The following is a 119,348-nucleotide window of genomic DNA, read 5'->3' on the forward strand; positions in this document are numbered from 1 at the left end:
CTTGTCGCTTGCGATGATAGCTGCGAAACGCAATTTCCTCACAGGGGAAGAGCAACTTTGGCTCTGCGTCTTTGGACAAGTAACTATAACTGTGACAGCAGCTGTTCTTCCACTCACCTGTGACACAATTCACATCTGCTTTGGCTTGTGTGGTGAACATTTTGCATGCGCTTATTAAGTAACAGGGATGAGAAACTTCCTTTTAAACAAATCTCACAGTCAGACGTTTTTGTTTCCTTAACGGCTAACAAATGAATTGTGCCGCCACCAGGATGAGAGAGTTCCTTTCAGAGTCATTTACACTTAAATTCACTCTCTTTTTTTCTTCAAACAAGTGAAAAAGACTACATCTTTCTAGTTTTAGCAGCTTTCCAGCAACAAGTGTCATGAAACACGGCAGAATAAGGCAGATCAGAATAAAAAATGAAGAAAGGGAGCTGTAAAAGTTCAAGAAAATCCTGATTGAGTTGGAAATTAAAAAAAAAACACCCCTTCTTAAATCATAACCTGTGTGAGATGGATGTTTTATAAAGCCTTTGCCCTGTTCCCTCGTTGCAGGACGTTCTCAAAGAGTGCCAGGAGCAGATTGAGCGTGTGTTGGTGAGCAGCCTGCGCGAGGGCCGGCAGCAGCAGCAGCAGCAGCAGCAGACACAGAGGGGCCCCAGCGGAAAAGGCCTGGACGAGCTGGACCAGTCCTCCACCCCGACAGATGTCCGCGACGTCAACTTGTGAACCACCAGAGGGCAGCGTTGCACCGGATTTCAACAAAAAAGCAAAAACAAAAAACAAACAAAAAAAAAAAAACATAAAAGCATCCTCACAAAAAATCTCTATTTTTTTGAAAGAAGAAAAAAAGAACAAAACAGCAAAAAAAAAACATTTAAAAACAAACAAGCCCTTGAAAGAAAGAGAAAAAAAATGCTTGCTAGTTTTTGTAGATTTCTATTTTGCAATACAAAAACATGTGCCCTTGTATCATGAAATCAAAGCTGTCTTAGACACACACACACACACACACACACACACACACACACACAAAGAAAAAAGAAAAAAACGATATTCCACGATGTTCTGATCTAAAAGAATTTGAAATGAGGACAAGAGGAGAAGCTCTGCAGTGCCTTGGATACACAGAAGGGAAGCCAATCATATTTTGCATTCTGCTCATGATTGTACAGTATGATCATTAAGTTATAATATCTTAACCATAGCTTGATAATGAGGCTCTTAAACACGGAAGTGGGGAAAACATTCAGAAATTGCATATATGATATCACAGTGGGGCTTAAGTTTTTTTCTCTCATTTTATTATTTTTTTTTTTTTTAGTATTATGATTTTTTTTTTGGCTGTTGTTTTTTTTTTTTTTTTTTTGGTCTAAGAGGAGACACGTTGAAGCTCCTCAGGCCACGCGAAGGGTTTCTCCACACGGCTTTGCTGTGTGTCGGAGACGGAGAGCACGCATCGAGAACATTACGCCGAGTTAGTGGGTCCCAATTCCAGGGAAGATAGGATTATTATTATTGTTGTTATTGTTATTAATAATATTATAACAATTATTGTTATTATTATTATTATTATTACTGAACATATTTTGAAATTCTGAGTAGTCGAGAAATCAATAAGCTCCTTTTGTCAGGCTGCTTGTTTGTGTGTGTCTGACTGTCGGTGGGTGCAGCGTGCAAGCCTGTGTGTCTGTCTGTGTACATGCATGTGTGTAAGTGTGTGTGTGTGTGCCTGTTTCCATGCATGCGTATGTGTGCGTGCGTGCGTGTATGTGCCTGTATGTGTTCGACTGCTATATGTGATCCCGTATCTATATTAGCAGTGTGTGTTTCTAAGGCGTGAGGCACTTAATCAAATGTTCGAGTCGAGTCGTAGACTTAGTTCTATATTAAAAGACTATGGGGCAAGCCGAAGCTACCGATACCATGTCCATCATTTTAACAGGGCATCTATGCTATATCACTGCCTTCGTGCATTAACAATGTATCACGGTTCATTGTTGGCCGACAATAAACTCACGTGCAGGAAGAGTTAGAGAAAGCGGACGAGGCCGAGCGGGACGTTTCACTTGGAGCCCCCCCCCCCCTCCCTCGTCTTTCCGAGAGCATTTTTTTCCTGAGGTCTTTCGCCTCAAAACTCAGAGGTCATTTTGGGGTGTTTGTTGATCACTGCCGTTCTTATCCATTACCAGATACTTCACTTTTCACGTTGTTACTCTATGGTGTTTCCTTAGTTGTGAAAGGTGTTTTTGAGGCTGCTTTGAGGAGTGACGGCCCGGTGCGATGTCCCGAGGAAAGGAGGTCGAGAGAACTTTGACTCTTCTGTGTTTGGAGCGAGGGAGCAGGGAGTGGAGAGGAAGGAAGGGATGATGAGAGAGAGAGCAACTAGGAAGGCACTGTTGAACTGTGGAAGGCACGTGGGTGCACGGCACAGGTTGGTAGGGTGTGTACAGGTTTTTTTTTTTTTTTAGGTGTGCAGACGCATGCTGCTGTGTAGGAGATGGGGATGATATATGGCCAGTGGCTGGAAGATACCGAACAAAAAAAAAAAAAAAAAAAAAAAAAAATATGACGCCCGAAGGCCTTGTGTTAAAAACTTTGATATGTGCATATTTGGCTGGATTGAATCAACTCGTTACGGATGTCTACAGTGACACGGCTGAGTGAGAAAAACAAAACAAAACAAAACAAAAGCTCTTGGTTTCCACGTAAATGGAAAATAAACGAGGAACTGAGACTGTACGCTGCCAGATCATCATTTGAGGATGAACTTTTCTTTTTTTTTTTCGTGGGGGGGGTTTTAGAGAAGTACAGGAAGATAATATACTATCAATGCATCTGGAGTCCCACATAGGGTTGTTTCACCTCCCCTATATGATTGCAATGGCAAAGCACTTTGAAAACATGCTCCCCCAAGAGACAAATGAAATGAAATGCGGTGGGTGGGGATTGGAGATGAATGGATGTTTTCTATTTCCTTGTTAGCCTTTTTCTTTGGTTTACTTTGTAGGGCTGGTTTCCCAATCGTCAGACGTACCCTGGTCGAGCAGGAGTCAAACAAAGACGCTTACCACAACTTATGATAAGAGGACATTCCTATTTGAGAAAGAAAAAAAAAAAAAAAAAAAACATTCCTACTCAAATCAAGTGCAAGTCGAAGGGGAGTCTGACCATTTCATGTAATTTGAAAAACAAATGCAAAAAACGCCAATATGAATTGGAGAACGCCGACACACATACAGCACAAAGCTGACTGATCTGATTCATGGATTTTATTTTATTTTATTTCATTTTTTTAAGTTTTATTCCTTTTGGGGTTATCAACAAATGAAATATTTGTTTTACTTGAATTTTTCTTTCCATTTTGATCTGCATCACGGCAACGAAAAGTCACACGGGCAGCGAGCTACAAAAGACAAGGTGGTTATAACATCTGATATTTGCACATGTTCTTCAGCGGGCAGTGAGGTTTTCGTTTTTTTAAGGTAGACCAGAGCCTTTTGTTCGTAGCCACCTTAACTGATGTGCGTTGCAGTGGTTGGTCAGTTTGTTGTTTTTTTTTTTGTTTTTTTTAATTAATGGCGCTGCCTTGTGTTTGCAATTGGTCTACATTTTGTAGTTCAAGACTTGTGTCTGTCGGTCGGCGCCTCTGTCCCCCCGTGAGCTTTGCTGCTTCTATCAGATCAATGGCAAGGGGGTTCACGAGCCAGATGAGACCGATGATGATTGATGATTTTTTTTGTTTGTTTGTTTTGTTTTAAATCTCTTACACAGGACACATGGCGTTACCGTAATGAGGTATCTTTGCCTTATGCTTGAGTTTTCATGAAAGTATGTCGACTTTGCTGAGTGTACGTATGTCAAACTGAAGAAAAAATGTGGGGATTTGATGTTTTAGTGAGTGAAACGTTGTTCGGGAAAGCATCTCGGAGGAGCTTACCTGATTAAACCGGGACCGCCAAAACACCCCCTTCCCCTTCCCCCCTCCCCCCCACTCTCAACAAGTGATATGACCCCTTGATTTTGTCTCTGTTGGCCTTATGTAAGCTCTCTCCCCGTTGTACTGGTTGTGATTTTTCTTTCCTGCGATTTTACTGTTGCCTGTGTTATGTATTTGAGACCACCTTTCAATTTGTGTTTGTTATGTTTTTACGGGGTGACCAGATCCACACAAAAGAAAAGAAAAAAAAAAAAAAACATTTTCTAAGATTTAGAGATACTGTATTCCAAAGTGAAGAGAGGACAGAGGAGGAGGAGTGAAGACATCAAGAAAAAAGTGTCAATATTTTTATTGAATTATTGTTGTCTTTTTGCGCTGCTAAAAGCTATGAATTTGTTTCATTTCTTATATACAAAAAAATAACATTACCTAGTTGTGATGTGTCACTTGAGTGTGCTGCTATTTTATAAACATTTGTATTATAATATAATTATTTTACTGCTTAAGAGATACATTCAGAAAAACCGAAGTAGATGGTGATAGAAGAACATGAAATGAGTATTCGACTGGAAATGTTCTTTGTACAGTTTGACAGTTTGCTTAGATAGCATGTCTACCCCCCGACCCCCTTTTTTTGTTATCTATTTTGCTCTCCTTTTTCAGTCACATTCTGCATCAGTGGTATTTCCTATACCTCAGGATTACTGGACAAAAAAAAAAAAAAAACACACACACACAAACAAATCCATCACCTATACCTCTGCAGTTAGGGCGCCTGGAGAGGAATGATGCAGCGGGACAAAAAAAAAAAAAAAGAAAAATCTGTCTATTGTGGATTATTCCTGCTGTTGTGGTGGGAAAACATCTTGCTGAGTGAGATGAGAAACAGGAAATGTGCAAGGCTCCCACCTGGACTCTCAGCCTATATTGGAGGGGGGCATGACGCCATCGCAGCACTTCCTCGGGGTGTTTAGAGACAGTTCAGGCATGTTCAAATGTTCATGTTGGTGCTACACCTGACTTGTTCTGTGCGAGGGAGGGAAAACCGCATTCTTATGATGGCCAAAGTGCAGCGCTTGCTTTATACGCCGCAATCACTCTTGAGCGTCAGTGACTATGGATCCTGTATGTGAGCAAAGACGCGCTTTGGTCTGAAATACTGTGTGTGTGTGCCATTGTAACTGCCACAGATTCATGGGTCGGCCTACATCTGTCATAACCAGCCATAAATATCCTATATCTGGAAGTTTCAATGGCGCAGATTTCCCTTTTAGTTACCAACCCCACCCCACACACACACCCCGCCCCTCTCTCCCCCCCCACACACACCCCCCTCCACTATAAATCATATCATGTACCTCAATGTCTGTTGCACAACCTCTGTTCAATAAACTTCTGCTTTAAAGAGTGTGACACCATATCAGTTCGCTGGTGTTTCCCACGCCTGCTTTCCTTTGTCTAATGATCAATAGAATGGTTTTTGTGGTGCATTCATGTGCATGCATTTGTGTATGGTGTGTGTGAGTGTGAGTGTGTGTGTGTTCAGGTTTATTGTCATTTTTACACGTCACACATAAGAATGAAATATGTACCCAGATCCAGCAGCGAACAAGAACAATATGAAACAATGGGTTAGGAACAATGCTAAGCAATAAATGTGTGTGTGTGTATGTGTGTGTGTGTGTGTGTGTGTACATAACCAGTGATGCCACTTTGATGCAAAGTTCAGCTGCATCAGTTAATCACTACAAAGCTGTACAAAGCAGTGCTGACGAACACGGGACAATACAGGAAGGCCAGTTAGAAACACACAATGCAAAAGTTAATTTAAAAAAAAAAAAAAAAATGAAATAAATAAATAAAATGCCTTGTTGCTCCTTCATGTCAAACGCAGCACCAAAGCTAAGGAAACAGACACTGATCAGACTCTCAACCACAATAGGACATCATTATAAAAGCCCCTCCTTTCCATTTTGTTGGGAAACAGAAATAAGATGGAGCGGTTATGTACAATAAACTATAGGGAACAGCACACACAGTTTATTTTTTCATAAACAGGAGGCACTGTGATATTACACATTGCTGCACTGGTATGGTAGCATTCATAGGTGTGATGTGGAGCTGTGAAACACACCACTGTCATGAAAAATATGAAACAAAAAGCTTTAATACTTGATTTTTTTATTATTATTATTATTCTTAAAAAAAAAAATAACATAGGCCTACTCTTAACATTTACAAAGTGCTAAATGGCTCTCACCAGCATGAGGAATTTAGTGAATCCGTTAATATTCATATTGACTGTTATGGTCACAGGTGTGGGTTTATTTTATTTTATTTCAGAGCAGTTTCCAGCTTCAATCAGCCAATCAGGACTGAGGACTTGAACTATTCTTGCTTTAATTAACATTTAACATTTAATCAGCCGGGCTGCAGGGCACAAATGTTACTCATATGGCTACTAATTAGCCTAGGTAATTTTCAAAGTAATTTAGGTCATAAGGGCTAATCTATTGTGGGCAAATTATGTAGCCTACTCTTCTCATCACATATATTCTGACATTACACCCACTAAACTGGCAAAACCTCTATAGGGATAAATAACTGTCTGGCCTGTGGATAATATAGAGCCCATGCTCTTATTATGCTTTTGCTAACTAAATACAGCTGGAAATCTGTTATCTGCTACTTCTCATCTTTTTTTTCCTGATTAAAACCAATGATGGTATTGTATAGAAGTTATTTCCGAGCGGTACCTGAAGTGGATATTTTATTAATTTATTATTGCCATACCATACCATACCACATTTATTTATATAGCACATTTAAATACAAACAGAGTTGTGCCAAAGTGCTTTACAATAGACAATAAACATAAATCATTCAAAACCATATATACAACATGCCCAGTGCCACATAAAACATCAAATGCTCAAGCTGCAGATGGAAAAGCCAAAGTGTAAAAATGAGCCTTGAGGTGTGTTTTAAACACCTGAAAGGTAGGGGCTTGTCTTATGTTCAGAGGCAGTTCGTTCCAGAGCCTGGGGGCTGCCACAGCAAAGGCCCAGCTGCCTCTGAGCTTCAGTCTGGTTCTGGGCACGGACAGGAGAAGCTGGTCGGAGGATCTGAGTGTCCTTGAAGGAACATAGGGTTCCAGCAGGTCCAACAGGTATACGGGTGCCAAACCATTTAGACACTTAAAAGCAAAAGCAAGATTTTGAAATCAATCCTGTATTGCACTGGAAGCCAGTGGAGCATGCATTACAGTTTCAAATACAGGGCGAGATAGACACGATTTAACCTTTGACAGCCTCCTAAGCTGGAAGAAGCTCTTTCGTATAACCTCATTTATCTGTTTATCCATCTTTAGGTCAGAGTCTATTTTAACCCCTAGATTGGTGGCAGTTTGCTTTATGAAGGGCTCAAGGGGGCCTAAGTTACCGGGAGGAAGCACATATGCATTGCTGGCCCAAACACCATAACCTCAGTTTTGCTGTCATTGAAGCTAAGGAAGTTTAAAGCCAGCCATGCTTTTACATCTTCCAGGCAAACAAGCAGGGGCTTTAAGGAGTCAGGACTGTTACGTTTTAGAGGCAGGTAGATTTGGCTGTCATCCGCGTAACAGTGAAAGGAGACACCATGTTTTCTAAAAATGGATCCTAGTGGAAGCAGATACAGCATAAACAGAATTGGCCCAAGGATTGAGGCCTGCGGAACCCCGCAATAGAGGGATGCTGTGGAGGACAGCATCTCCTAGGGTAACACAAAAACTTCTCCCAGACAGGTTGGATCTGAAAAACGCCAACGCTGACCCCTTAATGCCAACCCACTGCTCCAGACGTGAGAGCAAAATATTATGATCTACAGTGTTGAATGCTGCAGTTAGATCTAAAAGCACCAGAATGAGGGAATCGCCCGAGTCCGTAGCCAAAAATATGTCATTAAAAATTCTTAGGAGTGCGGTCTTGGTACTGTGGAGAGCTTTGTACCCAGACTGGAACACTTCCAAGATGTTCCAAGAGTGTTCAAGTGAGGCATCAGTTGGGCCAGCACGAGTTTTTCCATAATTTTGGAATAAAACAGGAGCTAAAGAGATGGGCCTGAAATTAGATGGGACAGAGGGGTCGAGGTTAGGCTTCTTAAGCAATGGTTGTACTACTGCATGTTTGAAAATTGCTGGGACAGCTCCTCTCAGGCAGCCATTGATAATCGATTGGAGAAAGGGCCCAGTAGCGCCACTGGTCTCTTTAGCAAGATGAGGGGGCAGGACGTCTAAAGGAGAGCCTGTCGGTTTCATTTGGGAGGTTATTTCTTCTAGTTGAAGAAGAGACACAGGCTCAAATTGACTCAAAATGGCGGGGCAGGTGACAGTAGTAGAAGGGTCATGTATCTGAAAAGAGATGCTAGCCCTAATGTTGGCCACTTTATCAATAAAAAATTGAAGGAAGAGCTCACATGTTTCTGGGGAAGCATCGATGCGGACAGGCTGAGGCACATCAAGAATATCATTTATAGCTTGAAAAAGAACCTGAGGCTTGTGACAGTTGGTTACAATGATATCAGAAAGGTGTTTAGTCTTTTCGGCTTTGACAATTTGCTGGTAGCTACGCCAGCTATCCCGCAAAATGTCAAACGACACCTGTAGCCTGTCCTTTTTCCACTGATGCTCGGCTCGCCTACATTCTTTTCTGGCCTTCCTTGTACTGTCATTAAGCCAGGGTTCAGTTTTAGGTTTAATACGCCTGGTTTTAAAGGGAGCAACGAATCAAGAACTTGTAAGCAGATGGAATCAAAGCGAGAGCACAGCTCATCAGTGGTCATTGGGCTGGCTGGGCCTGGTAGGCCTACTGTGGCACTGGTGAAAGTAGAAGGGCTAATCATACGGCATCTAAGAGTTGGAGCAGTTTGTGTGTCAGTGTCGCATGGGAGAGACACCATGAACAAAACAGGCATACGGTCAGAAAAGAACGCACAACAGATTTCAATATTAGAAACTGGTGGACCATATGATAGGACAAGGTCCAGTGTGTGTCCATGTTCTTGTGTGGGACACAGACTGCACGAGATCAAAGGAACCAATAAGACTCAAAAATTCACTACCCAGGGGCTTGGAGGGACAACAAACATGTATATTCATGTCACCGAGAATTAAAACAGGATCATATTTGGGCATTATTCCAGACAGAAAGTCAGAGAAATCAGAGATGAAGTGCTTGTTATACTTTGGTGTTCGGTATATAACAGCGCACAGCACGGGTGGAGAGCGACCCAGCTCAAACATATCCATCTCAAAACTGGAGAATGAGACAGTTGTCAGCTGTTTACAGTCAAAGTCTTGCTCGAAGACGGTCGCAATTCCCTCTCCCATACCAGTTCTACGTGGCGCGCTGAAATACGAAAAAAAAAAAAAAAAAATCGGTGAAAAAGCCTGATTCGCCCTCTCTCTCCCAAGTCTCGGTAATAGACAGAAAATGTAGTTGACGTGTGATGAAAAAGTCATTCAACAGAGTGTGATATTATTGTCACTGTGGGAAACACGTGGCTGGCCCGGCGCGTCGACGTCACTACGTCACCAAGACGCTTTACGTCGTGAGCGGTTGACAGCCACCGGAGCCAAAACCGAGCGGAGAGTTAAATCCACCAAAACTTACACGATATTTCAATTTCCAAAGCATGACATCGCTGACTTTTGGGCTAACCCTTGTTCGACAGTAAGTGGAGCTGATATCTCAGCGCTTTGTGTGTTTTTGTGCCGTTTTATTCGTTAAATGTCTTAAAAAATGACACCTGAGCCGCTGCCGGCCGTTACAACGACTCGATTAGGTTTCATTTACTCTCAGAAAGCACTGATTTACACACAACACTGTCGAAAACTAATTATTATCCTGGTTATATTTATAATTTAAGGTGTTACAATTCTCACAGACAAGTCCAGGAAATCAAGAATAGGCTTGTATTCAAAGTCTATGGGAAGCAGCAAGGGGCACATAAAGCCTGAGCCAGGATTCATTTTTAAACTAGATTAAATTTTGTTTACCATTAAATTATGCCGCACCAAACGTTAAAACTGGTTTAGAATTGAGGCTTAAACGTGAATCCAGATTTAAAATGAGGTTTAAGCCAATATAGGATGAGCTGTGTGTTCACATCAGCACAAGCGATTAATGTGCATACAAGAAATCATGCAAAAAAAAAAAAACATAATGCTATATACTTTTAAATGACAGTACATGATTATAGATGGACATGATGTGAAAATGTGTTGGGTGAACAGTAGGTGTCATTAAATGTGTTTACTAATTATGATATCAGCTTTCTTTCTGCTCTCTTCTGTTTCCTTCAGTGGGGAAACACAGTTCAACAAAGATGGCCTTCTGCAAGGTAAAGCAGGATTAAAAATAGCTGATAGTAATTGCATTTGCATCATGCAATAAGAAAACTATCCTGCTTTACAAAAATATGGACTCTGTGTTTTAGGCTGAGGTCTGCTTTCTGTCCCTCTGTCTGTCCCGAACAGGTCAGACCATAGACTCTCCGTTGTCTGAGGTGGGTCTGCAGCAGGCGGAGGCTGCAGGGCGATACCTCAAGGATGTCAAGTTCAGCAATGTTTTTGTCAGCGACATGCTGCGGGCCCAGCAGGTAACAGGGACAGGGCTGAGGCTGCGATCAATTCATTTATCATGCAAAACTCAACATGTAAATCTGTCCTAGTTTTGCGATACAAGCAGCAAACATCAATCTTAAGTCACATTCAGGCAGAAAATGTCACCGAGTTCAAAGGTGAAAAAATCTGCTCACAGGATGAAATAATCCCATATTTTCCAGAGATAACCTACTTGTCTCTTTATACATTACTTGGTTTCCAAAATTGACACTAGTGAGCTGATCTGCCTCTTCTGCCTTGTTGAAACATATTTCTAAAATCTCCATTTCAACCAGTAATTTATTAAGTATTAAAATCTTGTTTTTCCCCCAACAAGAGAAAAAAAAAATCTGCCTAGTGGGATGAGATAATCCCATTTTCTCCTAATGTCAATCAACATGTATTCAGGGTTTTCTCAAATCATGTGTCACACTCTTGATACTAGCAGGTTGATGTGCCTTGTTGAAACATAGTTATGCTTCATATTACTTATACTAATATAAGACTGAATCTTTGTATAATGTGAAAAAGGCATGATGCACATAGAGAAACACTGAAAGATTTGAGGTCGTTGTGCTCCTCACACTCATACAGCATGCCGGTGTGTAATGCAGATGATTGGTGTGTTTTGTCCTCTAGACTGCTGAGACGATAATGAAACACAACAGCAGCTGTGCGGCTCTGAAATTGGTGTCTAACCCTTTGCTGAAGGAGAGGGTGAGTGTTTCGACGCACTATCGATGAATATGTTTTCAGATGTGCTCTGGTCCGTTGTCATGTAAAGTTAAGTGTGGACCCGGACTTGTGTTGTCTACTCTGCAGAGCTTCGGGATCACTGAGGGACGACCAGTGCAGGAGCTGAGGGACATGGCCAAGGCAGCGGGTTCGTCAAACCCGGACTTCACTCCTCCAGGAGGGGAGAGCCATGCGCAGGTGAGGCTGAGGAGAGTCTCTGTTACCTGACATTTCATATACATATATAATATTTATATGTGTTATTTCTGTCTCTCTGTCTCACTCCTTGTCTTTCTCCGCTCACTCTCCCTGTCCTTTTGGAAGCCGCTGGCCACTTGTGATGTGCCTGTCAAACGGCTTGGCTTGGCACCGTATAGCATGTCATGTTGTGCAATAGCTAACATTTAGAATGAACTGCGCACCGTATGAACCGGACTCGGCATGTCTGTGTGTGCGTCGCAGACCACGTTACAAAATCCAGTTGTCGTGAGTTGAAATGTTGAAACACTGCAGCTTGCTAAATGCCAGCCGGTGCCCCGTTTGCAGACACACGGCCAGCTTCAGTAGCATGTTCACTTAAACTGTATGATCATTTTGAATTTTCAATTATCCAAGCTCCCAGTGTTATTTATAGCTTTATATATAGAATATGTAGTGGTGTGTATTGGCTGTGCCATGTGCTATGTTTGATACTTGACCTTTACTCTGTTGGTGTGTGCATCTGCTCTCAGTGCCCTGTAAACTCATGGCACCATTAAAGGACCATACCAGTGATTCTGCATGCTTAGCCAGTATCCACAAAATGTATGAACTCCACATTTCTGCTGATCATTACCCAAAGCAAGAAGTCGTGTCTTAGAACCGCAGTATCATGTTTCTTCCCTTTTCTCCAGCCGTTGGTTTCCATTCATTCCACTATAATAGGAAAATGAACTTTAAGAGACTTCAGACTTTCTTCACACCAGTTTTCCATCACCAGAATAAACTCGTCCACATTAGTTTTCCTAAAAGCAGGAGCACTGTTGTGTTTTGGTCACTTGAAGTTGGGCAGAGTGAAAGGCGCCCTCCGCCAGGGAAAATAATCCCCGGGGAAACGTTTGCTTTTTTGGTTTATGAATCTTGAGGACTCTGTTAGCCGCAGAAGCAGAACATTATAAGATGGCTGTTTCAACCAAGAATTCAAATTTGAAAATCATGGGATTTTGATTATATGTTGCAAAATCTTAAGTACCTGCGCATCATTTTCCAGATGTGTCGATCTAAAATGTGGGACAGATGTGGTAAATTTGGCCAAACATTCAGAATCACAGACATGGTCCTTAAATGTTGTAATACACTCAAATAAACCAGTTAATTGCAAGTTGCTTATTTCCAGCTTTTAGTCCCAGGCCAAAGGCAGTTTATACAGATTAAAAATTTCAGAAATGTGCATTAGTTGGCAATTCACATTCACCATTTTCAAATCTTAAACTTGATCAAAAAAAGCCTCCAGGTCTCGGCTGAGGGGTGGTGGTCAAGCCTGCTGTACTGCACATACATATAAACACACAATCCCTGTTCTGAACTTGTTATCATTATACTTTGAAAAATATCACCCCTAAGCTATTAAAAATAGAGATGAAGCTAAGTAAAAGATCAACCCAAAACGTAACCCATAAACTAACTAACCAACTAAAACTAAGAAATTCATCCTGAACTTGTTAAAACTAAAATTAGAATAAAATTAAAAAGTATAGAAAACTAAGAACTTGATTTAATCCTGATTGAATCCACTTTCTGCAGTGCTGACTGCTGATTCTCTTCATGTCACAGCGTCACATTTAGGGCTTTATTATCGCTCCAAACCAGCCAGCCAGCATGCTTGTTAAATCAGCAGTGACTCCTCAGGTAGGATAACTCTGTGTGTCCTCATACCAAGTGGTTGCAGTCTTTGTCTTCAGTGTTAGTGTGTTTGCTGCCTTTCTGTTCGTTCCTGATACACACTCAGTGTTCACTTTATCAGCTCCACCTGCCCAGTCTAATGCGGTTCAGGTCAACAGCTCTGCCATAAATTCTACCTTTTTAGTTTATAATGTTCAGTTTTTGCTGGAGAATGTCTAAATTTAATTAAATGTGTATTATTGAGGTTGTAGTTTGCAGAGGTTTTGTACTGGACTACATTATATTGAGAGGTGTTTCTGATTTTTTGTCCTCCCTATTTATGTACATGAGGGGGGACAGAATAGTGGAAACAGCTGTCAATAAAACACAGTCCAGTCCAACAGCAGCACTAGCTATTAGCTCAATGCCAAACATAGAAGTGAATGAGCACCTCTATTACTGTGACAAAGAGAAAAGCTGAGCATTACAAGCAGCAGAAAAGGAAACTTTGGTACAACTGGATTCCCCTGTTGCAGTACACTATAATGACCACTTGGTGGCAGCATATACCCATCTCCTCAGTGAACCGGTGCTCCTTGCAGGGATGTGACTTGGTATCCAGTGACCTCTCTGCATCCACATGCCTTTCTTTCTTCTGAACTCAGACCCGTGGTTGGTTTGCTGGGTGAAAAATTAGTGGGATCAAAGTACACGCCGCTCTGTCGTCACACCATCATGTAATGTTCGTCACTGCCCCCGATTAAAAAGTCACCACTGAGTTTTGTGTAAGAGGTTGTTTGTGGGCATGTGGGATGTGGAAGGATGTTCTATTTGAGAGACAGCCAGTCAGGCCTCATCCGGTGGATCTTGGCTTGGACGTTAGCTCTTCCACTCTGACCCAAAGCCAATACGTGACCGGCGCTCGTTCCAGGGGTGACGCTGCAGATATGCAAAGACGTATGTGACGTAAATATGCAGGGCCCCAATCAGTGCGGGCTACCTGTCTCCCTCCCAGTGCTGCTGAGCTAGTTACAGTTTGTTGCATCAGGATGAAACTGGTGTCAGTCTGTATGATCTGGATTAATGGATGGTAAAGGGTCAGGCCATGTTGTGATGTTTTGGATTAGCTGTGTATCTTTAACTTGTATTCATCACATTTACAGGTATCTGTCATTTGTGTTTGATAATATTGTGGGGGGAAAAAAACACAACACACGAGAGGCAGGGTGCAGTTTTCAACGAGTCCCTTGTTCTGTTTAGGTGAAGGACCGGGTCAAAGAGTTCCTAGAGCTCATGCTTCAGCAAATTGGGGCCGAACACTGGCAGGAAAGAGGGCAGAACGAAACCGCCCCGTCCTCTGACCCAGAAACGTGTCCTCTGGAGGGAAAGGCGGACGACGGGGTCAGGAATGTCCCGGTCCATGTCCTGGTGGTCAGCCACGGTGCCCTCATACGTGTGGCAGTGCACCACTTTGTGGAGGAGCTGCACTGCCCCTTGCCTCAGGGCTCAGATAAAGCACACATGTTCTCCCTGTGTCCCAACACGGGACTGTGCCGGTTCCTCCTCACCATGAGGAAGGAGGACGACGGCTTCAAGGTGTCGGAGACGCGCTGTGTGTTCGTTCACAGGGGAGACCACGTCAAACAGTAGGAGCAGGAGGGAGGAGGTGGTGAGGGCCGAGCAGGAGATAACAATGACAGATGAACAAGCTGCACACTGAAACCTGAATGTAAAACTTTTATATATTATTCTGTATTTATTAGTTCCATTTGGAGCTCATAATTACCTCACCATACAGCTGATCCAAAAATTTAAATCTTTGGTTGAACAAATCAGTTTGCAGGTTTTCCCTAGTATTCATTCTAAGTATTTTATTGGTAATGAAATAGTCAAAAACACATTTCTTAATATTGTTTAGCACTGGCAATTTTTAAGCATTAAAACAGTTAAATACACACACTTGATCAGATATCCAGATTGTACGATTCATAATTCCAGTAATAAATTACAAAGATATGGAGTAAATGTCAAAGATGGGTAACATCCATCAGGCACAGGGATGTGAGCGTTTGGCTTAACAGAACAAATTTTAAGGAAATATAAGAAACAAATTTTCTTTGTGTAGTGATTTGATTTGATTCAGAGTTTAAAAAACTGCAACCAACCAGCCAAAATTTTATGAAATGTAAATAAAAAAAAACAACATAATTTATTTATTATTATTTTTAAGCCATTGTTGGTTAAAAAAAAAAAAAAAAAACGCTGCAACTGATAATATTCTGTTAGATCAACATGTTTTTGTTGTTTTTTTCTTTTTGTGTGTTATCAGTGCATCAATGCAGTGAATGAATCCTTACAGCCCCAGTCCTCCAGTGTCTGCGGACCTTCACAACGTTTGTGACAAAACTGAATCATAACCTTCATGTTATGAAGTGTACAACTATGATGAATGTTCTTGCTCATTTTGTACAGTGGCCTACAATAAGACATAAAGATTACCATCATGGTTTGAATGCTCTGTTATAACACGATCCCAGCCCGTAGCCTCAGATCGCCGCTTTGTGTTGCAGCTGCCATCGCTGGCCCGTCCCACTCTGGCTGTTCATTACTGTAAATGCAGGCAGCTTTGTGCCCTAATGAGTTTCTGTTTCTATATTTATCCCGCGGGAGGTTATAGATGGAGCCGCGGGACACAGCAGAACTCCACCAGTGTTGACTTTTTGGAAATCAGTGACTTTTTCATTGTTGTGAATTAACACTATGGTCAACAGAGACACACGCATGCCAACGCCTCATGTGTTGTACTGTCCCGTGTAGAAATGTAGTGTTCCTCTGTGGTGCACTGCGTCTTTCACGCTGTTGTTTGGGCAGGGTGGCACCTTTGATGTCATTTTTTCAGAGCTGAAATGAAATGTATTGATCCAGCCGCCAAGCAAGATGAAGGTTTACAGGCTCAAGTGCTGTTGTCAGAGGGCGGTGTGTAATTTAAAACAATTTATAGCTGCCAGAGAAATATGATTTGTGCCTGTTATGAGATCCTGAACAAGTCAGACGGCAAAGCAGTTAAATTGTACGTGTTAAAGGATAATCAACTAAAATTATCTTGAATATTTCCATATTTTTCCTCAATTTCTTGGTTGCTGAATTGCAAAATAGAACTGTTGGGCCTTTCATAGCAATATTCATGAAGATTTGAATTTAGAAGTTAAAAACCAGTTAGTGATACAACATAGGAGTCTATTTAAAATAAAATGCTCTCTGACACCCTGCATTTTATTCATTTATCCTCACATGACATCTGATGTTAAATTTTTTAATGTGAGAGTATATATTTATATGGCACTCGCTTTTGTCGTGTGGTTATTTTGTACTTTCCCTAAGCACTGTGCTTGCCTGATCTAATATTTGCCAGTTACATAACCAGTTGGCTGACATAACTGTGCCTAATAACCATTTGGTGCCATTTTCCTTGAAAGCTATGGGTTGGTTTTCAAAAGAAAACTTCAATTTATTTATTCATTTATTTATTTATTTAAAGAAAACTCCAGTTGTGTATTGTTCTGCCAGGTTTTGTGCAGTTGTTTTTATTTCTGCAGACGTGTTAATGGCCAGAAAATTATTAAATCTTGAGTGACTTAAATGTTTTGTGATGCTTTGGGAAATGTACGTCTCAAAAACTTAAAAAATAAATCATAAATGGACATAAGCATGTGTTAAAGATGATCCACAACTCCCAATAAACAGGGCCACAACTTGCAGAGTGAACGATCTTGTTAATCTCGCAAACTACTGGGCCTGTCAGCCTAAAGTTTTTGGTGCACGTATGACTGTGACGAAGGACCTGGCGTGGTTGCAGTGAATCAAAACGTCTGAAAAACATTTGGTCTCACCTCTTCCGCTCTCTCTCTTCATTCACCGTCCTGCTCGCTCAACCACCGCTGCTCTCTCCGTCCCACTCTCTTCACATGCTACAGCAATATTAGGCTATCAGCTTAATATTGTTTTTATCCCATTGTGGCCATGTTCACTCTGATTGCAGGTGAAAAAATCCAGGACTTACATTGCATTTTTTGGACGAGAGGAAAACACTAAAACTGACAACGAGCAGCGGTTAAATAGCACAGTGCTTCACGACTGAAAAAAATGACATGTAAAACTCATGTCACTAAGCGGTGTGTGTCTGTTTGTGTGTGTGGGAGAGAGAGAGACCTTAGTGGTCATTTTGAATTTTACTATTTTAATTTGTGCTCTTTTTGAAAGTTTAAGAACCAGCCATGTCTTGTGAGCCATGGGTTCCAGACCACCGGTATAATGTGTGTAATGAAGTAAAACAGTTTGCAGTACACTCTCTATAATGCATTGTATTATATTTGAATCATAATATAAGGGAATTTGTCCTTTGAAAAGTGTTTGACAATACAATTTGGCTGCTGAGTGTCTCCCAGGTTTTGCCCAGCACACAGGGTAGCCTATAGTCCGGAAAAGGGGAGATCGGAGCGTGCACCCTTCCTGTTAACTCTGCAGGTGGTGGAGCTGTTGTGGACCGTCTTTGAGACAGCTGGTGATTCATCAGAAATCTGTCCCCAACTCACCAACTGTGCCAAGGCTACTGTTAGCACCAGCAGGTGACAGTAAACACATAGATGCTGTTTGTGCAATTTATGTTCACAAAGTTATGGTTTGTATTAAGTGACCTTAAACATGGCATAGTCAAAAGAAGAGGAGAGGAAGAGGGACACACATTCAGTCCCAGTTCACACTCTTTAGTTTTAATGCCAAAACGGTCACTTTGAAAATAGTCAAATAAGCAGTAACTACGTCGACTCCCATAGCAGAGACTACATACAGGGGCAGGGTCTGTGTGTGCACATGCCTGTGTGTGTGTGTGTGTGTGTGTGTGTGTCTGTGTGTTTGTGCAAGGCTCAGTAAAGGTCATCACAGGTCATGCCTGTGTTCCTTCTGATGCAGGACGGCCTGTTTGTTCCACTTGATCCTGTCATGCAGTTTGTGTCCAGGCTCAGTCCAGCTCTGTGACTCCATTGTTACAACAAAACTGCATTCATTACCACTACAAAAATGCTTTTAATACATTCAGTATTTATTCTTGAAAATAGCTTTGCCACAGGAGAAATAACACATGAAACATGAAACATAGAAATGCTAAAACATCAGGCTCTGTGTGAATTCCTTTTACATATTTCAATAAATAAATAATCTTGTCCTGCTGGTTGCTGTGGCTGTCGGTGTCCGGCACCTGACATAATCTCGTGGCTGCGAGTTAAATTCCCACAATCTAACATCATTTACACATGCAAAACAAACATTGCCACATCTGGCCTTATACCAAACTTGTCATGATTTATTTTATTCTGTTTTTTTTTGTTTTGTTTTGTTTTGTTTGTTTTTTAACATTTTACAGTTTTACTGAAATTTGTTTATTTTGTGTAATAACATTCTTCCTGTTATTTTTATTGCTTGTTTTATCTTTTACTATTTATTATCTTAACTACCCTGTTACGGTGTGCATTAGTCTCTAAATCCACTTTTAACATCCTATACTTTGTCAGTTGCTCGTAAAACGCTTTGAATTGATTGGTTTGAAAGGTGGCTTGATTGAGTTTGATTGATCGATTGATTGATTGATTAAATTTTAACTGCCAGGAGGTGAAAGGACAGCGGGACACCGGTTCAACCTCGCCTCACTTAGGAGGTTAGCGTAACGTTCAATGTCGCCAAACTCACCCTTCATCTCTGTCTCTTCAAACAGATGATCTGTGCAGACCAGCGTACGGCAACAAACAGTGACATAACGCCCATGAGTGTTTGATTTAAATGCCATTTATAGTCTCAGATTCAGTTAAGATGTCATTCTTCGATCAGATTTTTCATCCCATCCAGAACAATAAGTTCCTCTGAAATGGTCCACACTTCCAGTACATATATCTCAGAGTGCATCACCAAAATTGTGCTCCTATTCATGGGCTGTCTTCACAGATTATCATTATGATCATTATTTATCTGAGACATAGTAAATTCCATTATTAATTGGACATTTTAATCTGTAGGATATTGTATCCAGATACAACATATTACAGCATTAATATTCAGCCCCCTGAAATGAGACTTTTCCTAGTTTTACTTACAGTTGTTTTTTTTTGTTTTTTTTCCCTGTACAACAAAAGAATATTTTAATTAGCCTGGTTCACAAGGTTGGGACTAAATATACTCAGTGCAGGTCTCTCAGGCTGAAAACTTTGAGGGACCACAATAATAGTGTGTGTCACATGGACTATTTGTGATGCTGAGTATAATAATAAAACCAAGCTATCTCTTTGTATCAGTGTGACACCGCCAGCCGCTTCCGAGCTGTCACGACGTCTTGATTTATCCTGCACACCACAAACACAAGACCAGGCGCCTGCAGAGAAACCTTTCCCACCATGCAGTCGAACAGAAAGTGAGTTTCTGAAAACAAAATACACACTTCAAGCCCCACCTTTTAACTCATTAATGCATTCCCGGTCAAACCCAAGTCCAAGTATCTTAGTCTTGTTCTGCCCGGTCTGCGATGTTGGTCTTGACGGGACTGACCGGCCCGTTGGAGTGTAGTACCCGCAGCGGGTCGTCGCAGGAGCTGATGGTCTCTTTGGACACGGCGCCGGCCTGGTCTTGCTCCGGCTGCGTGTGATCCGGTTCCTGGTGGTCTTTGGCGGGATTGGTGGGATGGGACTCTGAGCGTAATGGATCAGAGGGGTTCACCTGCTGACTCCTCCTGTGTCTCTTTACCAAGGGAGCCAGGAGTTTCTCCAGCAGGCCAGAGGGCGCTTTAGGGGACGTCTGCAAGGCAACACGAATCTCAGCGGGCTCCAGGCTGAGCAGCTGGCCACCGCTCGGAGAGTACAAGACGTCACGGCGGCTCTCCAAGTCTAACCAGATGCGCTGGAACAGACACTCGTCACTGCCCCTCTCCCTCTGTGTGGCACAAAAGAAGTAGACACATGCAAACTGGTTTAAAATGCTCGTTTTTCCTGCAGTCTCTGTCTCACTTCCCTCACATGAACCACGTCTGAAGGCCACACTCACCGATTTGAACAGCTCTCCATTTGAATCCATGCACAGGAACCATTTTCTTCTCAGATCAAATATTGACACAAAGTTTCCCGTCTGTGTCCTTATTGGTAAAATGACTGGAAGGAAAACATTGAAGAAGTTTAATATTCCAATTTCAGCTGCAAAAAGCCATCTGCCAGTGTGTCAAAAACAGTTCCAATCAAATTTCCAGTTAGTCTTATCTCTATGTACAAATACAGTTTTCGGCATATCTCATCTCTCACATATTCTGAATCTTAAGCTCATGTGAAACTCTTGTTTTATATTATGGAAAATGAAACATTTGACCTGGACACACTTGACACACTTACCCAGAAAGGCAAGGTTGATGCCTCTTCTCATTGATCCAGAGGAAAAGTGAAACTGTCCCATACCGGTGGGTTTGTCCGGATGTGCAGCTGTGCCCAAGCTGCTCGGCTGATGTTGAAGCTGTTCTGGGCCCAGCAGAGCAGCTTTACAGTCCACCGGTGCAGACAGATGTACGGCAAGCAGGAAGAGCGAGCAGAGAGCCGGTTGCATGATCAGTGTGGAGGCCGCGCGGTCACACTGGAACCACAAGCGCTCAGGCTGCCGGGTGGGAAGCGACTGGAGGAGGAGAAAGTCCAGCGGGGCTATTTAAACAGGGGGGTCGATAAACTCGCTAACTCATTTACCAAAATTACTGAGAGCCGTGCCTGTTTGGATAAGGGTAGCCTTGGGTGACAGTCATGGAGTCAAAGACTGATAACTGGTCATTTTGTCAGGCAAGCATGGATTTTCACACTCAGAGGCCCCTGGGTGTGAGTGTTTTTAGAGAGCCCCCTGTCTCCCCTTGTTTCCCTCTAGACTTTAAACACTAATGAATGAAGCCTTGACAAACTGCACACAGCTTTTTATTCGATTCAGATCGTCATGTGACACTTGGTCCTCTGTACAGCGTGTACCAGACTACACTGACATCATTGGCTGAAATAGGAAGATCATGCAAGCGCAGGACCCCTTAGAGCCCTGCTGGCCAGATTGTGAATTTATTCATGTTTTTTGGGGGGGATATTTACAACCCAAAAGTGCACTCACTAAGATAAGTGATTATTATGTATAAGGTGTAAAAACGCTGGCCTGTTCTGTGCTGGTTGCCTGCAGCTGTACCCCGGCTCAGAGAGGTGATTTCAGTGACTTTGAGAAAGGGCTGATCGCTGGTCGATGTGTGCAAGGGTGAAGGTAACTAATCAGATTAGTTCAAGTTATTGTAACTGAGAAGGGCTTTTCTATGCTTATACTTAAAGTCAGTATACTTCATGACATTTTAAATCATATCTCTTATACAGAGCACAACTTTTTTAGGTAGGCTCTCATCAGACACCAGATAATCTTAAATTAACAAAATTGTGGATACATTCATAGTGAAGATCAGTCAAACATGTTGTCCTTCCCTCTGTTGTGTGTGTGAGAGTGTTTCCACCACCATCACCAAAACACGCTGCTAGGAAATTTCTTGTTAACAAATGGTCAGAATCCCCCCAGCAGGCAGGCTAAGATACTTTCTAGCAAAATATACTTCATGTATTTTACTGTTTTCTCTGCCTGACTGTGAAAAATCTCAAAACAAGTCATTTAGTTTCATATTGAGTGTTAAAATCTTGTTCTTATATAAACAAGTGTATAACATGTCAGTGGGGTGATAATCTGGCAGATATTCTGTCAAAACAAGCTTTTTAACACTGAATATGAGACTAAATGACTCATTAAGACTGAAATTGTCCTTTTTTTACATCATAAGAAAGCTCTGCATGCAGCCCAAGATCAAATGTCTTTTCTTTCTTTTTTTGTAGTGTTTAATGTTCACAGTCTGCTGTTAGGAAGTTGTGCAGGCTAGCTGTGAAAAGGTGTGTTTTCTATTTTTATAGTCCTGGTTCACACTTTCAGGTAGAGATCAGTGAGAGAGCATGTGTAGCAGCAAGGTGCTGTGTTAAATAGCTTGTTTTTTTTTTTATTTTGACAGAGAAGTAATGGTTATTTACATGGATTTCTCAAATTAATAAGATATCTCATTTCAGCTAAACCTTTTTTTTTTCCTCATCTGGCCGAATAAATTCCTTCTTAAATCTTAAATGTAGCTGCCCATGTTTTCCAGTAGAGGGAGCTAGAGACTCATAAGTCTACTGCACTTGCTTTGGGTTCAAAGTGTCATACTAACAATATTAGTCACTGGTGAAGTTTCCTCCACAGTCAAGCCACTGGAGACCAACAAGCCTTAAATAAAGGAAACATGCAGCTCCAAGCATTCATCACAACAGCTTTTACAAAACATCTTTTTATTATCATCTCAGGAATACGGTTGACTGCTGTGCACAGCACATACGTACAAAAATAAAAGGAAAACCATTTGTAATATAGTTTTTTTTTTTTTACTTACTCGTCATCATATTTTTCAGAAACAAATGATTGGAGAAGTCTGTTGTTTCAAACTAATTTACAATCATTTCAATAAATCGGAACTAAGGCAGAAGGTGAGGTATATGTTAAAAAAGAGGAGGGGGACTCAGAGGAAGCACTCTCCCCTCAGTGCAGGAATAGAAAACTGAGAGAGAAACACAAAGGCTGCCGGCACACAGGGGGCGCACACGAGTCTGACCCCACCTCATCCCACAGACCCCCTGTGCACCCCCTGTGAGCCAACACAGTTTAAAATCAGTTGAACAGGTAGAAGCACAATGGCAAAACCCAGACATGGGATCCATAATCACAGGAGTAACACATCACCTAGTCCCTTCAGAGCTCAAGAAAGGGTGTAAAGGGAATTAAGGAGGTGGGGGGGGTTGGATGAGAAGGTGATACATCTCTTACTGCTCATCACCATCGCTCAGTTCCTGTTGCGGTGCGACCTTCACCGCCTCAGAAAACAACAAAACGCCGTTACAGAACTTGTAAGAGCAGGATTTGATTCCTCCCTTCAGACTTCAGCCTCAAGTTTTGAAAATCTGACACCAAAATGCCGACAAGCTGAGCTACCTTTGGCATGAACACCAAACTTTTTTTTTTTTGTTTCGTCTTCAAGCTTCAGCTTATCAGGAGCCATTACAATTTGAGGTTTTACAATCCCCCTCCTGCCAGCTCAGATAATTGCTTCTTGTCTTTGACATTGTCCTGTTATCTGTATGAACTGGCTAAAACAAACCACAGTAAACCATAAATAACATAATGTTGTCATCAAAAACAAGTTGTTTTTGAATCTTGCATGATGATGAGTCAGCAAGGGAGAGTGACAAGAAACAGCATAAATTGCACCCGATGGAGAAATAATATCACCATTTGCATCTCAAGTTGAGTTTGCACCTTGTGTATTTTAAATATCCTAACTCCTTTTTCCTACCAGCTACTCACTGCCACAATATCAGCCCAAATAAAATAATAATTAAAAAAAAAAGAAAAAAGCTACAAGTGATTTTCTGATCATCGCTACGTTTCCTTTCAGCGCAGTTTTGCTCCGTCCAGTCAAACTGGGTGATGGGATGCTGAAACGACCGCTCAAGGCGAAATTCCCCCCAAACACAGTTAACCTCTCTTGTCAGTGGCGTTAAATGTGACATGGTGGGAGTTTTCAGCGTCTCTCCTCCAGCAGAGCAGCTCTTGGATCACAGTATTCAGTCTCCCGGCCGGCCCGTTTCACAGAAGTACCCTGTTCCTAGACAGCAGTTTTTCCTTGGAAGCATTTGATTCTACGTCACGTGGTCTCTTGCTACATAACCTACTCAAACCAGCAGTCGTGGGCTTTTATTTTGACAGTGGCGGACATCCCCCCTAAGCAGCCTCCGTGTTGCATTTTCCATCCTCCTTGCCTTCTATCCTCTCACAGTACATCAGCTTGCACAGTCAGACAATGCCCTGTTATTCCTGACTCAAGGTAAAATGATCTGATACCATCTCTGCTGTCGCTTTGGCAGAAACAGAACATGATGGGCGTGCACACACAGTCTGACACACACACACACACACGCGCACACATGGGTACACACACACTCTCTCTCTCTCTCGACCAGATAACTGCACATTCGCTTCCACTACGAGACACAAGCTGGATCTTAAAGGGCGCGTACACCGTTGCTCACAGACATTTTGTCAGTGCTTTACAGTAATGTCAAAAAAAGGGCATGAGGTAAAATATGATGACATCTATCTATAAGAGGCTTATCTCCTCCTTCTTTCCAAGCATATTTCACCAAGCCGGTCTTATTCAAAGTGATCTAAAATGTTTCGGCTCGGTTACGCCTCAATCCCACATTAAAAGACTGCACAGAAATAAGAGGGATTCATCCCGTCGCTTTGCTTAGTACCTCGGTTCATTGCACGTTACAGGAGTCACAGCTCATCTTATCTCGATCGAGGAATAGCTGAACAGGTGCAGAGCGAGGGGGTGGGCTGGGGGGGCAGCGGCAAGGTAAAAGCCACCGTGATGGACAGAGGGTTCACGTCTCTGACCTTGCTACCAAAATGGCTCAGATGGGAGGGAGAAGATACTGCTGGAATCTGAGCAAGGGGCCAGCTTGTCTGATGCTCCACATTACCCGCATCCTCACCAAGTTAAACAAACAATGGGGGCCGCACGCCGCGCCCCACATGAGCCCGCTGCAACGTCTCTGCTCTCCCCGACTTCCTCTCCCCCTCCTCTGCCACCTCCTCTTCCTCCTCCTCCTCCCCCTCCAAACCTCGTCTCCGCTATGGAAAACTACAGTATTTGAAAGAGGAGAGCGAACAGTTGTTGAATTCAAGTATGGTATGCTGCATACACAAAGCCTGAATGAGCATCACTAATATAACCCTTTGGTACATTGCTTTTTGCAACAGTGCTCCTATATCTTTTCGTTCACAAGAAGCCATGCTACGACTCAATGACCGGTTTGAATAATGCACGAATAGCTTAAAAAAAAAAAAAAAAAAAAAAAATCAGGTATCAGTAAGCACAATCCATATCATCTACATATCAGATATCAGACTTATCAGACAGACTGGGTGACCTGAAAATATTGTTCACAAATCCCAGTAAGCGTGGGGCAACAGCTCTAGTTCTGCCCAAGTCAAGCAGGAATATTTACACGAGTTTGAATTAGCGCCTCACATCCAGAGCGGCTTGAAAAATCAGTGACATCCACTGTAGCTTCACGACCCGCTGCAGAGACAGAGGTGACTGTAAGTGCCAGGTAATAAATATCATCAAATATCATCAAATCAGTGCGAAAGCCAAACAGCTCCCTTCATCTGTTTTCCTCTCCAAAAAAAAAAAAAAAAAAGAACAAATTTGAGTTGTTTCAGAGTCTAAAGACCACAGGCAGCAGATTTAACCCAGGCCACCTGAACCAGGGTTAAAGTAGCATATAGCAGACTGTCACATGGATATTTTAAATGAATATTTCAACATTTTGAGCAAAATAGCCCTTTTTTCTACTCACCCAGAATGAGACAAGATGTTTGATTCCCTTTTCACCTTTGTACGTCCAGCAGTTCAATTCATATGGGTAGCATTTTGTGTTAGCTTAGCATAAAGACTTAAAGTCTATGGGAGTCAGTAGCCTCTTTCATTTGTTGTTTGTTTGTTTGTTTGTTTAATTCTAAGACATGCATTTCTATGCCACATTGTGTAAATAACACAGCTTGGGAGTTGCTGTAAAGTTTATTTTTTTTATTTTGACAGAGCTAGGCTAACGACTCCCATAGACTTCAACTCATTATGCTAAGCTAACACAAAATGATACCCATAGGAACTGAACCACTGGACGTACAGAGGTGGAAATGCTATCAAACAACTCAGTATGGGTGAGCCAGAAAAAGGCTGTTTTGCCCAAAACGTTGGAATTTTCCTTTAAAGGGACAGTATACCCAAAATACAATAAAAGATATTTTCCACTCCACCGCTGGACAGTTTGTGTGTGATCTGGTGAGGTTTCCAGGGTATTTATTTGCTGAGCTCAAACCATCAAAAAAATTTAGATGTGAAAATCTCGACAGCAACAGTTCTGTCCAAAAACAATGATACAGATACCAGCTATGATCCACAGCCCACAGGGGTGAGGAGTTTCCTTGGGAACTATTTCTTGCGGAAGAACATTCGCAAACGGCATCTATCCGTGTGAGTTTGTACTCCTTCATGGTGGATGGATACACTGTGCCAGTGTTTTTTGGCAAGAAATAGTTCCCACCGAAACTCTCCCAGTCAATCACACAGAAACTATCTGGATGGAAACACTGCACGAGGGAGGGAAGTTGGAAAAAAATCTTTTGAACTGTCCCTTTAACTGGATATGGTGGACATTTAAAGATTATTCGTGTCTCGGGCAAAGCTACGCTGCTGCACAGAAAACCCCTTTGACCTCCCACAATGTGGAAAACAAATCTTTTGAATAAAGCGCAACATACAAAACACAAATGTAAACACACACATACACACACACACACATCAATCTGGCCTGACGGTTCAGCTACAATATCTGAATAAATAAAAGCCAGGATTGTCAAAGCTCCCTTGCACATGATGGGGGGGATACTGACTCTAATTCTAGCTTTCCATATTACCAAGAGGCTCCACTGGGTTCTGTGCAGCACAGAGTCTCAATTACTTAATTGATCTAATTATGGAAAGAAAATAAAGTGAAGATACTTCTGGCCCTCTAGGAATTGGGCTAAAGCCCCCCGCGGGTGTCTGAGGGAGTGATGACTTGCGTTTCATTCCTATTTCTGACTTGAGCAGCGCGTTTCTCGCATGCAAGGGTAAGGGGGCCACAAGTAGGAATCCAAGGCACCGCTACCTCATGACAAAGCAGGAGAAACCACCGCCATGTTTGCAAGTGCTCTAGTTGCCCTTACAGTGACACAAACAAATAATTATCATCATCAAACACGGAGGATGGGAAAATGTCCGAGTCCTTGATGAGTGACGACAAAAAGGTTTTCAGTAAACAGGCATTCTTCTCTGTAGAAATTTCATGCACACGTTTTTTTTTTTCTTTTTCTTTTTCATTTTCTTCTTCTTCTTCTTCTTGGGATATGGCGCTTTGAGGTAATAAAACATATCCATTTCGTTTCCGGAGGATGAGCTGTCATCCAGTGGCAGGGCAAGGACTCAACCAATTATGGCAAGCACCCATAAAAACTGAAGGGACTAATGAAGCCTCTCCATCCCCTTCATGTAACAAAACGATGAAAATCATAAAAGCAGCAAAGAATGGCATCTCCATAAGTTCTAATACAAAGTAAGCTACCCAAATATACATATAAAGATTGAATAAATACTATCAGATATAGTGGTATTTCTTTCTTTTACAGTCCATGTTGTCTTTTTGTGTATGCATGTACGTATACGGTATTTATGTTACCTGGGAAATAATCCACATGTGCAAATAAGTTTGTTATTGCCAGTTTTTGCTCATCATATTCGGGGTAGGAAGTGCGTCACAGTCATGGCAGTGGTGGCCTTGTTGCCCCTCTTCACACGGCCATGCTTGCTGAGAGCTATGTAGGAGCCTCTGTAAACCGAAGACTCGTAGGCGTTGTAGTTGTTTGGCAGCAAGCTCTCCTTGAACTTGCACTCGTCATGGAAGACTGTCTGGAGAGAACAAAGGAGAGACGGCGTGCGTCACACTTTGTTGTTAAAAAATATGACAAAGATGCTTGAAAACAGCTTGAATAATGCAGAGTGATGCAAACATAAAGATGAACTAGTAACTATGAGTTACCACTGTGACATTTTAGGAATTATTACCATCTCGTCTCCCATGAATTAATTTTGCCAGAGTACCAACAGTTGCTATAAGGAATTACATATATCAAAAGTTGTATTGTTTGATAATTGTATTCAATGACCCTTATAATCCATTAAATTGACAAGACAGCTGTGCAGATTGTGTACTACTATATAACAGTAAGAATCCATATATCACTGTCAAAATTAACACATGAATTTTGTTAGCATTGTACTGACAGTAAATTTTGACCTCATCTTGACCGATAAATGCCAATAATAACACAATGTGACTGAAAATGCTTTTACATTTTCCTGTGTAACTGCCAGTGATGTCAGACCCACTTGTAAACCACCAGGAGATTTTACATACGCAGCATTAGATACCATGAGGGGAATCACTGATCGCAGTTTATCTGATGTAATCCTTCCAAACAAGTCTAATCTTTTAATATCTGTCACTATGAAGAACAATATGAATGCTGCACTATGCTGAGCTGACAGGGCATGACTTATATAGCACAGTAGCAGAGCAAATAATATCCATCCGAGGCCATGTGGCCTAATTCAATCTCTTATCAGATCATCAGCCTCCTCAGTTACACGAGCTTACGCTTCATCACCCATGATGACTGACTCACATTCTGTCTGTCAAATATGTTGGCTACAACAAGGAAACCAGCGGGCACGTGTCGGGCTCCGGGGCCGCTGAACGCAGCTCTGCTCATCACAGAGGATCCTGCTGGGGCCTGGAGGGCCGGGACGCTGCAGGCGGCTCCTCGTGTGTTTATCTGTCATTGTTTATGCTAGAGCCAAGCCAGCTGTGCCTGTGAGGAGGGGATTGTCAGAAACTGGACCTTCACAGTGTATCTGTGTGACAACGGGAAGAGGTCAAGAAAGTTGGAGCTTTTTTCCTTTCCTCGCTTTTTTTGACATGTTCCTTAAAAATCCACCGTGCCTCAAAGAGTCTCAGTATCATACCATTTTTTCAAGGATGACCCAAATTTAGCAACACAATCAAAACAGATCTCAAGAGGACTTGAATTCATGGATTTTGACTTATTTGATGTATTTTAAAAAAAATACTGTCAAGGTCCAGAATAAAACCCTACTACTTATGCAGCTAAGGAAACATTTCCAAGGGTTTATAAGACGCTAAATTTGAGCTGTAATTGCTCTTTATGGGCATGATCACCTCCAAGGAAGTGCTAACCACTGCAGACAGGCTGCCGTCTGCACTTTCTCAGCGTAAAACCTGTTAACACTCGAAAAGCTCAGGAAAGAAAGCCAGGCCTGCAAGGAGGGTGAAAATACATATTTTTAAGCATTTTGTAGGTTTGTAACTGTGTAAACATTCAGTCCTGAGTAGCTGGTGTTGTTAAAACTTGTACAGAATTATTTAACTGCAGCAGCCACTGTTGCAGATAATCTGAGCGATAAGAGAAATAATGCATTCCTATTCTATTCCTATTTTATTTATTACCCCTACCTTTTATTGTACTGTAATTCTGACACTGATGTTAACTTGCTGTTGTGTCATTTTGAATTTCAGGGGATCAATAAGGGTTGATCTAAATCTAATATAATATAATCGAGTTATAGCCAGAGTTTCAGTGTCTTTGCTCTACTTTAGGGCCTATAGCAATGTTGCTACACTGATCAAACTTAGGGGTTCTTCAAGGATACTTCAAATAAAGACCATTTTAAAGATCCCACAGGTTCCTCTGAGGTTCGGCACTGACATGCTCCAAGTTTTACTTTTCGTTTTACATACACCCACCTGCATGCCATTATAATCAATAATTCTCCTAATGACCTTGATTTAATGGCCATTTCTACCAACATTTTTAAATGTAAGGCTAAGCTCGGTGCATACATTTACTCTGATCACAGCAGGACGCAGGTTGCCAGAGTAACAGGAATGTGCAGGAAGTTTGTATACTACAGGTGAATAGTTGCTGATGCTGTATCACTGAAGCAGATGATTTAATATTTACATGGATTGTTACTCATGACTGGCATAGATGGGAACAAAGCATGGACTCCAGTTTTTGTACAGCACCGAGAAATTGAAGCCGTGCAGAAGTGGAGTTCAGTGAGGAATACAAATTGTTAGCATATCACTGGATATCAGCTACAGTCAGCAGGCTAACAGTACAAGAGTCCAACAGAGACACCTTCAGGAAACACAGATAGAGGATAGTTTGTGGATATCATATCCCTCTATAAATTAAGCTAAAGGTTTCTGCACAATGTGAGGAACCAATCACTGGCCAATCTGAGGAACCCCCAGAGCCTTGAGCGACCTGTCACTATCAGGCTGTAGGTATAAAAATTAAAAGACCCCCCCACCACCACCATAAATAAATAAATTAGTAATAAAAAAAAAATGACCTTCCATATAATATTCAGAATATGCTTATAGATATGATTCAAAGTAGGCTGGCCAAAAATGCATTTGTGCATGAATAAATGTGCAGGAATAAATATATTTGGATACATTTGTATGTTGTAAACATTAATGGGAGGATTGCGTTTCCAGTGTCTCAATTGTATTTGAATTAATTTCATGTACAAATACAAATATAGTTTTTCAATGTCCAAACCTGCAAACATATTCTGAGGTGTACTTAAAAGCTGTTTATATGGAGGAGTCATTTTTCTACTGATCTATCTGTGTGTGTGTGTGTGTGTGTGTGTGTGTGTGTGTGTACTCCCTGCTGACAGGTCTTGGTGCGCCAGGGGGCTTCCCCCCGCCCCCCTCATATAGGACCACAGTAGAGCCCTTGACAAAATCCTGCATCTGCTAGCCTCATCTTATTTTACCCAGAGGCCAGCGCGCCCCGTAGCCCGCACCAGCACACTTTTGTTTTACGCACGGCCTTGGACGTTCGTAATAAATTAAAATAAAGATTTCGCAACAGAGAGCAGGAACAGGCAGCCGCTCTTGCAGCCAGAGCCCCATCCCAAAATATGACAGACAAATGAAAAGGCCCCGATCATGCTGCAAGAGCGCCCTATTTTGAGGAGCCCATTAACAAACATTGCTGGACAATAAATGAAATACTGTGCATAGCCTACCTACCGTTCCGTATAACCTTCCACGGCTGTTCATTGCGACAAACAGCTCACTCTTCACTCCGTACAAGCTCACCACTCCTCTCTCCACCGTCGAGATCTCTATTAGACCTGACAGGATGAATAATTATTAGATTAGATTTTTCTCCCCCCAGAAACAATAACCTATCATCCTAGCTGGCATATCTCATAATGGTGACTACAGCATTGTGCTTTCTCTGCGTCTATGGGTGTAACCTTGCAGATTGCTGCGCAGCATGCCGAGCCTTTGTTCTGCATCTTTCACCCCACATTACAACATTTTCATCCATGCGCGTATCAATTAAGGGCATTGCGATTATTGCAATAATGGCAATTATTGCATTGACGTGAACGGCTATTGGTCACTGGACCGCCCTCATGGGGCTGCGTAAAAATAAGTTGTGTCTAAAAGCGTCCATACATTCATGTCATGGTTGAGCTTGAGGATGAGGGGGGGCATATTCAGCACTGATGGATACTTGTTTTTAATAGATTTGTCTTTGCCGTGGAAGAGATTCAATGCTCCCTCAGAGGCGGATGACATATGATCATGCAAATTAATAGAGGGGATAGACTAGACGCTCATCACAGATCCATACTTATTGACCCTCCCTCCCTTTTTTATGTCTATTGCATTACATCCGTGGAGGTATAACTCACTGTACTGGTTTTCATTATGTACACCGTTTATCCTGCCGTCGGGGAGGATCTGAAGGTGAAACCCGATGCCCACGTTGCAGTAGAGCCTCCGCACTCTTTTGATGCCCAGCAGATAGTCACTCTCCCAGTTCAGCTCCGGTTTCTCCCCGGAGATCCCCAGTACGGAGCGGGAGAAGAGGGTCTCCCATCTTTTCTCCAGTAAAGTTGCATTTGTCCTGCTGCTCGGTAAAGGGTACGCTGACACGATCCCCAGCAGAAAGCCCAGGAGAACCACCGCGGTCAGCGTCCAGTGCGGCGTGCCGGCCTCGCAGGACATACTGACGAGGAGCCTTTGCGCAACGGCCATCCGGTTTACCTTTGGGCCACGTGGTCGAAATTAATGACCCTAAAAATACCGCTCTTCTTGTTTTGCTTCCTTCGGCATGCTGGCTGAGGGTTATTTTTGGAGCGCGGATCAGGGCTTCGGGCATGAAACGAAAGCCCCGGTGCAGAGGAGGAGAGGAGACGGGAGAGTGCGCGGCAGAGCTGGAGGTGATGGTGATGGTGATGTTGGTGGTGATGTTGGTGATGTTGGTGGTGGTGATTACCATGTTTTGCAGCTCCTCTGCGTCTCTCTCTCTCCCTCTCTCACACACTCTCTCTCCCTCTCTCTCGGTGGCCGTGAAGAATAAAGCCTCTACCACTCACCAAAAACCCTGTTTCAACCTTGCCAGGGCTATCGCATCCCTGGATGACATCATGCTGACTTCACCGCTGGGATAATACAAGGGTGGAGAGGGTGCTGACAGCAGGAAAAATACAAAGTCTGTGGAGAGTTGAGGGGAATAGCCTACTGTCACTGGACTGGAAGGGGAGAAACCTTATTGGTGGCGTTCAGCGGCCGTGGGACACGACGGGGCGCTCTGGCAGCTCCCAAATTGGGTCGGTGGTCATATGTCTGACAGCCCGCTTCCTTATTTAGAAGGAAGGTGTAAAAACAGGCCCACTTGTCACCGGAGAGCAATGGCAATGGCAGCTACACTTGTGGTCCCACTTCCCTTGCTGTGCGGTTCAAGAACTTTTCCCAGAGAATCAATAGCCTACTTTTCGGGCTAAAGGCGAGTCCCAGCCCGGACCAAGGGGCCAGCAGGGTCGTCCAGGTGGTCAGGGAGACCTGGAGGGTCTGGGTTCATGCCCCCAGTGACAGTAAGCATCAGCTCTGCTGAAGTGTCCTTGAGCACAACACAAAACCTAGCAGCTCCACACACAGCGCGGCTATGTGGCTGACCCTGACCTGTGGCCTCCCTGCGAGCTGCCAGGAGAAAATGGAGTTTCACTGCTTCGAGCGATCAATAAAAGTATCACATTTTTATTAGACCGCAGGCCATATATTTCTTACAGCGTATTCGTGAGAACTGTGGGAAGCGAGCTGGAGAGGCCTGCCACGAAATGGCACACATTGCCAGCATACCAGCCCCTGCGACATGAAAGCCTATCGTCTTTTCCATGTAACAGATAATGCCACCAGCAGCATGCCCATGCGTCAGCGGAGCCGGTGCAGTTGCGCACCACCACGTCTCTCCTGCACGACTCAGTGCCCCGAGATTTCCAAAGGATGGCACTGTTTCCAAGTTTTTTTTTTAAAGCACACACACACCAAGGGATGTGCAGGAGCCTTTAGTTTTCAGTGGTTCTGACCAAAATACAGAGCTAGGGTCAGTTAAGTTGACAGGAGACACACTTTACACGAAGAAAAAGCTTGATCAAAGAGCATTTCTGCCTCATGATTCATAGATTCAATTATGAATCACTGAAATTAATCACTGCTTATGTCATATACAGTTTAAAGCTCTGAATGCAAATACTTGAAAACAACCTCCAAGAATATCTTATTTCTCCATGAGTCACCAATGTGTTCCACAACATAACTCAATAACAAAACCTCATTTATAATGCAGTTCTTTTATTTTGTATAAAATCTATTTGGTAACTGCATATTTAGACACAATCCAAATGATGTACAATCAAAACAAAGTACAACTTTCTGTAATGGGTGATTTCATTCATGACAATGAGACATCAGGTAGGCGGGAAACTGAAGTCCTGTGGCAACAACTGTGACAAATATGAAAATATCCCTGATCAATGAATCTCACCTCAGAACAAAACATTTTCCGGCCTTGATATGATTTGACCGTTGGCACTTCGCCATCTTGAAATCAAACAGGACAGCTGCTTGAGGTGTGGGATTGCAAACAACTTCGCCCACCTACTTAAATAAGACCCTTAATTAATGCTTGACAGTAAAATTAGCAAAATACAACAGAGCTTTGAAAAGAAGAAAAGAGTGGTTATATATGACCCAGATAAAGCAGTACTGACAAAAATGGCAGCCTCTGCCTGTTGCACTAGCAGCACTAATATAAAATTATCACATGACAAAGCAACTCAACAAAACACATAGTAGCAATTATGGGAGGTGAAATTTGAGCTGATACAGGATACAAGGGTAATGATGGGTTGAATCGCTGATAACTTGGAGCACAAAAAACAATATTATCATTTGCAACTGATGTTAAACTTATTGACAGCAGGCGACAGCAATAGGCTCTGCGATGTTATCAAAGCTACAGTAAAAGGTGGGCAATATTAAAATAAATTATAGCTTTGAGGATGCTTTTATACCACATCTATACAAATAACTTATCTTTTTCACAGAAATACCCTTTGCCCTTGCACCTATGAAAGATGCCAGAAAGGCCAATAGTTTAATATGTGATGTTTTTTCTTTTTCTTTCTTCTTATTTTTTTTTAAACAAAACCATAATAAATAAATACATATGTACAAAAAATGTTGAAATGTGTAGAGGCACTTGAAAAAGTGAACCTTTTCTGACAGTCTGCTACTGTTACATCACGTTTTAGCCTACAGTAAGTTAGAAACAACACATTCCTGTGCATTCTGGGGTGAAAATGTTCATTCTACTGTATATTTGAGTCTTATACTCTGCTGTACTGTCAACATGGCAAACAAATCCTCTGCTGTTTTTATTCCTGCGACACTGAGTGCAGCTTTGACCGAAAATCCTTCAGGCCCATAGAAACAAAAACAAACTCATCACTCCTTGAGCAGTCGCAGACAGCTTATATACAAAATGCAAAAATGTAAGTTACTGATTGTAATAAAAGCATTTTTTTAACCTCCACTCACCAGATATGACAAGCACAACTGAAGGCCACAATATGTTTAAATACACAACATAATATGGGGTAAAGGAAATTTGCAGTTCAGTTATAAATGTGGAAAAAAAAAAAAACTGCAAACATGTCAAATCACTCTCTTCATTAGCCTCACACTTAATATATTACTCATCCTCTCCCGCTGGCCTTCCCACCTGTACGTAGGTACGCGCACACACATACACACACCTCAGCAACAAGTCAGGCCTGGGTTTCAGCCCAACAGTATACCATAATTAGTTTTAAATCATTTTCAGTAACCAAGTGTTTCTCTGTGCTGTGTGACGTTTTTGGTCTTTGACAACTGGGTGTTAGAAAGTGGGGCTTCCACCACATCTGAGCCGACATGTTTATGGTTCATTGAGTAACAGACCCCACCTGGATTTCCTAGATTGTCATTGGAGAATACAGTAAAACATGAGGGATTCGGCAGAAGGTCAAGTGTTTTATCAGTGGTATAAAGATGAAAAGGGGCACTAAAAAAAAAAAAAAAAAAAAAAAAAAAAAAAGGCAACTAACCTGAGACGACTGTCCTGATCAGATCCACAGTTGGACAGGATGAATAATCCAAGATACACAAGAGTATGGCCAAATCTACGCATCTTCATGGATACAAGATTAAGACTGACGTTCCATCGATCATGCAGCAACAGAAAATGCCATTTTTTCCCCCCAAATAACATGTACTTTTCTTTACACAGCGTGACATCAAAACTGTCAAACAGGAACTACAGCCATTTCCCATGATGTTCAGTTTTTGTTTCCTTTCAGTAACTGTTTGTAACCTTTTTAACTTAAGCTGAGTTTCAGTGTGTTTCTTTGGCACTTCAGTCTCACCATGTCCTCCTCCTCTTGCTGCAGTAGGTTGGCTCTACTCTTGACTCTATCCAGTCTCATTACAAAGGATGTTTGACTAAACATTCCAGTTTCAGTAAACAACTTCATTCTGAATCCACCACAGATACACAGTTGATAACCTCACCTCAACAGGTTGCATAACAAAATTCCCATAGGGATATCCAGTAAATATGTATACAAAATATTTACAGTAAAATCGTTAATTCAACAGGAGAAACAAACAAACAAAAAAAAAAAAACAGGGCCAAGTTGATACAAAAATTGATTTTTTTTTCAGTGTTTTCTTCTTCAACAGACAAGTCCAATGGTCCCACTTGTAATTCTCAGTTATGTGATACTATTTTATGTATGAGCAGAAGAAATGCATTTGTCTATCCATTCTATTTTTGAGCCAAGTGCAATCTTGCTGCAAGAAAAAATTACTTAAAAAAATTGTCCCTCCACTTTCACAGCAGTGAAAGAATGGCAGGCCTGTCTCATTTAGAGGTGGCTGTTCTCCAGATTAGGTTCTTCACAATGCTGCAGCCCAGCCTGCACAAGTCAGTACTACTCGCCATGATATGCAGACACTATCCTGTGCACACGGCTCACACTGTTGAAATATTTGAGATGCTGTTTCAAGTACAGACCAAACTGTGCTTGATAAATACATGGGGTAGCAGAGGATAAAACAATAAAGAGGTGAGCAGCTGTGTGTCAGAGGCTGATGAGTTGAGTTCTACAGTAAATCTGTTTGGTTGTACCTGAGGAAAAGGAGGATGGCCGAAGAAAGAGGTCATGAAGGTAACTGAAAAAAAACAAGGTAACAGAAGTCTTTAGAATAATTTCTACAGATTTCAATGGGATTCGGTATGATGACTTGAACCCATAGAGGTGACTGTTCAGCCGTTGCTAAACAAAGTAACTGACAGGCTGGTAACATGACTGGGGTGCAATATGTTTCCTTGGGCAGCCATTTTCTCTCATTTCCTGTCACTCATGATGGCGAGACATGCAGACGCTTGCTTCCTCAAGCCAGCGCTTCCACAAAAACAAACCGTACACTAGAGCAAGGCATTCTGGGAACAGTAGTGCACTGTGAGTTGAGCTTCATCCATGGAAACAGAATGACTGAATTCCAGTTTTGTGATTCCATCACTCCCACATCTTTCATATCCACCTCTCAGCTCTTGAGGTCCTTTTGCTCAAAGACAATGTGACTAGCCAAGTAGATGGCAACAGCACCGAAGATGGCAGAGCAGGCGATATAAGCAGTGACGGACTGTGCGAATTGAACGATCATGCCCATGAAGAGGGTGGGGAAGACCTGAGACAGGAGGAAGGTGCTGTCTAAGATGGCAAAGTCCAGGCCCACGCCACGTTTCTCATACCCCGTGTCCATCTTGTCCTGCTCGGCACCAACAGAGCTGTGAGATGAACCGTTTTGGCTGTGTGGGCTGTGGTAGTACTCTGAACTGTCCTGGCTGAAGTAAGCATGCCCGTTGGTGCCCCCCACTTTGTGGCTCAGTCCGCCCTCCTCCTCCATTGCCATCAAATGCATTGAATCCCGCTTGATTGCCATACCATTTTTATGCATGCTTTTGGTTTTCCTTTTTGGCATGTAGATCTGAAACAAGACAAAAATAAACAAGTCAGACATTACAAGAGCGTCCAGGCCAAGACAGACAGCAGCACAGATAACAGGGTTGCAGGCATACAAGCAAATATAACAGGTTACAATAAAAATAGGAAATAAATTACAGAAATCTAAAATATCAAAAATATTCATCAGCAATCATAACAAGACAACATCATAGATCATAGAGAGGCATTGTGAATTAGTCAAAACATCTGCAGCCAGATGTGCCTGCCCCTAAATCAATAAGAAATATGTTTAATGTATCTAGAGAGACCAGCTCTTGAAAATTCAGGTCATTTTGCAACTGATTCCAAGCACAGGGAGCAGCATACTTAAAAGCCCTTTTTCCCAGTTCAATAAGGGGTTTAGGGACAGACAACAGGAATAAGTCCTGGGAACAAAGACAATAACCTCCTGCACTTTTCTGAAGGATACAGATCCACTGGTAAGATGGAAGCAAACCAGGAACTGCCTTGTAAATAAAAATACACCAGTGCTTAAATCTAAGGAAGACCATCCAACCCAATCATACAAGGAGCAACAGTGATTGAGGGCTTTAAAATTTGTAAGGGCAGTCTGGGCCAGTCCAATATGTTATGCTCTGTATCAGGTTTATGTTTTTTTCCTTACCTCTTTCTCCTTGTGGTAGTGGCAGGTGAGAGTGTAGGGCAGCGTCTGCAGGGTGGCGTAGGCGTAGCCTGTGAGCGCTGACATCAGAGTGACCAGGACCACGCTCTTGGACATGCAGATGACCAGAGCAGAGACCGTGAAGCTCACCATGCTGCTCAGGTAGACCCACCGTGAGCCAAAATGGCGAACCAGTCGACTCATAACCAGGGAGAAGAAGGTTGAGGTAGCACACTGCAGGAACAGGCCCAGACTGCCCATCCGGATGCCTGAATAAACAAACAAATAAATAAATAAATACAGGTTGAGAGATGAAATATTTAAAAGTCTGATTGTATTTGTTTACATGTAAAAAAAATACATAAAATACTCAATACAGTATATGTCACAGTGCCCAGATTCAATGTGGTTATCTTAGTTTTCCATCAGTTAATTTCTGTAAGCTGTGTCCCTCCTGTTTTCCCATAGTCTTACCGAAGACAGTTTAGAGGGCAGATGGCTCACTGTAAAGTCATTTCCTGTACCAGTGTCACACGGGTGCCTTGTCCCTTTAGGAGACTAGTAGCCATATCACATCTTTCCATCCACACGACATTCACAGCACCAAGGTCGGTAAGGTATCTTTTGTGTAGACTATCTTTGGTCTTACCTGGCTTGTTTCCCCTGCTCACCTGCCCTACATTTACATTTAGTCCTGCCCCCTTGTTTATCTGCTCATCTGCCATATCCCGGCCGATTAGCTCCTTGCCTGGTCCTGTGCCCACCCACCTGTTTTCTTATTCCCTGATTAGTTCAGTTTGTATTTAGGTTCAGCTTCCTGCTCTGTCTGTTACCTCTGTAACCGCCTGTGCTCCAGACTACAAACCTCAGGAAAAATGTAAGAATCTCAGCCTTGCCTCCCTGGTCTGCATTTGGGTCCACTTGCCTGTCCATCTTCATTATAGGCTCATTCACTGACATTTACACATTCACGAGAGCGCTTTGTGCGGATAATATACGGTTATTGATTACAAGGATAATGTTTCAGACTTCTCAACTTAACCAAAAGCAAATTATCTTACCACACTGTTTGCAATGCATACATAAAACATTAGAAGCCTTATGAGGAAGTTTGTGGCTAACAGCTACTAACAAACATGCTCTGTAGGAGCCACCAGCTATAAAGATAATTGCTGTCACTACAGGAAGTTTGTCTTCAGCTGTCAGCAGCCCACAAGGAAATATCTGCATTAAGTAACTCCTGAGTTATTTCCTTCTATGGCCGTGTCTAACAAAAGATATACAGCATACTTCACCGCAGACGAATCTATGGTCACTTTAAACTGTGGTGCATTAACAGCGCTTTGGTGAGCTCAAAATCCTTGTGTTTGCTCAAGCCCATAAACACACGGGCACAGATCTGGTCGGGGAGACATTCACAGAGCATGCCAGCACGGACAAACAGTTTGGGTTGACTGAGCTGGACCATCACAGACAGCATTAACCTCAGATAAATCCTGAAGGAGAGAGCCCGGGGGGAGTCAGGCAGGCCGCTGCGTGTTTGCTGAGGCGGTGTGACTCCTGCCTCGATCCTGGCTCAGTCCGCCAGCCAGACAACAAGCTTTTGGATGAGGTCTCACCAACTGAGGTGGAATTCGGTGTTTAACCACAAAACAGAGGAAGAGGAGCAGACTCCCTTGTGGAAATACGTGTGATAACCTGGAAGTCCCCTGCTTGTCTCCTGCATGGTATCAAAGGTTTTCCACTTCCAAATAAACACATTAACAGAAAGCAATGATCATAATGGAAAAAGTGCCCGTGTCAGATTTTAATCTTGTGATTTATCATCTCATATATATCTCATAAACCCCCCCATCATCAGCCAATTAAAGTTAAGTGCTCAGTACTGCAGTGTGACACTTAACAGAATGTAATCAAACTGGGAGGTGACACCACTGTTAGGGAAAAAGTGCTGTAACAGAGACACTCCAAGCCTTATTTATAGAGAAGCAGAGTGAATGTTTTCTTAGTTCTCAAATGTGATCATGACAGACACTAGAAATTATGCTCTCCCCTTAAACCTGTTTTTTTTTGTTTTTTTTTTTTACCTTAAATGGAATATGAAGAGTCATTTTAATCTTTTGACAGAACATGACAACTGTCTCCAGTCATGACAAACCTCCAAAGTGTTTTCAGAAATATGCAGTAAAATATGGAATTTTGTGCACTATGGGAAAATTGCTCCCTATTTAATATTGCTGCTATCCTTTAATTTTGTTTTCTCCCTACTGAAGTTATGAAAGTGATAACCTGTTTTCTTCTGACATCAGTTTCAGCACAGGTCCATGGAATCTGGGCCGGGAAACTTGTGTTTGTAGTCTTTTGCAGCTATCAGCCTGATATCTCAGCTCACTGCTGGTGAACAGTCTGGGTTGAAAGTTCAGCAGAACGGCCACTAATCTCTCATGTGAAAGGAGGATGTAGATCATATTACTGTTTGAAAGCAAAAGGTACTGAGCCCACTTTACAAACACTACAGAATCTAATGAAGACTGAAATCCAAGCTCACAGAGATATGGGACTGAGCCAGAATGCTGTTGGAAGACTGCGGCAATGTGGGAAAATGATTTTTGTGCTGAAAGCTTAATAACTATATGCTGCAAGCCTTCCACCTAAGAAGGATGATCACATAAAGAGGGTAGCATTTATTGTAGGAAAAAAATCAATACAACCGCTATAAGATTAGAGACAACACAGATTATCTTTAGGTAAAGAATATCTGCCAGCTGAATGATGTGGTTTAATAACATCCACGGCGTTACACATTAAACAAACACGACTCAGACAGACCTCAGAATTTGGTGCTCTGGCTCGTCTACCTGACTTGAATGAACATGTTCTTTGTGTGCTGATTCCTTGACATTAATTCTTTGTGAGTGTGACATTCCTCGTGGTCCAGCAGGCACAGAGAGGCAGACAGAAAGTAAAAAGTAAAGAAAAAAAGAGAGAGGAGAGAGAGAAGGAGAAGAAAAGATGGAGTGGACGGATGGAGGAAAAGGTGAAATAAAGGAGGGAGACAAACAATGGGGGAAAGAGCAAAGATTAAAGAAAAGGAGGTAGAAAACAGAAGGCACTCAGGGACAACAGTGGGAAGGAATACGTAAAATGCAAAGGCAAGGTGAGAGGGACAGACAGAAGCAAAGAGGGTATGAGGGCAAAACAAAAAAATAAAAGAGGGAAATGCAGTGAGAGGACAGAAAGTCTGGCTGAATGGTAAGCAACAGGAGACTAGAGGCCACAGGTTTAACAATCTGGAGCTTCTCAACATGAGGCCGGAAGGGATGGCACGATGTTTGCTTTTGTCTGTGTCCTTCAACTCCATTTTTTCACCTACTCAAACGTTGTGTGGCAAAATCTATCAAAGAAAAGTGAAAAAAAAAAAAATCCTCAATCCTACCACGCCTAGCCCTCTCATACTAATGACACAACAGATTTGTCGAGGCAAGGCCGCCACGTTCTCCACCTTATTAACCAAGTCTGAGGGTTATATTTAGACAGATATTGGCAATGCTCTTCACTAACTTAATCACAAAGAGCTATGCAGTCTTCTAGCAGGATTAGTCGCAAGACTTGATCATTTGCACATTTACAGAGCAGAGACAGCAAGGGTAAATAAAGTCTGGCTCCTTTTTTTTCATGTTTTTTCAGGGGTTGGGTCGGTGGGGATGGGAGGGTGTGAATTCTTGGCCAGACTCTGGACTAGCAATAACAGACTTGACATTGGCTTGTGCACACTGACACATGAGTATTTATCAGCTGTACAGTGGCATTATTTCCCCAAAATATTGACCATATCTTGTGCAGCTGTTGGAAATCTATGCCACAATCTGTATAAGTTAATGGCTGATCCTCACTGTCTGCATCCTAGATCTGGGCTAAAGCCAAATGAGGAAAGCGGGCAGGCATGCAGGTATGCAGGAAGAGAGGCTCTGTCTCCGTCTCCCACCTGTGCCCGAGGAATGTGAGTGCATCCTGCCCAGCTGTGCCGGAGCAGACAGCAGAGCCAGGACAGACCCCAAGCCAACTATGTGGACAGGTGGTGGAGGTGAGGACATGAGGAGGACCGAGACAAACGAGGAGGTTTGTCATGTCTAAAGCCCCACTAGCCTAACAGAGGAAAAATGTTTGTTACATGTTCTGAAACCATCAGGTTTTAACCAGGAACGTCATGTTGTTGAGAGACTAGGAGGACAACATCAAGTAACAGTTGTCTGTTATTAGTGCTGAAACGATTAGTTCATTAATCAATTAGTCGATAGACAGAACATTAGTTTATTTTGATTATTGCATAATCAATTTAGTATTTGATCAAATAAACAAATGTCACAAAGGCTTAGGTTTCCTTGTTCTTCTCTGTTTCTTATAAAAACAAAAACTTGTAATTGCCATGTCTCATCATTTGTGACATTTGACAGATGAAATAATTTATCGATTAATTGATGAAGCTCATAATTTAATCAACAATTAGATTTTTTGTTAGATGAAGCCCTATTCTGCAATGAATGCAAAAACTCATATCTACTGCTAGTGCAATACATTGAGTTCCATTAGCATTTAAAGAGAAACTGTTTTTAAGATAAAATTCCTCATTCATTTATATAACACACAGCTAGCATTATCTTCAATAAACAAAAAGCATCTGACCTTCATCATATCTCTGCCTGGAAACACTTCCTGGTGATGCACTGGGCACGCCCTCGTAAAGACCCTCGCCCACAAAGTCTGTGTAGAAGAGCATGAAGGACATGACAGCCATCCAGCTGCAGAGCTGGGCCACACAGAGCTGCCTCATCACCCTGGGGACGTGGCAGTAGCTCCTATAGATGGCCGGGGTCATGGACCAGCATGTTCTCAGCAAGCACAGCAGGGGTCCGGACTTCAGCAGCCTCAGCTTGCACTTCAGCAGGTAGCAGCAGGAGCGGGGTACCCCACACTGCCCGGCCTCCAGTGAGCCAACCCCTGACTCCAGTAAAGCTCCTGGTCCTGCCACGCTGCTGCTGGTGCAAGACGGCTCCTCAGACACCTTCATGGTGATGAGCACAGTGGAGATGAAGATGAGGATGAGGAGGGAGAAGAGGCACTCGGCCTGACCTCCCAGGTACACAGAGAGCAGGCCACGGCTCCAGTCCAGCGCAGGCAGCAGGTAGCCCACGCAGCCTCCCAGACTGACCATGAAGGAGAACATGGCAAAGGCCTGGCTGCAGTCTTCCTCGTCACGGTACAGGTCAGACAACAGCGCCTCCAATGGAGTAAAGCACACCTGGCCACAAAAATCCAGTAGCCCAACACCAAAAATGAGGAAGCCCACCTGTAGCAAAGCAATGAGATGAAACAAATAATTTTGCTGTTTAAACAAGAACAGGTCTCTGAATTCTCCAACTTACTTACTTAAATTATGAAAAACAAAGCAATGAAAGCCAACAAGGTATTCAGGTGTCGTCTTTTCACATTTTCCCCAGATATTAAACCACTGAGGTGTCTTCTGTGTCCTTGGAGCAGACTGCGGTCCAGTGTCTTGGTCAAGGTCAGGACACCATCAGTACAGTAACAGTTGGAACATACCCTCCCGTTGAAGCTGTGGCTTGAAGCCCCAATTTTTCTTTTACTGGCAGGCCTCTCTGCTGCGCCCCCATACCAAGCCACCCCAACTACAAATATAGATTACTATGACATACAAAAGTCTCATTTCTGCTCGTGTAAGCATTACATAGGGGTAAATTGACAAAATGACATAATCACTGAGAAGCAAAAGGTTTTCCCACCTGGAGTGTGCGTCCTCCCCAGGCGAGGCGAGCGGCCAGGACGTCAGCGTGCGGGATGATGAAGAGTGCCAAAAGGACACCGAGGGACAGCAGCCAGATGAAAGGCCGCCGTCGGCCATAACTGCTGTTGCAGTGGTCACTGGCTGAGCCAATTAGAGGGATGAACAGGAGGCCCAGCACTGGACCAATACCTGGGGACAGAGGCAGGGAAATGACGAAGATGGAAAAAGATAAAACTTACAAACTGTAGCATATACAGAGAATAAATAGCAAGCATACAAAGCATGTGGAAGACACAGACAGTGACAAAACAGAAGTGAATGGCAGTATGTGCAAGACATATGGGTTTATTGACCCTTGAAACAGAATGTGCAAAGAAACAAGTATTTGCTGTCTATAACACACGGTTTTGGCTGTAAACTGTGTAAAGGGTCCTTTGCCAGTTGAGATTGTATTTGAATTGCATATTGAATTTGTTATGGTCATATTGAACAGTTCGATGAAAAAGCTGAATAAATTGATTAAATAACTGAATTTGTAAAGCACCATATGAAATTGAATGCACGTGCCTGAAAATGAACTTCATTGCTACTGAGTTCAAATTGTAACTGGATAATCAGAGCTAATTTTCTCAGTATAAATTCAGACACACAACTGGGCACAAGGAACGTTGTCCCTGAGTTTATACTGGAAGGCAGTTGGCACCTTCAAGGCTGCCAACCATGGGCCCGTCCCTGTAATCACTTAGCCAAACACAAGTCATATGGCTCTGGGCCTTGTTCATCCCCTCAGCCAGCAATTGAGACTTATTCTCCCCAAGTGGTAAAAGAGTTGTAAAACTTTTGTTTTACGTTAGTGAACATCATATCACCATCTTAAAAAAACATGAACCTGTGAGCTCCTAGCTGCTATCTGTAGAGACTATTAACTATAATGCTGGGCAGCAAAATGTTTGAGAAAAGTGACAATTTATGATTTCTTCCTAACATTTTACATTTTATCACTCAATACAGTGGTTATGCATGCAACATAGTTCACTGAAATTCAGCCACTAGCAAATGTCCAAATGCAAGGATGCTGCAGCAACTGTGGACCTGCCCAGCTGCAGTACATTTACTTTTAAAGAGCGAATAAACACTAAATGACATACAGCCATTTTTCAAAGCCAAACACCTGCTATGACATCACTGATTGGGGTGTGGCCAGAAGTGCAATACACTTGAAAGTTTCAATCCACAGAGAGCAGTGCCACAAATGTTTTCGCCTCGATGTGATTTACTGTCGATCTTAAAACAACAGCAGTTGTCTGGCAGGTATCAAAGCGATGTATTGAGCCTGTAATGCAAAAGACTACTAGCTAGAATGATTTACAACTTCTCCATCAAGTGTGAAAAAAAAAAAAAAAAAAAAAAAAAAAAACTCTGCCACAGGCGGAGGAGATGAGCACGGCACAGTGCCACATGGCCTGTGGTCGGCTAAGTGCTTCTTCCAAATCAGCCCTCAGAAGAAGCAGCTGCCTTCCAGTCAACAGTCAGGGCAGAAACGTCTCATGTGCCTGGTGGTTTGTCTCAGAAAGCTGCATCTGAATTGAGAAAAACTGAACTGAAATTAGTCCACAGTCCACTCAAACTTAGTTTCAGTTTCAAGCCACTGCCTCGTCAAATGGCATTAAAAAAAAAAAAACAGTTTCTAAATTAATTTCATCAACAAATTCTTTTAATTAAAAAGCTCGGTATGAGCATGACATTCAAATACAACCTCTGCAGGCACTAATCTCTTTCTGTGGTAATCAAAGTAAACATTTACTAATACAACCCCCCAAATCACACTGATACCACATAGCTGTACGGATCTGTATTTTTCATTTCAAACTGTCTTTTATCCCGCAACAGCAGCACTCAGGTGGATGGTGCGTATAACATCTTTTGACTGCGCAGAGCACCGGCACAACTGGGAAACGAGATGCAGAGATGTGCTAACAAGCTCCAGGCTGCACTGGTGTTTCATTGCCACTCATATATTAGTAATAGGCCGACATTTTCACAGTATCTCACGCTCCACCCAAAAAGGAACAAGGATTTGTGCGCCTCTGAAATGTTTGTTCAGCTTTAGTGGCCTTACAGCAGCTACTATAAGCACACTGGGTTTCCTGTACTTGTCTTGCTGACCCGTGTTTTCAAACCTTTCCTCCACTGGTCCTGTCAAGTCCCATTCGCTGCTGTTCCAGTGGGGGGTGATGTGTGTCTGTGTGTATCTGTGTGTATGTGTGTGTGTGTGTGTGTGTGTGTGTGTCTGCTATCATCTCTGACTGCTGGTGATGGTTGCCTACAGATGGCCCACTGCCTGAAGGTAACCCACCCTCAGCTCTCTCTCCACACATGGCCGGTTCTGGCTAATTAGAACACCCCATGGCACGTGCACACACCATGCAAACACACACATGCAAACACAGACATGCATGCGCACACACTCACACATATGCACCCGCGCACATGTGCACGCGCACACACAAACACACACACACAATCTAACATGGCCAGATGTAGTGGGCTACAGTTTCACAATGGGAGCATGCTTGGAATGCATAACTTGAAAACAAAAAGTTCCCGAAGTCCTCCAGCAAGAAAAAAAAAAAAAAAAACATCCACATATTGCTCTTTCTAAACTGCCTGATGAAAGAGTCGTAGACACACACACACACACACACACACACACACACACACGCACGCACAGTTTTTTGGAGAGAGAGAGGGAGAGAGAATTTGTGGTTTGGGTGTCTGGTAGGGCTTTTTCTGCGATATATATTGTGATGTGAAAAAATACAAAAAATTTCACCAGATACATCTAGTGTGTTATTCAAGTGCACGTATGAAATGAAAAATCATAATATTGGGTACATTTAAAATAGAAATTCTGTTTTGATGACGTGCTTAATAGTAGTAATAGCAAATTGCAATAGTAACAAGCAATTTAGTATTTTAGGCTGGTAAAAAAAAAATAAAAATCTGTCTAGCCAGTGAAGGTTTTTTTTTTCCATCTACCAGCCACCTTGTCAGGTAAGTGAAAAAGTTAATTTTGGACCCTGGCACATGCATATGTTGTGGTGCTGAAACAATATATGAAGCAGAAAGACAGAGAGGCAAGCACACAGACAGGCTGGCACACAGAGAGACAGACAAGTCGAGTGTAGCCCAGCAGTCATCCCCCTCCGCCACATTTCTTCCTTCTGCAGCTGTGGAGGCCCATCATCACAATCCACACAAGGATCACTACAGCTGTAACCTTCACACACTTGCACAGTCTCCCCGCTCCACTCAACAACAGTTTGCTACCTACACATTCCTATATATGATGTATACATACACAGAGATGCACCAGAACACGCTTCCCAAATAAAAATAAATGCAAGTAAAAATGCAAACGGCTTTCCAACTCTCACACCCGTGCACATACTCGCATCCATACACCACAGTGAGCTGTCTACTCTAATCTAACCCGCAGACCACATACGATCCCACTAAATATAGAACACGCTGCATTCCACACGACACGCTTTCTTACTTAAATACTCACAAAATACACTCTACAAACTATGCACAAGCTATACAAACTATACACTCTACAAACATGAGTAATGGATACCATCTCACTGCCAAAAACCCCTGACTCTCCTCTCTCTGACAGTGAGAGGAAACTGGAGAAAGAGAGTAGCAACTGGGGGATAAAGCAGCCAACAAATGGCTATTAGGTAAAATACAAAGCAGCCATCTGAGAACCTGACACTACTGCTCGGGGAAATTAGCTTTAAGCCTCCCAAGACACAATATCTGTCTTCATTCACATAACACTCAGGCACTCCATTATAATGCGAGGAGACGAGAATTAGGTTGGGTGCCATTTCCAGATTGGCTTACAGTGCAGTCTGTTTGGGAGGAACTCCACAATGAAATCGTTTTTCTTCATCTCACGAGCAGCTGTTAGAGAGAGAGAGGGAGAGGAAAACTTGAAGTTTACAAACACTTTTATCTTTCTGTATGCACTCACTTCTAACTTCCATTTGGATGCTGTGGTTCGGTGAAGCACTATCTTTTCATCAGTTTAGTCACAAGATAATCTCTCAAAGAGATGCCTTTACTGAAAACCATGTGAATGCCATTTGGGCTGACAGGATAATGCAACTATTCACATTGCCAAGATGAAAACTGAGCAGAACAGTGCAAAAATATATGAGTGCTGTCGATGGCGTGTATGTATGCACACTGATTTGTGTGTAAAAAAGGCAACTGCCGTTTTCCAAAAGAGGAGCCTGTCTTTATGCTTCCATCAGAACGAGCTCCAAATGGTTTTGGCACATTCTTCCTGACTATTGTTAGATCGAAAGGTCTAGACAACCCAAAGCCACAAACACACATCTTAGCCAGAACCAGATGCAAGACTGAATTATGAGTTAGCTTGAAATAATGGTGTGGCCGATGTGATGCACACACCCCAGTGTGTGTTTGTGGAGCCGACATCTGTTCTTGCACAAGGCAATGCTCGAAGAGGAAAACAAGGCTTCATATAACTCATAAGGGGGAAGGGTGTAGCTAATATTTCTCATTAAACAAATATTTGTCACCAATAAGGGCCTTGGATTACTTACTTAAGGGGAGCAGCTAGTTTCTAGTGAAACTTACAATTCTATGACAAATCATTTCTCAGTGGGGCCAAACCTGTCCTATCTGCACACAGGTAGGACACCTTACCACTGACAAACAAGACAAAGTGGCAGACCGAAAGACACAGCAGCAGCATTAAACCTTCTGTGTACAACCTCACATTTCTGTATTCCTGCCACCAGGGCTCCTTAACTTTGGAATGACCTACCCGAGCAGCTTGCGTTGGCTATTTACTATCATCCATTATGTCAATTCATAAACTCACCGTGTTTCTGCTTCTTTGGATCTGTCAGGTGCTTGCCCCCATTTTTAATGTGGTATTTCTTACTTTTCTGAGGTATCTTGCTGTGCTTACATTTCCTTTACCCCGTTTACACTGTGGACAGCTTTAGCTCAATCTATGGGACTTAAATGTATCTGTATCTCTTGCAAAATCTCTGTGAACACACATTATATTCTTACAAGCTGACAATTTTGTTAGACCAACTTGCTACAAATCTGACAGCTAAAATCTAATGGCACAGTTCTGAGCTTCCAACTGAAAAACACATTTGGGGCATACAAAACATTGACACTCTGCTCTGCTGAGAAATGACTCAAATACCAGCAAAGAACAAGGAGCCTTGAATATCTCTATAACATGAGTCACGTGCACCACAAGCATGACACAGTTAGGCATAGTTTCACACTTAACGCTCTCGTTAAACAGTCATTTCAATTTGCAGAAGTGAAAGGAAAAAAGGAAACTTGTACACTGAAATTGATGTCTTTACCGATTAAGATCACATATAGACATTTTCATGGAGGTAGAGACCTTGACAGAAAAAGCTCTCTGAGGAAAAACATACATCAAAAAGCAGATGGAGGCATTTTTCAGTGAGATCACCATTGCTCTTCATTTCACTTTGTGGGATCTAAAGTGAATTCCATGAGTTGCAATCAGTGCCACTCCGTGTGAGAGTCTGGGAGACTGTGCTCTTCCTCTGGCGGTTTCCTCTCCTGCTGCCTTACAATTAGCGCCTGATTACCACCTCAACAAAGCAACAGGTGATTTGGCCACTGATTTGAGTAACGGCCTCAATTATGTCTTTATGACCTGAGTGGGAAAGAAGCTAGGTGCCCCGAGGCACAACCACACCCACGTACAACACCACCACTACACACACACCCCATTTTTGGCAAAGGTTATATCTTATATATTAAAAAAATCATTTGCAAACACACAGACAATCCTTGAACAATACAGTCTATTTGAGTTATAAATTTGAATCACAAAAATGAATGAATCATTTGTGGTCTCCACAAAGTTTAATGACAACCAACTAAATCATTTCTAATTTGCATTGTGGCTTTGATACATTTAACACTCACAAAGACTGCACTGGTGGGTCACATATTAGATTGTCTGACAATATCCACATTAAACGAGGCACTCGGATTGTATAGTATATATGTATATATGTATGTATATGTATATAAATGTAATCTCGTTTCTTTAAGCGTGGAGAAAACGCAAAGCAGACAAATAATCACGTTTAAGAGCTGTTTAAATTGACACAACAAACAATCGCTCATGCGGTCAATAAGAAAGCCAGCGACAGCTGAATCCCAGCAACACCCTAGTTTCTCCCCGAGGGTGTGTGCATGTATGCATGTGAGAGGTGGAGGACCCTCTTTTGCCTTTCATGTTTAATGAATGCCTGTCAGAAAAGGAACAGGGACAGAGAGAAAGATGACAAAGCATGCATACATGTGTGAGAGCATGCAAAACACTGACACACACACACACACACACACTCACTAAACACAAACTATGGAGCAGTAATGAGGCCCAGTAACCAGATCCCACCCACCCTCTTCAGTCTTTACCTAGTCCTTACCTAACACCATGGTCATGTAGCGCTCCTCCACCCCAGCCTCCAGCAGCAGTGGCGGCACGTATGTGATCCCAGCTGCCACGCAGATCTCCAGGCCACAGGTCAGGGAGTTCAGCAGGACGAGACGCCACTGAGACCTCCATCCAGGCATATTTACAGGGGCAGGCTCGCCTTTCCTCTCCTCTGGGACGTCCACTACTGCGGGCAGCAAAGGGGGGAGGGACCTGGGCAGGGGCAAGGGGGGGAGCGTGGGGAGGCAGATGGTGCCCCGGTGGGACGAGAGGGCTGTCGGGGAGGGACAGCGGCAAGGGCACGTGGATGTCTCAGATGACCTGGAGGATCCATCCTCGTCTCAGCATTCTGGATCTGCAGCAGAGGGGGTGAGAAAAAAGGAGGTGATGAGAAACAGAAATAAAGTTTTACCAACTTTAAAATAACAAAATGAAAGAGAAATGAGCAAAAAGAAAGATTTGAAGCTCTGTCACTGAATGGTACGTCTCATATCATTTGCTGTCATCTCAAAGAGCTGGTGAACAGTGAGTAGAGGCTGAGGCATGCTGAGCTAGATAGGTCAGTCCCAGGTTATGGCACCTGGCTGGCAGAGGCCTCAAGCTGCAGGGAGGATGTCTTGATAGCAGCAGTGACAGCTGTCTCACAACACAATCAGCAGAACTGCAGAGTAGATGTACTGTAGATCCCACCTCATTTTGAAGAAGCACAGGAATGACTGAGAAACAGTCGTAAGGGTATGGTATTGATGTATTCTCAGCTCCTCACCAGCAGTTTCAGGACAGCAGGAACAACAACAGGCAGACAGAGGAGATGAGTCAGCCGGAGCTACGTGGCAAACACGCCAAAACGTTTGCCAAGACAATTCCTTCTCCCTCTGCCGTTTTGCTTGCCTTATTTGAAAGTCTCAGCGGTAGTCACGATACAAGTTTGACACAAAGATCAAGCGTCTAAAAAGGAGCTCTCTGCCTGCCTTTCAGTCTGTTCCTCTCTCTCTCTCCATGTCTCCCTTTCACTTCTGGTAGTATTAGTGGGCATGTCTGAAAACCAGCCTCTTCTCGGCCTTCCCCTGTCATTATCTGTGTTATTTAGTCCTGACAGCAGGTATAGTCAAAAGCCTCTCTACAAATACATTAAACAGATTGCTGCCATTGTTCAGGTGAATCCAGCGGTAATGAGACAGTCTTTTCCACTTGTAAGACATCTCACTGGAGAGACGGCAAGGGAGGCAGATTAAGTCACATGTGAGGGAGACGATGATATTATGCAACGAGTTGGAGTACTTCACTGTGAGAAGTTATGCTGTGGTGTGCCAGATACAAGAAAAACAGCAATAAAGTTGTCTTGCAGATCTGAGCCATTCATTTAGCTGCTAAGGTGGTGTGTTAAAGTCAATGCTGAGTCATATCCATTCAGACACCAATGACATTAGCTTTGTGTGTCAAAGCTGTAACAGAACACCAAGGTGAGCCATCATGACTGCCTTACTGTTCATTTCCACCCACTATCCTCTGGGGACAGACAAGTCGATCTCACCTCTGAAGGACACTTTCCCAAGGCAGAGACAGTGACAAGACCTGCCATTCTCCATTATACGCCTTGTTGCCAAGATACCTTGAGTTCATTCTGTTTCTGTACGCTACACAACCAACCTCACCCTTTTTTCAGTTTGGTCAATTTCTTCCAGGAACAATTCCTGATTGATTTTCATCAGAAGGAAATTAAAAAGGAAAAGCACAAGATAACACGGACAGGTTTTGTCTATGAAAAGGTTCTGCAGTTTTAGCCTTGAAGGTATAATAAGTGTAACATTAATTCCAAAAACAAAAAGACAATCCTTTTTTCAGATAAACTGATTGGAAGAGATCAAAGCAAAGAGACAATAGAGAAGGCAGCTGGATGGAGCAGTATTTCCACTGCTCATATATGGAACTGGCTATAGTGTGTGTGACTGTATCTGCCTACTTGCCTGGGTGTAATCACCATAGCCATTATCTACAGGTGAGGTCTACGTTCCTTTTCAGCAGAGGGAAGGAGCGAGAACAGTCAGAACAGCCGCAGACACAGAAACAACAAGGTGCTATATTTACATTTGGTGTGAGATTTCTCTGCCAATGCTGCCCATCTGTTCCCTCCCAGCAGATAGAACAGATCTGTCATCTCCAATATCAGACTTGTGTAATAAGCACAGTTCAGTAATTTATCTGATCAGATTCATACATGATTCAATGAAACAAATTCACCTTGTTGGCAGGGTGAAAGGGGCTTTCTTTCATCAGGCTGTGGAACAAAAAAGTAAACATGCTTTCAAAGTGTAAGAGACGGCCGGGGGTGGGGTGGGGTGGGGGGGGTTGACTATTCTGTGGAGACAAGCGAGGCTCATAGCATACCAGCAAGCAGCTTGACTAATCCAGACAGGAGCTCCATATTTGACTCATCTTCAGACACCACAGTGACGTCTCAGATTTCTCTGAAGCCTATTAGCTATAAGCTATCCTCTCTTGTACAACCCACAGTTGTCAAGCATCTCAGACTTAGAATGCCAATCTAAAACCTCCTTCGCCTTTTGTGTCATTTATGAATGGTTATAAAAGGTTAAGTGGGTGTCATCGGTGCCATCAGTGCTCCTACAGCATGCATGCGTCCAAAGCTTGGCAGTTCCAGGCCCGTGTCTCTTTGGGAATCTGAGGAAGGACAAAGCGACAGTGTTTGGCAAGCTGGACCTCGCAGGGGCCTGGGTCACTGGGAGAGAGGACCATTTCACACCCGTCAGATCTCATTCCCACCCTGCCCCGGCACACTGAAAGACGCCCATCAGGGGACCAGCCTCTGCCCCTACGGCCTGTCTGCCCACGACAACCCCCAACCCTCATATTCTGAGTGTGTGTGTACATTTCACGTGCACATTCTCCTCTCTCCCTCCCCTTCTTCCCTCCATTGCCTCTTTCTCCTTCCTCAGGCCCGGAGGTCAGCTTCATCTCTGACCTGCATTCTAAGAGACCCGTTTGACATATCTGCCCACGACTGGTTATGCTTTTATGATTCTGAATCAAATGCTTTCTATTCCAGCCCCAGCTGACTCCCCGTCAGACTTTCTCACTGAAAACAGAGGGGCCCCCGATGGCAGCAATAGAGAAATCTGATTTGTCTGCCCCAGCAGCCACGGCTTGTCTGGACGCCTGCCCAACGGCGAGTCAGATTCCAGGGTTTTGTAAATTGAATGGTTGTTGAAGTCGTGACCCATGCAGGGGTGGCTCGTCGAAGTCAAGACTGGCGAGGGGGAAGGAATAACGAAGGGATGAAAAAGAGGGAAGGAGGGGAGGGGAAGCAATGAGACTGAGCCACTGTCGAGCAGGATTTATCAGCATATTTATCCCTCTCCAAGTTACATATAAAAATAAATCACTTGTTTTTGTTTTAAACCTGGAACTCTCTAACCAATGGGATTTGCATGGTGCAGAGCAAAACAGAGCTCTCAGGAGGCTGATATTTTAGCGACGGAAGAAAAAGAGAGAATACACTGGCAACCTACTCAGTCGCTCCACCACTTGCTTAATGACACCTCTGTCTCCACAATGTATTCCAGTCATGCCCACTGATTGTTTTCCCATAACCTCAGAAACACATAGACACGACACACAATCAGATAAACAGCCCTCCTTGTCACCTTAAGTGCTTAAACACTGCGGGTACAGCCAGGCCAGGGAAAGGGACAGGCAGTGGAGGGTGGGGGGGTGAGGGAGTAAAAGAGAGGGGTAGAGAATGGGTGAGAAGGGGGGCGCTTTTGTCATGACAACTCCGCTCTCGCCTTGCACCATTACCAAACCCTATTCAACCACAGGCCCCCCAAAATCAGCCCTAATGACTCTGAGCAGTATTCTTACTATACAAAACAGGCTTTGTGTATATTGTGCCAGGGAGAGTAACTTGATATAGTGAGGTATCAGGCTCATTTCAATTGGGCTTTTATTAATGCAGGGTTCAAACAAATGGTAGGATATAGAAGGTAGATGGGGGAAATATCAAGTAGAGTGCAGGGTCTTGAGTCAGGAAGGAGGGAAGAGAAGAGCAGAAGGAATTGCTCTGAGATGACATCAGAACCACAAGCGCCATTTGGGCCGTGGATATAAAAACCTCAGGAGGAGGTTCTGGCGGTGTCTTTGGCGCAGGCTGAATGGCTGTAGCACTGTGGGCCTCCTCCCCTCCAAGTTCCTGCACATTCATGGACTTGACCATCTGCATGGAGGGACAAAAACCGCTGTCCACGACAGCGGGTCCTGCCTCCCACGCCGACTGCCTCCCTGGCTTACTTCCTGCAATCTTTTCTCTGTGGCTTTCCTCCTCTCTTCTCTGCCCATTTTCTCTTTCCGTCTCCTCCAGGCCCTTTCTCCACTTCTCTTCTTTTGTATTTCTGCTGCGTTTGTCCCTACCAGGCGTCCCACATTGTTCCATGGCCTGACTTCCAGATGAGGGAAGCAGCAGAGCGTCAGACCTCCAGCACCAAACCTTCTCTCAGAGTCAAAACATTTCTTCCTTGCGTTTCAACAATTTTACTGGACAGCGAAACACAACTTCTTTAACCTGCTTCAATAAAAAGTTCAGGGTTTGATTTGTGTTCTGCCTCCGCTCACTTGAAAGGCTGCCTGACCTCCCTGACCTGACACCCCCCGTCATCCCTCCAGCCTGTAATCTCAAGCCCACATCCGTCACCGTGACCCCTGACCCAGCCTTTCACCGCAAATCATGTGACCAACCTAACATTTCAAAGACAGTGACAACAAGCGGATGGCAGCCAGGCGGTCTGCTGCTAATGTTCTCCTCCTGCGTGGAGTTGCCTTGCAAAATAATCTCACTGGTTATTTTAAAGTGGTGCTTCTGAGAGCAGATTTGATAGAAGGCCATACATCTTGTGTTGAAGGAGGAGTGATGCCTTTGTCTTATTTCTGGAGAGTCTAATAATACTCTCAGCAGAGCCAAAAAGTGAAGTGCTCTCTTCATCTCTGCACCTAATTAGGACAATGGCTCAGAGCAGATCTCTTAAGTTTAAAAGAACTGAAAGATGGCAGAAAATTCCAGGTTCCTTGCTTGTAAGGAGGCAAGGCTTTCAGTGTTGTGAAGAGTGTTTAAGAAGTATTTGATCAGTATGCCTGAGTGGGGTGTAGTACCCAATTATTCATTCACATTTGCTCATTCATTCATTCACTACACAAGAAGACACCGAAGCTTTTTCCCTATCCCCTTTGAACAACGTCACTACACCCATCCAGGCCCAACCTCTAGACTTCAGCATCAAAGGTGTGGAAACCTAGGGTGTTACTCTTAAGGAGTTTTCGCCTAGAGCCACAACCACTGAGAGGCAACTGGAGGGGAGAGTTAAGAGAGCTATCTGAGGGAGAAGAAGGATCTACACAGACAGACATAGACAGACATATATACACACACTTATCAGGTGAACATGAGAGGAATGCAAGGAAGGTTGGGTGGTGCTGCCATGGGAGTGTGTGAGTTGGGGTAAACTAAGGAGAAAGCCATCCCACCGCTGTTCACTAGGGAGAGCGAAGCCGGCTATGGATCAGGGAGGTGACCGTTATCACACGGGGACACGCAAATAGCACAACAATGGAGCGCAGCAGAGTGCAGCCCTGTCGCCTCTTGTGAGTCAATGTGGCTGATAACGTGCCTCCCTGAGGGCTGTGGCTTTCCAGCCACTGAAAACCTATTGTGTTAAGGTGAAAGGGCTAATAGCAGTGCATGGAAACGCTAATGAGTCTTCACTCCAAGAATATCAGGTGTGTTTACATTTCGTTAATAAAGCAGTCATCACCAAAATTAAGTCTGAAAAACTTAATTACTCTAAGATGGCGGTTCTGATGAATATCTTATTGTTACAAGCAAAGTATGATCTAGTTTATTATATGGCTTTATTGAAAATTCTTTCTGAACAACACAAGGTTGTTACACATTTGATCACAGCACTTTGCAGTTAAAAAGTATGGACAACTTCTTTTCATTGTCTAATCAAACTAATTTCCAGCAATTTCTGCCTACAAGATGTTATTCCTTTGTTACTGTAGACAGTTGTGATGGACTTTTTGTGTTAAGTTTCTGCATTAATTTAGTTTGATTTAAAAAAAAAATGTATTACATCAATATTTCTAGTCAAATGATTATTGTATTTTGAAAGTAGCAATTTCATAAAAACCTAATGTCAGGGCCCTGAATCAGCCTGCTTATTTTGCAATAATGACAGGCTCGCTGTATATCCCTTATATATCACATGTACTCTTTAATAAAAAGACTAACTTGTAAAAGTGCCTTAGGTCACATCGGATCTTCCTTGTCACAAACAGAGCTTAAATTTGATTTAAATAAGAAAGAGCCTAACCTTTCAGTGCCACACAGAGAAACAGTTTTACTTCATACGCTACAATGAGCATATCCCATCCAGTGGAGGTGCATCATGCTTGACTGAATGGCAATATGTAAAAATCCCAAATATCGATGCATGACTGAGAGCCTGCCTCTCTGTAATCACACTAGACAGTTAATCCCTTACACACACTATTTGCATCTCTGGGCTCGCACAGTGAGTCTTTCTGTCTTCATCAGCTCACACACAGAGGCAGGAGAACGACAAACTGTGATAATAGCAGGAAAATCTGATCACATAAAAGGAGGACTGGAGGCATTTAGTAAAATGATACTCACTAGCCAAAGGAGAGATGCTCACGAGATGACCATCTATAGACTTGCATTGCTGAAATTGAGCATGTAATCTCATTCACAGGCCACTCACACTCTTTATCCAATCAACGCACTCAACTCACTTGCAGAGCAGATCTGCACAGAGCCTTCTGACTACCTGCTTCAACTCTGTGTGCAACAGTCTGACTCTTTCGCTCTCTCTCCCTGTCCCCTCCTCACTTATTTAGCCCACCTCTTTTACATCCCTCCCATTATTCCCTCTCACTCCCTCTCTCCCTCTCTCTCCTCTGTGCCTCAGCCTGTAAGGTGGGAATTGGGGAAAATCCCAAAGCACTTGAGGAATCCTGTCGCTTTCTGTCTGGCTGTCTAAGACACACTCTATTTTCCCCTCAACTGAGTAAAGGGCCAAATGCAGACCAAAAAAGATCTGGCCTAAGACAGACAGTCTTACACACACTCTCTCACCTGTGGTATATATCAGAGCTGGCAGTTGGAAAACAAAGAATGAATTGATATCATGACATATCTGTTCACTCAGACTGCTCCCCCTCTTTTTTCTGTTCCTCTATCTATTACCTTTCCCTAAAAGTTTTGAATAACAGCCACTGATCCAGTATCATGTTCAGCTGCCTATAAAGGCAGCAGAGGACTCCCCTCCCATTATCTCCCCTCCTCCATTCTAGTCTTAGGGCTTATTCACACAAGACCAGGCATTGCGGCACCGTGCTGCAGATCTGTGTGTTTTTTGGGCGTGTCACTACATGGCCCGTCTGTTTGCCTGTTCGGTCTGTCCGCTGTGTTTGCCGGACGCCACCATTTTTATTTTTTTATTTTTTTTGCTGAACCCCTTGGACCAAGCACTGCGGCAGCCAAAATGCACTTATCACATTTAAAATGAATGAAATTCCTTGCGTTTTTGCTCCTCTGCCTGATCCTGTGTGAATAAACCTTTAGGCCCTGTTTACACCTGGCATTAACATGCGTCTTGGGTGATCCAATCACATGTGGACAGCTCTAAGTGTGAATGCATCCAATGTGTCTTCAATGCATCTTGACATCCAATCACTAAGACCACATCCAGAGGTGGTCTGGTCTGCATATGGCCACATCAGTTGAGTAGGCAGTCCTTCACTGTGTCCTAGGCCACATTGAAGGACCACCTATGCTCAAGTGACGTCCCTTGCATAAGCGGAAGTACCCCCTTATTTGCACGCGAACTGCATCATATTCAAGTGTGAAAGAAATTGTTTCCACACACTTGGACCAATTCAGTGTTTCTCTCTATTTAAAGCTTTCAGTCTGTCGCACCATCAGAGCATACTGTACATCTGAGCATATGCTCTGAAAGTCTGATAGACTGAAAGCTCTAAGTAAAGTGAAAAACCGCATAGATCCAAGTTTGCAGAAACCTCTTCATTCAGTTTCAGCTCATTGCTTCATCCAGCGCCTCAGCAAAGATTTAACCAGGTGGAGTAGTGGTCATCCTGCATTATCTTATGGTGTTGAACCTACCCACCATAAACATGAGTAGTTTTACTTCAGAAAAGCAGCCTTTTAGTTTCTCAATTTTTCCCTATATTTAAAGGACTACCAGTGCTTTGGTCTAATAATAGAAAACGAAATGCATGGTCTGGTTCTCTGGTAATGACTACATTAAACCGGCTCACGCAACGTTTTTCAGTAAATTTGCAATTTTTTGTGCCAACATGTAAGACGAAGTAAGTAAGACAAACCCTTACAGTGCTGTCTTTAAATGAACATGTGTTTAATAAAATACTAGAGTATTAGAACAATACAGTGGCAGTTCCTTTGAGGCAATGACTTTGATCGGAATGACAAAATAAAACTGCATGCTAATTGGTGTTCACGTCCCCTTTCTAATATGTTTACTGTCCAGTATGTCTTCATACTTAGGTTTATTGTTCAACGGTATAATATCAAGCCTCTCATACAAATCAGCATATAGGCGTTTTTATGTATAAAAAATATCAGTCAATATATCATTATGAAAAGCTTTTCACTGACCATTACTGACGTTAGTATAAACTCCAAAAACACAGTATCAGTTGGGTTATAATTATCATGCACCAGTTACATTAGCAATGTACATAATAAAACAATGTTAGGGGATGGAGTTTGTAGAGATGCCCACTGCCCAATTTTTTCAGCATGAACACTGACAAAGATACTTGTCCACAGTTTGGGGGCGTTTGTAGAGAGTTAAGACTTAGAGCTGTCCACTTGTGATCGGATCACCCAAGACACATGTTAATGCCAGGTGGAAACAGGGCCTTAGTTTAGCCCAGAATCCTGCATGTCCGGTTGTGCTGATCAGCGGCCAGATGCATAAAACTCTGTGTCTGTGTCATGACTAAAACTGTGTGTATGCACAAAGTCAGAAATATGCATATGCATTCTTTCCGTCAGATTTATAAAGCTGTGCATACACATGCTTCTGTTTGATATATCTCAGTTTTTGTGTAATTCTTCGCACGTGCACAAGCCTCATGCCCACTCCACAATCAGCCACAAATGGAGCTTGACACGCCCCTAATTAGCTAATTTCCATATAAATACCTGTTGCTGCTCCTCATTTTTTTTAGACATGGCAACTAAAAGGACAGCAAGGACCCTTAACAGTGCCAAAGTCGCCGTTGCTGCATGTCATTATGTACAGCCTTCATGCATGGCTCAGCCTATTTATAGCTCATCATAACGTCTATTAATTGATCACATGTGCCTCTAAATAAATCCAAGGGCATGTGACACAGTACAATAGACATATTCTCCCTCCCTAAATATAATAATTGTACAAAACATATACATGTGCATTAAACTGGATTTTAAGTACACTCAGTAAATTGAAATAATGCTGTTACAGTAATAATGTTGCATAAATTCCCACTTTCATGTTATTTTCTAACACTTCTCCGCCAGCGTGCAACCAAAAGTCTGTACCATGGTGTGAAGTACGCGGGAAGGTACACACATTCTAACTGCAAGTTCTTGTTTATAAATACCGATTTCTGTGTAGAAAATAGTGTATGCATGTTTCTGTGCATACGCAGTGTTTACACATCTGGCCCCTGGACTGCTTTAACCATTTTCCTGATTCACCACCTCAGCCAGCAATAAGTCTATTTGACTAGACACACACACACACACGCACACACACACGCACGCACGCACGCACACACACACGCGCACACACACACGCGCACACACACACACACACACACACACACTCTACTCCCAGCCGGCTGCCATGTCTACCTCGTGCCTGCAAGCCAAGACCAGCCCTCTATAGAAAAGCTTTTAATTTGATAACAGTGGGAGGAAGAAAAAAAAAAAACATGGAGCAGGGAGAGATCTGAAATAGAAGTGTGTGTATGTGTGTGTGTGTGTGTGTGTGTGTGTGTGAAGGGGGGCGGGTGGTGGGAAGGTTAGTAAGTCATTAGAGTATGGCTGGCTTTAAGGAATCTCCATTTCTCGAGCCCAGAAGCAGATCAATATGAAGACAGAGTGTGGAGAATGGCTGCTGGCAGCACTTCTTCACTGCAATGGGAGAGGCTTGCCTCAAATTAGGAGTCCTGAAAACCGCACAGTTTGGGGAACGGCCGGGCCTCAGTAACTCAGCTTGGACCTCCGTGTCCTGACTTCCAGAAAATATTTACCCTTCTCTAATCATTTGTTCAGATAAATTTGGAACACAGAACAAGCCGACACAACATCAATGTTCTTCCTTTAAAATTGATGCCAAAGTCATTATCTTGTTGGTATGCAATTATCTTCTCCTAGAACAAACATGCTTGTCTCGAACACACACCCTTGAAGTAATCATTAACAGGAGAATGGACAAGTCTGAAAAGCTTTTTCACTGTCAGTCTGAGAGAAATGTATGGTCCTTTAACAAAGTAAGAATAATGAGGTGTATACTGAGCAAATTGACTTGGCCAAAACACCCAAGAATCTTATGTTCCACCCATGCAGCTGCTTTCTCTTCCAAACCAGCTGACACTCCTCGCTACAAACGGCCGTGTGACTAAATTAATGGTATGCAACAAAATGTGTGCAGTTTCATAGCTGTCTTTTGTATGCAGTTGGTGGGTACCACAAGCTTCGAAACTTCTTCACACATCTTAGACTTGTAAAACAGAGACAGATTTCATTTTTCAGCGCTACTATAGTTTATTTGTTGCACTGATGTTTGTGCTTTGTGCTACAGTCGGCTATGGCTAAAGATGAATCAGCACTAAGGGCAGGCCGGTTTTATAATTCTATGGTAGCCTGTTCCACAGATCCGGCTCATGCAGCGCTGGCCAAACCCAGTGTACCCATAAAATGCTATGACAGACTTCTCTCTGCTTTGATAAACCAAGGAAAACCAAAGCAGCATGTCAGAAATAGAGCTCAAGGGCCACTGCTCTTGGCTCAGCAGCAGGGACCCAGTAAAACCTAAATGTCACACACATTAAACGTAGCACAAAGGATGGGATGGATCAATCACTCATTGTGTGCTTCCACAGCAAATTAACCTTTAAGTAAATACGTGATGCTGATGCTTAAACACTGGGCCGCTATATGCTGCCATTAACTTTTAAGATGTACTGCCTTCAGGACCAGACGCTGCTCCAAACAGCGTCTCAGCTCAGACAGTTAACCTTCTACAGGAGTTACAGCTACACTGGGACATAATGACACCAGTGATCCAATTTAGGACTGTCCATGTAGGACTTCACCAAAACATTATCATTAAGAACCATGACTGCAACATTCTCTTTAACATGTAAGTTACTTCTATAGCTTTGTTATTCACTGCTTTTCTTGTGTAGTTCACAAGTCTGCCAGTGGGGATTTCTCACAGGGAACTGAGATCAGAAACCACCAGATTAAGTCATGAAGAAAACCAGTGGGATTACAGTTTACAACCAAAACCACATTATTTTCTAGCTTCAAAGTGTCATCTCAGTTAATTTCACACATTTCTAACAAATTCCCGGATAAAGATTTACCTAGTAAACCAAAGCTGCAATGTTCCCAACTAACTCCATTAGCTAGCCTAATAGCTGGAAACGTCACATTGGAGACTGTGAAAGAGAACTGCTGTTATGTCCCTTGAGAAAATGAAAGCGAGTGTGAGAACACTTGTTGGTGTGATTTCGCTAAGAAAAGGAGCCTCACTGCAGGACATGAGTTAAGCTAGTGGGAAAACAGGCAGCCTTTATGATAACACACATACACACACACACACACACACACACACACACTCGCACGGCTGCAGACTGAGCAGACAAACACTCAGAGGGTTTGGGCTCAGACACATTCATCAAACGCCCATGAATGAGGCCAGTCATTTAGTTTTGTAAGTTTATTAGTTTGTTAGTTTATTAGGACCCCCATTTGCTGCTACCCAGGTAACAACTAGGCTATTCCTCCTGGGGTTACTTCAGATGTGTTCAGAAACACTTGCGGGCTTTATCGTACTGAGGAAGTCCCACGTTGTGATACTCTTTCAGGCTGTTGGGTAAAGCACAAGAAAGATGCTGTGCCTTCTCCAACACACAGCAAAGAAGACACCCAGCTGTGGCTGCATTTAGGGCCACTCAGGTCATGTAACCAGGTTTCGTTTGTACTATGAAATTCCTTCTTGAGCCGTTTTCACAATGACCAGAGAATCCGACCAGAGAAACACAACACAAGACTGCACCTGACACGTTCACACCTACAGGTACTCTGTATGGTTTGACAAGGAGTTGCACCTGGGATTTTGGGGACACTACACTGTACACTGAATATTTTTTGTAGTATCTTGTTATCGGTGTTGCACTCATACCCAGCTGTAAATAGAGAACAATGTTAATTGTCCAGCTTGGAGATTGGCTCGTTTTGATGAAAATTAGGTTGTAGCTCCTTGTCTAACTTACTATGATGGGAAAGAGGCATCATTTGTGCTTTAACAAGATTTTGCTTATGAGTTAATAAGGAGGAGGAAGGACACATGCCCACCTGCTCACTGTACCTGCCCTATTCACACATGGGTCCAGCCACACTTTTTGCGCCCTTAGTACTAGGGAGCTGGGAGGATAAAGTGCAGAGAAACTGATGTGGACATTTCCATATGCACACATGTATATGGAAAGTGGCTTTGGCTGCAGGGAAAAAAACATGTAAAGGAACAACTCTGTCTTTGAGCAATCTTTTCCAATTGTTAGTGCTAGGCAAGTCAGGGGTGTGAGGACATGACCTCTCCTACATCTGTCCAGAAATGTGTAACAGTTTGGGGAAAAAAAACACTGAAGCAGCTCTATTGAGTCACCTGATGACTTGCAGGAAACTGAGGGTTGAGGACCATTACAGTCAAAGGAAATTGTCTGGAGAAGGGCCTTCCAGCTGTTGCTCGGGAAACTGGAAACGCAAGGTCATGAACCCAGCTGCACGGATACTGTTAATGCAGCAGCACAAGGAGAACAGACAGACAGAGGGACAGATGGACATCAACAGGTCCATCTCCCTTATCCAGCTGTGCAGAGGGCAGGAGTGGCCCCAGGGCCCGATGATTAACGCCTCAGTCAAACTGTGCACAAACCAGATGGTGAAGATGGAGGAAGAGGGCAGAAAAGGTCCCTCTCCTATACAAACTACTAGCATGCATAAGAAGGCATGAACCCACATACCATCACTCTCCATGAAGGCAAACATATACCTTATCATAAGCAAACACACTTTTTTTCTTAGAAAACATCCTGCTCACAGTCATGACTTGCTCAGGAGTGGAAATCTCATCACATAAAACATAGCCCCTCCTTCAAAAGCAATAAAAGCAACAGCACACAAACAGCATAAAGCACACAATCACAATAATCAGAGGGGTTTTAAAACATTACCTTCTTCGTATACCCAATTTGTAAACGTTGACTAAAAGGCGGAAGGCTACTCAAGGTTTTCTGGGAAAATAAGAAATGTCAATCAGCAGCTCTAGCACACAAAAGTGACTGCCAACAAACAGAACGAATAATCAAGAAAAGTTCCCCTTCCTTAATTTTAATCATGTCGTGTTATGTACTCTAAAACTTGGACAGGATGTTAGATATCAAATTTGGCCCAAAAAGTTCAGAGGCTTGAAACTGTTTACCATTAAATGTGGTGAAACAGCAATTCCATTAGCTGCGGCTTCAACTCTGTGTGTGTGTGTGTGTGTGTGCGTGTGTGTGTGTGTGTGTGTGTGTGTGTGTGTGTGTGTGTGTGTGTGTGTGTGTAACCCTGCATCTTTTCACACATATGTAGGCTACAGGGATCGTCGGGGACCCATCAATGCTGATCCCATAAGCCTGCTATATGAAACATTTCTGACAAAACAATGGTCTGGCTGAAACAGGCATCAAAGCACTCACACACATATTGACTTAAATCATAAGCTTGATCCTTTCAGAGCACACAGCGTCTCACATATCAAAGGTCTCCCTCAAACACTCACGAGCATCCCTTTTCAGCTTGCTACATGAAAGAGAATACTGTGGTGTCTTATACTTTGCCGTTTTTCCATTGACAGAGCTGAACTTCAAAGAGGAGTAAAATCAAACTTTTTTTTTTTTTTTTTTTTTAACCTTTCAGTCTTCTCTTTGCTAGGCGCTTTCTGGCACTTTCAGACAGTTTATCAAGCGGTGGCAGTGACATTCATAATTTGGCACATTGAATGCCTCACCAGATTTGCTCTTTCTAGACCTGCCACTATACACCAGCAATCTCCAACGAGTAGCTTGAAAGCTACCAATAACTTGGGCGCTTGTACTTGAGGGACCCTGTGCGTCATGGCACACGGAGGGTAACAGTCACAGGGGAATGCTTAATGGCACTGTGCTGCTGGCAACATCCAACTTTCCCAGTACCAGGGGCACCCATGAGCACCATGCTATCCCGGTAGGTAGTTACTACAAAGTTGTCGGGCTGTGGCAGAATGTACATGGGACGGTCAGTGAGAGGTCTCTGGAGCAGGAGCCTCCAGCGGTCCCACATAAATAGCAGTGTTTCTGGCCCTGAAGTGCTTTCTTCAGTTTCTCAGTGGGCATCAAGTTCTGGACAGAACAGAAAATATGACAATGGTAGCTTATATGAACCATCAAGGGTTAGGGTTAAGTTCCCGTCAGTTACACACACTGACACGCAGACTGATATTATGGAGCAGCAAACATCTCCTGTCTCTGAGAGCGACACACGTCCCGGGGGTTCTGAATCTGAGCGCGGATCTAATGTCCAGGAGCACGCCACGAAATGGAGAATGGACTCTGAAACGTCTGAATCACAGAATCAGCATTTTTTACTGCATATGTTACAATGTTATAAAAACAGCTGAGCACGCTGTCAAACAAGCCAAACAATTCCCTCACCTACACAGAACGTGCATGCCCAGAAATGCATGCACACATCAACAGCCACATTTTCATTCCCGGTAAGATTCCCATCAGTTAAGTCGTTGGAGTTTGTGAAAAACGAGAAAAATCTAGAAAAAAATTTAAGTATGAAATATATGAAAGGTGAAAAAAAAATCCAGATTTTATTTTTTGGGCATATCACTCAGCTCTAATTCAAATACTGTGTTTGCCGTCAATTGCTATTTTCTGATGTGAATGTCATAAAATGTAAATTCAGAGCAAGGTTGATACATGAACATTGAAATGACTAGAAGACTGAACATAAGTGAAAAAAGCTACTCCAGCATACACCTCTCTTGTGGACACTCATCTAACTGTGAGAAAGAGTGAATGCACTTATTACGCACATAGGAATTATAAAATGATGAACTTTTTGATATATGAAGTGAAGCAATTTGTCATAGGCTTAGTCTTCTGACATTTTGGGGATTTAAGGGGTTTTGATACTTTGTCAAGTGAATTTGATACACTGAAATTTAAACCTGAATTCAGAAAATACATATCACATGTTTTGATGTTGATGTGCACTGTTTTTTGTTTTTTATGCACAATGCAGGCTTTAAATACCATTTGATACATGCAAAAATTTGTTGCATGTAGCTGGTATGGATTTAAAGTTTACTCATGAGTGGTTTGATAAAAAAAAAAAAAAAATGGGAATACATGTAAGTAATAGAAGACATGAGTAGTTCTTGGCCACTTTCATTTTTTTCAAAGTAGCTCTCAGATGAAAAAAGGTTGGAGACTCATGCTTTACACACACTCACTGAGGTTTCCCTGACTTGTCTAGGGATATGTGTAAGAGAAAAAAAGTCAGAGAGAGGGAAGAAAGAAAGAGAGACTGTGTGTGAGAGAGTGTGTGTGTCTGTGTGAGTGTGTGTGTGTGTGTGTGCGTGCGTGTTTGTGCGTGCATTTCAAACATCTGGCTGAGTCCTTATCACCCTGGGAAAATGTCTGAGGACAAGCTTGTGTGTTATCCCCGCTGCGGGGCCAGACTGCGTCGCACTCGGACTTTAACTGTGGCTTAACAGACGTGTCAAACTGACAAAGTTGTGTTTCTCATTAACGGGGAATTAATGGAAAAGCGATAGGCTCGTTGCCCTTCGCTCCCCGCCTTTCATGAGAGCTGGACCTGAGGCTGTTTTGCCTCCAATGCCACGCAGGCCCATACACAAAACACTTGAACCATGTGGGTGGAACTGACTAAAGTCAGTAAATTGAATTAAGCTTAGGGAGGGAGTGTGAGAGTAAAAACAAGGCAAAAGATCTCAGGCGGCTGTGTCTGCTGTTTTTTTTTTTCTCTTCAGAGAGGAAGTGAGCACTGCCGTGCTAGCTAAGAGTAGGACAGGCCTAACTAAGTTATCAGCAAAAGCACTCAGCGAGAGTTTATATGAGAGATAAAGGCTCGTATTCACAGACCGTTTGAAGAGCAGGAGGGGGGTTGTGACACAGGAGCTCTGAACAGTGCTACTCTTATTCTAAACTATTTTGAGTAAAGAAATTATTTTGAGGCAAGTTTTGATATATTTTAGGAATGTTACACAATGATCACAGCAGTACTTGTGAGGTAGACCTTGCTGGAGATGCTGCTGGTCAAACTTGTTAGCATTACAAAGTTATTAAACCATACCATTTTAGTTCATAAGGTTTAATAACAGTTTGTTCACAGTGAAGGCAGCCAAGTTGTTATTAATAAAGGCTACACAAAAAAGCAAAATCAAGCTCGTATTTAGTTCACTAGCTATATAAAAATGTGTAGCCTGGAATCTGGATGTGCGTCAGTAAGCTTGGGGAAATATTAGGAACCTGCAAGGTTTTTTATGTTATTATATTGTACATTTTATGTTCCCACTTTCTGCATGCTACCTGTAATGACACTGACTAAATATGAATGAATTAGAGCCACCACTGAGATACCTCTCTCCCCGAGGATGGACATTAATCTGCTTCACCTGATGACCTGCAGCACCAAAATGAGGCTAGTTAGTCAAAACCTTTGACATGTAGAAGCAAGTGGTTTATTTATTACCCTCTACTCTCTTAGAGTGCTTCGCAAAGACAGGAACAACAACTTTTAATCAGCTGTGGATAACTTTTGCCAACCATACCAACAAAAACCCTTTCAAATACTCCTGTAATAAAATGTAGTCCATTTTTAGAAACTGCTATGCAGTTGCTATATAATGCCAGCAATTTTGTTAATTGTATTACAGTGCATTAAAGTTCGAATGACAAAAATATAGAGCAGCAAATTAGGACTTAAGAGAAAAGCAGTTGGCCAGCAAGCTACTACAGAACGGAGCTGGTGCCAAAGCATCCACACACTTTGGCACGGAGTGATTTCATGGCATACTGAAGAGAAGACATTTAAAAGAATACAGACAGCCAGGATGCCTGAACTGAGTGTATGCTCACTCTCTCTTACACCAATTAAAAGGCAGCCATGATCCCAGGAGTGGTCTCAGGAGCTCTCCACTCCTGACAGGAGCTCAGCCATGCACATCACATTACGAGAAAACTCAATGTGTGTCTCATTTCATGGGATCTGTGAGCTCTTTGTTTTATCATTTAGAAGCAGTTAACAGAGATATTTCAGACATGATGAGTAAAATGAATGTCAAACAAAGCTGCTCTAACATATTAACTCTTCACTGTGGCTTCAGTCATATCTATCTTGAATCAAAATCCACTACCTTGAAAACCACAAGGAGGAAACATTGATTAAAGGAACAAGTCTAAGAAAGCTGACACGTCATAAACCCTGACGAAACTGACTGACAATAATGTCACAAAAGGTGACATTCCTCAGTGGCGGGTTAGCTGTCATCTTTTCTTTGCTTTTAGCCCATTAGGGGAGACTATGACCAGCCTTTCTCTCTGGCCCAGCTGGCTGTGGCAGAGTATTACAGGGAAGCTGCTTGGACTTTGACCTCGGGGCCCTGAGAGAGCTGGGAAATACTTTTATGCTCCTCTGCTTCCCGTCATTGAGCGATCCAGGAACCAGAGACCTTAATATTCAGCCTGTTCCCCTGCTGCTCGTGAGTTATGGGGATCCAATAATGTGCATTCCAGTACAATAACCATTTCCCCCAATCAGGGAGCAGGTGTTGTGTCGCTTTTGATTGGTGGTTGTTGTCCTCAAGGGACAAACATTCAGAGCAAGGAAAAAAAATAATACAACTAATACTTTCTCCCGCCATCCTTCCTCCCCACCCGTGGCCACAAATGAGCTCAGTTTTTACAAAAATTACTGCTTGAGGGAAACATAAACTTCAGCAGTGAGTGTAAAAGGCCAAAGTAGTTTTGATGTTCACCTAGTGTCAGAGCTCCTCTACCTGTACTGCAATGTCATTAACGTAAAGTATAATTGGTAATCCTAATCTACTTTACCACTAAAAAAAAAAGGTTGTTTGGGGGAGGCGTAATGTTATGTTTCGTGACCACTGCGAGAATGTTTAGCAACATCTCTTTTCAACTAAACATCACACATCATTGATTTCATGCTTTAATATGTGAGTACGCCACAAAACATCCGATATCAAGGTTACATAATTGATCCACCATTGAAAACTGAAGCTCAGCAATTCCTGAGCTTGGGTGCTGTCTTCAGATACAACACAACACAAACAACACAGGCAGCGGAGCACTATTCCTCAAGCCCACATGAAGCAAAGCTTGGCGCCCGATGGCTGTAGTGGAGCAGAATAACTACCAAATACACCATGCAGATCTGAGAAATGAACTGCTGCTAAATAGGAGCTCACGCAGAGACAAAGGAAATGAGCACAGCGAGCAAAGACTCTGTCAATATAAAGCCAGAAGCTCAAATTACATGAAACCCAAGGCAATTGTTCAGATTTAAGTGCAGGCAAGATTTCATCTAATTTCCTGCCGACAGAAAATCAAAGAAAGCATTATTTTTTTTACAACACATAAAACTGACTCACAACGACAACTTGAATGAATGTCCACTTCAGTTTCTTGCAAACTATTCAATAAGTAACTAATATTAAAGTTTTGGTTATGAAATCCATATAATTTTAAATTTGACACATTTGACTAAACTGGGTCATGAGAGTGAAAGCGTGAAAGAAATTAAAGGAAATACAACTTTAAGGAGGCATAAAATACTGCTCTCCCACTGCACTGAGTGTCTCCCACAGTCTCCGAGGCAGGAGACAACCATTGTATAGATCACATACCTCTGATTGTTCATGGCTACACACGATACCAGTGCAACGGCACCATGCAAAGCTTTGAAGAGGACACAGAGCTTAAAAGGGAGAGAAAGGCCTCAAAAACCCACCGGCACAAGCTTTTCTGGGCCTCTCCTAGAAAGAGGTAGCTAAATCCTCACTCACCCCTTAATCCACCACCTGTCCTGAAAAACTTAGTACTCAGAGTGCACGTCAGCGTGAACTGAGCTACACACAAACAGTACAGTTAACAGAGAGACGTCCCGGCTGAAGATAAACAGCCTACTACTGATTAAAACTGCAAAGCTGCAAGTCTGCATAAGTAGCTTGGTGTCCTCGACAGTGATTATCCGGCGCTCGGCTTGGGGGCATATTAGACTGTCGGGAGGCAGTCAGAGGACAGACAGCTGGTCTAGGCAGAGCGTCCAGGGTGAAGAGCACTTCTCCCATGATGAAGCAGATGAGCTCCACAGAGAGCAGTGCAGATCCCTCCTGGGGCCATTTCTACAAAGGAGCTGAGGGGAGGAATGTGGCTGGTCTGAGGTCAGCCTTGCTGGGTTGATCATGATGGCTGGTAGTCACTGATCAGGTGCAATGATTTTGTACCAAAACCAAAAAACTGGTTCTGCAGCCCTCAATTTTTTGTGTGTGTGATTTTGTTTTACTCTTTTCCAAAAGACACAGACACAGGTTTTCTGCTGCTATTTTGCACAACCTTCACAGAACATTGGCAAAAACCCCATTTAACTTTTTGTGCCGAAGTTTTGATACGTGTTGTGCTTGAATTGAAGTGCTTGAATTCTGACTCAGCTCAAGTTTTTCAAGCCAAACCATGATACAAGCCAATCTGGACAGAGCTGCAAAGTAACTAAGCACATTTACTCAAGTATTGTACTCAAGTTTAATTTTAAGGTATTTTAGCTTGTGAGATTTTCTACTTTCAGCCCACTACATTTCAGAGGGAAAGACTGCACTTTTTACTGCACTGTAGGTATCTGATGCTTGGAGTTACTAAGCCTAGTTATTTTGTAGAGGTGTAACATGAAAAACCATACGGTAAGCTCATAAAATTTGATGTGTTGTTAGAGATTAAACTACCCACAAATATGTGGAGTAGTTTGAGCTCCAACACTGAAATGCTTAGTCTATGAAGAATGGCCCCTCGTGTATTAATCTGTAAGAACAAGTACGTTCACTTTTCATACTGAAGTACATTTTACTGCTAATGCCTCTATACTAATTCTACAAGTACAATTGAGTACAACTGTGTATAAGTACAATTGTGATTGCAGGACGTTTCCTTTTAACAGAGCATTTTTCCATGTTGGGATTTCTACTTTTACTGACAGCTACAGTGAGCAATAATCTATGTATTTCTATTTTTATTATTTTTTTATTATTATTATTTTTTTTTTTGTACACGAAAATGACCAATGTTAGTCATCATGGCGAGTCTTCTTTCCACCACATTATTTACACCCAGCCTGTTGTTACAGCCTGGCTTTAGCTGTCAAAATTTCTGCAATGCCCAAATAAGCTCCTCCTTTAAAAAGTCTGATCAATCGTGAAAGTGCCTCTGTCACTGCAATCAGCAATGCTTCAACATAAAAAGTTCATTCAGAGCAGCTTACACAAGGTAAGCTGCTCTGAATAAGGCTGAATGTCTGCAGATTCATATTTTCGAATTGGAGCTCAGAGACAAGATGTTCTAAGTAAGCCAACCGGAGCCTCGTGACAGCAAATTATATCCCCCATTTCCACCCAAAACACATTTTTCACCGTAACTTTGTACAGGTGATCTACCATGAACCCAGAAACAGGACTGTTTGTTTACAAATGGGAGTTTGAGCTCTAAACTCCCTCTAGTGGTCAAAAATCTCTTGGTCCAGCTTTAAGTGAAAGGCATTGAGTGCTTTTGCTGACCATTATGCACAGACACTCAGCAGGCCCTACAGACACAATCTGATTTGCGTGTAATTCATTAGAGCAGAAAAGGGCACCTTCAAGGGTGTTACTATCAATTAAGTAAATGGTTAGATCAAGGTAAACCGCTGCAATAACCTTTATTAAAATTTAACAATAGAGAAGAGAAGAGAAGAGAAGAGAAGAGAAGAGAAGAGAAGAGAAGAGAAGAGCCACTGGGGCCAACGGGACTAAAAAGAGGAGTCTATTTTCCAGGCCAGAATGAATAACACACTTGAGTGGTCCATGGAGAGGGGAAAGAGGTCTTTGTGTAATGGCGGAGTCATGGTCATGGTGACAATAAAAGTTCCTCTGTCATGGGTTAGAGCTGTTTAACCTTTTGATCCTTTTCCTTCTTAATGTGGTTTTGAGCCTCTCAGTTGTACTCTGCTGAAAGCCCAAGAACCAGACGCACCGAGAGCAAGCTGCAACTTGCTATTTACTGAGTAATGTGACAAGCACTGTTGGAATAAACCTAATGGAAAATGCTGTTTCAGTTCCTGACAATTAACTCACCGGATCAAACACTTCGAGTTAGAGAGAAGTAAGAAAAAAAAAAAACGTGAGAAGTTGAACGTCAGCCTCTACACTGCAAAAAATATCTATCTAAACAAGTAACAGTATTCAGTCTGAAATGTCACAAAAGTTTAAGGAATTTTCATCAACATGACAATATCTTGAAATATTAAGGCAATGATAAAATCAACATAATGAAATAAACATATTGCTATGCCACCAAATAAAGATCACTCCACCAATATCAAATTAAGAACCGATTCAGGAAAATTAAGTTGCTTAATAGCATTAGTATAGATTATTCATGACAAGAAGTTATTGATTTCAGTTTTGATAGGTGCCACTCTCCCCCCCGGTGACATAAACACTTTGTATATGGCTGAATGATATTATTAAAAAATAAATAAATAAATAAAAATCACATTGCAATTAATTAATTAATCTGGAAAGCAAAACTCCATTTACAACTGTGTTTTGTCACTCAATTCATCTTAAGCAAAAAAATTGCCGCTCTTTGAATTGCTATTTGAATAATATTTCAATACATTTTTCAGCCCTGACTTTGTGGATGAATATTTAGTATAAGTATTAAAATTATCTGCAGTGATCATAACAACAGACTCAGTGAGTGGGACGGGAAACCACTAGGGCAGCAATAGCAAGAACGTTCAAAAAGTGGCCATGTGACTGCCAGGATGCAGGTTGAAATCCCTGGACAAACTGGCGAAAACTAGGTTAAGAAACTATTCTCTCACTTAATAAATATGGTTAGAGTGCTCTTGTGTAACCCTAAACTTCTGACTTGGAGCTGCTTTATGCACATTTATCCTAGCTGACACCGTGCAAATGACAGGTGTGGTGGATGCGTGCAATTCTGCCACTAGGTCCTCAGTACTGCATTTTAACTCCAAATAAGAGCTGAAACAAAATATAATACATGACAAATATAAACGTAAATGTCATATTCGGTGGCGTAGGAAGCCAAAAACCATACAGTGCTTTAACATCAACATCATAAAAAAGGTAAAAGTTTAGAAAACATATGTTCACAGTCTCCTCTGGCTTGTTGGTAAGCTGATGCAATGACCTGGATGCAAAGTTTATTTGCATGGGTGTTTGTAGGTAAGCCAATAAAAGTAAAGGCTAAAATCAGTAACTGCAATAATTTACAACTGCAAAGACTTGGCAACAATTCAACAGTGTAATATCCATGTGTATGTATGGTGCACAAAGGTTTACTCAATTTCTTATTTCTTTTCTATTGTTGTAATGTGATTAATGCACTTAAATGCACTCAAATTTCTATGGCACATATTTTTATTTTTCATATTTGCATATTTCTTATAAGAGAATTTGAGCAAGTGCAACTGCCCCAATTTGCCCTGTGGGCTCAATCAAGTATTTGTGACTCTGATAAAGACCCAGCAGACACTGAGTACTACCGTTTGTCTGGTAGCATCAGCAACATACAAGCACCGGCAACCACATGCTGCATATTTTAGGGTAAAATCACCATTTAACACATAACAACAACGCCTTGAGATGACCTGAAGTGACTTGACGAGAAGAAATGAGTGGCATGAGCTTGCACGAATGACTCAGTTATAGTGTTTTGCTGATGCATATTGCCAGACTTGAGACAGGCAAGCGATGCATTTCATTTCAAAATCCACCTGGCTGACCAATTTGACACCGACAGAGTTCAGCTCATGAAAATAACAGGGACGATCCTTCATAGTGGCACAGCAGTCAGTGCCGCAGTCAGTTGGAAGAGTTTGCAACTTTGAAAATAGGCTGTCCTGAAACGCCTCCTCCCCCATATATCCATGTGTCAAAACAGCAGGGGTCTCGCCAACACAGCGCCAAATGTTTACAGCGAATTAGCCGAAGTGCTCTGCCGTGGACGGTGAAGCCTGTATAATATAAATCAGTCGCATAGCCCGTAACGTTAATGCCATCATGGCACTTGGCACTATCCTCCATCGGCTTGCAGGGGAGCCTGGCAGGGCAACCAGCCAACCGCAAAGAGTGGAAAAAACTTCCAGAAAGCACCACGCTGCTGCCGGAACCCGGTTCACGCTATACCGCTACACTAAACTCAACACAACCGCCTCGTTTTGAACTGAACAAAGTCACAGTTTCTCACCCTCTTGGTGTTGTTTGATGCTTGGAAACACACGCCGAGGTTTTTTTAGTCAACATTTAGCGACGAATCCGTTGTGTGCGGTTTCGACGGGACGGCCGTTGTAAGGCAGTCCCATATTACAATGAATAAGTTTTAAACCGCAACCACGGCCGCTAACTTACAGCCGTGACGGCACCGCGGTGAGCTTTCTTCACGGATAAAACTGAACCAAACAAAAAGGCGACATTTTCGAAACAGTCATGGTGTTTTAAAAAAGCGGATTCTCTTGAGCGTAAAGTTTACCTTGTGAGCGGCTCCCGAAAATCCATGCAGCAACTTGCTCACTTCACTCGATGTACCGATGTTGCTCAACTTGCAAGGGAGGACTTACCCAGCTGTGACGGCCACTGTCAAGCTCACGGAAACAACAAAAGAAGCTTCCGGTTGCAGCTTTAAGAGTAAAAGCCTCACCGTGTAAAGCGTTGGTACCTTGCCGAGAAACACAAAGTGCCAAAATAATCAGAATCAGAAATACTTTACTGATCCCCGAAAGAGCAACTTGTCAGTTGCAGCTTCTCAAATTCTCAAGAGAAAAATGTAATTATGAGAAATAGAAAAAGAAGTATAAAAATATGCGCCTGAAAAATGTGTTTAAGTGTATGCATTACGTATAAAATGTGTGCATTATGTATTAAGTTGCAAAAAGGTGTGCGCGTTATGTCTAAATATGGCCATTAAAAAAAAAGTATACCTATGTAGACCATCCATATACAGGGAACATGCTCTGTTGAATTGAAGCCAAGTACTACAGGTAAAACTTATTGCACAGTTAAATGGTTAAACAAACAGTTAAATAATATACAGTTATGCAGTCCGTTGACTCAAAATAACCCAAATAAATAATATACTCGAAGGACATTAATGTCAAAATAATATAGCGTCGCCAGATACTATTTTCAAAATGTATCACGATGAGCGTTTATTTTGAAAATTGAAAACTATACTTACCGGTGTTAGCCTATCTTCCTCTGCGTGACTTGACGCGACTTGTGTGACGTGAGGGAGCAAGAGAAGAGGAATAAGAATGGATGGAGGTGTCCCAGTGATAAAATATAACTTTTCATTTCTGCTGTCCTTTTTCACATATAAGAATAAAGCACTAAAACATTCCTTACAGGATTATAATGTTAATTTAATTCCAAATGGTTTCACTATATAATGTTAATAATGCCCAATAGGGCCATAAGGTAGTGAGGGTTTGCCTTGTTTGTACAGTATCCTTTAGAAATTATTATGAGACTTATTTTGTCCTGGGTGGAGGTTCCACTAGCAGTTTTGTGTATGTCTGAGCAACCAATAATTTTCCCAGAATATGCTAAAGATTTATAATTATGAGCAGTCTAACAAGTTTTAGAGTTTGGTTCAATTTGCCACCACCCTACAGTGTGGTTGGGTCAGAGTTGCCACGGGTAAACAGAGCCGCCATTGTGCTGTGATGGCATTTTGATTACAGGGTATGGCTGCTATAAACGTAGTTTGACACAATAAAGGAAGTCAGTGCACGCTCGTTTAGTTATCTGTCATCTGCAAGGAGATGTCAGCATCTTGTGTGTGACAGGCCCTCAAACTCTGATGCACATCCTCTCGCTTTTTTCACATAAGAGAATTCACAACATTTCTGCCTTGAAGGATAATTGTGTGTGTGTGTGTGTGTGTGTGTGTGTGTGTGTGTGTGTAGATGCAAGTGCTAAAAGTCCATCCATCCATTTAGCCTAATCCAGCTTAATCCATCATGCACTGGGCAGAAGGCAGAGTGCTTAAACTAATTGCCCAAAATTCAGGATACACACACATACTCTCACACTCACACACACACACGCACACACACACACACACAAAGGATTTTCCCCTCAACAGGTTACACCACAATGATGTCTTCCACATGGACCAGTGTCCCCAGTAGTCTTCTGTTTGCAATAATCAAAAGAATATTTTGACTTTGTTCATACAAATAAGAAACTTAAAGGCACGGGGTGTTTGTTTACTGATTATTATACATGAACCTGGTTAACTTATCCTGCTAGATCTCAGGGCTTATGAATCTGATCAGAGGAGAACATTAGCTTTGTTGGCAAGTACCCCTGTGTGCACTGGATTTATTCAGTTAGCTAAGGCTTTCGCACACTCTGTATCACTTACAATATGGCCAGGCATTATGTAAGCATCATCAGTTTTCACAGTTTATAAATGAGGCTGTATTGCCAGGAACAATATTGCCACATTATTATCAATTTGATTACGAGGCTCATATTTTCAAATTGGCTATTGGTTATTGAATATTAGATTAGGTTCAACTTTATTGTCATTGTGCAGAGCCTGGATACTGGAGCCATCTTTGAGTCTAATTTATTGACCAGAGACTTTTGACAAAGTCCTTTTTCGTTTTTTGAATGCTGTAGCAAAACATAATGCATCATATTCTGCACATCAGGTAAGTTTGTGTGCATAATAATCACTGTAATTATGCACGCTGTTTTTTGTACATTTTAATAGCCAAATCACATTTCATCATCCCATTTCTTCTTTTTCAAATTACGCTTTGAGCTCATGGGCATTGCCAGGTTGTTGTTGTCCATTCACTGTTGGCCCCCTTGAGGCCATTCCCCAGACTTATCATTCCCAAGCAAGCTAAATGAGGTGAGGCACTTTCCACTGAAATCAATTTTCACTGAATAATTAGTTTTTCTTCTGCCTTGTAATGGGGAAACTATGCGCAGCCTTTTCACCCATCCAAGAGGACACCACCATAATGCATTTTTTTTTTTTTTTTGGTGATAAAAATAGCATTACTCCTGCAGATGTCACATGACACACAACATAAATCTCTGAATATGTTGTGACATATGAAATTACATTTTTCAAATTACTACCAAACTGCTCTCTTATGTAGGGTGCATACATCAATGGACAGACACCAGTTTGATTAGAGGCCACTCGCTCTTACATGTCCGATTAGTATATATGTGCTGTTATTACTGTTTAACCAATGAATTCTCAATTTCTGCTTTGACTCGTGAGTCAAACTTCCCTTTGAAACAATATTACTTACAGGCTGTTACATGCTGTTCTTTACTGTCTTGTGGTTGAGTTAACGTGCCTGTGAGTGACTGGAGGTTCTCCTCCAACATGTTTCCCAACACACGTCGGCTTTGAATGAAGTGGGTTTTAGTTTTCCCTGCTGTGTCAAAACAGGTTTATCGAAGGTTTCACCAGAACCTGGGTGTAGCTCTTCCAAGGAAAATTCCACCCATGTTTGTATGTGAAGGAATACTTTTGATGCCCAAGTTGTGAGTGTGAGTATGTGGCCTTGATGCCAAAGCATGTGTATCATCCAAGCTGTGTGCAAAACCGTTACGAGGAGGAGGACAAGGAGGAGGAGGAGGACGTGGAGGAGGAGGAGGAGGGGGTTATCATGCTGAACTGGCACCCCAGACTCCAAGAATGCAAAACATTCAGCAACAGATTTTCTTACAGTTTCGCTGGTTCTCACCACCGCAGAATGACATAAACAGAGTTGCAGGTTTTAACATGATACCGAGGAGCTATTATGAAACCGCCTAGCTCTCCCAGGCCGCCGGCCATCTTGTATTTCTGCAATCTTGAAAGATGACTTGTTTTGGTTGGTACGATCGCAACTCTTAATCATCTCGGCACCATCGCTGAATATCACTGTGCAGCAAACTTACTGGGAAGCTGAACTGATTTCAGTCTGTCTGACAGATGACGAGATGTGTGTGTGTGTGTGTGTGGGGGGGTTGTAATTCAAAAGAATGACATGAGTTATTAACTTCACAGAGATTACAGTGCCTGTGGATTTCCCATCAACAGTAAATAGAAGTCAAATGAAACTGGACGTGCATCATTTCTGGCAGAGCACAGAGAGTTATTTGCCCAAAAATGTGAAACTTAATCATCAGGTTTACAACAGCTTCCATGAGGAATTCACATTAGATAAGAATGAAGTGAGGTTTACAGTTACACACACACATCATAATCGTTTGTATATTTTTATTAAAACATGATTAAAACATAAAATTGTAAACATATGGGGTAAATTGCATGATAGGGAATACACATCTGTTCAAGTGTTAATTAAAGACGTTTGACGCACATTTATCTGTGGAGGTATAGGACCACTGAGGCTGTATTCTCACAATACTGCAGGATATCATGATGAATATGGACCAAAATGGCTTTGGATGCATTTCAGAAACAGTCAGTAAACACACACAAAACCTTTATCTCTGCTGATGAGAGAAGACTTTTAAGTGTTTTTCTAGTCATCCTTTTCACATTTTTGTCTTTAGGAACAGTGCCATCTGCTGTTACAGAGGTGGGGGGGGGCACATGCACGCGTACACACACATGCATACACACACACATACACACACACACACACACAAAGAGCGTTCCTCACAATAACTCCCCGCAATGCAGTACAAACACACCTGCGTACGGCTCGTCATAGCAGAAATGCAATTCTTCTTTTGGGAGTACAAGAGCCAAGTTGGTGTCACTTTTTTTTTTTTTTATTTCCCGCGACCCACTGCCTGAGTATGATGCCAATTACCCATGGGGATTAGACTGTAAATCTCATGAGATGGCTGAACTCTGTGGTCATCCATCATGATTAATTCACAGAGATTCAGCAAATGAAAAATGACGCTCACAGGAACCTCATACATCAACCCTAAAAACCAGCTTAATGGAAAATATGGTAGGGCAGCAGTGAGGCCGTATTCTTTTTGAATACTACAGCGTTGGCTGTGTGAACACGTGATCCTTCCTGCACTGACAGTCTGCACTTTGAGTGAAACACAACTGTCATGATGTCATTAAAAATCCCTGTCACCATGACCACACCCCAGAGGCCTGAAATGTTAATTGCGGCAGCTGCTTTGGCGAGCCGTGGAATTCAGGCGTCTTTCAGTGAGAAGCGCTGCATTGAGAATGTGAAGCTGCACTGGGTGCAAAAACAACAAAGGCTCATGCCAGTCACATCAAAAAAAAGCCTCTGTTAACTTCAAATCCCACCTTACACCTCCTACTTCGAGTGCTGCGATGCCACCGTGCTCTATTTTGACCCCGTTTCACACTTCTGTTGAAAAAGTAAAAAAAAAAAAAAAAAAAAAAACAGACAAAAGGCAATGGGGCTGTGTGCTCTCTTTCACAAAAACTCCACTTCCCTTAATCCTTAATCTTCAGGTCCTGCCTTTTCAGCATTGCAATCACATAAAAAAGGAAGAAAAAAGAAAAAAAAAAAAAAACTGGGCCCTCCATTGCTAGTAAAAAAAAAAAAAAAAAAAAAAAACATTATTTGTTGGTCCAAAGTCGCAATACTTTACATTTGCATCCATCAGTGCTTTGAGGTGAGTGTTAGGGTGGAGGAGACGCGGAAGATCTGAGGCAGCATGTTACTCAGCTGGTAGAACATTTCCTCTGAGATGCTCTGTCAATATAAAGAGAAAGACAAGACAGCCATGCTTAGTGAGCAGCAAGGAGCTGAGCTTTCTGCTGCACAGACATCAAAACAGAGAAAAACCCACACACTTGTACACACACACCTTCAGTCACTCCCACTAGCTCGCAAATGTGTGTGCGCACTTCTGGACACAATGCAAGGGAAATGAAACGGTGGAATTGTGACCACACAACAGAGAAACAAAAGAAACCATTAGGAAAGCGTGATGTTCATGAGCAGCCGAGGGTCGCCGGCCTCGGCGGCGTCCTTTGCTGTGACATGGCGGGGTCTTCTCCTGAGGGAACGGCAGTCAAGATGCTGGAATGATGTGAGCTCTGGCAGCTGTGACTTTAATAGGGAACACACTGTGTCACGCCGAGTATCGCCACCCGTCACACAAGAATGTTAAGTATTAATGTTTAGGCACAGACGCAGAACACACACACACAAGCACACAAACGCCCCGTCCACACACACACACCGTATATTTAGCCACTATGTGTGTTTGATGTGTAGAAAACAATGCCGTTTCAGAGGTGCTATTTTGAAGGCTGTGTGAGCACGTAGCTGACAGGAAGCCCACACTGCCAGGCTCCTTTGATGCCACTGGTTTTATCCTCCCAGCCTGTCATCGTGTGATCACACTATAGGCCACGCCGCCTTCCTGGCATATCATAACATTAAAAAGGACCATGCCGCTGCTATTTTGACTTCTCATCATCAACAGTCATCACTGTATCTGTCCGTCACAAATATCAGTTGCATAAGCGTGCACATAATATGCTTTGTTAGCTTAGGGGTAATGTCTACCTCATCCCAATTCACACCCAATTATGTTCAAAAAATGTGAAAAACTTAGCTGGTGTGTACGTTCACTGAAATTACTGTTTCACAGGGACGATATCCTTATCTGCCGATTTGCTATTATCGCGATACTTCGATTAAAATTCTGTATGTGTTGTGATTCAATATTAGGATTTACTGTGTCTATGTTTTTTGAATTATCCACTAGCTTTGTGGCTGTAAAGTTTCGTGAAGCTGTCATTATCTTAAAGGTCACAATAGGTCATTTCATACAGTGTCAAGTTGGTCTCACTACATTGAAATGGCTCCTATGGGGGCTAACATCATCACACATGAATGAAATGTGGCTCATTGAAACCACAAGAGTCTCAGCTTTCAAACTTGATTTATGCAGCTCCAGGACTGTTTAGGCTCCAGTCTGCACAAAAACACCATTTCAGGATAGGCCAATGGATTCCTTAGGTTGTCTAGTTTCATATGATACCAATGTCTTTACTTTAAACTGATTCAGTTATATAAAAAAAATTGCGGAAGAGAAAAGAAAAGAAGAAGAATCACCATACTTAAGGGATTTTGTTTCTCCCTACCCCTATTATTTTACTCTATTCACTTGAAATTTACACATATATTCCATGTTCAAAGCTGGAAAAGGTTGTGGGGGCGATTGTTGCAAATTCCTATTGCTCCAGTGAGATGTGAGAGGCCTCGCTGCTTAATTATTCGTACACCAGCCAGAATGGCAAGCGTTCCATCTGTTTCTAGTTTACATACAAGGAACATGTTCCCTTGTTCCACGGTGCCACTTCCACCCCACCAATGACCTCCACAGTACCTGGGTCCTGCCTTCCCAGCTGTCAGTCACAACTGTTCACTACAAAGCTGACGCGAGCCGTTGAGCAGAATTGAATGCACCTGGAAACGAGCAGTACCTCCTCCTGGTTGTTTGCCTCCGTGAACCTGGCAAGTTGGAGTTTGCATCCATGTCAATCCAGACTCATGTAATATTTGTAGCGAGGACTTGGAAGGAATTTGAAAAAAGTGTATTTTTGGCAAAATGGAAGTTATCACTGTATCAGGGAGTATGACTCCAGTGAATAATTGCCAGTGAAAACATGCTGTCTTCACTTCAGAGTATTTTTCCAGAAGAGTGCAGAGGACTGATGGAGAGCACCGTCACATGGTGCAACAATAATAACCTGAAGCTCAATATCAGCAAAACCAATGAGCTTGCGGTGAAAGAGCAGATTTCCATATATTTGAAACATGAATAGGAGTTGTGAGTTAAAGCTTGACTTCTGAGCTGCCAAAACACATCCTAGACACACTTACACAACCAATAATTGTGGTATGTGTGGACAGATCTGATTACAATTGTTGACGAGAAGTGAAAGTAGGGTGGTATGGTCCTTTAAGAGCTATAGGGATACAACCTCCGGCGATGCCTCAGATAAAACAACACACTTTACGCTTCGTAGGGCATTAAAGATACTATCAGTGATGTGTAAACACGAGGCAAAATCCTGCAGCAACACTGAATCTCAATGTTTTTTTTCTACTTTTCTTTCTTATTTACTCTGCGGCGTCTGAATTGAGTGACTTGAGGTTAGACCTGGTATTCAAGAAAGATTAAGGCTCAGTGTGGTGGAGCGATGCACCAATCCCACTGCTTATTATTTTGTATGGATGACCCTGAAAGCTTTCTTTTATCCCAGCAGTGAGCACACTGTGGTCAAGAGAACCGAAAACTCTATAATCCATGATTTATAGCGTGCTTTTCAAACTGAGTCTCCTCTCCCTGTCTGCATTCACAGGATATGTACTAGAAGGCCAGGTGTGTCTTTGTGCTTCTCTATACTGTGAGGCCTTAAGTCTACATTTATTTGCTGAATCAATATAGAGTATGGCCGACAGGCAATTACTCAAGAGATGACTGCGTAGCCTTGGCTAGGAGTTGTGAAACCAAAAATCACACATAGTGCACTCAGCTCTCACCTGTGGCACTAAAAACTGGACTGTGCGCGAGATACCTCCATCCCACGAGGCCATCTCCATCATGAAGCCTGCAAGTAGAACAGCATGAAAAGAAATCTTGAGCAAAAAATCCACCTTGAGACACTCTCACGCTGTTGGATATCAATCTGTGATGCCCAATGCTTTCCAGGAGCTATTTTGTGATAAGTGTTGCAATTTACTTTGTTGGTGTACCCACTTTATCACGACCTGCCTCGTCTCCCCTCTGCTTCACTTAGAGATTTCCTAAGTTTCCCAGAGCGACTTTTGAAAGCCACCAGAGGACTGGTGTGAACTTATCTCTTTCAGCTGTGAGTCTCACATGTAGATAGAAAGAGCAATTGCACAGAAGGGGCAAAAGAGTGAGAGTTTCTCCAGCCAAGAAAAGTGAGAGTCATATCCCTTTCTCCAAATACAATATGTCCTGTGGCTGCATTGCATTCTGGTCTATTGAGGCCACAGTGGTGGAGAAACTGGTGTCTCTACTGCTTCTACAACAGATTTCCCCGTTTAATTGCTGTCAGTGCAAATGGTTAAGTGTAGAAAGAAACCCATGCTCTTAAATGCTGAGGGACTGAAACCAAAACCTGATGTCTACTGCTGATGGTATGAAAAGCTGGAACATTTGCTGTTATCAAACTACATTGTCACTCAATGTGAGTTCATGTCCTCTATGTTTGACTGGTTATCCAAGAAAAAGAAAAATACACCATCAAAAGTACAAAAAAGGTCCAGAAATGCACATTATCTACCTCCCTTTTTAAAAGTGTGTTCATTTTTCTTTTACAGACACAGCTAAATCTGAAGTATATTAAGTGAACTGCAATAAAAACAATGGAATACTTTTTGTCTTATCTAAGCAATTTCCAGCTTTCACCTTACCTTTAACACATTTGAATACCAGCTCAGCTCTCTTCAGGCACCACGGTATGGTCATCTCCTGCAGAGAGAAACTGAATCACTTCATTTGCCGAGTTTGAATTAATGTGCAGCGATTTGTGTGAGTGGTGCTAGTGCAAAGACAAATTAACAGCTAGAAAAGCTACACGATACATACATGTATCACTGACACATGTGTTACAATGACAAAAAGACCTAACATATAGTGCATGGGGAGACTATACATATCACCTTACAGATGCACATTCAGCATTTAGTAACAAACACAGTTTTTGGTACATTGTGGTGTTCATCACAGAGGAGGTATGGTAAGGACAGGCATACCGTAAGACAGCTAAGCTGTGTGGAATGTCATATAATAAGTAGGTTATGAGTATAATTCCAAAGGCAAAAAGGTTTTGTACAAATACTTGTGCCGGAGGAGGATGTCACCATGTTTTCACTTTGCTAATTAAGCAGAATATGCTCTCATCCCGTGTGAGGGCACTGATGATAGCACGCCACAGGATATTCAGTGTCCCAGGGTTGTTTTTAATACTAGGCGCGCCAATTACTAAAACATAACAGCGGCCGCTTTTTCCATTTGATTGCCTGATTTATTAAGGCTATTTATGCAAATTTAGTAGAAAGAGTAGACTGTGATTCCCCACTATAACTGAGCCAGAGGAATGGAAAAGTCTTAAGTTTTGTCAGTGCAGGTATGGTACGACTGGTGGTGGTTCCAGTTGGATTTTTTATTTCAAGCAATGATAAGATAATATCATTAGTTACAAATATGACTTGATAATCAATAATTATCGACTGAACTTCTCTCCTGTATTCTCCTGTTGTGTCTTTAAATTAATATCACAGCAGTCAAGGCTTTCTCAGGGTGAGAAATTAAGGCATTTCCTCCTGTTATACCATATGCACATTTTGGTTCAGTAAATTGAAGCTGGTGATCCATTTCAATAATCCCCTCATTTGGACGCCCCCATGGCTCATTTGACAGAGCGCATACCATGAATTATTTGTTGTAAAAAAAAAAATGTACTGTACATATTAATTGAGTCAAACAACAACAACAACAACAACAACAACAACACAGTTCCAGGTTCGGGTCCTGTAACCTGATTTAGCCCCTGCTAGGGAGGTGAAATCTGAGTTCCAGATACTTTTAGGGGGAGCTAGGAGGACCCCAGTCTTGATTGGTCCAAACAGTGACCAGGCAACACATAAATATGCGCCATCAGAAGACTACAATACAAAGCAACTAGTGAAAATCAAACTGAACAAACAAACAGCTAAACAACAATACATCAGCAATGGGAGGAGGCGGAAAAATGGTCTCCTCATGGCGGCTATACCAATACAGCAGCAATGGGAGGAGGCGGCTTTTCTCCCACAGGCAGAACGGGGGAGAGCCTCCTGCCCACAGGAGAAAAACACTGTAAAAAGTGTCAAAGGCTGATATAACCTGTCAACAAGTGGGGCTGAAACAGGATATTTAAACAGCCTGATGCATAACTGTTTTGATATAACTGACTCATTTTTTATTTCAGTTTTATACTATTTAGCGGGATCTCAACACGGCTTTTAGATGCACTGATCTATAATAAAAAATATTGTAATCTAGTGGTAAGAAATGAAACACAGCCAAACAGTGGCGAAAAATAAATTAACACTACAAAAAGGTGAGCACCTCATATCCTTCACAGTGTGTACTCCATGCAGTGAAAAAGGAAACAAAAGGCAGAACCTGAACTTCATGCTTGTGGTTACAAGATCAGAACAGCACATATTTTCAAGCACACAACCGCACTGACACCACTACAAATGTGATGTTCCTCTGGGAAATTTGGCTGTGCAGCACTTCTGGGATGATACTGTTAAGCACTGTGCTGAAGTGAAGAAACCAGATCCAGGAATTGGAGCCAGGGGTGTGTCGGTATTCCAGCCAGGCTCATGTTTAGGCCCATGTTGTCCACGACATCCACACACTTATTTGCCCTATAGATAAATTGTCAAGAGGCTGAGGAACAGAACTATAACACTAGGTGATAGGAAAGTACCAGGCACCCTTATTCCTACACTATTAGTGAGGTCAGCACCACTGTGGATGCTTGCTGGCTGCTGAAAGACCCTTCCCTGACGTTCACAGCAGCACTAAAAGTAGTTGTGGTCTTTGGCAAGCGTGAAGGGAGGGAGTGCTCTTTCTTATAGCCAGCAAATGAATGAAGCAATTGTCAAATTGTGCAAGAGTCATTGTTTGCAAACTGGCTCTCCAACTTGGTTCACAGAGTTGGAAAAAGTATTTAAACCTGTCTCCTGCATTAGAGCCCTCATTCTTCTCCTCAAACTTTTATACATGTATTATAGTCATCCAGCTATTCTTCAGTGTTCCCTTTCCCTCAGTTTTATGGTGTAAAACTCCTACAGCTCTCAAGGAAAGCAGAAAAATCCTCTAAAATTACAAATGAGAGCCACAGCCTTGCTGTACATGACTTTATGATTGCAGTCTGTGGTTCCTTAGACAAACTGCGCCAGTTGTTATAATGCCATAACTCCAGAATAGACCTGAGCAAACAGCCAAACATCCCCAGTGAGTGAAAAACACGACTGAAAAGAAGATGACAGATGGAGGGTTTCTGAAAGGAAACTATAGAGGCTAACAATTAAAGACTCTTTAGCTCCTAAGACTTCAAAAGTTAGACGAGTTTTGTATTGTAAACAATGTCTCTTGATTGAACATGGGAGGAAACCCTCACTGGGCATGCCATGGCATGACTGCAAAGCAGCCACAGGCTTGCTGAGAAATTACTTGCATCTTATGGGATTCTCTGTTTATTCTCTTTTAATTTTCAATCAGCTGAAAAAATTCAGCTGAAACCAGTATACAATCCAAATGAAAAGCCCAATTCCATTATTTTCAACAGACTAAATAAGAGAACCTTTTAAGTGTCAAAGATCTTTAAATTTTCAGAGCTTAAAGGAAAAATCCCCCTTTGAAACTGAGCAGATATTGGCCTAAACTCTGCTGGATTCACACTCTCAGCCCATCAGTCACTGAAAGCTGCTACTGTTCCTCTCCCTTAGTGTGTGAGTACAGAGAGCTGCTGTACATAGACTCTGAGCGGCCAGGTAAACACAAGAGTTCACGACTCTGAGCTTTGCTCTCCCCGTTTTAACTGCAGAAACCAAGGAAATGCTGGGTCGAATTTACAGCCTGCGCTCAGCGAGCCAGACCACAGCTGAGGATGCAGTGCACAAACAAGCAGAGGTGGAATGAAAGGCGAGACACTGTTACTGTGTCATCAGTTAAGACCAAGGAAACCTGTGTGGCCGGCGAGCCACCCTCACCTCACACCTGACACCCACCCACAGAGCTCCTACACATTTTCCATTTCAGAATTCCAGACTTTTCCAGACCTACATTTCCAAACATCTCATCCAGTGGATTTTTTTTTAGACTATGTTAACATCTCAGTCTACCGATAGCTTCATGTTTAGCATGCATGTAAATATTCCAACTGTTACATGTGCTGGCAGCTTCATCACTTGTCGCCTTCACATTGGCAGGTTGAGCAAAAAAAATGTAAAAATTAAAAAAGAAGAAGAGACACCGGGTGCTGATGATGCTTTCACAGGATCACCGTGCTTTTTCCCTTCCATATGACCGGAGCTGGCTGCCTCGCCCATGTTAGGACGGCGAATGATTTCATACACAGTTTGTACCGTGCTTTTTTCCCTCTGTTTTAGCGTCCTCAGCCAACCATTTTTTTTGTATTTTGGACGGGTGAGCCGCTTCTCAGAAAACTTGCCTTTTCCCATCCGCAGTGCCACTGTTGATTTGTGCACCGTAATGTGGACAGGAGTTTGAATCGCTCGTCCTCGCCCACTCAGTGGAAAACATATTCAACTCCAAATGTGAAAAAAATTTAAAAAATAAATAAATTAAAATGCACTGCTTGTATGACTTATTATTGCGATTTCTGAATTATGTTTTTTAGAAAACTATTATTTAACTATTATTCTGCTTTTTAGAAAAGTGTAAATGCAATACTTTTCCATACTCTCTTCTTTTTCCACACTTATCAAGACCTGGAAATTATCAAAACCTTGTTGTTACATATGAATTATTGTTAAACTGGTAGGACTCCAAAGCAGACATGAAGTCAGCCCATACAGTTCCATCTCTGCCTTCTACCTACCTATTGAAGTTATTGTGGTCATGAAATTTACTGAGGAAAATAATGATGTAAAAAATGAAGTAAATATTGCACTTTTGGACCCACAATACAATTAGAAATTTGTTGGTTATGTTTTTGTTTTGTTTGTTTATTTGTGTTTTTGGAACTGATAAAACGTGGCCTATTTATTTCAATACAGAAGCCTAAGATGGTTGATCTATTCCATTGAAGTCTTACATAACTGCATTATTATCATGATCATGAAGAGCGTCTGATGTGTCACTGTCTGTATATGAAAGTGTCTGCCATCCCATCTCACCTCCGACATGTCGTGGACCAGCAGCAGTGGGACGGTGATGGTGGTGATGTCGTGCGTGCAGCAGACCTTCAGGATGTTCCTCAGGCCCATGATGGCCGGGTCGCGGGCAGTGATGTTTCCCGATCGCACGTTGTCGTCTACACAACAGTGGAAGACGACATGGACCTCCGACAGGTTGGAGTGACGCGTGATGTAGAACTCACCTTGAGACAGACATGCAGAACTTTCCATAAGAGAGCATAAAGAGGCAGCAGTTCCTGCTGAACTGAGTGTGATGTGGAAACTACACCCTTGATGTTTGTTATTATCACTAAATGACTGATTTTTGCTCCAATAATGTGTCCAATAACCAAATTAGCACGGCAAGAGTTATCATCACCATTACCTGGTAAGATATTAGAAGGATTTCTCTCAACATTTTTGTTCTTATCATCACCCCCATTCCTTAGAACCTCTGTAAGGGGATAAAAAACACAATCACTTGATCAGAATGGAAAACAAGCGAACAAAACAGCTCATAAATGAACTTATCAGCAATTACTTTCCATGTCAGGCTCGCTTCGGGAACACTTCTATACACAGCTCCACTCAATGAACCACTCAACCTACACCATGATAAGGATCTGGACGCAGTTTTCCGACAGCATTGATGTCAAAAGTGCCTTGTCCTTCCTGACATATTTATTCCCCCTCACGTACTGCCAGCATGCCACTGACATTCTCACACTCCAACTCTCTAGAAGGCCTTGCATTGCTTTGATTTTTCTGTGTGTGTGTGGAAATAATGTCATGGTGACATAACTAGCTACACTATCCTCCTGTTTATTCTTTTAAGAGAGCTCGGATTTTATTTTCATGTTACTTGTGTCAAAACAACGGGTGAGGACGCGTTTCAAAACAGAGAATTTAGACACTGCCATGTGTGTTCCTCTGAGAAAACATTGAGAAACAATTACAGATAACAAACTAAGCTTGGACTGCCAGTGGCTGGTATTTTGGTGATTTGCAGCACTGCTAAACAAGATCCCAAAAAAAGATCTTTCTATAATGCACGGCTGGCTGAAATAAAACAATCTGGCTGTCTAGAATAAGCAATCTTTTTTAGTATTGCCTGCACCCAAATCACTAGCTACACTCACTCTTTCATTTTCTGGTGAAATGTTACTTCCAAGCATGAGTTTCGTGCTAGTGCCATTCTCACCCGGCTTGATCCTTCGCATGCTAATCTCCGGGCCTTGTTCTGTCTACACTACGGCTGTGGTGGCAGCAAGAATGTAAGTGTCTAACCAGGCTGGTCCTTTTGCTTGCTGCTCCGCTGGGCTCTGGCGTACAGCACCACCTGCTGCACCACCTCCAGCTGCTCCTCCAGACGGGGAAAGTGGAAGTCTGTGCACTCCTTCGCCACCGTCGCAAAGTCTGGAGGGGGACAACAAAGAACAAGCAAAGGATCAGAAAAGTGGCATGAAAGGCACCCTGGGATGGTTTAAACTTTGGTTGAATGGTGAAATAATCCACAGTTTTCCCTCCCTTTGTTTCCCACACTACCTTCCTTCCTAGTTTCCTGAATAAAGAATGAATAAATACCAAAAAGGTGAATGGATCGCCCACGAGTGTGAGAGAACTCAATACTGTTACTCAGGATCTCCCCCGATAAAAGTGAGAGACAGACACACACTGAGTCATGAGCGGAGCCAAAACAAAAACAATGCTGCAATGCCACGGTGCCAAAACACAACAAGCTGCTGCAAAGGTGGCTCTGGCAAACATAAACATGCTGATCACCAAACAAAGGAATGCCAGAAGTATTTTCTTATCATTCCACGTAAAAAAACATAACATTACATAACTCATAGGGCAGCAGGGGGGGTTAAGTGAGCGGGGAAACTGTCTTTTAAATGGAAAGATGCAGGTTCAAGCTGCCTTGTTGGCACACAAACACCCTGCTGAAGTGTCCCTGAGCATGACACTGAGTCCCTGCCAGCTCTGAGGCTGCTGTAACTTCTCAAAGGGGATCAATGAAGTGTCACATGCCATGCCCCCTGACCTCTCTTGATGCCACTGTAGGAGTTGACCCTGTTGTCGACCAACAGCACCAGACCGCAGAGCGAGGACGAGTAGAGCGAGAGGGCCGTCTGGAGCCGCCGCAGCTTGGCCCCGCTGCTGCCGTGCCGCCGGTGCTTACAGAAGTCCAGCACGTCGGCTCGGACCAGCCGCAGGTTGTGCATCGTTTTCAGCTGGGCACCTGGACGGAGGGAAAGGTGTGAACGTGCAGACAGGCACAGACACATGCACATATTAAACAAGACAAATCCACCGGCTGTCTTCAGGTTTTATTTTTACTACAGTGGAGACAGTTTCAGACAGGACACTGAGATACAGAACTGTTGTCAGGCAAGCTTGTCTATCTGGGATGACGACGACTTTATCTCTGCTGATTTAGCCATTTTGGTCGACTCAAGCACGACTGCAATCGACCATGTACTGATGGGAATTGTGACCATCAGGATGTCAACTCCCTAACAAAATATGAACTGAAAATTAGTCACACTTCCTCAAGACATACATTCGCACGACCTCCCAAAAATACTGAGCATTCAGTGAAAATGCTTTATAAGCATTTTTATAGACACGTAATCCACCTCAGGGGTGCAACTAACGACCATTTTCAATGTCAACTTATCTACTGTTGTTTTTTGATTCATCAATGTCAAAAATAAAGACAAAGTCTCAGGGGTCAGTTATTTGAGCCCAGCATCATGTCTTGAAATTGTTTCCTGAGTCTCACCAACAACAAGAAAAACCCAAAGTATTTATTTTATAATGATATAATAGGGAAAAAAACATTCTTTGGTATTTTAGTGATCTTAGTGAGGCTGAAATCAGCAAACAGTTAGAATGTTGATCAAAACTTAAGTGGCTTAAGTTTCTGTTGATCAAATGATTGCCTGTCTAATTGCTTCAGCACTACCTCCATCATGATGCTATGTGAAAATGGTAAAACAGCAAAGAATTATAAATCAAGTAAATCAAGCACCAAGGTGTATGGTGAAGCTCTCCTCCAGCTGAGGCTGCTCCTCGTACAGTCTGGCCCCAGAGTCTGCCACCTCTGACAGCTGGCTGGGCTGCATCTTGATCTCCTCACTGGAAATAAATCATAAACCCAAATCAATAAGTAAAGGCATCGGTCCAATAAAGTATACCCCATGTATATTCCATAGATTCTGTCAAGGAAATGAAAGGACCTGCTGAGCTACATCCAAAGTGAAAACAAATGGCAAATGTACTCCTGTAATTCAGCTGAAAACACTTAAAAAAATAAAATTAAAATTTTTTAAATACTGCCAGCAATGGAGCAATAAAGATGATTAAAATTAGTGTAGTAGGAAGGAAAAAGGCAAGAGTTGTGTGTGTATCCAGGGATATGAAAACATTACTCAAACTAATCAAAACTACTACCAATAAACGTTTGGTTAGAAACTCTGATACGATCATTTTCATTCAAAACTTTGGTTCATTGACTTTATGAATCCTTTAGTCTGTCATAAGGGAAGTGTTTTTTGATGACATCTCAGATTAGAGTTTCGATTATCCTGAGCCCGGTTTGGCTTCAACCTCACAAACACCGACTAAAGTGTCAAAGGAATAAAGCGGTCTATCTGGATTCTGTTTAAAGGTTGATTCCTCCTTTAAAGGACTGCAGTCCTAGCTAAAATGCATATTTATAAGGCACCCTGAGTGCTGATCTAGAATAGATTAAGTTCACCCCACACGTAACAAGATAATGATATTCATTATTAAGAGACAAAACTGATACCAGGTCAGCACATCATCTCCATTTCTAAGAAGCTTTGAGAACACACAGGCCCGGGGTGTAGATCTGGACTTTGATGGGATATCCAATACGCACAGGAATGTAAGACCTGAATTTAAACCACCAATCTGTAGCAGTAGGAGAGCATTACCGTTAACCTCTATTAAGATTTTTTTTTTCTTTTTTTCCCCCCAAAACGCCAATCATAACCGACGCAGCAAAGCTATGCACAAGTCAAGCTAAGATGAAGAGTTTTTGACCCCTTGTAATCATTCCAATTTGTATGTAAATGTGGCGTACACTTCAAACGACCACCAGACATGTAATGGTTTCAGATTAGGACCGCTGCCTTAACTTCAGTGGTGAAGATCCTGAGAATAAAGGACCGGACTGACCTCCGGTCAAAATGCAGACAGACGAGAACATGATTCCACTGAGCACCACCACAATGTTTTTGTTTTTTCCCTGAATTAGGTAAATTCAAACTTTATATATAGATATCTTATCATTTCATAGGTTAGATAAAAACATTCCCAGTGTTGTTTCTGTTGCCATTTCGATTCTGCTATCTGGTGCACCTGTGTCTTGACTTGTCATCTTGTTTTCTTTGGTTTGTTTTGAAGCGAAATCTGTTTTCAAAGTTTGGTTTGGTTTGGCAAAATTAGAATAATTTCATTTTATGTGTGCGAGTTGTTTTTTTCATATTAACATTGCTTTAATGTCACCACCTTGAATCGGTTTGCCAGTGTTTGTGACATGTAAACACTCTAACTCTTCACAGAAACCAAAATATCTTTTTACATCCGGGTCACTGGGGCAAAATCACTTCAATTAGGGGTCCTTGGCTTAATGAAAGTCAACCTTGGGCGAGTAGTAAACATGAAGAAAACTGAATACACCTGATTTAGCTCACAATATGGGATGGATCTCTTCCTTGTCTGTTTCTTTTCAGTGTCCTACTTCCTCAGCGCAATTTAAAAAAAAAAATTAATCTCTGTTCTTCTACGTTTCATCGCGGTGCAAATAAACTGAACCCCCGCAGGCCAGACATGCCCAGGCCTCCGCACCGATGAAATACTGTCAGCAAATAAAGAGGATGACATGCCAGCTGTTACACTGTGTCAATGCCTTTTGACCATTCCCCCTCCGAGCTGCTGCATCTGCACATTGCATTCATCTGTGTCTGCACTGCAGCTTTTCCTCCTCCACCAAACAAGAGTAAGCACTTAACTACCTGACTCAAGCGTTCATTATCTTGATTCAACCGATTTCGCTTTTACCCCGAGATCTTAAAAAGTTAGTGGGATTTTCAAAGAACTGTGAGAATCTGCTGAGTTGCAGACGAAGAGAAAACTCTCACGAGTACCGCACCGTGCTTCTGCAGATACACGTCTATGCACAGTGGAGGCCCGTGGATGCATTTGTACACATGGACAGGCACATAAAGATTGTATTTTAGCACACAAAACATGTATCAACAATAGTTCCTTCTCTCAGAACGTTTACACATACAAACATGCACACCGGACTCACTTAATTTTGCTGCTGTTATTGGATTTCTGCAGGTCCTGGTGCAGTTTGATGACCCACTCCTGGTACTCCTGCTTTTGGATGCCAGTCACTTGCTTTAGCTCACTGGCCCATTTGTTCTCCAGCACCTGTGCAAAAAGAAAAAAAAAACATTCAAACATCTAGGAGCTCCGATACAACAAGGAGTCATGACATATGTGACAGAGCAGGGCCAAAACAAATCTGAACCTCGAGACGAAGTCAAGGAAAAGGTCCACTTCTGTCATGTCCGAACTCCCCGGTGAAACAAAAACACTTCAACTTGTGCAGTGAAATGTGCTCTGTTGATACACCGGCAAGAGGTTTTAACACTGTCCCACACAATACTCTTTACTATTTCTTACCTGCTGTGCTTCAAAGTGCTGAGCGGCCGCTGCATTTACATCCTGGTCACTCAGAGTATTCCCCAGTTCCTGCATGACTTTGTCCATTTCTGCTGCTTGTCTGGGGAAAAAAAAAGTGATGTTCAAATAAATTCTTTCTTATTTCCACAGTTTGTTTACTGAAATGTTTTCAAATAAAAAAAAGACAGACAATCTAGTAAGATTTGTACAATACAATAGTGATAAAGCAAATGTGTAATTGGTATCAAAGACAGATATAAATACTTTTTAATGAAGGTCTAGAACAAGTCAACATAATAAGAAAATGGATGCAGGCTATTCATTTTTCAGGCATTCCCTTACAAGACTGTCAGTATAAAATAATGCCTGTTTGTAGATTTACTTGACCTGCACTGAAATGTTTTTAATGCATTAGAAACTGGATGGGAGACTCTTTAAAAAAAAAAAAAAAAAAAAAAGCAGCTGCTGACTGTGCGGCAATTTTTTTTTTCCTTTATTCTTCTCCTTTTGTTGTTCTCTGCATAATATGCCATGTTTTTGCAATGATATACAATATATCTTGCATCTTGTTATATTTTGCATTTTGTGTGTAAAGTAAGACCAATTTTGAGTCACTATTAAAATTTTCACGTATCACTACCCAATTTCATATTGTGGAAAGCGTGATAACTAACGGCCCAGAACCGTGGGCCAGACAATAATGGTTCTATTTGCAGGATCATAACTTTCCCTCAAAGCACAAAAGCTGTTGTTTTGTCATTTCACGGAGAGATAATGTGAAGTAGAATAGCATTTGCACATTTCCAATGGTCCAATGTCCTAAATGGCAAAATGGCAAAAACTTGGCAAGTTGTCTTCTAAACAAATCGAGGGCTTGGAAAGTGCAGGTGAGAGAAATGCAAATTACCTCATGAATTTCATTTCTCTCACATTTCAGCTAATGCTTTATGGCTGCAATATTGCTGCCTCGAAATTACTTTATAAAGGCAGCTTATCGAAATCATAGGAATACTCCCATTTAAAAGCAAAATAAAAACAACAGGCCTGCTGTGGAGGATAAATCATTGATCTGGTTAGTTACTGGCAAAGTGGGTGCATTGGATAGTGCATTGAGTTTTCACTTTTTCAAGATGATGAGGAAGACTCGGGGACAGAAAATCCAGGGATTGTAGTTTTGGTCAGAATCCCTGGTACCAACCTCTCCAGCAGCTTCTTGATCTCCATGTCTCTCTCGCTGATGAGCTCAGAGATGCTGACAAAGTAGTTGTGCTCCAGGTTGAGGAGGGTATCTGACGCAGGGGAGTGGATCAGCTCGTGGTAAACATCGGCGAAGTCTTCGTCCCAGCTGGGCTCCTCGGGCCGGGCGTGCTCCAGCGTTGTCTGAAAAGAGACACACACACACACACACATACGAAAAAAGAGCATGACAACATCCACATGGCGATCGTTAATTTCTACGAGGATTTATCTTTGTAAGTAGCTACAAGCTGAGGGCAGTGAAATACAACCAGAGGCACATTCCACTCCTGGTTTATTTGCTGTATGAAACCAAAACCGTCATCGTGGGTGATGATTTTGGTCCACCTGCCACACACGCTGCGACTAAAACTGACCAGCAGGAAGTTGGCTTCCAGTGGAATAATGTGAAACAGGTTCTCACTCTCACTTGCACATCAAGTTCAAGGACTTTTCAATGACATTCAGAGTAAAAGAGCCATATTTTAAGGATAAGACGTGACACCAGTCAGATTTAGCCTCATTTTTTTTAGCCATAATCCTGTCGAGTCAAGGAATTGGGGTTAAATCATTTTTATGCCACTACTATGTCAACATCCAAACGGGGTTGATCCTCAGATGGAGAGAAGTCCAGAGAGATGAAGCATTTTGAGGAGACTGGAGGCTGCACAACGAAAAAAAATCAAGCACTTTCAAAGCTATCCACTCATTTTCAAAAGGTTAAATTGTTTTTTTCTCAAATCCAGGAAACTGGTCTCAAAGATTCTCTTGACCAGTGGGTGAAAACTGCTGTTCAACCAATCAACACATTTTCCTCGTTTTGTTTTTTTCAGCAAAGCTCAGCACTTGATGGCAGCTCAGCCCCATATTTAGAAAGCCATAGACGAGTATTGAGAATCTGAAACTCCTCTATTTATACGGCCCAGGAATCTTTATGCCTCAAACATGACGGACACTGAAAAGCTTCCATGAGTATTTCTGGGTGTGTGCAGTAAAATGTTAATGGTTCGCCTATCTGAAATGCCCCGCTGCAGTGGGCCAAAGGGCCTTTATAGCACAAGCTGGGGCAGCCCCTGTCTTTTTATAAATGCCTGGGCAAGTGACAGCAGAATTTAGACTCCTGCACTTTGAAGTCTAAAAGCAAATGATCTTGTTGACCTTCTTGAAAGATGAAAAAAGAAAGATATTCCCTTTCAAAGCGACATGTCCACAAGGACTTCCTACTTTGATTAATTTGAAAAACATAAGGTCCACTACTATGTCTCACTAGACCAAGTTTCTTTTTTTTTTTTTTTGGTTGACCCGAATGTGAAAGTGATGACTCTGTCCTCAAATAAGTGCAACACTCCCCACATCATATTGGATCATTTGGAGCGAAGGCATCAAAGTGGAACCGTGTGAAATGAGTCAGGGAGACAGTGAACGCAGCACACAGGCTAATCTAATGAGATTTTTTTCCCCTTCCAACTTCATGAATAATCAATCCACAGATGCACTGCACTACTTCTGTATAAATTGCTTTAATGATCCATGACCACTCTCAAGTTAGCAGGGGCATCCAAGGACACTTCCGACACACTCGACTACAGAAACATGGAGAAGTGGATATACGATATGCAAAGAGCGCAGCGTCCAAAATGTACTTTTTGGCTCACCTGCCATTTTGCGAATATGATCAGGTGCTGTGTGTTCAAAACTCGCTCACTCACTTATAAAAAGGATCAAGCCTTGTAATTAATCATGCAGTGCAACAGCCAAAAAACTGCAAAAGCCTACTGCCGCCCACATGCTGAAACACACACACAAACTAATCAGAATGTTAAATCCTCACCTAGCATCGAGCTAGTTAACACTGAGAAGGTGAAGAAACAGGGGAAGCGTGCAGGTTTAGATGCTATTGCTGTTTCTCAAGAAGTTTGCAGCCACTTTATCCACCAAAAACACATCTTTCCAGCATCTGAGAGGTAGTCACATTTCTGGTCCCGTGGGAGCCACTGGAAAGAAATGGCTGTTGTTTATGTAGAAAATAGTGTTGTTTTTTTTTTTTTTTTTTTTCTGGAGGACCACATTCAATAAAACAGAGCCTTCTGGAATGCAGCTCATATTGGTGTCCTCTTTCACATTTGTGCCAAACAAAAATGTGAGAACTGTGCATAAATATAAATTTATGCACAATTTACGAAAAAGAATTTGTCTAAAACTTCAAATACACACGATCTGATCAGTTCCAGGTATCAGCAAACTGACAAGTGTCCCATGATCATGATCACCTTAACAGAAAAGCCAGGCTGAATTTACGGGGTAGGAAAACAGTGAATTTTAGGAACAGATTCTAAATCCCATGAGTAACTAAAGACCAAAGAAATATGTTTTTTTTTTTTTTTTTACCTCTGCATAGGACTTGGCCCATGCGTTTGTGAGCTGGTTTATGTCGACCTCTCCTGTTGTGAGTCTCTGCAGAGCCAGCTCAGCCTCCCGGTCAAAATCCTGGATGGTTTCTTTCTCGATGAAGTTGGACAGGGAGGTCTTCAGCTCTGGGGGAAGAGATGCACACACACACACACACACACACACACACGCAAAAGCAGACCAGTTAACGCTCAGTTATAAAGTGATCGTTTGGAATCTGAACCATTTGCTAGTCAATGCGAGTCGTAATACATCCATCAGGTTTGGTTGGTTAAATCCCAGAACACAACATGATTTTAAGTGGCGACACAAAGCTGAAAAATTTTTTTCAAAGGTGCCCAAACACACACGTTTTACTTGGTTTCACTCTTTTTAGATGGTTTTCTGCCATGCCGCTGCCACTGCGTCACCCTATAGGCCGAATACAGGACTGCCTCACTGCACGGCGACACAGTGACCGTGTTACATGGGGAAGCATCCCAACTTTCATATTTCACTTCACAAAACTATTTTAATTTCACTGTCTTGTGGAGAAGCTGTGGCTCCTGAATGGCTGATGTTCAGGTTCAGACCGATTCCACAGAAGCAGCATTTTGATAACGTTGTCTCCTCTCAAGAAGGAAGTCCTGAAACAAACACAATCTGATGCAACACTACCCTCTTTTTAAAAAAAAGGGAAATAGTAGCTTTCTAACTTTTTAAACTTACTTGCATCTTGCACTTTGTTTTATGGTATAATCATGTGATATTTTATTTCTCACACGTTTATATTTTACGTGCTGTCACGGATTGTGAAAAACAACATTTTGTTGTATGTAGGCTACAATGCCAATAAAGATCTACCTATCTATGTATCTGTCTGTCTAACCCATAACTCTGCACATTGCCAGGCCTAACTCATGTCTGAAGTGATCAGTTTCAAACGAGAGGTTCAATTGTTTCTACTTTTGTCAGACATGGTAATGTATCTATTTAATGGGGGTATATTTCCTGTTTTGGCTCTGTACTCTCATTGTGATGGATGTCAAATCACACAACAGCTATGAATCATGGTGATTCCACAGTGAATTTTAAAAAAGGCGAGGAAAAGTTTTGAGCACAGGTACTGGTTTTAACTGGACCGAGACAAATTGGTCAAGCTCAAGAGAAATGTCGAGCAGCGAGCACGATAAAGCCACAAGTATGATTTGTGTAAACTTTGCTCTGGAGTGGATCTTTCCTCACCGATTTCCACAAAGCAGGGTATTTTGTGTAGCAGCATGAGGCGTCCATGAAGGTCGCTGATGTTCTCCTGGACAGGAAACTGCAGAGGCACTTTGAGGACACAGTTGTGTTTGCCTGCCCTGAACTCAAACACAAACTCCTTCTCCGCCGTGCTGCTCACTTTGCCTTTGTTCTTCTTCATGACCGCAGCCGGAGGGCGCTGCGCTGTAATTTAATGACATTCACGTCATTAAATTTCCTCTGCAAGTTAACATAAACACTGCAATTTATCCTCACTGTGATTCAAAACTACAGTAAGTACAGTCGAGACGCTTTAGAAGTGATGATTATATAATTAAACAACATTTTTAGCACTAGAATCTCAACTTTAAACATAACTGAGATCCAAACAGCAACAGATAACGGCCAAAGCATCACAGCTGTTTTAAAAAAAAAAAAAAAGTTTTTTTTTTGTTTTGTTTTGTTTTTGCTGTATTACAAGTTTCCAAGTTTTACAAGTTACAGGGAGAATAAAAAAAACTCTCAATCAAAACAGACATTTCTACATCATTATCTCACTTAACTGATACCAAATGATTGAAACAATAGTGAAATGACATGAACCCAACCCTCATTTTGCTGAAGGAACCTATCTATATATACTTTTTACATATATACACAAACATTTAAATACATATTTATACATCTATAAATGCGTATATATATGTTATTCTATGGATACTTATAAGTTGAATTATACATTATACAAAATGCTTTTCATAATGAAAACAAGTCTGACAGTCTCTGCCACCCAATGCCGCGCATCAGCGCTGTATTTTTAAAACATGGAAATTATACTTAAAATTATACATTATGAGTACACATCTATTTTATTCTCCAGATGTTTTGCTTTTCCTTTATTTTGATATATTTCATTATACATATAGTCTATGCAAAAGTTCAAAGGTGAGAGGTCTATGGATATTCTTTGGATATATTTGAGTATATTTTATTTTTATCACGCCTATAGAGTATGCATATCCCCCCCCCCCCCCCTCTTTTTCCTTGTTTTTTTTTATGTGTTGAGCCACATAATTTAATTTGTTAACTGTGTTTAATAATTCTTCTAAAGGTATATAATTTTCTCCTGGTGTTGAGAGGTATATTTTGTGCAGCCTGCTACTGTTTCCTGTGTAATATCTGGACAACCTGCTGCCGTGACACAAGACTTCCCCAATCTGAGATCAATAACGTCCATGTATCGATCTGTCTATCAGTTTTCTGGCACTAATAATTGGGCAGCACTCACACAAACAGGCAGCAAAGACAAACCCGACCCAGCGCCACTAAAGCCACACACACTCAGGCCCAGCTGCGGGTGTGAGGCGGGTCAGTGTCCGTGGGTTTTGGACGGACACACCGACGGTCAGTGACACCGAGCCGCTGTCAGGTGGCAGCTAAGCTAACGGCTAACTTAGCCATGAATGAGCACGAAACGTTGGTTAACGTCCGCGAAACGAAACGTGAAGACACCCTTCTGACAGTACCGCTAAATAGAAAACAGATTTATATGTTTACTGAGGAATATTTACCTGCCAGGTGAAGTTTATGAATGAGTATTTTACCCTCGCTGAGGGCTTGACTTCTTGTTGTGAGGCAGTCAGCTGACCGACTGTTTTGGCAGGTTAGCCTTAGCTTGGCACAAACACTTTCGCCAAATTGGTGTGCCGCCGCCTTATTTGTTTGTGTCTTCGATGGTACATCAGAGTGATAACTGTGATTTATGAAACCTAAATAAGTTGATAGTTTTTATCATTGAGTTCATTCGCTATAAAATGTGAAACGGAAACATTACAAAGCGATGAATCATTCGTGCCAAAACCCAAAATTAATTTGCAAGAGAATTTTTCCTGCTGCACTGCCTCCCCCTGCTGGCCACAAAAAAAAAAAAAAAACAGGAGATGTAAAGTTGATTTTTTTCCCCATCAAAAATCTCAAACCATGATGCCCTCACACTGTAAGGAAAACAAAACAAGTGTGGTTTATTTTTATTGAAACAGAAAGAGGGAGAAGCATACATCATTATTTAAATATTGTATCTATCTAGCTATCTATCTAGCTATCTAGCTGTCTGTCTGTCTGTCTGTCTGTCTGTCTGTCTAATAAAATGAATGAAACATTCAACAGATTAAAACTCAGCAGAGGACGTCAGAGATAAATCAAGGGCAAATTAAAGGGCAAATACAAATTAAAGAGAAAATAAAAGCTGACGGTGAGTGGAGATGATAAAGTTGTAATAACAGTGATCTGGTAGAGCTGACCTGCTCTTTATTACCTGCAATGAAAACTAATTTAAACAGACCTCTGCCAAGCAAAAACACACATGTTTAATGTTCAGACAGACAGACAGACAGACAGACAGACAGACAAGCAGACAGACAGTGTTTCATTCGTTCCCTTCACATGTCCCTGCTCACAGAGCCAACAGTCTGTCTGTCTGCCTGTCTGTCTGTCTATCTCTCTGTCTGTCTGTCTGTCTGTCTGTCTGTCTATCTGTCTGCTTGTCTGCCTGCTTGTCTGTCTGTCTGTCCTGCTCCCTGTCTCCCTGCCGGTCTGTCTGTCTGTCTGACTGCACAGTGTGAGGGGATTAAAGGGGAACCAGCTGCTGCAGTCAAACTGAGACAGAGACTTATGTAAGACTTCAGCTAACGTCTCCGCCAGATGTCTCGGTAGCATTTGGCGGCAGAGAACACACAACCCTGACATCTACCACACACACACACACACACACACACACACACACACACACACGCACACGCACACACACACACATACAGACACACAGAGTCCACAAGGACACACTGAGTGGACATCACAGGTGAAATATCCTCACATCGTGTCTGTATCGTGTGTTGATCTGAGATTCACTGTCTCAGCATTATGGTTTTGTTTAAACCAGCCAGTACAGCAAGAATAGCCTACTGAGTTTATATTAGGCTGCAAATTTAAATTCACTAAAATCAGTTTATCACAACTGACCATTAAAAAAAGAAAAGAAAAGAAAAGAAGAAAAGTAAAGAAATCTTCAATTAACTTTTAATAAATAGATTTTTTTTTTTTTTTTTTTTTTTAAATGCACTTTTCAAAAAAAGTTGTTTTTTTTTTTTTTTCGTTTCTCCTGTTTTGGCCGCAGGATCAGAAGATGCAGTTGTTTTCCCAATACACTAGAAAAAAAAAAAAAAAAAAAGAAAAACAAGTTGTGAATCAGTGTTTCTCCAGGATACTGACAATGCATTTACCAGCGTTTTACTCTAACTTTCATTCCCACTAAATTCGTGTTTATTTAATTCACTTGAATTAATTTTAACATAAAAATCAAATGGAAACAAGAGTTACACGTTGTTGTTTTTTTCTCCTCAATCCTCATAAAAACCCAACACCGGCACCGATCAAAACCAAACTCAGTATGACTCTGTGTTTTGTGTACCTGCCAGTAGGTGAGCCCCTTTAATTCAATGGGCAACACAAACAGCGTTTTCCACTTAACGGACAGTTTGTGGCCACCTGCTGCTGACGGCCCACAGCCCCAGTCCAGCATGCAGTGCGAGGTGTGACTGACAGAGGGCGCTACAGGTTCAATGGCAGACACTCAGCAACTCCCTCAGCTCCTGTACCCCCACTGTGCCCTGAGGGTGAGGAGGGTCAGAGAGCATTGCCTCTCTGTGTTTACCAAATAACTGATGATACGAATGTAAGATTTAAGATATTAACATAAAGTTTATTGCAGTTAAAACTCCATCCAGCTCCAAAAGTTTGTTAAAGTGCAGGGTTACGGTTAGCAAATACACAGGGATGTAGATGCATGTCAAAAAGTGATTTTTGTGCACAAATAGAAACATTCAACATTCAATGTGATCCATTAAAATGTAGAGATTTCACTGAGACAAAACAAATGTGTGGATTTAAGGACAACAGAGGGAAGAATTGTTAAAAACTGATTTAAATTTTGCGAATTTCCTTCGGGATGAATAAAGTATCTATCTATCTATCTAAAAAGAGAAAGAATAGCATGATTTTTTTTTTTTTTTTTTTTTTTTTTTTTTTTTTTACTGTTTTTCTCTACTAAGACTCAAATGTACCTGTTAGTATTTTTAGTAATTTCATTTGTAAGTGAGCTGGGTTTCATTTTGTCCAGCAGACAGTGAGGTGGCCACGCTCTTAGCCTGCACTGTCTGTATGTTGCAAACATATTATCTGGCAGTGTTTTTTGTTTTTATGATTTGTTTAAATGTTTCATTTTTCCTTATTCAGTGTGGTTATGCTGAAGTTGGGCATCTCTTTTTACAAGGTTCAAGTCTAAGACAGCAAGCAGCACATTTAGTGATAGACAAAAAAAAAAAAAAAAAAAAAAAAAATCATGACAAAGAGAAAAGGTGAGCCAGAGAAAAAAGATAAGAGAAGAAACAGTGGAGTGCCAGTTAAACAGTGAGGGAATATAAACTATGGCTCTTGCACAACTGTTGTACAACTGCAGGAAACAGGTGGTTTATGATGTGCATGTAATGATATATACAGTGTGTGTGTGTGTGTGTGTGTGTGTGTGTGTGTGTGTGTGATGCTCCTCCTTAACGTCCCCATCAGACTTAACCTCATCTGAGCTGACTGTGCACATTGAAAGCCTCTGGACAATAAGGAGCAGGTTTGAACGAGGAGTTGAAATCCCTCACTGTCTGCCCTGCACCCGTGGAGAAGACGGCAACAATGAAAGCATGTAGATAATGCTTAGAGATTATTCAAGGAAGAGCATTACCTGCAAGAGTTTATCAAGATAAATGACAGCTGGCTTAAGCTCAGATAATCCCGGCTGCAAAGAACTATACCATTAAAAAAAAAAAAAAAAAAAAAATCTGAATTTTTTCCATGGGAAACTACCTATTTAAAGTTTTCACCTAGCACAACACAGATATTGGCTTGATGCATATAATCCACATTTAAAAAAGGGAAAAAATCAGCTTAATGGCTAAATTTCACATGAAAGGCTCAAATGTTTAGCCTACTTCAGTGGTGCATTCTCAATTTCAGAACAAAAAGGGACCAAGCCCTGAAAAATGAATGCATGGTGCAGTTTCTCCTTCAGCTGTCATTTGTAGTTCATGTCTGAGTTTTAGGTTTGGATATATATTTATGGGTGGTGTGCCTTTTTATTTGCACATAGGACCTGGCAGGGAATGGGAGGGGCGGCCTCCTCTTTGATAATTTATGGCAGAGGAAAGTAAAATATGGATGCCTTATCACCATAAGGCGAGTCACTTCCTGAAGCAGACAGGCACGGGAACGACGGGGAGCTTTTTCTGTCTTGCTGTTTCTACTTTGCAGCAGAAACAGTCACAAATTTATGCCATGGTTCCACTTTTGCTCTTTGCAGAAGCTCTGGAGTTGGAAGATTTGGTACATCTCGGCATCAGAGAGAAAATAGATCCACTGCTTTGATATTATCCATAAGAGCCCACAAAATCCCATGCTTAAAGCATCATATATATATATATATATATATATGTGTGTGTGTGTGTGTGTGTGTGATGCTTATGTATATGTGTGTGTGTGTGAGTGTGTGTGTGTGTGTGTGTGTGTGTACATACATAAATACATACATATATATCTATCTATCTCTCTCTCTCTCTCTCTCTATATATATATATATATATAAAGTGTAGTCTCTTGTATTGATGAAAAAGTGAAAGCAAAGATAAATACATTTCCATTTTTAGCATGAAAAATAAAATCATGCAAGTCCTGTTTGATATTAATCTGTAGGTGGAGAATAATAGCAAATGTAATAATATAATATTTGCTTCATTCAAAGATGTAATGCCTTAGTTTTCTCCATGGTTGTCTGCATCACCTAAAGATTAATATCAAGCAAGACTTCCAGGATTTTGCTTCTTAATAATTTCATTCATTCATTCATAATCATTTTGACCACCCTGATTATTTAATTTCCGGCCGGTCCATTTATGAAAGGATAAACAGAACAAAAGGCGACGTATTTGAGCAATAATCCAATAAGCCACGATTGCCTTCAGGTTCCAGCACTTCTGTGGTCACATCCGGATCAGAGATGTTCCTTTGTCTGATTATTTGTTCCTACAGGTCACAGGTTTCAGCAAAACCTTTATTTCAAAGTTCAATATTTCAAGTTCAATATAAATATTGTAGTGCACTGGTCAAATGTTAGTCTTATGTGGCTAAGTATTAAATGAAGAACACAAACCCTCCAAAACATTTCAGTATTTTCAAAATTATGAACAAAATCAGCATTTTTAAAACATATAAGCCACTGTAAATTTGTATTTGGTTTAAAATTTGAATTAATAGACTGAAATATTTGTCAAAGCAAGTCAAGTCAACTTGAGGTCAACTGTGTAAATATCAGATGTAAAGCTTTAGAGCAGTGTAAAAATAAAAATGATATTCAGGGGGGGCGAATAACAGAAAATCAAAGAAACTATATATACCTAAAAATATGGTATAAATAAAATAAGTAATAAAAATTGACAAATTATGGACAATTTACAATGTGGGGTGTATAGATTTTTTGTGTGTGTGTTTTATACGTGTGTCTCCAAAAATATGTATTTTTTTAACTGAAATTGGGATTCAATAAATATCTGAATTAAAGGCTCACTTTATTTATTTATTCATTTAGATTATATACAATTAATACCTGATACTTAGGACTTAGTAGCAGTACCATCATGCGTGACTCTCACTGTTACTTGAGCCACTTTTCAGCAGACTATCTTCACTTTTTTAAAATCATATTTTGTATTTTTGAATACTTTGAATTATTATTTTTTTAATAATTTGGCTGCAAAGATCACATTAGTTATAAACCATAGCTCCCATAAACACTTCATATGGGATATGTGCAGGATGTGTGTGTGTGTTTGTGTGTGTGTGTGTGTGTGTGTGTGTGTGTGTGTGTGTGTGTGTGTACATGCACTCGCACTCGCGCCTGTGCGTGCGTGTGTTTTCTTCAAGTTTGAGTCCTTAAGGGCGCGAGTGAAAATGCAGCAGTTTCCTCAATCCGAATAAGGGGCACATTGGATCTTTGCGACACTTCATGTAAAATAACAATAAAATAAATAATATGACAATAATATTAAATAATCATCACCACACAACTTTTTAAGCTGTTATAAAAATACTGAATGGTTATGTTACTGTTTTAAAAAAAAAAAAAAATGCTGTTGTCGTGTTGTACGTTTTTTAGGAGGACGTGACTCTTTGCAGACGCTCCCTCGAGCCAAACGAACCGTCCCATCATACCTCGCGTGTTCAACGGCTCTCCACTGTACGGTCGCTCATTGAAACGCCGTACACCGGGCCTGTTTGGGGTCGATTTGGTGAATAATTTGGAGCCAAACACTAATTATCAGCAACACACACTTCTCCGTCCTGTGTCTCTGCGGACCGCGGTGGTCGGACGTGCTTTCCGTGGCTTGCTGGCTGGCTGGCGGTCGGAACTGAGCGGTCGGTTGGGGCGGCAGGCAGCGCGGAGCTCGTCCCGAAGTGATGGAGCTTGAGTCGGCCAGTAGAAGCGGGGAACTCGCGGCGATGGGCGACTCGCTCCAGCCGCAGACTCCGAGCAGGCACGAAAAGAGCCTGGGATTGCTCACGACCAAATTCGTGACTTTACTACAAGAAGCGAAGGACGGAGTGCTGGATCTCAAGGCTGTAAGCATCGCAAAGCCCCTGTCTTTGTTGTTAGCTAGCACATGTCAGTTTGAGCTCTGCCTCCTAGCTAGCCAGCTTGTTAGCCTAGCCTAGCTCTCTCTATGTGTGTGTGTGTGTCAAGCTAATTTGAATGGGTTCACTCCTTAGTTTGCTCATTGATTTGTAATTGTTGTTTTTTTACAATATAAAGCACACACACTGCACCACCTCCGCTTGCATGTTGTGTCATAACCCCAGAAGGCGAACAAAACACACACTGAAGTTTGAGGAAAAAGTTGGTCAACTTTTTCAGACTCTGCCCCCCTGCAGATTCAAAACTAAAAAAAAGTGGGTCAGCTTTTGTCGTCTTTCTCTGGACTAACGCTGCTGCTTCTTCACACATGAACAAGTTTTTTTTTCCCCTCACTGAATAATGGCTCTTGTCACTCGGTGAGTCCTTACGACGTTTAACTGAAAAGGCAAAATCCATGCATTGATGATAGCCTTTTTTTTTTTTTCCCATTATACGGCCATTTAATTGAATTGGTCTCAGCAGGTCAGACTGGCCTTTCCTTAATGAGCAGCCAGAGCAGGTTTATGTTCAGAAAAAAGGTTCAGACTGTATTAAGGATATCACCCAACTAACAAGGCAGATAAATAGTGAGTGTGGTAGGGCTAGACTGTATGCTTATCTCCCGATTTGGTACTATCAGGATACTTGGGTGCCAATTATATATGTGTTGCCATTCTACAAGTAATATGAATTGATATTACAGTTCATTGTGCTTTTTGACTTTTTTTTTTTTTTTTTTTTTTTTTTTTTAATTATCCCCTTTCATGAGGCTGTGATTATCCTAAAGGTCACCATGGGTCATTTTATACAGTGACGTCAAGTTTGAAAAAAATGGTCTCACTACAATGAAAGTGCTACTATGTGGGCTAACATCATCACACATGAATAAAATTGGCCTCATTGAATCCACAAGAGTCTCAGCTTTTTGGTTAAACCCAATTGATGCAACTCCAAGACTGTTTAGACCCCAGTCTGCACAAATACACCATTTAACAACAGGCCAAAAGAACACATTTGGACTGCATGCAAAAAACTGCATGGGGTTAGCATAAGGTGGGCATGTCTGCAAAGGGGAGAGCCGTGGGTGTCCAGAGAACCCATTTTCATTCAGATATATTGGGGTCAGAGGTCAAGGGACCCCCTTGAAAAGGCCAGTTGTTCCCCAAGTTTAATTGCAGTATTCACTCTTCCTATCATAAGTAGCACCAGTAAAGCTTTAAGAAACCAGAGCTCAAACTGAGACAAACTGATGTTCAGCTAGGGGACTCAGGCTTACTAATTTAAAAACACACTACTCTTGTCACCGTAACCTCCAAAATTTCATTCTCAGAAACATGACCATCCATTTTTGTTTCTGAGCCATACACTGAATTCAAACACTGAAGCCGAATTGGTCAGCCAGTCTGATAGCCTGACCGTGTGCACTAGAGCTGCACAGTTTGTGTCCTGTAGTGACCCCAGTGACTGGACCGACAGATTGGCTCCTTGGCTGTTGACACTCACGCCGGCCACTGCCAGCACTGGCATTGTCCTCCGTTGTAGCTGAGTAATAAAATGTCTGACTCTCAGATGTTCATTTTTTCTTTCTCTTTCACTCTCGTGTTTACTTGTTCGCCCTAACACTCGCTGCATTATTCTCTAATGGAAGTTATTCATTATGAGTATAACATGAGTCACTGAGTGCTCAGTTAGTGAAAGATGGCAGGAGACGACAACTGTCGTCTAGTAGTGATAGTTCCCTTCATTGACATTAGTCGGTCTGGGTTGCTCTGGGTGTGACTGACTAGTCAGATAAAACCCCTCCACCAGTCCCTTACAGGAACTTTGAACTCAATGAAAATGAGATTGTGTTATTGTAATAACTCTCAAAACTGCTCACTGGGTAAAATTGTATAGTTCAGTGCTGCAACAGTTAATCAGTCAACTGTTTTTTCAACTGCGAATTAATCATTATGACTTTAATAACAGATTATGATTTATCCAGTAAAACTACTACACATTTGCTGGTTCCAGCTTCACTAAGATGATAAAATTGTCTTACTTTTCTGTTTTTGTATCATCATAAAATGAATAGGCCTACTTGTTTTGTTTTGTTTTTTTTTCTGCTGCTCAGGCAAAAGAAGTAAATTGAGGACAAACTTCCCATGAGCATTTTGTCATTATTTTTGGCACTTCATTGACTAAATGATTAGCCCAAATGAAAAATAATTGACAGATTAAGTGGCGGTGAAAATGAGCATAAATTACATGTTGCTAACATTATTTGTGACACTGAACACTGCATAATGAAGAACTGGGAATGAGGTTTGCAGCTTGAGTTGATTTCACCAGCAGAGTTCCTTTCTCCTGCCACCTGCGGCTCACGCTGTAAGACTGAAAGTGTAATATTTACATCTAGGCATGCATGAGCGAATTAAATGATCATATGAGTGCTTCCAGTTTACATATAGTAGACTCAGAGGGCCTGGTGATAACGTCTGGACTTATCAGCACCAGCCATATGGTGATCAGTAGTTTGTTTCACACTGGGATGTTTCTCGAGGAAGGAAAGGCCCTTTCAGCAGGGTTGAGTTGTGCATTTTCACTGTCTGTGATGGGTTAGCATACCTTGAAGGCTTTTGGTTGCAAGATATGTGTCCTGTAGTAGAAACTGATCCTATTTCTAGTCTTTTTCTATGAGCCTGCTGACAGCGGGTGCCACTTCTTTGCCTCAGTCTTATGAAAGAATTGTTGTAATCTCATTTCTTCTTTTGTCATTTTGTCCTGTCATTCAGGCAGCAGACACCCTGGCAGTGCGACAGAAGCGGCGGATCTACGACATCACTAATGTGCTGGAGGGAATCGGACTCATAGAGAAAAAGTCCAAAAACAGTATTCAATGGAAGTGAGTCCACATAACATGCTGGTTTTTTTTGTATTCCCCAACAGTAGCAACACAAAAAAATAAAATAAAGCAGCAAATCTGCCTTCAGAGCTAAATTCCATAGTTTGAAGTGTCCCTGCCTGTATGAATAAAGCAGCTGTTAATTTTAATGATAATATTTTTATTATGTTGTCTCCATTTGTGTGAATGTCTTCATTGCATTTAAATTTGGACTAAATTTTGGCTCTCCCTAATATCACCTTTATGATGGTAAAATGCAGGCCTATGAAGAGTGGCCATGTGTTTTCTCCAATCTCATCCACTATGCCTCTCAGTACATCCATAGTATAACTGCAGAGAAATGGCTGACAGGCTGTTGCTCCCTCTTGTTAATATGACATGGTACCTGTGAATGTGCTTGCTTGTCTGTTTGTGTGCAGTATGCATGCATGTGTATGTCTGAGTTGTAACACCAGAGAAATGGCTGCTGCGCGAGCCGGTGCGAAGGCAAATGAAACAGTCAGAATTTCACTTTGCATGTCACGCAATCATCTGGATTTTACAGCTGTTTGCTGACAGTTTGTGCTGTACTCATTCTTGTGCACACATCTGACTTGCAGCACGCACTTGTCTAATCATTTCATAACAACGCTGAGACAGAATTGGCCCAAACTGTAGAGAAGAGCCTGTCTGTAGCAGGTGTGTGTCTCCACACTCTGACCTGAATATATGAGATATGACACACATGAAAATGTGTATCATAGTGGCATTGTGCCAGGCATTAAGTAATGCATTGAGACTATAACCCAGTCTTACTCCACCATGACCTGTCTGCCTCCTCTATTTATGCCAGGCTTGGCTTGTAGGACCATGGAAACAAGTAGGACGACTGACCTGAAGTCAGTTAACAGTTGGCTTTTGTGCTACCTCATCATTAGTGTTTCTCATAGTCAAAAATATTGATTGTGTGGTTAGATTTACCTTCATTGACCCCCCTCCAAAGGGGAAATTCAAAGGTTAATGATAGTGTGTGGTTTGTCCATTAAAATAAAATTGATCAAAATTTCGACAGTCAGTTAAATGTCAAGGCTAAGATTTACTTACTTTTCTCTGTTTATGTCATTATAAAAAATACTTTGGGTTTTTTGGCCGCTGGTCCCGCCAAGGAAGACAACACCTTGGGCTCTGCAAACCTTTGAGGGCATTTTTCCAATTTATAGACTAAATAATAGATCCATTAATTTTAAAAAAAAAATGATCGATTTATCAACAGTAAAAAATAACAATTTAGTTGCAGCCCTAATCATTTACCAGGTGGTTAGAGAGGCGTGTGTGTCTGTGACCTGAAGATCAACAGTTTTGTGAAAATATTGACATGGAAACATGCCAACAGCTTCCAGTGAAGTCCCGAGCGAGTTTCTGAGTCCCTAATTGCTGCAGGAGAAGTCGCTCAGTGCTCATTACTGTGGTTGCAAGGGGCTGAAAAACCATGCTTGTATTGTCATTCAGCTCTCCTGACTGTGTGTGTCTCTGTGTTTCAGGGGTGTTGGCCCGGGCTGCAACACCAGGGAGATCGCTGATAAGCTGATTGATCTGAAGGCAGAGCTGGACGACTTGGCTGTCAGGGAACATGAGCTGGACCAGCAGAGAGTCTGGGTCCAGCAGAGCATCAAGAATGTCACAGATGACTCCAACAACAGCCCATATCCTTGACAGTGTGCAGTGTGTGTGATTTCAGAGCATGTCTTGGTTTTTGGCACAGTAAAAGGTAAAAGTACAGGTCTGACACTACCATCACTTTTTTGTTTATTCAATATAAAGCCCTGATTATCAGTGAATTTTCATACTTCACGGATAGGACACGGAGAGGTTTTCTGGGGGAAACAAAAGGGACAGTGAGTTAGTCATTATTGCTAAAGAAACCGTGAAGGACCCTGACATGAAGTGTCTCTCATTACACAGCTGCTTACTTCCAAAGCCACTAATTTGACACTAAATGTTGATTTAAAGATAAATAAATGCAAAATTTTTGACTGTGGAGTGTGGAATGACTTCAAACTCGGGTTCACTGTTCCACCATCTTAGGGGTGAAACGGTTGGTGGTTACACATTAAACCACAGTAAAATTCCTGAAGGTTAATATTACCGTTTAAAATTTTAATTATCATTAGAACTGAGCTTCATTATTGCGCTTTTAAAAACTCACAATAAACTCATGTTACAGGAATACACTTTCTCATGTCCTAAAAATAAATGCTTTTTGACCGTTTCCTGTGTTTAGGGGCTTATTTGTTAATATCCACTCACTGAACTTCATGCAGAGACTGAGATGACCACGATTTCTGAACTTGTGAACTTGGCCTTCACTGTGGGACTTTTACCAAAAAAATCTTCTTTTTAAGTGCTCTTGCACCTGTAGTGCTTGCACATGTCCGCCCTTCACGAGTTCTGTATTTATGTATAGAGAAGTGTTTTTCTGCATGTGCATGTTATATGCCAGATATTCCCTCCTGAGTCGTGAACCCTCTCCTCACAAAACAAGTGGGCTAGAGCTTTTCAGATGCCCAGTGTGTATACATTACTAGAGTGGCATAAACCAGTGGTAAATATACACAGGCTCTCAAGTTCAATCTCAGTGCCATCTGGCATCTCACTGGAGCTTATCCTGAGTGTGTGTGTGTGTGTGTGTGTGTGTGTGTGCTTCTCTCAGACACACCCACAGACTCCACCAACACAGAGAACCCAGCTGTTCCTGAGGTGCTCCTTCCAGAGCACCTAATAAATGTTGGCAGTGAAATGAAACACCCAGCCACTCCACAGATGAAACGACTGGCCCTTTATGGCTGCATAGCTTTCCTCTGGTGAAGAGTGACGACGTTTTAAAGTGCTGAGTTTAATTTTTTTTCTCATTTTCACCAGCAAATAGATTGTTGTTGCATATTGCGCCTTAACACAGAGATACTATGGCTTATGTAAAACACGAAGACCTCTGTGGAGCTTTCAAAGGTAAGCATCAGCCAGGTTTATTTATCTCCCTTTATCACATTTTGTTTTTCTGTCCCATACAAATGCCCAAATATCTCCATCACTCACTCATTACTTGTCTGTCCCACTTCCTCAGGTGACACTCTGCTAGCGATCCGCGCGCCAACCGGCACACAACTAGAGGTGCCCATACCAGAATCTGTAAGTTGTGTGTGGAGTTTGTGTATATTGTATGCCGAGCTTCTATAACTACGTCTGATGTCTCTGGATGTCTGTGTATGTGTGTGCCTCTGTGTCCAGGTCCTCAACGGACAGAGGAAATACCAGATCCGTCTGAAGAGTTCATCTGGTCCCATCGAGGTTCTGCTGGTCAATAAGGACCCGTCCAGTTCGTCTCCCGTTGTCCTGCCAGTTCCTCCTCCAGAGGATGTCCTCCAGAACCTCCCAGCACCGACAGCTACCTCCCAGCCGCCCGCTGCCGCCGCCTCCCAGGTCCAGCAGAGACAATCTTCTGATCTATTATTGCTTTTCGTGAATTTATCTCACAGTTTAGTGTAAGAGACAGTGGTGATGCACTCCCAGGTAGTTTTACTCTGTTGAGGCTAGTTAATTACTTACAATTTTGATAGTCGATTAATTGTTGTCATTTATTAACATTTGCTGATTCCAGCCTCGCTCAGATCATTAATATTTGCTTACTTTTTTGTGTTCAAGTTACTATTTTGGGTTTTTGAGTTGCTGGTCAGACTAAGGAATCAATTTCAAAACGTAACTGGAGTTCTGCCAATCAATAAATTAATCAACAATGCAAGTAATCATGAGGTGCAACCCTAGTTGAGACGGTAAAAACACTGAGAAAGTGCACACGTACAAATATTGAGCTGCTGTAGACACTGGGGTGTTAATTTCAAGGCTTAAAAAAGGGGGGGTAGGTGCTTCCATTGGAATGACATTAAGGCTGAGTAAATATTCCCAACCGCTATGGGAAAAAAATTTGAAACATTGTCTGATGTTTGCATTTTGTTGGCCTCAGCACAGCAAATACAGATTTTCTTCATAACATAGGCGTAACATTTCTACTTGTCTTTTCCTTTTCCTCAGGCCACCAAAGCAGCTTCAGCCGCTTCCACAAAACCTGGTCCTGCTACTACAGCAGCCACTGGAGAGGCCAACCAGACAGCCTCAACGACAGGTAAATAATCACAGACGAAGTGATGCACAGGCGGCCTACACACACACAGCCTGCAAAAACCCTGTGCCATATCCTCTCAATGGCACGATTATTTGCAAAATGGCTTAGTGATATGTTTTAGCTGTTATGGAACCGGCCTCTAGAGGGCATTGGCTTAAAAATTTCATCTGTGGCTTTGACTGTGTGGGAGGGGAAAAGGACCTATAATGAAGCCAGGGCAATATCCATTATTTTTACAGTGTTTATTTTAGTTTCATATTCATTGGATGTGTTTGTCTTATTAATTACACCGGTCAGGAGTAGTAATGTTCCCTCTTTAAATTATATGAATTTTACATGATATAAACATTAAAACTTCCACCTTCCAGTCTATTGTCCTTTACCTCTATCCTACAAAGCCACATATTTTCTGACATAAGGCATAGTGCTGTTTTAGATTCATGAAATACTTAATTAAATACAACGTACATGTTTAGTGTTTTTAACACTAAACCAAATGTAGTGCATTGTACAGTTCCATGGACCTGTGTCTCCCAGTAATCAGTTGACCTGTGTCTCCCAGTTCATGCTGATTGATGCTTTTTTTTTTTTTTTTTTTTTTTTTTTTATTCCAGTGGAGACGAGCAGCACGACGCTCAGCCCGACAACAGACACACCTGCCACGACGCCGCTGGTCACCCAGCAGCTGCAGTCCTCGGCCTCGCTGGATGGATCTGCCTCCTCCGCTGCCTCTGCAGTGTTTGAACCAATTAAGTCCGACCCCTCTGAGTGTGAGCGTCCATCTTCTGTCACATTTTGGTTGTTCACTTGTTTCCTAAGTTGTGTGCTGTTGGGCTCAAGTTTGATGTAATAGCTCCCTGGACATAATGCTAACATAGACATAGGACATAGAGCTGCATTTCTCATTTTAAAAAACAAGGAAGATTTTTTTGTGTTTTGACATTATCAGATACCACAGCTAAACAATATCTATATCTTATCGATATTGTGATATGAAACTAGATATCCGGTATTTCAGATATTGTAATATCGTGATATGGCATAAGTATTGTCTTTTCCTGGTTTTAAAGGCTGCATTACAGTAAAGAAATGCAGTCCTCTGAATTTATTAGACTGTTCTAGCTGTTCTGTTATTTGTCTCTACCTGCCTGGTCATCATATCCACATTACAAATGATTGTTTAGCAAAAATCTCTGTGTAAATATCTTACAGAAGCACCAACAGACATTCCTACAATATCGTCACAGTATTGATATTGAGATATTTGGTCGAACATATTGTGATATTTGATTTTGTCCATATCTCCCAGCCACCGTGGCAGAAAATTCAGTACTTTTATGACATAACCTTGTAATATTTATGAGGGAATTGTGGCTGTGCAGCTGACATGTTTCATGGTTTTCTTCCAGTGCTGGACTTTCCCAAAGAGCTTTCTGAAATGTTTGACCCAACAAAAGGTAAATGGCTGAATTTTTCACAAGTCAGATACAGTTTTGTGTCGCATTGTCTTCAGTTTTTGGCTAACGAAAGGTTTTTATAGCTACATTCCTTTTGTTTTTAAATATTTTACTGTCTGTCTTTCTCTGACAGAGATCATGAGTGGAGACCTGCTGGAGGACTTGATGTCGTCAGAAGGTGAGTTTATTGGCAGACTTTGTGATGGGGAACCAGAATCAGAAAGTTTCTTGATCCCCGAGGGGAAACAGATGAGCATTTAGAAAAGAAGAAAAAACATTGTCAACAAGCAGGGAACAACTGTAAAGTGTTGGCATTTTGAAGTCTGCTCCAGGAAGCAGAGCGCCTGGCCTGAAAGGTCTGTAATTATTAGTGTTGTCCTGAACTCTTGCTCGGTTTCAGGTAACAAAAAACATCCGGTTACATTTATACAAGCCATAGAAATTCAAAATTTGAGTCAGCGAATATCATGGGAAAAGTTACATTTAACAGAGAGGGAACCCTGTGAATTTCTCAAACATCTATTAAACTAAAGTGTAAATAAAAAGAAGCTGTTGAAAGTTTGATTTAGACACCGCTTGCTCACACCTCAGTCTCTCTCTCTCTCTCTCTCTCTCTCTCTCTCTCTCTCTCTCCCTCCCTCTCTCTCTCTCTGCTGCAGTGTTCTCACCTCTCCTCCGCCTCTCCCCTCCGCCCGGCGACCACGACTACATTTACAACCTGGACGAGACGGAAGGCCTGTGCGACCTCTTTGACGTCCCCATCCTCAACCTCTGACCCCCTCAGACTGACCTCAGAGTCGGGGACGGTTGCGCCGAACTTGCTAATCAAACGACTGTCAATTTTGCCGGTTTCCCCTCGTTTCACACCGGCGACGGAGGTGAAGCCGAAAACCTTGATGAGCGTTCACGGACTCTTCTGGCCTGCGTGGCTCTGCAGCGTGTCGCACTGCCCCGTGAAGGGAAACACAGCCGAGAACAAACCCGTTTTAACCCACTGCTTTTTCCAAGGAAACAACACAAGAGACATAACAGGCAAATGAGCAAGTCTATTTTTGGATTCTTGTGTATGATAAAGCGCCATGTTTTTCTTGTCTGTCTGCTCCCCTGTGCGTGTGTGAGTGAGCGTGTGTTAGGCATTCTTTGTGTGGGTGTCTGTGTTTTGTTTCGTTTTTAAATTTGTATTTTTGTTTTTTGCAACCCTCTCCTTTCCTCCCTCCCTCCCTCCCTCCCTCCCTCCTCTACCACATCACTGGTTAAACTTTTAGTCAAAAGTCGATAGGAAAAATGAAAACGCTTTTCATATCAGGTCAAGATTCAGAGCAGAAATGAACAGCACACACACACACACACACACCATCTTTTTCATCCTGGCAGCTGGTCACATCAAACATCTCTCATCTGTCAGCTCGTCCAAACTCAGCTGGTTAAATATGCACTGTCCTCATGTACATAGAGAGTATATATTTTGTATTACCAGCATAGAAGACAATTGTGTACAAATGAACTACATTTGTAATACAGATGGAGCAATAGGTAACAAACAATAGGAACCAGACTCAGAGCAAAAGATGGAAGTGTTTTTGAAAGTGTGTGTATGAAGTGCTTTTATTATTATTATTTTGTAACTTAATGGGAATCTGGGTTCATCAAACCTCTCAGAGCTGGAGTGCTGCAGGACAAAGTGTCTCAGACTTTAAATATGAGGAGCAAAGGACCAAACGTTTTTGGATCACCACAGGCTTTTCAAGGGTTGTCGTCATGGTGCTTTCTGTTTTTCTGATCAAACTAAAAAATTAGCAAAAAGCCAAAAAATTTACCGCCCTGAAGGCCCAATCTGAACATCTGTGTTTAAAAAAAAAAAAAAAAAAAAAATGCTGCTTCTGCATCAGCACTTCTGCTCCAAGAGGCTTGGTGTTTTTTTTTTTTTTTGGAAAGCGAAGAGAAGAGATCGCCTTCCTTTCACTTTCACTTTGCCCTCTGGAGTCGTTTGCCTTGTTGCATTTTATTCGTTGTAATCCTTAGTCATCTTTCTTTCATCGGCGATACATTTTTCTTCACTTCAAAGAAATCGGTATATTATGTGATTATCTTCCCACTGTCTTTTTTTTCCCCCTCCTAAACAAACTCTGTGGCACTCATGATTCATCTTTTCAGCTATCAAGCATGTACATTAACACCTTTTTCTAATTATTATTATTCAATGAATTTGTACACGCATATATACAGAAAATGTATTTGTCATGTTTTAATTGATGCAGTGAGTATAGTCACCAAGTCAAGAAGTATGCTAGGGTTTTTTTTTTTTTTTTAAATGCTGCTCGCCTTGTATATTTGGCATTGATCCCTATTCCTATAGTTATTAATTATGTTCAATGAAAACACTGCCTACCTATTCTCTCTCTGCAGCTGACAGATGAGTATTAATTAATTCATGATGTCCTGCTGTCTGTCACAGTACCAGTCAACTTTCTTTTCCTCTCTGTTGTCAACTTTAACTTTCTGTTCTGCAAAAAAACAAACAAAGAAATCAGATTTTGTGTCAAAATGTCCCTGTTTTCCCAGCCTCTCCCCTGGATGATGTGGTGGATGTAATGTATGTAATGTATGTACTGTGTATATTCCCACACTATTGCTTGTATAGAATAGCATTTATTTTTTATACCTGCTAGATATATTATTATTGCTACTACTAATTTGGGGCTATATAAGGAATTTATCCAGAAAACCTTTGGCTTTATGGAAGCATCCCTTTTCTCATCGTTGCACTTTACATCACCCCGGACTGATTGGTTGGTACTTGATCGACTTATTGATTGATTAGTGTCCGTCCATGTTGTTTTGGGGGGGTGTTGTCAGTACAGCAGCAACCTTACCTGGGTTGAGTGCACCTCACCTGTGTGCACGGTGTGTGTGCACGTGTGTGTGTGTGTGTGTGTGTGCGCACGCGCGCGCACGCCACCAGACTCAACTCAAACCTACACCGACCGGTTTCATCAGGCTCACTATTGCTAAGCTGTAGTCGCATCTTCAGAAACAAAATAAACACTTTTGTATTCTTTGTGCCCTGTCTGTGTGTGTGTGTGTGTGTGTGTGTGTGTGTGTGTGTGTGTGTGTGTGTGTGTGTGTGTGTGTGTGTGTGTGTGTGTGTGTGTGTGTGTGTGTGAGAGTGAGTGTGTACGAGGCAGGCGATGTGTGTACGTGTAGTTAGCATTCATGATGTGCAGTTTTAATGCATTTAGTTTAGCAGAATCTTTAAAATTTAATTAGGGTTGTTCAGTCAGTGTTTTCTGAGCAATGCCACTCTGAAAACCAGAAACCACAGAAACAAGACCGGTCTGTCGTGTCATCAGGATGCAAAATCTTTTAATTGCTCGTTAGATTAGATTAGATTACAGAAGAAACTGGTTATACTGAGGAAGGAAATAAACAAACTGGCTGGTCAGAGATATTTGATGCTGAATTGTGTCTTGATGTCAGCAGGAAGAGGGTGTATTGAAGGTTTGCTTGACGAGCTGTGAAGAAAGTGAAGTGATATCTTAACGAACAGCCGGTCTGATATTCACCACGATCACAGTCCCAGTACTAAAACTAATCGTCTTCTTGCTCCAAGTGAATCTGACACTGCCTCTCTGGGTGTGTGTGTGTGTGTGTGTGTGTTTGTGTGTGTGTGTGTGTGTGTGTGTGTGTGTGTGTGTGTGTGTGTGTGTGTGTGTGTGTGTGTGTGTGTGTGTTGTTCCCATTGCAGTCAAAGAGCTCAGCGCTGAATCAGAAAATATGCACATAATCCCCAGGAAAACCTCCGGCTTTGGAAGAGACTGGTAATGTCTAGAAATGCAGAAATGAAGGTGATGCCGTCTGGTTTGGCCCTAACTTTTCCTTTTGAGTTTTGTCACCATTCAGCATAAAATCTGGGTGTAACAGATTGTGTCAGAAGACATTTAGAAGAGACATGTAGATCAGGGACAGTGTTATCTTTGCACAATACAATTAAATCTAGATGCAGCAGTTAGATGCACTATTAATGCGATTTTTTTCCAAATCAACTCTTTTTGTTTGTTTGTTTGTTTGGAATTGAATTATATGTGCCTGTTTAAATACTGGGTGCATGTTTTAGTTTGTGGATCAGAACATCCTGCAGGTTGGGAGGGGACGGCAGGGGGCGACAGTGAGCAGCTCCGTCCAACCCGGAACTCCGAGTTCACCAAGCAGCGATTCTTGGAACTTTGGAAGAAGAGCTCGTCAAGCTCACGGTGAGCAGAGGGTACAATACCGGAAACCACGCGAATCTGCCCACAAAATAAAAGCATATTGTTAATCGTGATATAAGTTGCTATCTGATTTTAGTCAGTGTTTGTAGGTAGCCTATAAGGCATGTTCTGTCTGCCTTGTCTTGTGTATTTAAAAAA

General features: G+C 42.0%; 6 protein-coding genes across 8 annotated transcripts in view; 3 read left to right on the forward strand and 3 right to left on the reverse strand.

The window, feature by feature from the left end:
* ccnd2a (cyclin D2, a) overlaps positions 1–4,755 on the forward strand; it is a 24,016-nt gene extending 19,261 nt beyond the window's left edge. The window contains exon 5 of the mRNA XM_030054169.1: positions 559–4,755. Within this exon, the coding sequence (XP_029910029.1) occupies positions 559–732 (174 nt within the window). The 3' untranslated portion in view covers positions 733–4,755. The remainder of the gene's footprint in view (positions 1–558) is intronic.
* A 4,609-nt stretch (positions 4,756–9,364) lies between these two features.
* Positions 9,365–15,372, forward strand: tigara (TP53 induced glycolysis regulatory phosphatase a). The gene is made up of 6 exons (XM_030054650.1): positions 9,365–9,654; positions 10,287–10,324; positions 10,461–10,582; positions 11,226–11,303; positions 11,409–11,519; positions 14,442–15,372. Exons 1-6 carry the CDS (start codon positions 9,617–9,619, stop codon positions 14,829–14,831), a joined length of 777 nt encoding a protein of 258 aa, XP_029910510.1. The 5' UTR covers positions 9,365–9,616; the 3' UTR covers positions 14,832–15,372.
* A 12,318-nt stretch (positions 15,373–27,690) lies between these two features.
* On the reverse strand, positions 27,691–32,107 carry LOC115360889 (fibroblast growth factor 6). The gene is made up of 3 exons (XM_030054064.1): positions 31,762–32,107; positions 31,088–31,191; positions 27,691–27,867 (listed from the first exon to the last, which is right to left on the reverse strand). Exons 1-3 carry the CDS (start codon positions 32,105–32,107, stop codon positions 27,691–27,693), a joined length of 627 nt encoding a protein of 208 aa, XP_029909924.1.
* Positions 32,108–33,686: 1,579 nt separating this feature from the next.
* LOC115361101 (solute carrier family 45 member 3) lies at positions 33,687–74,775 on the reverse strand. Of its 3 annotated transcripts, none has more exons than XM_030054386.1 (6): positions 74,665–74,775; positions 50,423–50,785; positions 43,885–44,075; positions 42,767–43,430; positions 38,087–38,352; positions 37,001–37,444 (listed from the first exon to the last, which is right to left on the reverse strand). In XM_030054386.1, the coding sequence occupies exons 2-6, from the start codon at positions 50,568–50,570 to the stop codon at positions 37,001–37,003; spliced, it is 1,713 nt and encodes a 570-aa protein (XP_029910246.1). In that variant the 5' UTR covers positions 50,571–50,785; positions 74,665–74,775. The 3 variants fall into 3 exon arrangements, with proteins under 3 accessions (XP_029910248.1, XP_029910246.1, XP_029910247.1); XM_030054387.1 differs by lacking the exon at positions 74,665–74,775 and adding an exon at positions 57,137–57,174; XM_030054388.1 differs by lacking the exon at positions 74,665–74,775 and having other exon boundaries at positions 33,687–37,444; positions 50,423–50,570.
* Positions 74,776–78,418: 3,643 nt separating this feature from the next.
* ferry3 (FERRY endosomal RAB5 effector complex subunit 3) lies at positions 78,419–100,328 on the reverse strand. Its single transcript, XM_030054316.1, has 14 exons — positions 100,249–100,328; positions 98,678–98,881; positions 97,433–97,578; positions 95,007–95,188; positions 93,809–93,908; positions 93,429–93,553; positions 91,119–91,225; positions 90,129–90,326; positions 89,372–89,500; positions 88,470–88,538; positions 88,085–88,287; positions 83,579–83,636; positions 82,679–82,746; positions 78,419–79,870 (listed from the first exon to the last, which is right to left on the reverse strand). Exons 2-14 carry the CDS (start codon positions 98,856–98,858, stop codon positions 79,778–79,780), a joined length of 1,659 nt encoding a protein of 552 aa, XP_029910176.1. The 5' UTR covers positions 98,859–98,881; positions 100,249–100,328; the 3' UTR covers positions 78,419–79,777.
* A 5,639-nt stretch (positions 100,329–105,967) lies between these two features.
* e2f4 (E2F transcription factor 4) lies at positions 105,968–118,000 on the forward strand. The gene is made up of 11 exons (XM_030054369.1): positions 105,968–106,393; positions 109,220–109,329; positions 110,850–111,011; positions 112,271–112,314; positions 112,430–112,494; positions 112,594–112,785; positions 113,395–113,485; positions 114,100–114,255; positions 114,895–114,942; positions 115,076–115,120; positions 115,602–118,000. Exons 1-11 carry the CDS (start codon positions 106,232–106,234, stop codon positions 115,715–115,717), a joined length of 1,191 nt encoding a protein of 396 aa, XP_029910229.1. The 5' UTR covers positions 105,968–106,231; the 3' UTR covers positions 115,718–118,000.
* The last annotated feature ends 1,348 nt before the right edge of the window (positions 118,001–119,348 follow it).

The sequence above is a fragment of the Myripristis murdjan genome, chromosome 6 (genome assembly GCF_902150065.1).
Source record: "Myripristis murdjan chromosome 6, fMyrMur1.1, whole genome shotgun sequence".
NCBI classification, from domain to species: domain Eukaryota; kingdom Metazoa; phylum Chordata; class Actinopteri; order Holocentriformes; family Holocentridae; genus Myripristis; species Myripristis murdjan.

Bases quoted from the DNA above. Each gene is read 5' to 3' on its own strand.
- e2f4 (XM_030054369.1), top strand. From the start codon at position 106,232: ATGGAGCTTGAGTCGGCCAGTAGAAGCGGGGAACTCGCGGCGATGGGC. The intron at 112,315-112,429 runs GTAAGCATCAGC...CCACTTCCTCAG, and splicing joins CCTCTGTGGAGCTTTCAAAG to GTGACACTCTGCTAGCGATC. The intron at 113,486-114,099 runs GTAAATAATCAC...TTTTTATTCCAG, and splicing joins CCAGACAGCCTCAACGACAG to TGGAGACGAGCAGCACGACG.
- LOC115361101 (XM_030054388.1), bottom strand. From the start codon at position 50,570: ATGCCTGGATGGAGGTCTCAGTGGCGTCTCGTCCTGCTGAACTCCCTG. The intron at 43,431-43,884 runs GTGGGAAAACCT...GCTTTGCTACAG, and splicing joins GGGGAGGACGCACACTCCAG to GTGGGCTTCCTCATTTTTGG. The intron at 37,445-38,086 runs GTAAGGAAAAAA...GTCTTGTTTCAG, and splicing joins ACTACCACAAGGAGAAAGAG to ATCTACATGCCAAAAAGGAA.
- tigara (XM_030054650.1), top strand. From the start codon at position 9,617: ATGACATCGCTGACTTTTGGGCTAACCCTTGTTCGACA. The intron at 10,325-10,460 runs GTAAAGCAGGAT...TGTCCCGAACAG, and splicing joins CAAAGATGGCCTTCTGCAAG to GTCAGACCATAGACTCTCCG. The intron at 11,304-11,408 runs GTGAGTGTTTCG...TCTACTCTGCAG, and splicing joins ACCCTTTGCTGAAGGAGAGG to AGCTTCGGGATCACTGAGGG.
- ferry3 (XM_030054316.1), bottom strand. From the start codon at position 98,858: ATGAAGAAGAACAAAGGCAAAGTGAGCAGCACGGCGGAGAAGGAGTTT. The intron at 93,909-95,006 runs GTTGGTACCAGG...TTTTTTCCCCAG, and splicing joins ATCAAGAAGCTGCTGGAGAG to ACAAGCAGCAGAAATGGACA. The intron at 89,501-90,128 runs GTCAGGGGGCAT...GTCCCCCTCCAG, and splicing joins CTACAGTGGCATCAAGAGAG to ACTTTGCGACGGTGGCGAAG.
- LOC115360889 (XM_030054064.1), bottom strand. From the start codon at position 32,107: ATGGCCGTTGCGCAAAGGCTCCTCGTCAGTATGTCCTGCGAGGCCGGC. The intron at 31,192-31,761 runs GTGAGTTATACC...TCATCCTGTCAG, and splicing joins ACATAATGAAAACCAGTACA to GTCTAATAGAGATCTCGACG. The intron at 27,868-31,087 runs GTAGGTAGGCTA...TGTTCTCTCCAG, and splicing joins GTGGAAGGTTATACGGAACG to ACAGTCTTCCATGACGAGTG.